We start from the raw sequence: 143,132 nt of genomic DNA, 5'->3' as shown, positions 1-143,132 counted from the left end.
GAGAGATAGCCAGCATTATAAAGTCATTACGGCATGCTACCCATACATACTAATCAGTTACTGACATTGCATCAGAGAAGTAAACCTAGAAATGGGCTCAGCTAGACCAAGGGACGCCTGCCTTACCAAAATAGGATTCACAAGTACAATTCCACTCAGTGTGCAATCAAAGACCTAAGCTGTGAGAAAAAAACTTGTGAACCCTAAGGAATTAGTGGTCTATCGGCATGAATGGCAGAAACAAGAATCCTTGATAACAAGGTGATTATATCTATTATTACGACTTATATTTCTATTCAGCGGAAATTCAAATCATTTTAAACGATTAACAGTTTCTCACTTTTACACTGTATTAGTGATATGCATGAATATGTCTCAGATTTGTAAATGTGAGCAATTCAGCTGTGTGAGGGAGGATGGTGCATGGTCTGATAGTATGTGCTCGTCCAGGCTGTTATGCCCTGAGCTGTCCTTGCCTGCCACCTGGGCAGTGTGGACCAGCTGTTTTTGCTGAGCACTACCGGCCCCAACATGCGTTGCCCTAAGTGGGAACACGCCCTGTCAAGGTCAGCCAGGGTTGCAAGCCCTCCGACAAGGCCTTTTTCAGCTAATCAAGCACCCCGAGGTGACCAAACAACCCTGTCTAAGGCCAAACAGCCAGAACGTGCGGGACAGTCTCCGTCTGAGCCTGGGCCCTGCTGGGCAGCGGCCAGAGTCATCAGGGCAGTGCAGGCAGATGCCCAGTGCTGGCTCCCTCCAGCTTTGGTAGGGTGAGCTGCATGTTTCTGGCTGGCTTGGCCAACATTTTGAAGCATGGGCTTGTGCTGGCATTCTAACAATGTAACAACTCCACAGCCTTTAGAAAATAAATGGCATGGGTTTGGCATCTCCTTCTGGTCAGATCATCATTTTGGAATCAGGTCCATTCAGTCTAAATTCTCATGCAAAGGGAACCAAAACCTCCTGAACACATCATGAACGTAATCTGTTCTTTTAGACATACAAGAACTAGGACTTTTCGCATTGGTGACCTGCTGCTTTGAGCTTTCGCGTCTAACTTTCTGCAGAACATTGAGCCAGCAGCAAGATGAACAAAAGCTGAGAAGGGTGTAGGGCCTGCGAACGGAAAGGTGTGCCTCGTTACAACCCCTCTGCCCATCCCTCCCACGTAGGTCTGTGCACTCACCCCATAAGAGGCGGCGTTGTGGAGAGGAATGAGGCCGCCCTTGTCCTGCGCATTCACATCTGCTCCATGCTCCAGCAGATACTCCGCCACCTCAAGGTTGTTGTAGCCAGCTGTGGAATGAAACAAGAGGGGCGTCATTCACGCACACAATTGAAGCATGCAGGACAGGTATTGCTGATGTAGGCATGAGCACTGCGGAGGGAGGAACGGCTGATAGAGTCATGTGCACTGCTAGAGAGCCCGGGCTTCGCTTCCAAGCCTGTCGTAAGGTGCCTGAAGGAGTCTCACTAATTAACACTATTGTCACAGGTGTCAGAATGCAGCCACTGCATAGCTTGAGCTTTGAGAGCTCACAGGCACACCTACACCAACACGTACAAAAACACTTGTGCACACGTGCTCACTAATTCTCACAGACGCGGTGCTAATCAAAAAGCTGTCCGCTCTCCCTCCTTCCTCTCACTTAGTTCTCATCTTTGTTCCTGCTGTCCTCTCCCCTAGCCACTTATAATTCTGCAGGGAGAGCAGCGTTCAGGGCGCCGCAGTCTTATTAAGGGAACGGTGCGTGCTTTCGCTCCCTTTCACCAACTAGCCCATTCGCTAGGAGGCAGCTCAAACATGACATGACTACACAGCGCACCAGCCTGCCTGCAGCCACCTGCGGCAGTGCAAAGCCTGCTCGCTGCTCTGCAACGCTGCGCTCCTGAGGCCGTGTCTCGGCCAGGCTCATGCCCCGCCTCCGTCACCCCGGTCACCGTCAGGGACAAGTGACGGAGTCGGGCAAATGGCAGAAACCATGCTCCCTTTCAAAACAGCAGCACTCGATGCACCTGCACACAAATCGGCTTTGGCAACCATCTCGCTGCAGAGAAGATGAAGTTTGGCACTTGAGAAAGCTGTTATTTGTTACTAAGTTTTTATCTGAATTTGAGTAATGTTTGTAAAGACCTCAGGTCAGTAAAGGTGAAAACTGGTATCAAGCAGGCTACATGTGACCAAGTCTGCTTCTAAGCCTCAGGCACTCAGCATGAGAATGGCATGTGGGGGTGTGTTTGTGTGCACGCACACAAGGGGGTGGGTTAGACCCCTATCCGAGGCCTTGGACCATATGCCTCTAGCTGCTGCACTGTCTGCCTGCACTGGCAAATACAGTTGGAGTTCTAGTCTGGGAGAACGACGACATGTGTCTGCTCCACGGGCGCGTGCATACACACACACACACACACACACACATATATGCAGAGAGACACATGTTCCAGCTCCCTTGTACTGCTTGAATGTTCATCGCAAAGGGGACATAACACCATCTACTAGCTTACACAGTGCACAGAGCTCATTTTTATCAGTTCAGGACCTTCATTTCTTGTTTATATTAAAAGGAAAAGAGGAAGGAGGATCTTTTTGTTTAGTAAATGCCATGGAAATATCCCAAGTGCCAAGGTTACAAGGGCAAATTGTACAGTGATGAGACACAAATGGAATTTGTTTCATAATCTGCTCCTTGGGAGAAAAAAGAAAAAAAGGTTGTTCTCCACATTCAATGGCAGTATCAAATGCAGGAAAAAAACCTTTTTGATCTTGAATACTGATGAAATGCTCAGCACAAGTGAATTAAAAACTGCCCGACAGTAATGCGTTTGTGAATAACCAGCAGCAAAAAGAAAGTGCTTTCTGTCTGCAGCTGGATTAGAGAGACATACTGATTAATATGGACACCAGCTAAAAGTGGCTAGAAGTGGCAGCTCTGCAGCTCTCTGAGGGTCAGGTGACATTTCCTTTATGGCCACACAGCTCTTTAGAGTTCCTAAACAACTCTTTTTTTCTCTCTCTCTCACAGACTGTAACAAAGTGAAGGAAAGCTGTAAGAGAAACTGACTGCCCTTGCTCTTCCAGTAGAACATTTAGGCGGAGCAGGGATGTGTGGTGAGGTGCTCTGTCTCACCTGCTAGGTGTAGAGGTGTGGAGTTGCGTCCCTGCGTGTCTCGGCAGTTGATGTTGTCTGGGCTGCAGAGTTTCTGCACACGGGCCAGGCAGCCTTTCTTAGCGGCGTCCAGCAGTGCCGCGTCTCCCCTCAGCAGATCCTGGATGTCCGTGTCGCCTTCCTTCACCATGTCCAGGGGCGTATTCCCGTCACGGTTCTTCTTAGTGGGGTCCGCCCCATGCTGAAAGACACAACCAACCATTTGTCCTAGTCCAAAGACGCCAACCTAGCAGCCTGAAGCGCAAAAACCTGGTCTGTGGTGCCTCCATTACATACACCACCACACAAGCACCCTTCTTACAAAAGGGGTCCACATTCAGTAAAGATATCTGCAACGAGCAAGGTGAAATATGGAGGCATTTGATCCTCAATTTTTATGAATATAAGCCACGCAAGATGTCTGTCTGAATGTCATGGGTGCTTCAGCACTTCAGACCTGGCATGGGCTTTAATGAGGTGATGAACGTCGAAAGAATGAGAAATGGCTTCACAGCTAATAAAGCCCAGACAGTATGCACTGGATCACTGTCCAGAATGGTAAAATCCCCTGTCAAAGATCAGGCTATGTGCGACTGCTCCAAAAACCAATTTCATCTAAATTAGCAAGGCAGAAAGGAAAAGAAGGCGCTGATGCAGGTCTGTGAGAGTGTCAGTGTGTGTGTGTGTGTGTGGTGTGTGTGTACGTGCGTGCGCAGAATGAGCAGGAGCGTACCTTTAGAAGCAGTTTGCAGATCTCATATTTTCCCTTGGCTGCGGCCTCGTGCAGGGGCGTGAATTTCCACAGGTCAGCCACATTAACCGATGCACCGTGCCTCACCAGCAGCTCTGCAACCTCGTAGTGACCGTACGAACAGGCATTGTGCAGCGGCACCAGACCCCTATCAGCACATGCATACACAGTCATATGCTAGAACCAATTTCAGAGGATGGCGATGAGGAGGATGGGGGCGAGAGGCCGATGAAGTGCAAGCAGCACTGACCCTTTGTCTTTGGCGTGGACGTCAGCGCCATGGTGTAGCAGGTACTCCACCACGGCCACGCGGTTGTAGCCAGCTGCAAAGTGCAGCGGCGTCGAGTGACGGCCCTCCAGGTCCCTGCAGTTCACATTCTGAGGAGAGCACAATTGCTGTAAAGCACAAGACAAACCAACACGGACGTCAGGAAACCAGGAGCTCCCACACAGAATAGACACAAATGTGACACCAAAGTCTTTAATCTGCTTGGTTGGAATGCAGGACCAGACTGTGGCCAGTTACGGTGACAAGGCTGACTGATTACATGGCAATCCCTTAATTGGTTATTTAGCGTAATTACTCAAGGTATAATTAGGAGTTCTGATAACAAGGATCTGGCCATATCAACAACCACTGTAGTACAGTCTATAAATCACCCAGGTGTCAGAGCAGCTTCCTCAGAATCTCCCTCTCAAATTCACCCACTTTGAGCTGACATCGCATCCATCCTCTCAAACAGGCCGCAACTTTTTCCAAGACTTTACAAGGATACCAACAGCAAACAGTTGAATGATTCTCTACAGTGCTCTGCAAGTTCTGTCTTTCGGCACTTTCTTCACCAGCGTTAAATTACTGTGACCGTTCAATTTCTTTATCTGAGAGCCATTACAAAAATTAATTCAATTCCCAAACTGCATAAATATTTTCCATTTACCCCCGGGACATGCATCTTGTCCTCACTGCTTCAAAAGCACAGCAGTAATTCCAAAACTATTTTCGAGCAAAATGAAACAGCAGCTTATCTGAGCATTTTCAGGCAAAATGAATCGAGAGCTCATCTAGACGGCAGCCAGCATGTTACTCACCTTCACAGTGTCCAGGTCTCCTGCTTTAGCTGCCTCTAAAAGCCTGTAGTCCACGTCTGAATTTCTCACTGGAATGTTTTCTGAACAGAGGACACAATGTCTTACCTGTCAGGATGTATATGACAAAGACAATCACATGGCATGTGAGCCCAGAGCCCGTGTTTACCATTCAGGATCTGCTGGACAGCCTCGTTTCCCATCTGTGCTGCAGTGAAGCCCTGAAGAGAGATGACAGCAGGATCTGCTCCGTAGCTCAACAGCAAACGACATGTCTGGAGATGCCCGGCAAGGGCTGCCCTATGCAATGCTGTCTGACCCAGAGTGTCCACTGCGTTCGTCTGTGCAACAAATCACACACACACACACACACACACACACACACACACACACACACACACACACACACACACACACACACGAAGGTGGAGATGATCAAGTCTTTCTATTTTCTTCATCGCTGCAGTGAAGTACGTTGGTAGGTGAGCATAGACAATATAACGGTGAGCAAGTCTGGCCCGCTCTGAAGCGAACACAGACATGAATTAATCAGCCACGGCCTGAAGTAACTCCAGTGCTTCTTCAAAGGCTATCAGCACTGTGCAGAGAAGAGTGGAGATGGAGATACTGGCACGCTTATAGAGTGTGTGCGCGCACACGCACGCACGCATGCAGGCGTTGGACGTGTGCGTCCAACAACTGGGTGTTCTCCAATCCGTCAAACTCGGCTCCGAAATTTTCAGGTCCTGGCTGCATGAGATTAATTATAAATTCAGGGCCAATGGCATAAACACAGTCAGCGTGCTCTGCCCACCCACATGTAACTTGCTCCCACTAGCAGTGTGGCTTTCCACAGACTCACACTCTAAACTGGCCACACCACAGAGGGCTAATCCTGCGTGCTCCCTTACCTGCTTATCAGAGCAACACTAGCTCAACACCTGTTTACCAACTCCCTCTCCTACAGCAAAATGTTACCTCCACATGAACACTACTCTGCTCATACCAGCAGGCCTGAATACTCATCCTCCACTAAACCATTACTGCCACTCAGGGGACAGATCTCAGCCCATGCTAGACTTTTGAGCTAAGCTCTGAATCCGGCTATGAGCAGAGCAGGGTGCGGCATTTTAAACAAAGGCACAAAGATCGGACCTAGTTTTGATGTCCTGGAATGGATGATGGGAAAAGTCAAAGTAGGACCCAAAGGGGAGGAAAAAAAAAAAAAGACCTCATTAGGCTCTTTCTGTTAGAAAAGAAAAAAGGAAGAGGATGCTTTTGAGCACTAGTATGGGCGAAGCCACTCTGAAAGGGGAGCTGAAAGGGAAGCTGAGCAGCACGGACACTCGAAGAGCCATGGCAACAGCTGAATGCTTGCTCTCTCAGCCTGTGCTTATCTTTTTGGGCTGAAAGAGCTTCATTGATCTGGTGCACTCTTAACCAATGCTTCTGCACAGGCACAGGTATGAATGATCTAGCACTTAGATGGCTTCCAGTCATAAAGAGATAACCCAGCCATGACCAAGAGTCAGCACACATTAGCCACATAGTATGGTTACATGTTTTTCTTAGAGAAATACTGCCTTGATCATTTAAATTGTGGCAAATGTAAAATTAGTAACAGCATAGTTACTTCACATAGTAAAGTATGGTGACTTGGGTTTTATTTAAATCATCAAACAATGATGAGAAAAAGGCAGTGTTCCTCAAAGATTGTGCTACACCCTGATGTTTTATGACAGAAAAAAACTGGGTGCATCTCATTCAAAGCAGGCAACAAATGTAGCACCGAGCTAGTCTAATGTGTGTACCCAGTGAAGCTTGTAAGTAAATGGACAAATGATGAGCAGTGTTCCTTTTTCACTTTTTGTTCTCAAGGCACAACTGAAACTTTCCTTACTCAGCTGAGGTGTATTGAGAAAAAGGTAAGCCAGAGACAGCAGGCCTAAAGGTTACTTGGATCACTGTGTACTGAAGATCAACCATGATAAACTAAACAGCAAAAATTAAAATCACAAGACTGAAACTTTTATCTATAATCAAAGGTAAAAAAAAAATATATATGTATATCAATATTTTTAGTTTTTAATGTCTCTGCATTGAAAGTTTACGTCAGAGTCCTAAAACATATCACCAACACTACTGCGCATTTGTGGACTAGTGACTGAAAATCCTTCTATTCATTTCCTACAAATCTCAAGAGCAGCGAGACAGAAGCAGCTCACAAATCCCCCTGGCCCCTGAACCTGCTAACATGAGGTTGCGAATGGGCCGTTTGGCCTGTGGCAGAGGGAAGTGTGAGAGTGACGGCACCAATGGCGTATCCCATCTCTCCAGTATAGTAAGAGCCACAGCTGCCGGCCTACACCATGCTGCCTGCTGGCACTCCAAACAGAGATGTACCTTCGCCCCATGTTTCTGCAGCACTTCCAGGATGTCGTTATGAGCCCTCTCAGCTGCTACATGCAGAGGTGTCATGAAGCTAGAGAGAGAGAGAGAAAGAGAGAGAGATGTGGAAAGGCACAGAGTGAAAAAGCAGTGAAGAGTGATGCAGCAGATTAATATTTTGGGCTTTAAACCCACTATTAAAATTATTCAAGAACTGATACAATTTCAGGCTTTAGAAACCACATTTAATTACTAAGACTTAATTACTAAGATTTTTTTTCATTAGTGCAGTGGTAGCTCAGTGGTTAAGGTACTCAACTAGAAATTAGAAGGTTGCCAGTTCAGGCCCCACCAATGCCAAAGTGCCACTGCTGGGTCCCCGAGCAAGGCCCTTAACCCACAATTCCTCAAGTTTTATTCAGTCAGAATTGTAAGTCACTTGGGATAAAAGCATCAGCCAAATGCCGTAAATGGACAGGATCACTACAGGGGTTGTTTTGAGCTCTCATGACACGACCAGAATGCCACTACAATAAACCTGCATTACTGAAATATTGTGGCTTTGCCAAATCAACCAGGACAGGAAATTCACGGCAAAAGAACAAGGGGAGTCAGAACAGTGCGTGTGCATTAGGGCTGTTGAGCACTGGCACTCACTCTTTGTTCTTCTCGTTAACGTTGGCCCCTTTGCGCAGGAGCAGCTCCGTCACCTGCTTCCTCTTGGGGTGCGGGGAGGCAACCACACAGTGCTGAAAAACAACAATAATTTCTAACATCATCGAGTGAGCACGGAAAGCTCTTATAGGGTCCCAGCAGCACTGGCCAGCTGTCAGAGTGGGTGTGGGGGTGGTGTGGATGGATGGGCTCACCAGCGCAGTCTCGTGCGTCTGTGGGTGCTTGAAGTTGATGACCTCCAGGGCCAGAGACTTCTTCACCTTGGTCATGTCAGCCTCCCGTGCTGCCTGCAGGAGAGAATGGCCCTTAAACTCGTCTGTGGGAAGAGAGGGGAAAATTGGGTTTATACAGAAATAAAAGAAAGAAACAACAATTCAATTCAAAGTAACAAGAAAATTCCCTGATGTGTTGTGCAGTGGGACACCAAGCCTGGTGAAGATGCCACTCAAGCATTCACTCTTAGCTTAGTTTCCATTTCAAGAACACTCTTTGCATTTTTAGGCAAGTTGATTTTGCCTCATGAGAGATCATGACTTCATTTAAGCTAAAGCACAGGAGAGAAAGCCTTGAGAATTCTCCATCCACTCTTACAAATGGCTCTTTATACACAGACACAAGGACTCATTTCCCATATGTACAGCACCAAGGAAAAGTACAGCACCAAGGAAAAGCTTTATGTTGCACAGATTTCAAGGCAGAATTGAAAAACTTCCAGCCCCATCCTGGGAAAAGCCAGATGGAAGCTTCTACGAGCCATATGATCACAAACAGCCGCTGACGAGCCTCTCTCAGACAAGCCTCCCTGCCTTTGCCAGAGTGGATGAGAAACACAGTCCTCCTCAAAGAGCTGATACATTTACCTCAGGCAGACACCCGGAAGAACGCGGCCCTTGGTAAGGCTCACACTGCTTGCCGCCCGCATGGGTGGCTCACGTGGGTGGGTCAGACAGAAGATAACCTCTTTTTAGGTTAAAATCTGAGATTTAGCAATAAGATCAGATATAAGTAGCTTGGTGTAAATGTATTATTCTTTAGGACTGTTCTTTAGGCTTTTTAAGAAAACTGACAAATGAGAAAATCATATTAGTCAGAAAATCACTATTTAACCTAAAACTACTGGAATCTATTTAGTTTTTGACCATATAAAATGACATAAAATAATATGAGTTATTGGAATTCTAAGCTCTTTAAAATCAGAATCTGTATCCTTCAAAACATTTTCAAACCGCTTGGGTCTTCTAAAACCTCTAGTAGACATGAAGGTTAAGGTTTTTCAGTACCCTTTGCTAGAAAAGAGTGCGCTAACCTACCCATGGGCTGAGAGGGAAGGAGAGGACATACTCACAGGTCAGTCTCTCTTTGAGTTCCGGCGTGGGGGCCATGTCCACGGCGCTCTTCCCATGGCAGTTGACCAGGGTAGGGTCAGCCCCGTGGCTGAGAAGCAGAGAGCAGACCTCCACGCGGTTCTTCGACGCAGCCTCGTGCAGAGGAGTGAACTGCCACAGGTCCATGGCGTTCACACAGGCGCCGTGCTGCGGGCCACAAGCAGTCAGAGATGAGATGAGAGCAAGTGACCAATCACCGCCATCCCAAAGCAAGTATGAAATGCATCAAAACACAGCAGTCACACTTGCAGAGTGACTGCACCCCCATAATCAACTATGACTAGGGAGTCAGTGCAGAAAATTTAGTAAAGGGCTGAGGGACGAGAACACCTAGCAAATGTTTTATTTTTTTGGCAAACGTCACTTCTCCAAGAGCAAAAAAATTGAAACGCAGTCAAATTCAAGGCAGAGGCCAACAGCTTTTGCAAATGCCTCTGATGCATTGCCAAACTCGCGCACCATGTGACAACAAAAAGACAAAGTGTGCAGAGTGAGTAGAGCTTATAGAAGGAGCCTAGAGAAACTCCACTGATAAGCTCCTCTGCCCACGGCTGCTTCTGATAATGTTTTTAATTGCCTTTCTGATCATGGTGCAGGATCTTTAATCAGATGCAGAGTAAGGCGGCGAGACAGATGCATCGTGGGTTGTAGATGCGAGGCGCTGCTGATGCTCTGATGAGAGATCCAGGAGCGGGACTCTCTGGGCCAGTGTTCTGTGCCTCACACAGAAGATTTCCATCTGGAGGCAGGCTGTCTGCTCCATGCTGCTCCAACAGCACGAGGGGATGCTGGACGTTTTGACATGCATGAGCCACTATTCACACATGACTCGGTGGTGCCTAGAACATAGCGCACAGACTGAAGCACCAATGGCCTGCCTGTGCGTGTGTGTGTGGGGAGGGATATGGGGAATAGCTCTGACGACTCTGATATCGCAATCAGCTGCATTCAGTCAGAGTACCACCATGTGCCCCTTTCACAAAGACACGGGGCCCGCCAACCACATCAGGATACACAAAAAAAAAAAAAACACTTGTAAATAAATATATGCTGTGCAAAGTGCTCCAGAAATGTATGCATGTAGTTTTGAAGTCGTCATAGATGTAGATTGCTTGGCAGAACTTCACAAACTCGTGATGGGAGAGAAATGTGAGTGTGTGAGCATGCACGGCTGCACAGGTCTCAGTGCTTTCGGCTCAAATGTGAACTCAGTGAAGCCAGTGGCAGCACCTACCTTCAGTAGCAGCTCTGTGACCTCGTAGTGGCCGTAGGAGCAGGCGTTGTGTAGAGGAACCAGGCCACTGCGCAGGAAACACAGAACAAAACCCAATGTGGTCATTCCTACTGAGGCCATCAGCAACAAGGCAAAAGAGCTCTTACCACACACACACACCCACCCACACACCGGTGAAAAGTTGGGACACACCTGACTGAATTTATGATTTTTGTAGTCTTAAAGACATTTTAATCTAAGAAAACTATAAATAGCAAAAGCTGGTATCCTATATATGAATTGATTTCCAAAACAAAAATATAAAATAAAATAATTTTTAAAAATTGCCCCCTCACCACACGGTTTTCATTCTGAACTATCCTTCCCCATACATGTGCACAGGACATGCGAAAATTTCTTTAAGACTGACGGAATAGCATTATAGGTGGCTGCCTCTTGAAGCTGGTTAAGAGAACACCAAGAGCATGCAAAGCTGCCATCAACGTAAAGGGTGGCTACTTTGAAATAAGCTAAAAACCAAACAGAATCAATATTTGTTTAGCACAGCATAAAATCACATCCGTCTTATTTCATTGTTAAACACGTCGACTAATTTGCTGAATGTAGGGCGAAAAAAATTAAATAATCAGAGTATGTGTCCAAACTTGACTGATGACATATACATACACAAAAACATATATAAATAAATAGGGGTGTGGGGGTGTGTGTGTGTGTGTGTACACGTACACACACACACACACACACACACACACACACACACACACACACACACACACAGGCAAGGGCGTACCCTTTGTCTTTTGCATGCACATCTGCACCATGCTGGAGGAGAAGCTGGACGATTCGGACTCTGTTGTATCCTGCTGCCAGGTGCAAAGGAGTGGACTGCAAAGCACAAAAGGAGAGAGAGGATTGATCGCACACATACAACACACACAGACACACAGCATTCTAGAGGAGCCAGCACAACCTATAGGACAGTACACAAACTTATTTGTGTGAAGGCATTTCTGAAGTGGTAGGGTGGCCTGCCACCCTTATTATAGCACAGAGGGGGACTGTGCATGGGGATTCAGTGGCCAAACGCAAAAAGGGAAATAAAGGCTCCTTGAGGAGGTGTCTGCGAGCGCATCCACACAGCGGGGGAGGTGGACATGCATCATCACCTCCCGCCAGCAAATGTACTGCTCTGGCAAACAGCCCTGGAGCAAACTCGGACGTGGCCAACCTCGGTATTGCTGCTCTCATTGGCAAGGTTTTGGGTTCTCGGAGTCTATCAAGGTGAAAAACACCTGCAACTAAGGGTATCATTTGCACTGCCATCCCATTTCTTAAATTATTAATTAAGTCTAATAGCTAAACACATCTACTGGCAAGATCAAAGTAAGCCCACAATGACCAGAACTGCTTCTCATAAAATGTTCATTTGTCCTAGTGAAAAGTGTCATATTAACACACCTCACTGAATATAACTGTTGCGATTAAAGAGCCTTCAGCCGAGCGTGATCATAAATCTCCAATAATCACGTCCCTCTACAAAGACTTTCAAAATTTAACCAAAATGTACCAAATTGTACTTTTTAGTACATGGTCACTGGAGAGAGTTATCAAATGCTAAAAAGAACATACAGACAAATTTTCCTAACATGGACACAAACAAGAGCATACAGAACTAATCTGATTTTTTTTTTTTCCCCCCAAATCTGAAATTTGAAATGAGACCCAATTAGTTGTGTTTTAAGTCAACAATTTAAAATGGAAAAAAAAATAAAGTATAAAAATCAAAAAGCATCACGAAGCAGAATTAGCTAATGGCACCATAGTGATGGCCTAAATCCCAGACTGACAGACATCATGCATGTGTGCCAGAAAGCGTGAGTCAGATGGGACACGGAACAGCCTGCTCCCTTAACCATAGCCTCTGAAAGGAACGGCCGTAAAGGCACGACTGAGCAAATCCATAACAGGAGTGTATGTATGAGAGGAAAATGCACACACACTGGGCCTGCTTAAGAGTCTGCCTTTTCCTGTATTGGCGCATGGATTGTTCAGCAAGTCACAAACAAAAACAATACTGAGGAAAATGAGAACTCTCCAACTGAGAAGGCAAGATGCAGAGACGAGGTTTAATGTGGGCATGCAAGTCATACAAAAGAACGGCAAAGAAAAACAGTGGGTGATTCAGGCCTGGGGGGGGGGGTCTAGGGGTGACCGTATGGGTGGGTTTGAGTGCACTATGCTATTGGAGAGTGCAGGAAGGTGAGGAGGGAGAGAAGCAGCCATCACCTCTCATGACAAAAGCAGGCAATGAGGAGCACTGGTCCCTCTCAGAGGAGAAAGGCTGCACCACAGTTTACCCTTCTGACATGGTTTACAGCCATAGGTGCTGCACTGGGTAAATGAAATGTGACCAACCAAAAGGCCCAAGTACATAATGTGTGCAAAGAGCCAGCATAGTAATGAAAACAAAACCGGAAAAAGAAAGAAAATGTAAAAAAATAACTAAAATAGTGCAGTCAATCTAATAGCTGTTATTGAAAACAACTTACCAGCATTTTTTGAGATGTCGACTGAGACAATGTTGCCAGAACCACAAATAAGAACAAAACAAAACAGAAACAAAAAAACACAAATAATGATATAATGATTGCATCATGTTATTTCCACAAGTACTAAATCTTTTTTGCTTTTCTGCTTTAACTTCCCTAAGGATGCAACATGCTCTTCATCCTCTTCAGAACGGCACATCACGACAGTGATCGATTGCAAATGGAACTTTCTACACCCAGAGGAAATGTGACCAGAGAAAAGTTGTCATCCATCATCCTGTTCCTCTCTGCTGTGACAAGCTTTGGACTGTCTAGGCATGCTTAGCACCTGGCGCGCTCTGCTCTAGCACGCACTCAGGGCCTTCCAGCAGCGCTCCAATTGGCACGCGTGACCCCAGCAGGCAGCGCCAACACCAGGCTGCGTGCCCAGGCAGTACCAGGGCAGGACGACCTAACACAGGTTCCCACCAAATGCCAGCCACAGTCACCTGACCCTCAGAAACAAAACATGGAAAGGAGTGGTCATGCAATCCCTTACAGCAGGATGCACTTTTATTAGTCATCCTTAACCTCCGAGTCAACGCAGACTGGGTTTGACATAAGTAATGACCCAAGACAAGAAGGAGGAGAAGGAGGTCAAGGAAGTTAATTGGCCAGTCGTGTGCTATTGACAGCGACCATTACAGTTATGAGTCAATTCATCAATGATGCTAACTAGCTGAAGTTACTCAAATTTTAGAAGACAAATGCTCGCATAGCTACATTTCACAGCATTTATTAAATAACACTTAACTACATAGCTAGCTAGGACAGTAACTAGCTAACTTAGCCTCGCTAGACTAGCCTGCAATGCTAAGCTAATAGCTACCTTAATGTCTGAGTGGTAAACACTGAACAACTCTTTCTAAGAGGTGAAAATGCTTGTCCGTGCTTTGACTCTGCTCTCTCGGTGTCAGAATTTTTGATGGGCACCACCACACTAACATTAGTTTTGCAAGAGCTGGAAGCCCCAAAACATAACAGCAAATGTTTATAACTGCAATGAAAAGTCTGTCAAAACCAGGAATGTCAGTGTTTACTTGAAATTAAATCCACAAAGTGCAAATTTAAATCTGAAACAAAAAGGTGAATTTGTCCAGGTCAAAAATGCATACAAATGCAAAATGTTCTCGTTTGATTCGTTGTCATTAAACAGAAAAAAACAACAAACTAGGGAATTTAACTATGCGCTGTCCAGTTAAGGCACATATCCGATCAACTTTCCCCCCAGTTTTTGCACGGTATCTAGATTTCCCCCATCACACTACAGCCAGCAGCAGGGGTGTGTTAGTGAGCATGTGGTTCCTCCACCATGTGAGAAGCCAGCCTTTCCATCTTTTCCAACTGCTAAAGCGACAGCATGGAACATGTTTGTGGGAGAGAGCTTACTACGCAATTCTATATAGCTAACCAGCCAGTTTCGTATACCTGCCCACAGATGGTGACAACTGGCTAGCATGACTATGGATCTGCAGGGATAGGGGAAGCAAGCCTACACAATGAGCACGGCAGGTTGCTCTCTCTTGCATGCCAAGCCATGATGCTGGGCCACTACTGGGACTCAAACATGGGCCTTCAACTGTTTCAGTGCTCTAGAACCCACTGACAGTTCTTTGTTTGATTAAAAAAATTTTTTTGGATGGGGCTGCCTGTGCTACTTGAACTGTGAGTCCATAATCTCGCGAGAGGAGGTGAAACTCAACATGGCAGTGACCTGCTGTTGAACCCAGAAGCATAAATATCTCCATTTTATAAGAAACATATTAGCCAATTCTCAAAGTGGACAATCTTAAGCAGTTTCTTGACAACTATTTTGTGGAGGGGAAAAAAAAAAACTTAGAAATACAAGAAAGATTCCAGTAGGGACACGAATGACCTAACCACAAGCCCGGTCCAGGTGAGTTTGCTATATTCCATTAACATCAAACTCTCATTATTCAAATCCATGCATAAAGAGCTATAAGAACTGCAAAAGAGCATCAGATATAGCAAAGCTTATATAGACAAATGAAAAGGCCATGCTGCACTCTGCTGTACTAACACAATCCTTAAGAAGAACGGACACAATCCTTAAGAAGAACAAGACTCTAAAGGAGACTGTTCTTGATATTCAGTGTCGTAGCATGCGGGACGACCTCATATTTACCGGGATTGAAGAGAATGCCGATGACCCTGAGAAAAAAAATTAAAGATTTCATACAACATACTTCAACACTTTCCTCAGAAACTGCAAACACAATTACGTTTTGTGGTGTTCACAGATTCTGTGCCAAAACCAAACCTCTACAAGACCCATAATAGCACAATTAGAACACTATAAGCAAAAAGATCTGGTTAAAAGCGGAGGAAAGAAACTGAAGGGAGCCAGGTATGGCATGAATGATCAGTTTCCAAAGGACATCAATGAAAGAAAGAAAGAAAAAAAAAACTTGTTCCAGTAATAAAACAACAAAGAGAAGGACAGTGTGCCAACATTCCAGTGGACAAACTTTACATAGAAAAACAGCTTTACTGCGACTCTCCAATAACCCCGTGGTTACTGTAATACAAGTGTTATAAAAGATTCATGTCAAAGAAGAAAAAAAAAATAAATCTGTTGCTCAAATCATCATTCATAAACACACAATCTCAACATCAACCGCACACCCACAACCAGATGTGTAGTATAGTGCAAGTAAATAACTATACATTCATATTAAATGTAAACCCATCCTGGAATGAGGACTTAGTTCACAGGCTAAGAGAACAACAACAACAAAAATAAATAAATAATAATAATAATAATAAATAATAAATCAATATTATGATATTAAATTTTCAAGTCAATCTAACACTTTCCTTGACATATAACTCAAAACAAAGAGGTGTCAGTATTGAATCAACAAAAGAATACCAGTATTGATTACAATTATTAAAATACTCACTAAGAAGAGAATGTTCATATTGCCCGCCTTGTCATGAAACATACTCAAGAATACTTTTTCTAATCTAGAAAATCAGATGTAGCTGTCATTTTAAACAATGAAACACACCCGACTGTAGTCAGTGGCCATGCCCCAATACCTTTTAACTTCAACTTGGCACATCATCTAGTCTTTGCTAAAAGACCCAAGCTCTGATTCTTTAAGTTTCTTTAAAGAAGAAACACAACAGGAATTAAATATTTGCAATTTCCACTAGGCAATTATAAATAAACTAATTAATTAATTAATTAAAACAATTAACCATGGTAACATTTGGCAAATCAATTTAAAAAAAAAAAAAAAAAAAAAAAACGAACAAGGACATCATACCGGCTAAAAAGAATTCTGCAGGGGAGACCTTGGTTACACCACAGGAGCTTAATAGCATGTTTCACGTATTCCAACAAGATCCTCAGATGACATTCACCATTTTCAAAACATTAATCTTCCAAAATTTACTTTAGTAATTCAGAAACAACGAACAAAGAACTGAAATTGAATTCTACAACTGAACTAGAAATGAAAAATATTTCTACATTATAATACAGATGCCAAATGACAGCTCCCGGTCTAGATGTCTTTCCTGCAGTATTCTGTATATTTCTGGCATATCATCTTGTCCGTTTTTAAACTTGATATAAGATATACAGCTCTAAAATTCCACCTCATATGAATGCAGCCCTTATCTCAGTGCTGTTCGAGCCTGCCAAAGACCCAGCACTTCCCTCTAATTATTGCCCTATATCACTTACCAACAAAAATCCCAAAATAATCAGTAAACCACTAGCCAATCAAATCAAAACCGTCATGCCAATAATTACACACTTTGATCGGACAGGATTCAATAAAGGACGGCACTCTTTTGCTACTTTGTGCAGACTATTCATTTTGATTTTCAAAAGGCAACAAAAATAATCTAGATACTATAATTATCTTCTCAGATGCTGAAAAGCAATTTACAGGGTCAAAATTGGCTTTGGAAAATAATTTATTCATTAGATAAGAACAGCTCCCATTCACCCCTGGCCACTATCAAAACTAATGGGCTCACCTCCCAGAGTTTCATCCTACACGGAGGCACCAGACAAGGATGCCCTTTGTGCCTCTCTCTGTTTGCCATTTTTATAGAACCACTAGCCGCAGCAATCAAACAGAACAGAAGCATCAAAGGTATAGTCTCCCAACACACACAAGGACAGTCTCTATGCAGATGATGTATTGTTATACCTACAGGATCATCCAACTCTCTGCGGCGACCACATCACTCATAGATAAATTTTTCCAAAGTATCTAGTTACTCAATCAACTGGAATAAGCCCATCATTCTTCCTATTAACGAGGGAGGTAGTAATGCTGTAACCTGAAACCTATCCCCTGCTTTCACTATAGGCAACAATAAATACCTAGGCACCATATTTTCCAAACTCTCAAAGCCATTTCCTCTTAACTTCAAGCCATTATTATAAACAGAGGATTATGATCTACACCACTGCATGAACTTACCTATTTCACTGCTTGGCAGAATAGTAACTGAAAAATGCCAGTCCTTCAAAAAATAAATGACTTATTCACCATAATCCCTATTCAACCACCCACTTCTAGCAACTACATTCTACGATATACCAAATTTACTGGAACACAAACAACAAAAAAACAAACACTTCAAAATAGTAAAGAGGACCTTGGAGGACCTGAAGCACCAAACTTCCACTACTATCTAGCAGGTGCACGCACAGGCACACATTTTATTTATATAGATATATATTCCATCTCTAACCAGGAGGTTTTTATATATTTTTTATTTATATATATATATATATATATATATATATATATATATATATATATATATATATATATATATATATATATATATATATATATAAAAATAAAAAATATATAAAAACCTCCTGGTTAGAGATGGAATAATAACATGCAAGGATTCATCCTTAGCAGACCTTCCATTTATGGATCACACAAAACACATGTTTACACAATACTGCCATATCCAGCTTGATAGAAATTCATTATCTAGTCTGAAAATTCTGTATCGGGAGAAATCAATATTTATAGTATCTACAACTCACACCTATATTGAAGTATAAAACATATCACTTTCACAATGCCAAACAATAGTAGTCTCCTGCTGATTCAATATAAAGTAATTTATAGATCGCATATCACACAGCATAAATTACTGCATTAAAATGGGACCAACACACACAGACCCATGCTCCCACTGCTCTCAATACTCCTGACAGTTATTTTCACGCCCTATGGACATGCACACCCATACAACAGTACTGGCCCTCCTGACACAGACTTTATATCCCTTACCTTGGGTTGCAGCATTCCACTATCCCCCTTGCTTTGTCTGCTGAGTGATTATACAAATATGGACTTCTACATCCAATATACTACCCCCATATCCCTGCCATGCCATAAATAGGAATTCCATAAATATTACACAGAGGAAAAACCTGTTCTTTGCACATATAACACTGGAACGATCAACTGCCAGAGAAAATAATCAAATGACATTATTCAATAATTTAAACATACATTTTATTAAACACATAAACCCTCAATCATTTGAAAATATCCACCACCCCCAAAACATGTTAACCAATCTCTCCATTCTAGCAAATACTAGCAAATTTATGCAGGTGTTTTAGTTAACATATACATAACATACACAGACCAATGCATTTACATTCTAATGATTCTACATACACATTATATAAACACACAGATTACATATGCATAATGAACTAGGCAGGATAGATTGGAAACAACTGACTTGTACTCTAGACACACACAAACATGCATGCCCATGTACACTTGGTTACAGTTACCACCTTTTTGTAATTATACACAGGAGAGCAAATATCCTAGGCCAAACCATTAGAAATTCAAATAGGGCCCAGCCCACTCACTTCATACCAGAAATCACAAGATGACAAGCTGTTCACGTGCATCATCAGGTAGGCACCTCCCTTTGTTTGCGTCTCGCTGAATTCACCCCATGTCGCCTATAGAAGGCTCAACAGTGAGGGCTGATGTCCAGACCCCTCTCCCCTCCAAGCCACACCTCTTTAAACATAAATCCAAACTGGCCTCCCTGGTGACTAATTTCCATCTGGATCACCCACGTTACAGAATAGCCCAACACCTCACCTACGCAGCCCTCCATGTACCTAGAACACCGCAGCCATTCCACCTTTGCAATGCATTTCCCCAGCAAGTCTGTGATCTTTTCATCCACAATCACTGACTAGCCCTTTCAGCTACTTCCAATAAATCCTTCACCGCTACCCTTAGTTTACAGCATCTAAAACCAAACTGCACAGGCAAACATGTAGCAGACTTACCTTCAAATCCCCCAACACCTCTCTACCAGTCTTATATGCACCTGCCACTCATGTTTTCTCACCTCGGCTACCAAATCTGCATACTTCACCTTTTACTTTCAAAAGCGTCATCAACTACATTCTCAAATGAAATTGTTAACGCTATAAAATAACCTATCCATTTACTTTCAGGGTACAGCACCATGGCCGGCCTCACTGTAGTTAATGCAATACACTGTGGGACCTGTAGTTTTTACCTACATCCCCTCCTAATTTCTGATCTCGTGCTTTCCCCCCCCCCCCCTATATAAACTCTATATAATAGAGTTTAGTTTTTGGCTAAACTCTATTATATAAGCCCCTCCTACCAGTGTGCTCCTTATGGTAAAAGAATTTCACATACCACGAGATGGCAATTAATTGAATTTGGTTCAATTGCTTGCAACATAATTTAATCACCAAGCTGACATTCAGTTCTCCTTTTGTGACTACAGTAAGCATATTGTCTATACACAAAAGGTGCCAAAGAAAACAATTCAATGCACAGCTGAATTTCTCTGACTGTGTTGCAAAATGCTCCATTTTCTATGTGAAATATCAGCTGTTTCAGGGGGATGTTTGTGAATGCTGATATTTGGATCATGTGTAGCTTTTGTCATGAAGCATGCATTCTGCTGATGGTGGGGAAATGCGTCAGTTAACTGCTGCCTTGCAGAAGGCCACAGCTGGGCCTGACTAGGAATCAGTGTGGCTGGGCAACCTTTTCCCAGCATCAGCTGGGACGCATGAACAAGTCAGACGCAGGAACTGAGCAGATCTGCCCACATGGGTGTGCAGGCCTTCTGGAGCTCGAGCCAGCCAAAGCCAGACTGCCAATAAAGCACAAATTAATGGGCAAATACAAAGACAATCACGCACACCTCAAAGACTATTAAATGACAGAGTCTATTACTATGCGCAAATGGGGTGTTATGTTTGTGAAGGGTCGTAAAGGTAGGGGAAAAGTCAACGACAAAAAAGATCAGTCAGAACTTTAATGAGTGCACAAACAAAAAATCTCTTGTTAGGGGAGAGACAGACACAGAGAGAGAGAGAGAGAAACATGAAATGGTTCAGTGACTCTCACAGATGGAGCTGGTGATTGCTGCTGCTGCAACACACTCAGCCCTCCATCACGAGGAGCCAGAGTGAACACAAATCCAGAGCAAACAAGAGCAGAGCCCAGTTACAGGGAGCTGATTTAGATGCAGGGCACCGAGAAGCCGCTCCTGTTGCCTATGAGCCACATTACCATCATATTTCAAGCACTGAGAGGACAGAGGAGATGAGTGCAGGGGCGGAAACAGCCAGCCAGGAAAAAGCCAATGTGCTTCCCTGCTTGTGTTTTTCCAGTAGGAAAATGTCTTTGTTCCTGTTTTTCATTCTCCCCTCGCTTTGCAATGGAAGAAGTGTGACCTGTAACCATGCCAACAGCGAGTGCTTACCCACAGCTGTTGCCATGGCCGCACCGCAAACTATAACTACAGTAAAAACCAGGTGGACCTGAAAGCACCATTGAGCCTTTCTGCCAAAGTAACCATCCCACCAAGACGGGGAGGTAACCTCCAAGCCCTCACACCATATAAAGGTTAACGCTGGAGCCCAGCATGGAGTGGGAGCAGTCAGAAGACACGCCGCACGCCGGCTAGGCATAGGCAGATTTGGTCGATAAAGACATTAGCCATCTCTCACTACAGCTCAGAGGGGGAAGCAGAACGCTCTCTCCCAGTCCTTTATTCCCACTCGCCAAATTACACTGAGAGGCCTGTTTACTGCATATGTGTCTAATAAAGGAGCTCAGAGGTCCCTTTGGGGAGGGGGTGGGGGACTATGTCTCCTCGCTGCATTCACCCCCATTAACAGCAATCTCCATGGAGCCTTGGCACCTCTAATGACCAAGCAGGGCCCTGCTGGTGCTATTTCTGTGCGTGGTCTGTGAAGGTCCCGGCTGTTCCCCCGAGCTGCCTTCCAAGCCTCCAAGGAGCTGCCAAATATGGCCATCTTGTGTGATTAAGTGGAATAAAATATGGAAACTAGGAGACAGAGGGAAAGTAAGGAAGTTGTGCACTGCCCTGCCTCTAGATGCGTTTCTGCATCCGCCTACGTGCGTCTAGGGACGCAGAACTGTCGCAAGACAGGACTCACAACAAGTTCAACAGACACCATGTATTTCTTAATCTCCAGATATACAAGGAACTGTGACAGATTCCAGACAGTAGCTATTGCATAGAGTTCTCCGCTCTCATGTTCTTTCACCCTGCTGGCCCACCCTCCCCATCATCCTTTGCCAGTGAAAGCAGTTCTAGCTGTGTGTGCATTGCTAATTTTTGAGAAGGTACACACACACACACACACACACACACACACACACACACACACACACACACATTCTACCTCATATGCATATAAAAGCAACGCTAAGACGAGGTGGCAGGTGAAGCCCTGAAAGGTGAGGTCATTACTATCACTAATTATTGCCTCATTTGTCACTGTCACTGCTATATATATTTATTTAAACATCAGCTAAATAATTCCACCACTTCATAAGAAATATTTAAAAAATCCAAGCCTAGCTCTTAGAGAAAGAGGTGGTTTTCAATCCAAACTGGACTTTTAAGTATCCGCCAATTTAATTTTATTCTTCTCCACAGAATTTATTCCAAACCATTTTCTGGTAAGAATTTGTGTGATCTTCTCATCTTCATCAGAAGGCCTATACCAATCCATTACATATAAGGCAGGCTGTAGCCATGTTTCATCAGACGTTCACTGAAATTACCAATCTGAGACATGGTGTGATGGGCTGAGCGTTTCAAGCCAAGCCACCGGGCTTGCAGTAATGAGATGTTTTCTTGTGAGAATCATATCTCTGCTTGTGAAGGCTATGGAAGGTCAGACAGTGGACTGCAGTACCCTCAGAGAGAGAAAGAGAGAGAGAGAGGAAACACATCGAGCATCAACACAAACCAGGAACAGCCGGTGGTGTTGTTCAAGTTATGGGCATCAACATTCCACGTCAAGCACACATCCAGGAGCAAGCAGAGAAGAAAGTGCAGAAAGAAAACATGGAGGGAGAGAAAATGAAAAGGTCACTTGCTCTCCATGAAACATCTGTGACATGATTTATGGGCTTTGCAGCAGGCCTTCAGTAAGTGATTGGTTTTTCCTAGGGTGCTGCACAAGGCATTGTGATAATGTGCTCCACTGTGCTGTGTTAATGACATAGCTCCTTTATTATCAAGCTAGAGTCAAGCCAGGTCGCATACAATGGAGTGTGCTTTCTCACACACACACACACAGCTTGCTTTTTTGTTCTGTGTTTGGAGGTTTCCCTTAACTGGTAGAATCACACACTCAAATTCTTTCCTGGAGCAGAAAACTATTAATTCCAGCTCACATGTGAGTGAGATGTCAGGCACAGGGTGGGGGGGAAAGAAAAAACAAAAAACAGCCTCACAGGCAAAAGCTCAACCCTGTTTAAGCAGAGGCAGCTGGTGTGAAGAAGAAAACTGGAAATTTCCCTTTAATTCATTCATAATATTTATTGCGTTCTGAAACTGCTTTCACCTGCAAGGGAACCGTCTATAAATCTGGCATCAGCAGCATGGATCATTTACATGGTTCTCATCAAATGGCCCAAACGCTACAGTGGCCTTCAAACTCAACAATAAAATGGTGACTAATATTTCCCCCATGCCAAAACAACATCCCAAAGAAGTGCTGATATACAGCTAGCTTCTCTTCATGTGATAGGTGTACGGGTGAAACACTCATATACTGATTAACACCATAATCTGTGCAAAATATTTGGCAACCAAGCAACTATAAGATATTTATTTGAACAATAATAATTTGTTGGCATGTAAAGCACCACATCATAAAAATCAACACCACGATAACACATATTTCTGTATCATTCAGCATAACGTCAAACACAATGAAGCACATATAAGATTAGCACAATGAGAATTCTGTTCTTACAGACAGAGCCCCAATTTCAACACTACCGAGCTGAGAGTACCACGTACAAACTGGGCAGAGCAAAGCCCCAATCTCAACACTACTAAAGCTGTGAATATCACGTACAGGCTGGGCAGAATAGAGCAGAGCCCTAAACTCAACACAGCTTACTGAGGCCGTTTGGGCTCACTTGGATAGGGGGAGAAAGAGTAGACAAAGCTGCCAAAATTCTTTTAAACACAATTTTCTTGGGAGCTTAAGACGTTTGCACAGTACTACATCGTCTCCAGAACTTTGGGGGGAGGGGAAAACAGGCAACTCTAAATGGCCACCTTAAATGTTTCCTTAGGTCAGTTGTTACACATCACCGCTCTGCCCCTCCCCCTCCCTTCCAGCCCTGTAAATGAGCCCTGAGAGTGATCCGTGAGAGGCCAGGCAGCTCTGTTCTGCTAGCCAAGCAGGACAGAGGAGTGTGCTGCATGTCTTAAAAGAGATGAGGAGATTATGCATGGCCCAGTGGGGCCGTGGGTTTGATGCTATCTCTGGAGAAGCCTGGAGAAGCCAGTAGTGTACTGGGCAGATCAGCAGGTCTTCGACGTTGCCGTAGTTCAATAGGGCAGTGTTAAATCATGTATCTAAATAACTTAGCCAGTCAAACACTGAGCTTTAGCAGACAAAAGCAGTTTAACTCAGTCCTGATCATCACAGCAGTCTGATATGTCCAAACTAGTGTGATCAGGCAGCAGGTCTCGAGCTGCTAGCGTTTCCAGGCAGATCCCAGCGTCTGCAGTGGCCATGCACACAAAAGCAAGGTTGCAACAGAACATCCATCAGCCTTCACACCATGGCATCTTTGTGGAGTGCTAGCTACTTGCAGGGTTGGGCTAAAGTGGGGTGCACGCGTGCAATTCCTGGTTCCTTCTGCACGGGTCAGAGGAGGATGGAACTGAATACAGAGCAGTTGGAGATGAAACAACAAGGCTGTCCAGAAAACAGCATCTGTAAGGAAGCTGCCTTCACAAAGAACATGTCCATGAGGGAAGAACTATGCAGCAATCTTGAGGAATCCTCACAAAATGAGTTCAAAGGATTAGAGTATTAAATGACTTAACCTGTTACTGAAGAAAACACTACTGAAACACACCATCAAAATAAGCTTGTAGCACAGCTGATATAAATCAAAGAAGGCAGTACCTGTTTCTGTGGTACATCAAGCAGGAAACCATGGAAATTATACTCTTCCCAAAGAGGTACTGCTTAGAAAACGCAAGTCTCAATTTCCAGTGCAGAAAACAACTGTCAAGACCGTTCCCTTCTAGGTACCATGGAGCAAAAAAAAAAAAAAAAAGTACCCAAATTAATCTCAGCAGAAAACACAGGAAAAACTAAAAATATTAGAGCAAAGCTCTGGGCCACAGTACAGTCTGTAACTAGCAGACTCACACAAATTCAAATTAAAAACAGCTTCATTCAGGGAAAAACGCTTCAACATAACCTATCCATAGGAGCAGAAATATGTGCCTGAAAGTTTAAATTCCATGAGATAGAAAACAAAAAAAAATTATACCAGCCAAGGGCATAGTTACCTTAAATTATTTCCCTTGAGAGGTTAAGAATGGGCATTACATGCTCGCTCTCTCTCTGAAAATTTATGCAGGCATGTGTTGGGCATCACTAAGATGATAAACAACACAGTGAGAATGGAAATTAAAACAATACCCTTGGATGGTAGAGAAGTATATGCATTTATTCATGGAATCTGAGAGTATACATAGATGGAACTGACAGAACTGGCGAATCACAGTGCCCTGAGGTTAACAGAAAATCTGACATGCTCCAAGTGTATTAGTACATGAATAATTTTGTTAAGTTCATTTAATATTTTGAGTCTAAAAACACCACTGACTATTGGAGACAAATGCAAAAGAAAGCAACTAAGACCACAAAGCATAAAAGACAGGTCCTTTCAAACATTATGAAACACCCCACTATAAAGTGTCACGAGTAGGACACTGATTTTCCGTGCCAACGTTCTTCAGCTGTCCCGTGATGAGAACACCATGGCAGCACAGCACGCTGTAGAAGTGATAATGGAAACTCATTTGCACCAGCTCTCTCTGTATGTGTACGTGTGCGTGGGGCCAGGCTGCCCGCGCAGTGTGCTCTTCTCTCATCACCCCTCATTAGGGGGGTGATCGAAAGCACCACTGGCCTGCAGGTACATGGTGCGATACCTAATGGGATCCACTGAAGAGTGACCAAGCACTGCATTAACCAACCAGACTATAGGCTCCCCTGTTAAAAATAGCCTGGATCCTAACTTGTACTTGCAGAGGTTGATGCATAGGGCAAGGGTGTGCGACACCAGTTTCATACATGCTTTCTAATAAAATGCAACACCATAAAAGGAAAAATAATTGAATAAATCTGAATTGATATTCTTTGTCTAAAGCAGTGTGGCTCACATGAGCACACGCTCACAGTATAGCAGAGGGGCTTGTAAAGAGCAAGTGAAACAGTGGCCTCGCTGACATCTGTTTCAGCAAACAGCAGCAGAGAGGGTGCTGGCCGGCGGAGTGAGTATGATTTAGCCAATGAAAATGCGCTTGGTCGGTAACAGCACGCTGGAGTAATGTTGGTTGGGGCAGAGCAGGGAGCTCGGGGTGCGCATCACCCATCAGCCACACAGGGAGAGGGAGATGGGCAGAGCGACAGCTGCTCTTGGAGCCGTTGTGCAGCAGCAGGACAGCAGGCCACTCACGGCTTATAGGAGAGGCAGCGGTGACATTTGCATGCACGATTTACAAGAAGCACGACAACTTGTTCTTTCTTTCTTGGTTAAAAAAGGTGCTGACAGGGACTTTATAGAAAAGAAAAAAAAACTCTTTAAATGGAAAAACAAAACAAAAGTAAAACAAAAACAATGCAACAAGAGAACATTGCCAAACACATTCATTCACAGGACTGGGGACTTGTATAGAGGATTTATCCCTCCTACCTTAGAGAAGGTAGAGATAAAATAAGGCGGTGATCCACTGTGGCAATGAAATCCAGCAAGCATTCATCAAGCAAACAGACAATGCAGCTATAGCTAATGCTACACTACTGCAGGACTTCACCCACAGCTCAGTCCAAGCCAATCCAGGCTAGTGATATACAGTAAGGAAACAATTCAATAAATGACACCGTCAAAAAGGAGTTTTGCTGTGGGAAGTCGAGTAAGCTTTTCTCTCTTTAGAAACGCTATAAAACAATCATAGCAGAACACTATTGCGGGCAGAGAACAATACATATAGCACCTACATATATTCAGCAGCAAGGGTGTTAAAAAAGGCTGGGTGTTAACGAGACGCAGCATACAGCAGAGATGGCCATTTCTAAGCACAGTCAGCCCGTTCTGCCTGCTGCTACACATTGAAGCAGCCACTTCACGATCCGACTAAGTAACATCAGGTGTTACAATAGAACTGGCAGGTAATGTGGGAGGTGTAAATGATAGTAAATAGTGCGCTCCCACATCCTCCCCGCCCCGCACCCCTAAGCCCCTGCCTTGGCGGGGGCAGTGCACAGGAAGGCACTAAGTGACGTGAGCCAGGTGGCAAAGCGGAGGCTACAAAGCCGATCTGGCTGAGCTGAGCTGCCTGGGGAGCTGCGTTAGAAAGACGACTGGAGCTGCCTTTTGGCCACTGGTGCCGATCACGGACCGGCACAGGCAGCCAGGGCTAAAGGCAACTGCGGCATCTGCGTGCAGCCTGCATGCCCACAGGCCCAGAGAAAGGAGTGTGGTACGTGGAGAAAGCAGGCGGCACAGGCACGCCAACTCAAGGACACTTTCCTGAAGGAAGACGTCTGGAGATCATCAAGCCACAATGCACACATCAGTTTTCATGTTTATAGAAGTAGCCTGTCAATGCGATGGCTCCAATCACCATACTCATCATTCTCACGCCTACATCGACTAAAGTCGAAACGCTATGATACTAGTTCTCAACCAGCGCTGAGGCTAGTGGAGCAGCCATGAACTGTACCAGAACTGCACCGCACAGCCTTCAAACAATGGCTTCAGCCCTAGAAGCACCTGCCACTTAAATTAATAACACGAAAAATTTCCAGAGCAAAAAAAAAAGCCATTGCCTGTGACAACCTTAAGAATGAAGGGTGGTGCAGCCTTCAAACACTTAAAGCCAGGTGCAAGGAGATGTGTAGGACAGCTGCACAGAGGACAAGCAGAGCAGCAAAGGCCATGAATAAGAATAAAACACACTAAAACACCAACTTGAATATTTTATATTTAAGCAATATAAATAATGGTTACATTTTGATTTCACAATACCAAGAGAGAATGTGGCTATTCAAAGTTTTTTTTTTTTTATTAACATGTCCCAAAATTTCAAGTCACCCAAATTCAGTTTAGTTCTCAAATTAAATAGAATACAGCCAAAGAGCTACTCAGGGAACAATAAGTGATGCCTGGCACAATCGAATCTGAAGCTGACTCAGCTTCTGGGCTTTAGAGCATGTTATACATAACACAAGTTTCAAAATGCTGTCTTAACAGGCATTATTATTAAATTATTAAGGAGGCTGAGTGAAGAAAGAAGAATTTACAGCCAATGTAATTTATGTGCAAAAGAAGCAACACACTGTTGCAGAGGGACACTTTCACAAGATGTTCTCCACTACATCAACAGTATCTGTAAGAGACAGCACAGTTTGTGTGATATCAAATGACATTTTAAAAAGAGACTACTTATGAAGGAGTCAATGCTTAATAAATATGCCCAAGGCAAGCGCTCAGCTATCTAAATCAATCCCCAGATCCAACCCTTTTTCCAATCCAGTACTGCTCGTCTTGGGCTAAGGAACAGGACATTCGTAAATATTCATAAGCAAATAATTACTTTTAAATCCAGCATACCCTTCACTGACCTAAACTTTCAAAAAAAAAAGAAAAAAAAAGAAAAAAAAAAAAAAAAAAAAAAGGGAAAAAAGGTTTCACAGCAATAGGAAAATTTGAGAATTCCTCTTAAAATACTGAAAAAAGTGGGGCACATACAGTCAATAGTTTCAAGTACCCCCAAGCAACAATAAACAAAGCAACATGTTTCAGGCAAATGTATGCAGACAGTGTTGCTACCTGGATCAGACAGTGATGATGATGTAATTACACCACAACTCAACTGTTTGATTGAGAGTGTGTGTGCGCGTGCAAGCAAGCAAGCAAGCAAGCACACACACACACACACACACACACACACACACACACACGAGGATTACATTACTAATGAAGAAATGAAGAAAATGAATGCGTTTTAACTTAATGGCTGCCTAGCTGATGCCGCCTGATGTACTGTATATGGCTTGTCACAGGATAACTGAATGGCAGTTATATTCTGAGGTCTTAATTTGACACATTACTTATTGCTCATGACAGACTAATTTGAATGGAGGCTCGAGACAACAGGATCTGTCAAGACTAGTGACACATCTGTAGATAAATTAAAGCGCGATAAGATTCCATAGCGGATTTCTATGCACTGGCTTTGGTGCACGCATCTCTCTTTTTTTACATTTTGAGTTGAGTTGACAGCCTTCAGCTGGTTAAAAACCTTGAGCTCATTTCTTTCAGTAGTATTCAATAAGCATCTAATGACATGTTGCCAAGACAGTGGGCATGGCAGAAACAGCCCAGAGAGTATGGAAGAAAGAGCAGAAGGGTCTGGGGTGTAGTGGGGCATGCAGTGGGGCGTGCAGCCCAGGGGTGGCTGGCGGGTGCTCTTACCTTGCGCCCGTCGCTGGCGTGGCAGTTGACGTTGAGCGGGGTGAGCAGGGCCATGAGCTTCTCTTCATTTCCACTCCTGAAGCAGAGCAGCAGGTTATGAAGGAAAAACAGCACAGCCACTACAAGCACACTGCATTATACGAGAAGGAGGAGGCAGACGGAGCAAGAGGAGGAGGACACGGGGCTCGGGGGTCGTTACAGGGCTGGGATCAACAGAGGGAGGCGGAAGGCTTCTGCCAGACCTCCCTTCTGAGACGCAGCGAAGGAAAACAACAATAATGGAGAGCGTGTTTATAGTTCAGTGGGGCACGCCAACACTACCCGAAGCTGCTGGTGACACCTATGAGAAGATGAGCACAAAAGGGCCTTTTTTTTTTTTTTAAGCTCTGCCATCGCTAAGCAAACCTCCTCTTCCAGAGCAGCTCTCTGTTAGGAGAGATTTCGCAGTGTGTGTCTTGGAGTAGCACCTCCAGACCCGTCAGCACATGCTCCGGGTTCTAACATGCGCTGCTGCCCAGACACGGCCGCACATCGCCCGGGCCAAAACAGAAGCCCGCCTTTCCAGAGACCAGTGAGGAGTGCAGAAAGACAGCTAAAGAAACGCAGATTGGGTGGAGTCGATAAAAATCATTCTGGTGTGGAAACAGTTCTGATTCTGTTTTTTTAAAAGCAGGCTTAAGAGGTTCCAACAGGACTGTGTACTACAGGCTTCTAGGTCCATGCTTTGTATCTTGGCACATCTAGCACATTTATTTACTTGTGCTACCCTCTTCCCACAGAAAAAAAATGCACCTTTTGTACCGTGTATGAGGTGTCCTGACCTTGGACGTTTTGTTTAAAAGCACAGGACCAGCAGCCTTCAGTATGTTCATTGTTACAGTATGGTAGAAGGGCAGATTTCCCTGTTCCCAGTCCTGTGATTTGCCAAAACATGACAACACTAATTCCTCCTCTCTGCTAGTAACTACAGGTAACCTGCTCTAGTGAAAATGGCAGTTTCATTTAGATGTCCGCCACCTCTCAGGTTCCCCATAAACAGGGACGGACCAAGAGGATTAGAAGTGGAAAGAGGGGCAGTGGGAGACGAGAAGGTTTCATCAGTCTTCCTGATGCACTTTCAGAAGCATCCCCATCTTCGGAAGATTAGCACAGCATCGGGCAATGCTAGCAGCTGTTTGTCCGTCTGAAGGCTGTTTAATCTGTTCTTGAAGCCTTGAACGGATCTTAAATGGGTGCAGGTCTTATGAGTTAAGCAAGAAAGGAAGGCAGCTTTATTTTGCTGTTATGGGAAAAGAGGGACCAAGGCCTGCTTAATTCCTCTCCTGATCACGCTCCTGGCTAATGCTTGTATCGATGAAAATTTTACCGGCCTTTGTAGTTTCCCCCTTTTCTGTTCTCTCGCTCACTTGATCACTGCCGAACAACAAGCTCTTATTTGCACCCATGCTGGAGGCTGTGCTGGAGGCTGGGCTATGAAAAGAGGATGCAACAGGGTGGGGATGAGGAGCCAAAAAAAAAATAATAATAATCGCCTCTGACTTGGCATGACAGGGTGCTTAAGGCCAGAGAACCATTGTGCTTCTAGAGATGGGACTACAGAGGCAGAACTCTCTCCTGCTAAACAGGCAATCCTGGTTGTCCCTCTCACGAGCAGTAACAGTATTCACGAGAGGAAGCGCAATGACAGGACTGTGGCCAGGACAACAACAGGTAGGAAAGGGATGGGAAGGTGAATGTGCGCCCGCATGCTGGAGCAGGTCGAGTGCATGTTGCTCCGACTAAAAACATTTGCCCCGTTTTCTCCGTCAGGGCTGAGACATCAATTAAACACACCCACCGTGTCCGTGCACACAGCCTGATGATAAACACAAACCTTGGCTTGCCCACGAGGAGGTTTTCTATGCTTCCCATTCCTAGAGCTGGCCCCCTGTCCCCCGAGGCCATTGTAACCACAGACAAAAACACCCACCATCACTGAAGTCTTCTAGTTAAGCAGACATTCTAGCCCTCCTCCCCCTTCTTTGCCAATAATACAACAATACCTGAAAGAGGCAAACCCAGCATACAGAGAGAGGGCATGAGGAAGGAAGAAATAAGGAGATCGATAGCTGTAGAGTCAGAGAGGAGAAGAGGGCTGGGTGCAGGGTATGTACTCACCTCGCTGCTTCCAGGAGTTCGTCCTTCTTGTATTCACCTAAGTGGTTGCAAAAAATCATGGTGTCAGAGACAGGCAGGATGAAGGACGCACAGCAGCAGCAGGAAGCCAGAGTCACAGAGCAGCGGCGGACCAGCAATAGTCCCACATCCAGCGGAAAATCCACAGACACACTCACTCATACACACATCAGCAGCACAGCCACACACAAGGATTCTCTCCCTCTCTCTGTGTGCACGCGCGTACGCGTGAGCGTACGTCTCTCTCTCTCTCTCTCTGTGTGTGTGTGTGTTGGTGGCGTAAATCTGTGGCCACCCCCCTCGCCTGAGGAAGCAGTGACGTTCAGTGTGGTCACGGCATCGCCAATGTCTCAGATGAGGTGAGAAAACTGACGCATATCGCCGTTCGCTCCTCAAATGAAACAGCTCGCCTTCTCGGACAGACGTTTGGGCGCACTGGCCCCTCCTTCCTGCTTCCACAGTGAGGCAGTCTGCCCGAGAGCACTCGTCTATTTTAATGTTTGCATGGGAGGAGCCGTTGCCGTGATAACACAACATAACAGTGGCCGGGAGGGGGGAAAAATGTATAATAAACAGAACTCTGCCAGTCCTTTTTCCGTCCTCCCTGGCACAGAGGCTTACCTTTTAGCCAATCAGAAATGGGCAGCCAATTAAACACCATTTATCCCACCCCTACATGTGCTCTCTCTCCGCCCACCAAAAGGTGGAGGGGCAAGAAGATGAGGAGGCATAAAAGGGGAGAGAGAGGGACAGAAAGAGAGCGCGAGAGCAGGGAGAAGAGGAACTCAAAAATTTAGAGGTAGACTTGACAACATGGCTTCAGGGGGCTGGGAACTACAGACAGACAGCTACAGGAAAATGAAGGTGCTGTCATAAGAGCAAACTGGATAGAAAAAAATCCTGAACCTAAAATGCAAATATTTCAAATATAGGCTGGATGATGAGATAGGAACAAAGACTCCATTAGCGCTCTGCTGAGAGACGAGTAATGAAGCAAACTGCTGTGTGTTGGAGAGCCTCATTATGTCTTCACATTTGCCATGCCAGCTCTGTAGGATGCACTGAGAGGAGTCTCTCTCAGAGACTGAGGACCACCCCTCCACCCTACCCCCAACAACAAACGTCTACCATAGCATTTACCCACAATCCCCAGACAAAGTGTTGGGGAGGGGCACAGCACAGCCACTGCAGGGACTCTCCTGATTACCCTCCCCCACACATCACACATACACACCTCCATACACATGCGCACACAATCACGCATGCACACAGTGATTGGCAGATGACAGGCTCTGAGGCAGATTGAACTGGCTGGGGGAGCAGAGAGTGATTAAAAGGCATCATAAATTTCACTCTGCATTACCATCTTGGAATCTTACAGAAGGCTGCTGCACAAAGCGGGTGAGGGGAAAGACAGAATAGCACTCTTTTCAACAGCAGCAAGCTCAGAGCATCATTCGGTGTGCAGGTTGCCCAAGAGGCGAGACATGACTGCTCTTTCAGGATCACAGCGTTCCTCATCTGCTTCCTGCATGTCTACAGGACAGCGGCAGCACCGCTAAGTAACTGTACCAACAGGGAGAGGAATAAAATAAATATAAAGCAACAACAGATGGTGAGGCAGACAAACATGAAGACTTCAGAGACTGTTAATGAGCAGCCTGCCAAGTTTAGCAATCTCTTCATAATGGAAACAGAGCAGCTATTAGCCCTACCGTTGTAGCCACAGTCAAACACATCCGCTCTGCATGGAGGTTTATCTAGCCCGTTCTAGCCAAATTAACTCCACAACCATCACAATTTCACACAATCAGCATGCAGCGCTCCACACCTCCGACTCAGAACGAGGCACACTGGTCATCAGAGGGGCACCACTAACATCACTGTAAGGGAATGATTATACTTTGAGGTCATTATGCTCATATTTAAAATCTACATATTGCAAAGGAGGAGTGGCCTGTTTGAATCATCATCATCATCATCATCTGCCAGGGGAATGAAGAAGCAACACAGACAGAAATGTCATTGCCTACTGACTGGCATAGAAACAGCAGAACTCTGCAGCAGCTGTTGGCTTGTTTTTTTTCCCCTCTGTGGTGAATGAGCAGTTTCTCCACTAAAGAGCACCATGGCTGCATTCTGCTGCCATGGACCCAAACTCTGGTATTCTCTTCCAGATGACCTGAGGGCTCTGAATGATTTAAATGATTCAAGAAGAAAGTTAAGACCTTTTTATTCTGCATAGCATGTAATTAGACTGCTACTCCATCTGTACTTCAATTGTGGATACTTTTGATTCTGCTTAAAAAAAAAAACAATTATTTTGGTCTTTTTTTTAAAAATCTGTCTTTTACTTTTAGTTACAAACTTTTGATTGTGTAATACATCTGTTCTTTTAACTTGCACCTCTTTAAATGCATCTTATTTTAGCACTTTATAAACTGGTACATAAATTACAATAATAATAATAATAATATTATTATTTTTATTATTATGATTAACAACAATAATCATCATTATTATTATTATCATTATTATTGTTGTTAATATGGTTCCATTCATTTCAAGGTTACCAACTGTGGATTAGAGCAACACAAAATAGTGTCTAATGAATAGTATAGAATATTTGCCTATGTGCAAATCACATTTTTCACCAGTTTCACAATCCCAAGGTTTTACTGTGTGCTGTGAACATTACAACTTGTTTTAGAGATTACAGATTATTGTTCTGTGTCCATTTAGATGAATCACAGTATTAGATGACTCAAAAACAAACAAATTTTGATTGTTGGATTTTTAGCCATGACACACATTGGAATCACAATTCCATTGCAGTATGATGCACTGAATACAGCAATGCAGCTGTTTTATTCTGCATTGCTGTATACAGTACATAGTGCTGTATACAGGATCTTCAATTGCTCACTTTTAAAGGGTTCAAATTGATGTGCATGTAAGCATGTACAAGCAACAGTTTCTAGATACCATTATGACATTTTTGCATGCAGCACCTGGAATGAGTGTAAAAGCACTGTACAAGAGACAGAAAAATGACCTCAAAACAGCCTGAACAAGCAACGACGATTAAAGAAACAAAACACAGCTCTAAGGGTTGCTCACAGGGTCACATGGATAGTAGGAAGCATGCTTTCCTCAGACTGGATTTTAGACCAAAAAGTAATAATGGGTTCTGTGCAACTTGGAAAATCCACATGTTCTGTTAATATCAGAACATCAAGATATGGCTATGTTAAAAACACAGACAATTCCTTAGTGCGCTCACTAGATTAGTCCCTCAGTAAACACGAAAATAGCAGAAGCAGAAGTAATTATGCCCTAGAAATAGAGAGTAAGCAACAGTCAGTGAGAGTCACTGGGGTACACCCACGCAGAAAGTCTGCGTGGTAGCTTTAGTGTTTAGATTTAATGGCAACATCTGCAGTAGAGGTTGTTTTACCTGCAAAGATATATAACATTACTGAGTAGTTCATGTGCAAACTCAACTCAAAACTGTTGAGAAGGTAGCACTGTCTTGGAGGCAGAATGAACCTAACTGGATAACAGTCAATGGGTGGAGATTTTCAGTTTTGACATACTGCAGCAGACCTGTACATAATTATGCAAAACAAAACTAAACTTAGTTATTATTAGGACACACTATTAAACATTAGTATCTACATCGTTTAAGATAAAATGGTGGCGAACATCATGAGCAGAAACACCACACTTTTACCTGGAATTATCTGCTCCATGTTAGTACCTGCCTCAGAGGCAGCAGAGCATTTATATATCATTTTGCAGTTTCTTGTAAGGAACACTACATCACCATGACAACATTTACATGGCTGCATGCATGGGTTGCAGTTTGCTATGAAGCATGGACTGACATTTTCCAGCGCCAACAAGTAAAAATGGAGCATGGTTAAAAAACAAAAACATGCCCTCTCTCAGTCACTGAACAATATTAAGATTGCCAGCAAGCGATCAAGTTGCCATCTTTTAGCTAGCATCCTTAGCGGCCTGTACAATGCCTTGCTAGCTAACAACAAACAAGCGAGTAAAGAAGGTGCAGCTTCAGAGGCTAGCTAGCTTACCGGGCAGTTTTCAAGAAAACAAAACCAAGCGCAAAAGGAGAGATTCAAAACCACAAATAAAATACTGAAGGTTTCATGCTGTGCACATAAAACTAACTAAGGATGCACAGTTTTATAAACATAAACTCTACCTACAGGTTATTTTGAATGACACTGGTTGTGGCCTGAACAAATTGGGTTTGTTCTGCCTCCAGAGCAGTTTTGAGTTATGGTCACAAGCTACTGCGTGGCAGTGTTGGCTATGAACAAAGCAAGCCTAGCTAGCTTACAGTTTTCCAGTTAAAGCTGTAACACAATAAAAATGTTTGTACAAACCTATCCATGTACAATAAGAATATTATTGACCTTGTTGGTGAAATTAAAAGTGACAAGTCCTGCCTTGTAATATGACCAAGTGGCAATGCTCTTTAGGCTTTGGTTAGTGATTTTTGTCCGCATCGAAATTGAAATCAGGTACATATAAACATCAGGAAACCCAATACTTGACCACATGTCGATGTCCACAAAACACTGGTTCTCTGTCAATGGCATCTGCCTTTAATGTAAGCACATAATCAACAATTCATTTCTTGGTTTCACCATGGCTGTGGTCTCTGAAGAGATGTGTAATTCTGAGATCAACTGTCTGAACGAAGAGAGTGGCTATGAGAGGTTGGTAAGTGTGGTCTCTCTGGCCTTGCCATGAAGATTCAGAGGGGTACATCATTATGGGCAAAGAAGATATAGCAGCAAACCTTACTCGTTCCCTCTTCTGAGGATCTAGGCCTGGTCAATACAATTCTGTTTGATAAACTGCACATTCGCTACACAAGACTGGCAATATGAGAGCTGTGTTACCAATAGTTCCTATTAATTTCCACTCATTTCATTACTTTTTGTTATGTAGTACTTAGCTTGAGTATGGCTGCAGCACCAGCAGACTGGAGATTCCAACATGTAGTTCTGAGTGCAAATCCACAGGGAAATCTTTCCAGTCGAGGTTTTACAAATAAATGAAGTAGAAATAGAGTGAGGATTTCTAAAATAATTCAGTTGATCATTAGGAAAACAATCCAAATTCATAACTCATTTATCAATGTTAGTCAGACCAAATGGCAAAAGAAAGTGCAAGCTCTATGAAGTCTCATGAATTTGCTATAGAGGAAAACAGTCATTTCTCCTCAAACACATGCTGAAATAAGCAGTTTTTTGCTTAGGCTCTGTAACTGCAAACCTTTTTCTGTGACACATTCATACACAAATTTTGCATTCCATGCTTATTATTCTCCTTTTCTCTGCTCACTTTGGTATTGTGCAGTCGCTCCTGAGAGCTCAGGCCCAACGCTCTACTGCTGGGATCTCCCTCACCCAGCTAAGCTCCTCACTGCTGCATGCTCAGAGAAAACCACTAGGCCACATTTATCGAGGAGAAAAGGCAGTCTAAAGCCGGTGGTGTCCTACTGCAGGAGTAGTCCAGGCTCTGTGCTGTAATCCAATCCCTGCTTTCACCAGTGCGGCTCTTCATGCACCTTCAGCTGGGCCACAGTGAAGTGCAAGAGTATAAACTTTAGCTACTGCCTTCATACAGCAGTGTCTCCATTTATAAGCAACGATTCAATGTTTGATGATGTTTCAAAAGCTAGTATGATGTGATAGGATTCCTCTGTGATATACAACCAAGAAGATAAATGCATCCAGCAAACAAATTTTAATATTTCCCTTTCAAATCACAATAAATTTTACCAAAAATCAGGTTCAGCATACTCAATCATTAAGCTCTTTTTGAAGTAAAACCATAAGATGATCTCCATCCTTTTTCAACTTGGATCATGAATTGATGTATGCAAACTTGATCAACACAAACTAATCAATGCACTGATTATAACTGATCTACTGTTACACTGAGTAGAGAAGAGGGTGATTTTTACAGTTTAACTAAAGATCTCTCTAACAGTGACAGCAGATCTGTCTGTTTTGCCACTGGAATGACAAACCGAAGCAGCTTAGAAAAAAATGGCTACAATCCTCGTGCCCAGTGAGTTTGAATGTTTTCACTCTTCATTTCTGGGCAAATAAGCAACTTCTAGTTAGAGGTTACTGAAGAATGAAGGCAGACTGAAGCGCTGCAGTGGCGACTTCAGTTAATTTAAGTCGTGACCGGGAGCGCGTGGAGCCATATTGCACTAGGAACTCCAACAAAAGCCAGTCAATGAAAGATGGATGACATCCATGACGAGACCTGAAGCTCAAATCACAGCTCTGGGTGCTGCAATTTAAACAAACATAAAAAAACGTACTGTTTCAGACCATTGACTCTAAATGGAAAGACTTTAAAGACCAGACACAGAAGGATCTGAAACCAGAGCCATGGTCAGTTTGCTGAGGGTAGAAGAGGATACCTTCTGCCAAGCAGAGGGTTAGGAATTAAACATACATTCACCGAGAACCATCCAGCTGAGCCCTTCTCCCCCTACTCTCCCAGAAGAGTTCAGCTGTCAATCTATATCAAAAATGCAAATAAGATGCAAATAAGTGTTAAGTCTGTCAGGGAATGCAGATATTCAACAACCCTAACATAAGTCCTTAAAACCTTCTGGTTGCAAATAGACTAAAATGTCCCAACTAAAAGCAGCTATAAAAAAAATAATAATAATAATAAAAAAAAAAACCATAACATATAAAAAATAAAAAGATCAGAGCCAAATCAATGATAACATCCATGTGTTCAAATTAAGCCAAATCAGAGCATACTGTGAATTCCAGTCACTCTGCCTCCACACACACTGAAAAAACCTGATTACCAAGCTCATTATTTCTGTGCCCCTCTCCTCACTGCATTGGCCATACCTCTGCCAACCAGGCAGTCTGAGAAGCTGCTCAGCCATGTGAAAAACTAAGCAATTACAGCTGGATGACAGCAGGCACCAAGGGTAACAGACAACATGGGAAGATTAATCACTTTCCATCAAGGTGCGGAAAAACATCAACATGGCCAACTGGCAGGGTAACCATACCTGAATGGACTGGTTTTTTTTTTTCTTTGAGTTTTTCCTGGTAGTTGTTTTTACCAGGCTTATGAGGCAAATCATCTCCGGGGGATGGCCTGTCGTTTCATGCAAATGACATTAAGATGGTCACCTCCATCACAAATGGATCGCATTACACAGAACATGGAGGAGGAAAAGTAAATGGGCCAGTGACGGCTCGTCACACAAGACGGAATCTGCGTGTTCTCATGGCAACACTGAGCGAGACGAATGAGTGCTTAGGGAGGGAGTTGTCACAGGGCAGGAAGCGCTCATCGGGGAGCTGGTTGAAAGGCAGCCACACCAACACCAGAGAGATGTTAGCAATGAGGAGCCAGCTCATCTCAGCACAACGCTGCACAGTCATGTGATTATACACCACAGACATGTAGACCTTAGCCACTAATACTAGACCTTACTTCAACACCATGCTTGCACAGCCTTGTAAATAACTGCATTTATTCCATAAATGCTGTGCACCATTTTTGCAGCCAAAACTTGAGGAGGAATGAGGAGTTACCAATGAGAGAGATGTTCCAAAAAATGTGCTGAATTTCATCCCTTTGTTTCTGAATTATGCTCAAGCTGGAACATGGGTTTATTTCTGATGCCTACAGTAGACACACAGATAGGCTAAACCTACCGCTGGTCTATAATATAATCTCACCGCAAGCACAAAAAAGGATTATGTAAGGTTTATCCTCTTCGTACTGGGCATAAAAGACGACTTGGTGGATTATTACAAGCCAATGAAGTAAGTGCTGAAAACTATTAGTTCACAAAAAAAGTCATTTGAAAAAAACCTATCAACATTTTCTAAGCGCATCTTCATTCTCTTTCTCGATTTGAATTAGTTTCTGAGGATGAACGCACCGACAGTGTCCTTTTGTAAGAGCCACCAAGACTGAAGACATCAGTAACTCTTTCAATTTAAAGCTGGTCTCACTGCTGGCCTCACCAAGATTTATCCTACTTTTTGAGCTCCTCTTTCCACTGGGCTTCCTCTTGCCTGAACTGGCTTTAGCTTGTTTAGCTCTGGCTGGGCTGTGCAAGAGCAGGCATCCTGAGCCTGTAGCACAGAGGTCCCATTTAAACGGGCTGCCTTTAAAACCCCTCCCGCTGTAAGCCAAAGAATGTGCCTTAGAGGCCTGGGCCTCTTGCTAATCTGCTCCCTGTCTCTGCTGAGCAGGGACAGGAGCCTTCCAGCACCTGCCGGAACCAGGCAGTGTTCCCAGGCCATTGCATGCGTGCCCTGCACCCTCAAGTAACAGCCAGGCTCCCTCCCACCCACAGCCAGCTGTGGATTCTTACTGTAACTCTTAACATCAGAATTCTATTCTTTTCCTCCCTTCTTTATTTATGTAAGGATCTTTTGAAATGTAAAAAAAAGAAGAAGAAAAAAAAAAAGGGGGGGGGGCACAAATAAAGTGCCCACAATCAGGCGTGAAGAAGCAGAAGGACGTGGTCTGTTTGAAGAAAAGCAATCTGCTTTGTCAAAGTGATTTAGCCCAAATGCCACATTGAGTCAACCACACAGGGGGGCACTGAGTGAGTGAGTGACTCTCGCTCTCTCCGTCCGTCCGTCCGTCTGTCTGCACACGCTCACACGCCAGCCCTCTTTGAGCCTTTCAGTAAAAACAGTGAGGTGCAATTATGTATCCCTGTATGCCACTGGAAGCTAATGCACAGCAAAACATTTTATGGTACAGATGGATACCCATGGATTCATTAATAACATCATATAGATATCAACTAAAAGCCATGTAATAATCACAATATTCTTTATAGAATTAAGAAAACTTATTATTCTTTGACTCAGTTTTTTTTAATACTCATCTAATAAAAGTCAAGGCAATAACTACAAAAGTAAAAAAATAAAAGGCTCAAAGGAAAGTGTGGCACAGGAAGTCCTTGTTCCTCTAACATGTACAGATAGGTTGACTTCAGGCCCCCTCTGCCTGTTTGATGATGAAATTCTTTTGAAACAGAACAAGTGAGAAGCACCATGACAGGGGGCCTTATTATGAGCCAGCGACCCAAAGTCAGGAAGACAGAGAGGCTTATTTACACTGCCTTAACTGGGCTGCGTCCAGTGCAGAGGAACTGATCAGTCATCACTCCCATTAGCAAGCTGCCTCTGAATACCATTAAGCAAAGTAATTAATTGAAGTTAATGTTGCCTAAGATAGTTCTTTCTCTAAAATGGCTCTGTGAACTCCCATTATTAAAGCTCCATGGAGTGCTTTATCAGCAAAAATAAATTAGCATTTTTGGGGCTTTTTTGGAGAGAGAGAGAGTGTGCACGCCTCAGGAAATATGGCTTTTATCAGAGAAAATCCTAGCACTGAGGGACAACAGACAGATAAGGACTGACAAATGAAGCTAAGAGGATGCAGGTGCATAGAAGCCGCCAAACAAGCAGAGCAGTTAGCTGAGGCAGCAGAGCGTCTGAGTTTGACCCTTCGCAGGAGAAACAAGGCCAGCGCGAAAAGCAGTCCAACATGGCATGTTCACAGGCGGCTTGGGCTGCAGGGCCGCTGCGCTACTCGCGCTGATTTGATGTGTAGAGGTTGGCAGGAGTTGTTGACACTCACAGCCATCAGTCAATATCGATGTTCACAGCATCGCGTAAGCATGTAGCACTAACGCATTGTACAGATTTTTATTTGCTTGTTTGCTCTGTAGGAGATTATAATGAAGTGTTTGCCTTCAGTTGTGCCTGGGGAGGACAGCAGATGAGATCAATTAAATGAGCAGATTTCAGTGTTGTTAATCTCTTGATTTGCCATGAGAATCTTTATGTACATTCATTAGCTAAATTGCATATCTGCTTCTACACAGACCAACAGGGAGGTTCTTAAAAATACACAAACAAAATATGCCAAACATTGTGATTTTTATATTTATAAAATCACATGCACAATCTATTTTATTTCAGCAATGTATAATAATTGATTTGAAAATTTTCAAAAATAATTTAAAACCTTGCATTTCTAAGGGGAAATGTATAAGCATTTATAGGTATTTATTACAATTTAGATTTTCTTCTACATGAAAACTGTCTAGCTTACTGTCTTTTTTTAGTTTTGTAGTCCATCAAAGGAGTAGAGTTCTCTGCCAGCTGCACACTTCTGATGGTCAATGGAGTGTGTTAGGACATACTTAAGAAGCTTTTAAAGAACAGTATTAAAAAACACTTTGATGTGTCCAAATTATCATTTTGTGTTAATAATAATAAAAAAAAATCAAAAAAAAAAATCAAATCAATAGAGAGGCAAATCAAAAAGTAGTTTCCTTTCACTTAAAACACCATATTTATTTTCTCTTAACACTGTGAAACAGTTTGGCCCAGTTGAATTGGCCAGTGTCTTTGAAATGCAGACTAATCTGTGCACTCTAGACAAAGTTGATTAAAGCTACAGTAAAATATTAATTCTTTACAGATAGTCTAGCCTGATATTTTTATGTCTCAATTAAGTCACTTAAGCAATGCAAGTTTACAAAGAAGTTTTTGTGATGTTCCTTGTACTCAGCAAAATCATCTATGTTGGACTGCAAGTCCAAATTCCTATTAAGTCTCTCCAGTCTTCTGAAGCAAGCATCCAGTTTAGGAAGTTTTATTCAGCCAACTGCTTGCGTTTTTGAGATACACGTTTGTGCTTAAGAAAATTCAAACTTGAAAATGTATCTCGTTTTTGAGCTTTTTTTGCCTGAATAGCATCTTTATAGCTACCACCAAAACACAACAGAATATATGAAAAATCAAAACACATTCTAATGTTAATCTAAATGTTTACACTAGGCTATGTATTTGAATCACAATAAATCATATAAAGTCATATTTAACCAACACCCTAATGGCCAAATAAATTTTTCCCCAAGAACTATGTATTGATAAAATAAATTCTGATATATTTTAATGGAATATGTTACATATTTTAGGATTTTTGGATTTATAAATAGATATAATTTTTGAAAGGTTTAAACTGATGGATTTATCTACTATGCGTTAAAAACATTAGGAATAAAAGTACGTAAGCAAGCAACCAAAGTGTGTGCCTAAGTAAGTAAGTAAGTAAGTAAGTGACCAAAGTGCTGTAAAAAGTTAGGGGAAAAAAAGACATGGCTTGACAAAACAAAAAAATGCAAAACACGAGAGAGAAAAAAAAAAAAAAAAAAAGAAGCAAAAACACACACACATGGCCACCGAAATTAAAATACCAGAGTAAAAAGATGCGTTTTAAGTCTCGACTTAAACTTAAGAGGGAGCAGATGATATTCAGAGAAAAACTATTCCATGCTGCAACTGAAAAGACATGTCACCCTTCAGCTTCAAACAAGACTATGAAACAGCCAACAAGCGGGCCATAAGTGAATGTCAGGGTGTGTAAAGCAGCATATGTTTAAGCTGGCTGGGGATGGATATAGTTAGTTAAAGGCTCCATTTGTGAATTATAGAAGCATAGCAGAAAGCATCGCCCCTAGAAAACACTGGACCTAATAGAACCCCATCAAGAAGTGACACTACAGCATGATAGTGCAAACACATGTCCATTTGAATAGTCTGTCTTTCTTTGCCACATGACTTGGTCCACAGGTTATAGTGGAGAATAGCATGGAGAGCCTTTTAAAGGATGCTAAACGTGCATAGCCATACATATTCTGAGAGGCTTGTGGAACCCATGCTCAGATAAAAGGATTAACCACTAGCCCGGTGAGATCAATTGCAAGCTCTGACTAACCAGGACCAATGAAATGGGACAGACATCTTATTGGGGGAAGTAAAGGAAAATATGTCCAGTTTTACTAGGACAATTCAGGAATCACCACTGACATGAATCACCACCGGCATGTTTCAAACACAGGGCCTTTACCATCTGTCACTGCAAAACTAAATCAAGAGGGTCACTGAAAAAAAAAAAGGGGGGGGGGGGAAGACAATGACTGCTCAGCTGTAAAACTGGCCCTAGTGTCATTCACCTGTTTTCTATATTCATAATTCAATGCGAAAACCCTGTTAATAACTATGTCTTTTGTATAATGCAGGTGCCAATGATGACAGTGTGGTATGGAAGCCATGTCCGCCATTGGGCTCAGGCACTTAAGTGGCCTGCTCATTGTTTCATGCCAGGTTTCCTGCTGCAGAATAAAAATGATCCATCTTCATAAACTTCTGATTTTTTTTCTGCATGACATACAAAAAAAAAACCAAACAAACAAAAAAAAAAAAAAACACTAAAAATATGCAATTTGATACAGATATTTTGAGTGCTTCTGTTGAATTCCCTCATTTTCAAAGGCAGATTTAGCTGCTGTACTGGTGTTGCACAAAGCTGTATATATTGATTTTATTACTGTGATCCTTATCCCAAAATACACTTTTGATTACAAGTTAAAGTACTGTATGGTACACTTGCAGAAACTTTAAAAGTAATGTTAGGCTAGATTAAATGATTTTAAACGTCAACTGAGCCAATGTTGTAGTTTAGAGCACATAGCTCCAGCCTAATGAAAGATACTAAACTGCTCTAGGACAGTGAATATTTCAGAAATCTTGCTTTAGTACAAATAAAATTAAGACATTCTCTCATGGAGCTGAACGGCAGGGTAAGGGCATTAGCATTCAAGTATTAAGCATTAAAAAGGGCAAAATTTGATTTGTACCTAGAGGTGTCATACAAGCTTTAAAAATGTCAGAATTAATGGACTTTGAAAAGCAGATCTTGATAAAGCACGAATGCAGTGGTAGTTTACAACAAGAATTTAAGAACAAGACAAATTCTAAATGTACAATATTCTGCTCCAGTCAAATCATGCAAATGTATGCAAATAAATGCAATCTCACATTCACCTGAGGTAATGCATGCAAAGTAAAAAACATTTCCAGTCATTCAAATTACAAACACAGCAATATACAGAGTTTGCATGCAAAGTTGATTTGTAGAGGACAAGATTACTAATATCATTCTTTTTATACTTTACAAATATGAAAGTCGGTCTGTCCAGAGTGCATCCTAATTCCAAAGTCCTCCAACTGCATGGTACACAAATCGATTGAAATTCCAGGGTAAACCAATGCTAGCAAAAATCAGTTTTTCATCACTTCTCACCATTTTCACACTTAAATTCAAAGTATTAAGTTTACGTTTTGGTATTAATAAATTAAATTGTTAGTAAATAAATAGTAAACAAATATTTTAGTTAATACCAAACTACTAGTTCAGTTAAATACCATACTATTTCCAATCTAGAGTTAGGTATTAACTGAAATGAGCTGCTCTGGTCTTCTTCAAATAAGACGGCTCAGTAAATGGCCCCTGAACGACAGAGCATAGAGCACTTTTATCTGCTAGCATTCACCACTACTACAAACTATATTAAAATGAAAACTAAAATAAAACTATGGATGCCCATTTCAGTGAATCATAAGGTTTGTCAAAATTAAAATGAGTTACTGACTTAATGAGTTGTTCAATAGAATTCATTGGAGACTCCTAATTACATTTCAGGTCTTTTGAGTACAGACTGCATTGCAATTTGAGGAATGGTTTTCCACTCAACATGTGCACTCAAATGCCCTAAGCAGCTACTAAAACTGAAATCACAGTAGAGTTTGGGTAGCCTCTATCAGCATTTCCCAATCGAAACACAGACAAACTACAGAACTTAAAAGATTGGAGACTACCCGATAGTGCACAGTAGTCCCAACATCAATCTTATATCAGGAAATGGCGCATATTAGAAAACAAGGTTCAACAGGAAAAGCAATGTACACAATCATGCAACAAACAGTGCCTCGCTTATTGAGTGACTTCCCCAAAGTACTTCTGGGGATAATTTTAAAATCAGACAGTTATTGAATATAATGTGTATAAGGCTATAATCAGATTAAATATTTACCAGGAAACAAAAGATGTAGCCCCCCCCCCCCCTTTACTTTGTATGAATCCTACTCAGCAAGTAATATTAAGAATAAGCCCATAAAAGTGCAGCAGGCAGGACACACAGCAGATTGAGCTGAGCAGGACAGCTGAAGTTTGCAGTCTCAGGGTAACAGCGTGTCTGAGCATTCAGAACACTTGTCTCAGCAAAACACAAAAATGCATATTAATTCAGTTCATCAAAAGGGATTGGCAGGGCTACACCAACTAGTTCTAAATATAAAGCTTCCCATCACAGGAGAGTGTACAAAGCAGGAACATGTATGTGCCATACGCAGAATTCTGGCCCATGAGATTTCTGTGATTTACAGCCAAACACAAGCACCCGCAGGCCACACAGTTCCTTTGCAGCAACTCAATGACTCAGTAGTGCCTTCCTTTAAACCTGGCATGCATGAATGAACATTCTTAACACCAGGCAAACTAAAGGCTAAAAGATTTGCAATAAAAGAAACATGGACTATTTAAACTTAGGTAGGCAGAGAGGCCCGGGGAGCAACAGCTGTACACACATTCTCGCTCATTGGATAGAGAGATGTGAGTAACTATGCACTGGGCAGAAAGCATCAGTTTTACCAGTTCTATAAATAAAGATATCAGCTTTACTAAATGAGTATAAGAGGGTTTCTCATCTGCATATATCTCAGGTATGACAGAAATGTAACAAATCCAAATAGAAAAGTGCAATATGTGAAGGTACTGGGCCCAAGCCTAGAAAATAAAACTCCTCTTAGGTCTATAAAGTAAGAGCTCAGCAATGGGGCACTAGGCACCCGTAAGAAATGCAGGGTCAGTCTAGACACCACAGAGCCCAAGAAAAGTGGATCTATAACAATTACTTGAAGTAGCTAGAGAAGTGGTACCTATGCTATTTATACATGCGGGCGGGTGAGCGCATGCACACACAGTGTTGGTCTTTTGCCATTATTGCGAAAAATGTGATAAGTGGCATTTCTCAGTCGATGTTTGTTATCTGGATTACAGGGAGGCTTATGTAAAGACCAGGTCTGATTTTTCTAAGGCAATGAGCTACACTCAAAAGACCCTTGTTATATACCTTATTTTTAAGTCCTTAGTAATGTGTCATCAAAATATACATTGCAATAGTAGAACTTTTGTAATGACATTCACACTGGACTATCTCTAATGTGAGCTATACAGCGACACCATTAACCTTGCTTACTTTCAAGAAGGATATATTGCGTATTAGACCTTAAGCTGCACTGACAAGTACAGCATCTTATTAAGTCTCAGTGCAGAGAATTCTCACTCATTCTCTGTGGGAGAAAAAGTATCTAATATGCATTTAATTTGAGACTGAAATCTTTCTAGCCATTCTAATCCATTCTCAGTATTGGGGTAACACTTTACAAAGTAATGCATTATAGTGATGTGATTACTTTATCTTGTAATCACATTGGTTACATTACTTGCTGTACATTTCTGGATAAAAATACTACTACCCAAAGCATAAAACTTTTCCCCATTAGCTATTCTTTGCATAATTTGTGTCCATACTCACACCTTGCCACAGGTAATTGCACCATTTGTCATGTAACTATGAATATAAAGAGCACAGCACAAACACAGTCAGGCTACAATGGCATAGGAGGATAAAGCTGGTTGTTTGCACAAATTGAGATTCTCATTCTATCAAATTAGTTTCATGCAAAGCACAACTTGCACATCATGGTAGTATTTATGACCAAACCAAAAGGAACTTTCAACTGCTGCACTTGATAAGTAATTTGTCCAATCATTTAATCAGAATCCATGCTAAAACAAAGCCCACAACTAAAGACCTCTGTATCGCAGGAGAGCGCACACCCACATCACCAAACAATCTAGATTTAATGTGCCAGCAGTGAGGTTTAATTCAGGGACAGATGAAGAGACTTGTACCAAGATACACTGTGGAGGAAATGCTACCATTTCTGTAACATTGCTGTAGTCACTATAATTTAGACAAATACTGATTAACGTACCTGTCTCAGTATGAAAAACATTTGCAATCTATTTGGAGACAGGGTAACATGGAATCTGAACACACACACCCACACACACACCCACCCACCCCTGGGATGAGAGCTCATTGAATAAACCCCAGTAGCCTTCGCCATGGAAAAGCTTCCACAGCCTATAAAAGAATTAAGGGATGGTATACAAATGATGTCACTGCCAGTGAAATAGAACAGGTCCCTTCTGCATATAAGATGTCAAAGTCACTGTACCTGTCACTGACAATGGGTCCAATTCCATCAAAGCCTTTAGAATGTATGAATTTGCTACAAATACAGTTTCAGATTTGGATGAGGAGCCTTGAGTTGAAGAGGTGCCATTTACAGATTTTGGCCAAGCTCTGTCCTTTGATTCAGATGAGTAGTTTACTTTTCCTTCTCACTTGAAACGAGCGTCATATAAGTTTAACTTGATATCAAGTAATGTGGAGAAATCTATATCAACCAACAGTGAGTTCAGATTCTACAGAAGTGTCTGTGGGAAGTGCTCAGCTCCTTGGACCAAAACCAGTTACATCATCTGTACTTCAGAGCTGGGTGAGGAAGTGACCAAAGAAGCACACTGTATTCACTGCAACTAGATGGAACTCATTCCATGACGCCCTGTCCTACATCACTGAGATTCCAATTACAGAACTGAACACCATTTGCTCTCATCTGGGGCCAAAATGCATCACAGGAAATGAATCTCAGTTGTTGACGAAGTATTGCACATTATTAAAGCCACTCACTGCTTGCAAGATGAGTGCCATCATGGCACACTTTTACCAACACTAGATATTCTCATGACTAAAATACTGCAATTGCAGAACGAGCATTCCAGGATGAATGTACGTCTACTAGATGGATTTGTACAGATAAGTAAATGCTGTGAGCAAAGATGGTATGAAGAATACATCTTTTTATTAATAACATTTTTTAAAACATTTTTGTATTTTGTTTTCACAGACTATCAAAGTGCGTTTCTCCTCTATACTGAGCAGTGAAAATGCCCTTTTGGCAGCCATCACTTTACCTGTTTCAAGCTGTACTGTCTTAAAGATGATAAGAGGAGAGATTGTTACTGCTGACCAAGGAGTGTCATGCTGAGTTTTGGCATGTAGTGAGGCCTGAGGACAAACATCCTCCATCTGGGGTCAGGACGACTTTTCATTTGAAGAGTAAAATACTTCTTACACTGCAGAGAACGAAGTAATGGAGTACTTGAAATCAGCTGGATCAGAGATGAATGTTCTCAAGCACTTTTCCAGAGAAAATAGAAAATCTCACTGAAATACAACACCATTAACATCAAGTACACCTGTGGAAAGGCTTTTCAGACTAGACAGTCTTTTGCTGAGCCCAAAGAGAAACAAGCTTTCCTCCAAATGATTTTCGAGACTTTTGTTATACAGCTCATAACAGTTTCAGAGATGAGCAAGTAAAAAATTAAATCTTAAGAACTGGTTGAAATAATCCTGTTCTGAGCACATATTCAAGCAGTTCACTGTAAAATTAAAAATACCTTTCTGGTTATAATGTATTTGTTATTGGGCCAATTTGAGATTCTGATTCTTGTGCTTTTTTTTTTTTTTTTTTTAAACAAGAAATTCATTTCTTGCATTTGCTGATGTGTTTGAAATGCAATTTTTGTTGGACCACCATGAAACCTTTTTATTTTAGAAGCTTTTACTGGACTATGTAAAATCTAATTTAACAACATTTAGTATACTCAATTTATGTGTTTTACTGTTGCTACTACTGCTATTTTTGTTCCTAAACAACTACTTTCCAGTTGGTACAGATTTGATGGTAGATTTAACTCTAGTATATATGCATGGGTTTTAGGATACAACTTAAAAGTAATGAGTAAATAGTTGTTTTTTCCAGTAAATAATTAGTAATCCCGTTACAATTTCAGGGACATAATTCGTAGTCAGTCATTGATTACTTTTGAGCAACTACCTCAACACTGTCTATTATGGCTTGGGCAACGGTCTTTGCCAAGAGTAAATAAAGCTAGACAGATGGACTGTCGCTGGGCTGCTGTTTTTTCCCCCGCACCGCCGCACATTAAAATGCTTCTTTGCCTCAAATTCCACTCACTCAAGCAAAGATAAAACTCTTTTCATTCAGGTTATATGTCGTCCCAGATGCTCCATTCACTCATCACTTTGTCTTCTAGTATTTGCATGTTTTTGCAAGTAACTCTGGATGTGTGCACCAAATGATTAATGTAAATGTATTTTATAACGATGCTCATATTGATTGAAATAGCATCTTGGCTATGATGAAAATGAACACTGTTTTGTGTGTGTGTAGACAGAGAGAGGCTGAGAAACAGACAGAGATTATTAAGATTAAGAATGCAAGCGTCTGATAATCTTTCTTATTAAGAACAATCACACGTCTGTGTTGCTTGTAAAAGCTCGCATCTCGCTGTGTGTCATCATTGTATTAAACAGTGAATATATGATCTAAGTCTGAGTAAACAGTTGTGGGATGAGAGGACACTCTGAAGGATGAGGACAGAAACCTCATTATGTATGAATCTCTGATCCCTGTCCAAGAACATGACGAGGGTTGAGAGACAGAGAGAGAAAGATAGCGAGAGTAACAGCAGCACACATCCACAACCAAAACAAAAACACTCAACATTTTCAAGACAGGGATCACCAGAGAAGTAATGAAGGGGGGAAAAAAAATCATGTTAAAGAAGGAGACAAAAGTGGGCAGAAAAAAAGAAAATAAGAGAGACAGCATGACAGTATGAGAAAGTGTGAGTGAGAGAGCACGCAGTGAGAGAAGGAGGGCAGCGTTGTAACTCACCGGTGAGGACGGCCTTGGCGGACGGCTCGGCCAGGTCCAAGGCAGACTTGCCATCGGTGTTGCGGATGTTGTGGTCGGCGCCGTGCTGGAGCAGCACTGTGCAGGGGAAACACAAGCAGTAGCTTAACTCAGGCAGGCAGAGGCTAGTGCCGTAGCCGCCCCCGCTGGGCGCCAGCCTTCGCCTCGGCATGGTGCGCACACAGGCGCACATCGCACAGCAGCCGGGCAGCAGTGGAGCGAGCAGCCTGCGCTGGAGGATGCCTGATGCTGCAGTGAGGGACGGGGGAAAAAACCCATGTTACTGGGGGAGTCCAGGAGGGAGCATGTGACTGGAGCTCAGGTATGAGAGGGGAATACCAAAGCCTAGGCTTTCTGCCGATCCTTAGCCTCTCATCAGGTTCCAGGGCAAGAAAAAAAGAGAGTGCGAGAGAATGAGTGAGTGAGTGTGATTGAGAGATAGAGAAAGAGAAAGGAGGGGGAAGAGACTGAGCCGTTCCGTAGAGCCTTTTAATCTCCCAAAGCCGACTGAGCCACTCTGAAGGAGCAGTGCCTCTTCTGTGGCCAGCTTCCCCCAACAGTCTGCACTCCTCCTCTCAACACACACCCCTCCCTCTGCCCCAGCCATGTCCCTTCTCACCATCACCCTCCCTTCACGTGCATGCTCACGTACACCTTACACACACACACACACACTTGCCCTCGCACGCGTGCTCACTCTCGCGCGCGCTCTCTCCCTCCCTCCCTGTCTCTCTCTCCCTCCTTCCCTCCACACAGCCATCAGTTCTAAACACATCTTTACAATCAATCAATAGCAGTTACCAACAACCCTGCTTTAAGAGAGTCCCCTCTCTCTCTCTACGCTCCAGGCCCAGGAAAGTGTGCAGAGGGAGGAGCCACATGCTCTCTGTACACACACACACCTCCAAACAAAAAGCTGCTGTGCTCACAAGTGGAGAGAAATCTCACCAATAGTACATTTGTTTATAATAATTTCTCTGTTGGGCCAAGAAAGCATAAATGATCAGTCCAAAAATCAACAAAACACAAAAAAATGTAAACCACCATATGTGGGCATAACTGATGTTGCTGGCACTTTGGTGACTCATCCAATTCTCATAATTTTTTATAAAAATGGTTCTGAATAGCCGTGCCATCCTCAAATATGACCCTGCATCAAGGAGGACCCGAGGGCTTAAAGGAACAGAAACATTATCTTAACATGTTAATCGGAGTGCATGGCACAGCCAACAGCACTCTCATGCCAATGAATGTGTGCTCAAAGGCAGAAAGTCTATTTACATGAAAGCAGTAGAATGGCAGGCAGCATGGCAGAGTGGGAGGGGCCGGGGGCTTCAGGGACGATGACAGCCACGCAGTGACTAACGCTGGTGGAATGGCAAGCATGCCTCCGACAGCTTGGTCCTCCATCAGAGGTGGCAGGATGCTGGAACTGCCTCGCTATCTCCACCACCGGCCCCAGTCGACACACAGACCCACGAGCAGAAAGCTTGTTGGTGCGGCTTCCACACAGGTCCCTCTGCCAGCCCTGCAGGCCCTTTACTCAAGCCCCAGCCCACGAGCACCCAGCGCATGGCCCTGTCGTGATCCATGCTTAGAACACCACCACAAATGTGGTACAATTAGACGAGGCTGAACGAGGGCACAGAAATACAGGTGCGCAGGTTAATACAGCACATGGCATGTCTGGCGCTTGGGTTAAGAGATGTCCACAAAATGCAGGCCCATCAGCAGCAACTGACAGAAAGGTGACTGTTAGACTTCCAGTTGCAGAAAGTGAGAAACAGAAGTGGCAACAGCAATTGGCGTCTCTGTTCTGATACTCGCTGGCAAGCTCAACAGAGAAAGAAGGTTATCTGATTAACAGTTTAAAGGCATATGCTCTCTCTCTCACAAAACACACACACACAGAAACGGTCATCAACAGCTCAAGGCAACGACAGAATAGCTGCGTCACATACTGCATCACAGGGCCCTGGGCTCTGCTGCGTCTGTCACTTTCTATTCATCCATAAGCAGCCAAAGCAAAGGACCCATTCCCCCAGGAGGACGGACAGGTCTGCAGCTGTACAGAGACGACCTATTCCCCCAGGCGGGTGGACAGGTCTCCGGCAGTAAAGATAGATGACCTATTCACCCACAAGGCAGGACAGATCTGTAGCACTACAGAGGAATGAAACAAGCCAGGTCCCCAGCAAACAGGGGGGGAAGGGGAGCCATTATCCATCTCTGGAGCAAGGATTGACAGCAAACAACCTCCAGTTTTAAACTGCCCTACTGTGGCTTTGCGTTGATGGCTACAGAAAAGAATGGCTGGAGAGTATCGGCGACCCTAATTAACGGGGTGGAGGAATATCATTTATTCATTGTGATCAATGACAGGACAAACCTAGGAGAGGCATACAGAAGGGGAATCTAACAACTTGTTGTCTTGAATCTGATCTGGTGGTTACTGGGCACATCACCTACTGGGGTGATGAAAGCCAAATTGTTAAATACCAAGGGATTATTTTTGAAGCAACCTCTCTATGCAACTTGATTAAATAATTTAGTAACCATAGCAAAATTAAGACAAACCAGTTTGCTAATTATTTGACAGACCTCCTAAAAAATATTTGAACAGTAAACTTAATTTCAGTGAGTTCAGGGAGTTGAGAGATTAACAAAAGAACAAACAATTTATTGTGACCATGTCAAACAGAAAAAAAAAAATCTAATTACTGAGTTGTTCAGATTATCAAAAGAACCCATATTTTTCCCCACATTCAGTTAGAGCACTTCACCCAAATCCTGTTCCTAAACTGAGAATAATAACCCAAAATCTGCAGGCACAGTAAATTTTAAAAGCCTGCAGGTTTGCAGTTGTACTCATTATCCTGCTCCCCACTTAAAGAAAAGAACTTGTTCATGTCTCTCCCGTGATCTATATTAGTGCTGCTGAATAGTGCTTTTGGATAGCTCTATAGACTCAAAATCACATCTCAGATTATTTCAATTCAACGTTTTGTCCATCTGATAGCAGTCAACAACAGATGCAGCTCATCTACTAAATGTTGGCTACACTGTCGCTGACAGAGGAGACTAATAAGCACAGTTGTATGAATTTTTGAAGGGAGAATTTCTTCTAGCTCACATTTTGTGATCATGTTAAAATAAAGTGTAAGGAAAATGTATTCATCTGGACAAAACCTGCAGACTGTGGTTTGCAAATTGCTGTATTATTAAGCAATTTCTAGAAAAGACAGCGAAGTTCCTTTGGGGGCTGAGGGGTGCGTTATGAATATAAATCTTTCTCTGCCAGCAAATAATCACAGAGCAAAGATTTACTTAATTCACTGCATGTGGTGGACAGCCAAAGAGACTTCCGTGACTCAATTACAGTGAAAAACTATGCTGGATCTGGCCATCACTGAGGAAATAATAATGCTAGGTTTATTAAGATTAACATTTTAGTGCTCACATAACATACTTATGCAAATTACTGAGCACAAGAGACAGCAGTAGAGGTCATCTCTGCATTACTAAGTGGCTCCATCTAAAGGACACCAATGATAAACTGTGTTTAGGACCCTCCTAATCATTCTACTTCAAGCAGACAAAATTGCTTTAGCCTAAGCATTTAATTCTAAAAATAATCAGAAATGTATTACCAATTGCCAACCAAAAAGTCTAAAAGGTTTGGGAATTACGTAGAGAAAACACTGGATGATCCCAGATGGCAAGCTGCGACCCCTTTTGCTCCACTGTTGAACTTTTCACCTGTACCTACAATTGGATCAGGCTTTCTTGGTTTATCAAGTTTGTCTAAAAATACCACACAAACCAATAAATAAAAATATAGAAGTGCAAATTTCTGCCACTGCAAATGCAGCGATCTCTTCTCACAGTAGCCTGTGCAAAACCTACGGCAGAAATTGTACGTCAACACAATCATCCACAGCAGAGCTTGTCAAGCTTTTAATACTGGCTACTCACATATCTTGCCTACGTCTCTGCATGATCACAGCGCCTCTACTTATTCCTGTTGTCCTATTTAAACATCAAATTCCCTCCAAGTGGTGTCACCCACACAGGCTGCCCTTTTGAGGCTGGCTCCTCTTAAGCTTTGTTTTTCTTCCAATGTCCTCAGCTTGCTCATTAGGACTCTGGACCTTAATTTCTGCAAAGTTGCTATGGGATGTCTACTGTAAGAAGCGCTATGAAAATAAAACAGAATTAAACTGAAGACTTAACTGAGGCACAGCAGAAGTTATGCTTAGAATGAGTAACGTGTCTGTCATGAAATTAAAACTCATGGCTGTCAGGTGTGTAAGTTGACAGTAATGAATTATGCTGAGAGTCTAAATGTCCAGCTTTCTAAATGTATTTGAACTAACTAAATCTATTTGAACTTATTTGACTATTCTCATATGTGCCATGCAACAAAATAATATGTTTAAAATGAACTGATCACAGATTAAAACCGTGACCAACATATTCTACTATAATAAAGTGTAAGGTTAATAAAATAAAACTTGGGATAATCTTTTTGGGCTAATCTTCAAAAAATCTTTTTAGAATAGATTTAGATTAAGACTAAATCTGAGATGCCAGTGCCATGACTTCATGATCTATTACATTACCCTTTTTGTACTTTTAGTTTAAAGACTTGCTTATAAAATAAAATAAAAATGTAGATATTTATAAAAAAGCTGTACATCACAGTAATATCACAGACATGGCATCAATCATATATGTTAGTTACATTTCGACTAATATGTAATGCACACAAATCTGCAACTGAAAAAAAAAAATCACTAGTAGAAAGTGATTTTTTGAAAAGACAATTTTGCTAAAAGTAGAAGATTAACTGAAAGTTGGGATGAGATTGCATTCTCTTTTTGGTTCAGAAAAGTAATTTCAAAATTGTCATGAATACAAAGCATGAAAGGACCGTTTAATAACTAAGCACACTGAAACAGTAAGCCACCAATGCTGATGAAAAAAGTCACATGGTTAGCCGTCCTTGTTGAAAACTACACCACAGGGCAAACAGGAAAAAAAAATTGCCATGCATCTCCCACACACCCCATGTCAGTAAAGATAAGTACTGAGCGGTCTTTACAGCAATTCTACTACAATTCAGTTAAATGGAAGTGTATATTTTGCATGTAAAAATAATTTGGGTGGAGAAACAAAGGAAAAACAGTGGAGAAACTAATTGAAGGGAGACCCACCCCATAAATTACACCAAATTTTAGTACAGGTAATCAGAAGAATCCAAGATAAAATTAACAAACCACACATAAGTAGTAGAGCATCTTACCTATGCACACATCAATTTTGCCCTTGATAGCGGCCTCATGTAGTGGAGTGTAATTCCAGTTGTCTCTGGCATTGGGGTCAGCACCCTGGCACAGCAGCAAGCTGACCACCTCAGCATGGCCAAAGGAGCATGCATTGTGGAGGGGGATCAAACCACCATCATCTCGTGCATGCACATTTGCACCAGTCTGCAAAAGGTGCTCCACCACGTCCTTCCTACCAAAACCTGGAAAAGGTTTTTTTAATTAGTTAATAACATATGTTTCATTTTTAAACCTGCATGTAAGGGATTTGCATAGTACTTATAGTTTTTATTTAATAAGTGTACAACTAGATCTGCATCCATTTCATAGCAAAATTTAAATCATGGTTTTAAAGTCTGGAACTGTAACAATCACTAAAAATTCATTGAAGTGATTTTTTTTTTTGACCCATGACAAAGTATCCAGCAACATGGAGCACCATGTAAAGATGGCATGCCGAATACAATGGAAATGCTTTGAAAACCTGATGGCTGCATAGATGCGCTGTTAAGAAATGGCTACAAGAAACTAAATTCAATTAACCTACTACTCAGTAATCTTATTTTCAGAGAGAACAGATGAAGCCTGACAAAGGAGTCTAAAAACAGCATAGTCATCTTCAGAATATAAAAGACATGCTCCGAATGAACTATTCTTCTCAATTTATAAATAAATGTTATTTCAAAAACCTGCGCATAACTGCGACAACTTAATATGCATTGCGACAAGCAGCAATAGTGACAGTTGTAGTTTGTATGTAGTGAGGCATCTGATAATTAATTTAGCTGACTTGCTGAGTGATCTAATAATTAGATTATAATCAAATTTAGTTAAAGCATTGCATCTGTTTTTTTCTACGATTTAAAAACGCCTCCAATACATATTCGATAGCAGTGAACTTCTCAAGACGACCTGAGCACCATATGGGATGTTTACATTTTTGTAACTAATTAGTTTTACAACACGCAAAAGGAAACAGTTGTCAAGCAAGAAAATATAGTTCTCATATGAATCAAAACAGCATTGGGACGAAAGTCCAACTCAAGACAATAAAATTCGTGTCTAGAAAGTTGACTATGGTTAGCTATCCAAATAACTCTATAACGTTAAGATCCATAACCCCGCCCAAATATATTTTACAGACTACTGACCTGTTAACGAGTTAACTTTCCTAGGTTAGCCAACGAGCCAACTTTACATTGTAAAGTCATCGCTTAAATGTTCAATATGTTAGAATATTGTAAAGCGACCGCACACCACTCGTTAGCTAATTATCGAAGCAACTGGGACCAAATAGCCAACTAGCAAACACCCCATTCAAGTTTCGTTGACTGGGCCTATTGAGATAGCTAGCAAAGTTAGCAACAAAGAATCTCATCTGAAGTGAGGTGACTTCCGAGGTACCTACCTCGGTGAATTACTTGTATAGTTTACAGAGGTAGTTGACCAATTTACCTAGCGAGCTACATTGCTTCGTCCGTAACATTAGCTAGCTACTTTTAATCAGTTAGGTTAGCAAGCTGTCGGGTAACAAAGCTAAGCTAGGTTAGCTAACGTTACCTGCAGCAAAGTGAAGCGGGGTGGATTTGCGCCCAGCCATGTCCTTCGCATTAACGTTGACCGAATCCACCAGCCTCTTCACCCGAGATACGTCCCCGTTTCGGCATGCTTCAAAAAGATCTCTAAAAGCACCGCTTGTCCCGCAGTCGACGCCTCCGGGACTGGTGTTATTAGAGTCGGGACTCGATCCGCCACTGCTGCCCCCGCCGGTTGTTGTGGAGCTGGAGCTGCTGCTGCTGCTGCTACTGCTGAGGAGAGGAGCGGGGACATCGGGGGAGGCCGGAGCAGTCTCCGGATCCCCAACGCTATCCTGCTCGGCTCCCGCAGGATCTGATGTCGTTGGAGCGCCAGGTACCGAAGGAGATCCTGGAGGAGTAAAGGAATTTGGAGTAATCCTTGGAGGGGAAGATAAGTTTTGTTGTTGTTGCTGGGAAGTGCGACGAGACGTCGCCATTTTCACCACAATCCCTCTAGCAACAAAAACAGCTCTGAGGGAACTTCCGGGAAGTATTGGTGGCACACTTCCGGCTGAAAGATATTACGTATGAGTGGTGTGTCTTTTCAAATCTTATTTGCCGACACAGAAATAGCTCATTTTTAAGTATGCACTCCTCACTCACTTGTTAGAAACAATTACGCTCATTTATAGGTCAAGCTCAGTTAGAGACATGCCTAAATTCGTCAGACACCCTCTAACATTACTCCAATCGACATTAGTCCGTTTCTGAACACAGGACCAAATATCGAACAATTAATTTGACTGATTGGCCACTTCGTCCTTACAACTGACTACAGGTCGAAAATGTGTAGTACCTCTTGAAAGATTATGACTCATTTACCCTTGTTACATAAATTAACTCATAGTAATTAATCCACATAGACCGGAATTTAGATTAAAGGTTAAGTGCTAAAGACCTTTGGGCAAGAGGATTGCTAACCAAAACAGGATACCCGACTCTAGCTATACCATCATACATGTACGTTATGGCTGGGAACAGAGAGCGCAGGTGCAGCTATGCATTTATTCACATAGAAACAAATACAGGATAATCTCAGTATATCTGTACTGTCTATCTTAACACTTAACTCTGGTACTACACCAGTATATATTTTCTAATATTTTTAAAGCTTTTTCTAATATATTCTACTGCATTTTGGTTTGGTTGATTTGTACCTGCATGTACAGATGTCTATTAAAACAATCATTGCTTATTTAAATATTCATTAGGCTACAGGCATAGCACATAAAAGTATTCAAATTTAAATATAGTCTGTGGACACAGTTATATTTGTGCTGTCTGTTCCCTTCATCAACATGAAGCTATAGTATCACATGTACTAAGGCAGGTACAATAAGCTTAGGCCAGTACTAAGGCAGGCTTAGGTGTTAATGGAGAAAACAATAAAAAGCGGCCTATTACTAATCCATTCAAAGTTAAAATGGAGACAGTGGGCAGTGGGTTCCTGTGTACTGGATTCAAATTTTTAGCTTAAATAACCAATATTATTTCTCACAAGGACATGATTGAAGTACTTTACTATAATGTGTCGCTCACTGTCTTACCTAGGCCAATAGGCTATGAAGTAGCTATGATTTAGAGCAGTTGAGTCATGGACAGTGGAAAGCAGCCATTTAAAAAAATATTTCTTATTTATTATGTTTTTAATTTCAGGGTTGGTTTTATAGTAATTCCACTTTCAATGTATCTTTTTAATTGAATGAACTGACTATTTTTCATATAGTTCTAGAACATTACATAAAATTTGTTGTGTATTTTTGCTGTATTTTTACCAAGCTTGGCTGACTGTCACATCAAGTCAGTCTCTCCCATTAGCTCAGCATGTTCTGTTTCTAGCAAGACCTTTGACTGAACAAGACATTTCTATTTATAGGACATCCATAGTTCAGGCATAGTTCAAAGTCTCTCCCTGTTTCTGGCCAGCAGCTGTTTGTAAAACCCCTGTCACTCTTCTCCTTGAACCTCATAATGCAAACTATCCATCTCTGATCCAATATTGACAAAGCACACCAGGTCCCTTGCTTTAACAGCCAGGTCAGACAGATGATGTAGTAAGAAGTAATATGCAGGCCTCATGGTGAAATCTAACTGCTAAGTGTTTGTCTGCCCACACAGTGGTTTACAGCTCCATTGCATATTTATCTACTTTTTACCTGAATGTGAATTACAAAAAAGTGTCGAAAGATAATCATTACACTTACCAGCATGGGCCCACTTTTACTTGTGTGTACATATCAACTGCAAATCTCAGTTTGCAGAACTAAATTTCCAGGTTATACCATGTTATATGTAGTACATTATTAATTATCCATAATGAATATCATAAAATATTTGTTGAATAGACTGGCATAAGTGAAGATTCAAGAATGTTGATGCCAAGCAAATGTAAAACAAACTCAACCTCTGACCTTTGTTCTAAAGATGACATTGTGCCAGACCAAACACTGGTCTTTTTCTTCTTCTTTTCCTCTTTTTTTGAATGGCAGTAGAGGTTACAACTGAATAATATACAATGAATATTAATCCCTATATCCTCACACAGGAGTAAGCACATATACTCAGCCATTTCCATGAAAGGGTGTTTATGTATAGGACAGAAAACAAAAACACCAGATCATCAGGTTCACCCACTACTCTTTCACATGTGTAAAGGATGTCAAGAGACAACATTCTGACCTTTGTCCAATCTCATGTGAAAGGCAGACCCTCTGATAAGTCAGCAACACGTGTATATTTTCTACCTGACTTACTGAATTATACTACTGCGTCAACAGAAAATGAGGGAAACACTGTAAAACCCAAAGAATAATATTTCAATATATTTATGTATCTTTGCTTACTCTATCTATGCCTAAAACAATTCAGACTTTAGAACTTTTTGAAATGACTATAATTAACAGTATATACAAGGTTTCAACAGGTGGCAGGACCACGCATGTTTCCTCTTCAGGCAGTTCCAAATGACTCCTTGCAACCAGAATAGTGAGTGTAGTACTTCCTGAGCTATACCCCTAATGCTATATGCATAGTTGCCTTTCATTTTGTATTATTATAAGTATTCAAAGATGTAAACCAAATTGAGAGTTGATTTCTATTCAGTGTATAAATATTTTTGTTCATATATATTTACTGGATAATTGCTTTTATTTTCAGTTTGCAGTAAGATGCATAAATTTACGTGATTAGACTTAGAGACTCAGGATGTCTTATTTCCTTTCTTAAACATATCTGTTGTTCATTTTAGCTCAAGTAAGTCCACACATTAATACAATGTATGTTCTACTCTATCTGGGTCTTGTTTCCAATCAGGTTTTAATATTATTTTCTCACTTAAAGACTAGTTACTCTCACTTTATTCTATAGTAACCTCTGGATAGAATTTCAGTCATTCTTTTCTTGAAGTAAACCACTTTTCTTGAAGTAGATTCTTCTCTTCTTCAGACTGTGGCCTTTGATATATATTAAATTCCTCTGGAATTTCATTTGCATCTAATGTCTTCAGGTAAGTGAATTGTGACATTGAGGTTGGTTTGCTTATGTCTTCCCACTATTCTGAGTGCTGCTTAGTCCACTGACGTCCCAAATATGGAACAGTTCTTGAGGACTGCAGCAGGCAATGAGAATTTGCACTGCTGAGAAGTTGTAGCAAATCTTCTTATAGGTAGTCTGGGTAACAAATGTGAACTTCACTGTATTGTCTTGTCTCTTAACAGTTACTTTTTGAGTTTACCGGCTATGCAAAAATAAATCATTTTGTGTACTGTTTCATTTGACATCCCTTGTAGTAGGTTGTTCATTCAAATGAGATGAGTGCAGTACAAAAATACAAAATTAACCTTAAATTGGTCAATGCCTGTTATGTTGAGTCTATAAAAACTATTGAGTTCTTCTCCTCAAATACAGTGCAGCAAGACACAAACACAATGATTTAAGTGATAATACTTAAGTAGTAGGTCCACTGTTAGTACAATTTATGCCTTTATTATATGTTGTACACATGGTTTCTAGAGAAAAAGGAATGTTTCAGATTAAGGTCATATTATCATATGACCTTTTCATTTGGTGTTCTCACATTGCAAATGTGTCCATAGATACAAATAGACATTTATATCTTGGCAAGACTTTTTCTGTTAAATGCGTTCTGGCTGCCATGCCAGTGAGCTGGCTCTTTGGCCTGGTGGTCAGGGCACACAGAACTCACTACATTAACCCTGTCCAGAACGAATTAAATAACTGTGACAGTCATGAATGCACCAAATGACTTCTCCACAGTGCAGTGTATAAGTAATTTCACAGTGTCACAGTTTTTGTCATTTTGGCTACTCCATCACCCTGAACCATACAGGATTGGTCCCCCAAAAGGAATTGGATAAATGTCTATTTCATTGCTGATCCATAGTATCATCCTATCTGCACAATTTGAGGTTGCATTTGCATTTGGAATCTTCCTGTCTCTTAAGTGTCAACATCTGTAAAGCTAATAAGGCCATGCTGAGGCTATATAATCCATTCAATAAAGTATTCAGTAAGGTTTTTGGCATGACCATATTCATTGCCAAAATGAACTGTTTGATGAACTGTTAAAAACCAAGAACATATAGATAAGATTAGCAGTAGTAAACGAGCTAGCAGAGATCATTGTGGATGACCAAAGAACTTACATTAGGAAAAACTGCTGAGCAGGTGAACACTGCACAGGATGTAAGCATCGATGTGTCCGAAATATTCATCATGTACAAATCATCAATAAGCCTCAAGCACAGGAAGGGCACATTTCAGTTTTTTACAAAGTACATAAAAGGTTCTGAGTATTGCAGATGAAAAGTAACCTGTACCAGAGTAATGGAAAGCATGAAGAAAACAACTGCCAAAGTATACCATCTCATCTGTGAAGAGTGGTGTATATAGGCATATATGACTATGCCAATGTATATATGACCTGTTGTAATTATGAATGTTGTCTGCATATGCTGTTAAAGTGGACTGAGAATGTCAGAATCATGGTAAAATTTGAATTCTAATCACTTCATTGTTTTATTTTTTTTTACTTTTTTTTTTTTTTTTCTGGGTCTTGAAGCGGCTGCTTTCCTGGGGCTATGGGATCGAAGCGTTGCCAAGGCTATGTTAATTTTGGACTGACAAAAGATTTTCATCCCAGTAATGAACATGACAATTTATTTAAGGTTGAATTTTCTTTCGTAGAATTATTTGTCTGTGATCCCTACACGATATACCCTTGAATCAATGCAGACATTCTCTATATTATCCTCAGACTCGTTGTTTCATTTTGAATGTAATATTCTGGAGTACACAGAGGAAACAACAAGAAAATTGGCATAAACCATTTTTATATCACACCTTTGTTTATGCCAGACTTCCCACTGTTCTTAGATGGAGGCCCAGTCACATTTTAGCAGCCTAGCTCTGGCAGACTGTTCTCTTCAGAAAATGTCCTGTCATCATTTGTTGTTGTGCTTTTTTTAGTTATGTCCTTTTTTGATATTTGACTGCAGTTATGAGTAGTCAGTGTTGCTTTTTATGTAGGCCTTAGGCAAGCCCAAAATCAAGTAGTGTTGACTGCAGTTTTAAAACGGAAGCTTATAGTACAGCTAAAAGGGAAAGAGTCAATAATTAAATATCCCAAAATCTATGGAGAAATTTAGGAAAAAGTTTCTTTATATACACCACCTTGGGACATTGATGATTTTTCCCCATGTCACGTGACTACTGATCCCGGCGTGTGGTTTTCCAAGTTCCTGTCGTTTGCAATGATTGGTCAATGCAGCTAGTCCACGTGAACATGGAGTGATCTTCTTCCAGAGGGAAATATGACTGTAACCATATATGTGCCTATTGTCGGCGAGTGTCGAGGAGTATCAGGCTGCCTTTCAAAGCAACTTGAGCGGAAATCGTGATGTTCACGTAGCTACTGCAATGTGTTTCGCTTTCAGATGCTCTAACGAAGGTAAGCATTAGCTGTGTTGTTTTCAGAGCAGACCTTTTCGATTAATGTAAACATATTGCTAAGGTATAGCTGTTTTAGGTTTTTAGACCAAGGTTCATGGCTGTCAGTGAGGTGCAATACGCTAATTCTAAATATCATAAAATATCTAATTTTGGGAAGAAAACTTGAAGAGTTTTAAAGTGAAACACCTTCAAAAGAAATGATGGTTGCAAAAACCAGGAACAACTCTTAACGGTTGTGACTTAAGCGGCATGGCCTTAAATTTCAGCTCCGGTCATTTAATTTTATAACTAATTGGCTAAATATAGAAAGTGCGACGTTTATGCTGTGATATGTGAATTATTTACAGCTATACTGAAAATATGGACACTTATGTTGCGTTACTTGGTTACTTTGAATCTATCCTTCCGACACAAAACCCTTTATGTTAGGTTGAATAGTGTTAGCATATGTATTTTTCAGGCAAGAGCGTTAACCTAGCGGATGTCGCATAAAATTAAAGCCTATACGCATTATTTAGCTTTGACGGAGTTCTGTTCTCTCAGGTGTGTCAGCCTGCTATGGCACATTAGTTCCTTGACAGTCAAAGTGGCTTGTGGCGGATTACCCTGTGTGTAGGTTACTTAAATTATATGATTACAAGATACAGCTACAACTATATTTATTTTATTAATAGATTTTCATTAACTTGACTTTTGACCCCCGACATATAATACGATGTGAACATTAGAGGGCGCTAAATATTTTTTTTTTTCCTCTCTCCTCTCTGGTTTCAGACGGAGCAAACCTATTTGACCTACTTTCTTGCTGTAAGCCTAAATTTAACTTGATTTAACAATTAATGTTTAACAGAATGCGTTAATGCTTTCAACTTCATTTTGAGAGCATATATGTAGTCTATAGATCAGAGAAAGTTTATCCTTTTTATATTTTGAGCCATTCACTGCCCCCCAATGTTTCAAACATTGTTTAACAACCTCTTTTTGTTTTCAGTTCATGTAGCTTTCATGACCACTTCATCATGCCAGTTGAACTGGCTATGCCACTTCTTCTGCCAAATGATGACTTCCAAAACAGAAAGATTTCAAAGTTCAAGAGACCTCTGCGACCATGTCTACACCTCCGTCAAATTCAGCCTGGCTTTAACTCCCCTCTCCAGCAGTCAGAGTGGAATGGGGCAAGCCAGCCTTCAGGAGTCCATGGCAAAGCTAAAAAACGGGTGTCTTTTGCTGACCATAAGGGCTTAGACCTCACAATGGTGAAGATATTCTCAGAATTTGATGACCCTATTGCCGTCCCACTAAGCATTCAAGAACATTTCACTTCAGTGCTCACTGTCTCTGAAGAGGAGAGTGAGCTGGTTCTTAACTTTGCCCAGCCATCCGCAGATTACTTGCAATTTCGTCAGCGCCTGGAGGAAAACTTTGTGTCCCTTGAACACTGCACTCTGAAGGACAGGGCTGTGGTGGGCACTGTCAAAGTCAAAAACCTCTCATTTGAGAAGTCTGTTAAAGTGCGTGCTACATTTGACACATGGAAGACCTGCACAGATGTAGACTGTCACTATGTTAATGACACTTACTCAGGCTCCGAGTGGGACACCTTCTCGCTGGAGGTGGATTTACCGGAACAGATGCGGCCACATGAACGAGTTGAGTTTGCAGTCTTTTATGTGGTGAATGGTCTCACATATTGGGACAATAACCTAGGGCAGAATTATAGAATTATCCACTCCGCACTAAAGAAGAGTTCAAATGACTTATCCGTTGGCTATCGGCACTATGGCACCAGTGACTGGGATGTTTACTTTGACAGGTATGGCAGTCCCAGGTGTTCTCATGGAATCTTTCCAGAGTGGCCAAGCTATGCTGGGTATGAGGATCTTGGTCCATATTACTGATGATTGACATTTAGAAAAAGGTTAAGTGCATTTATGCAACAAAAGCATGAGGTTATCTATATCATCAGTTATAACCAACAACAGCAGTTTTTAGCAAAATAGATCTTTAACAGCAATGTCAAGTCCTGTTTTTCCCTCTGCTTATTGAGGAAAACAGTACAATCAAACAAGTTATTTAGTTTGTTTAGAGAGTGCAATACCAATATATATATTTTTATTGTTACGCAAATGCAAGAAAACCTGTATGTTATGTGAATTGTGGATCAATATTTTAGACTCCAAATATCAGTCTTCTCTCAGAAGTGAAATGGAGTTTGGAATGGCTTTGCCTTTCCTGCACTGCTGCTTTAATGAATGTTTTGAGCATTACCAGGGACTGCTAAATCAGTACATTCAGTAAAATACATGGTAATATGTGAATAAGTTTCATAGGCTAGATATTTAATATATCTTTCATTCCAAGACTGTTAAAGATATCGAAAAATTTGAGCTAAAATAAATCTTTAATTTCTCCTGTCTTGAGTTATGATAAAAAAAGAAAAACTGTAATCAAGAGACTGACTAAACACCATAACAGTCTGCTGGATTGTGAGGATCCGAGAGTTAAATAAATAAATGTATATCAAGGAATCAGTGATAATGATGTCCTTTATATTCATGGATTATGTGTAATCTAATACATTTTGTATATTTTACACAAAATACACATTTTGTATATTTGGTTGCATAATCCACTTGTTTGATCAACACCCTATAGTTTCCCATGTTTGAATAATACAGCAGTTAATACAATGCCTAAGACAAATTCTTTTATTGGTCCATGTTATATACATGTATATAAATGTGCACATATTTTAATGCAGAGAACATCTATGTTTTTGTCATTTGTTATTTTAATTCTTGTTGACCAGTCTTCCTTTTAAGTTCTTTTGAACAAATATCTTTCATTTTGGTATGGTGAAGGGATGCACTTTGATTCATATGCCAAATGCAGTGTTTTATGCCATAGTTTTACAATTTAGCAGATTTATTAGTATGTTGTTTATATCTTTCGTTCGGGTTTTTGTGTGAATATTGCATTTTTGCATAAAAAATGCAAAATTTCAAATGTCTTGTAAATATTGTCTTTTTGGGATGTTGGAATGTTCAGTTGGTGTAATTTTAATGTTTTATTTTTCTGTAACTGATGTTAAATAAATAAATTATCTAAAATAGTCATGTCTTGTAAGGCCATTAGAGTTAAGTTAAAATAATTTAATTAAAATTAAAATTAAACTCAATTATTTTGAGGCTATTAATTTATTACCAATCCCACTGTAATATGGATCCGAGATTAAGTGCATTTATTTTATGAGATGGAGTTGCAGTGTTTTCGTGAATGATTGATATATGTTTCTTTTTTCTTTCTATATATGCTCAGGACATGGAGGAAAAAAGTAAAATCTTTTACAAGTTCATAGTGTATGTACAGAATCAGTAATGTTCTATGTCTCATACTTAATTTGGATGCTAAGAAAGGTAGACTAAAGTGAAAATATAAAGGGAAATGCTCAGGTATCTGATTCTGCTGTAGAGGAACAGAGATAATCATACAATTATGACATTGCTTAAATATGTTTGTTGTTCAGGTCATAATGGGAAAGATTTAGGACTAAAACCTAACGAAAGACTAGGAGGGTGTACTATGAAGTGGATCTCTGGTGGCTCAGCTGCAAGTGAGTTGTATCACCACAACAATGGGTTCTCGGAAGCTAACCTGCTCAGATCGGGTTAACTTGATGAGACTGAGTATAATCCTGCCTATAAACCAATCCTATACCCCCTGCCCACAAAAAAATGGTGTCACCCTTCTTAGATGACCCCAATGTCTGATAATGTACTACTCGCTGAGCACAATGAAAGTTCTCCAGCATCAAAGTACAGGTACAATAATAAAAATTCATTGAAGTTAGTAATGAAATTGCATGGACTTAGATTATGGATATCATGTTATTTACTGCCATAACATTGTTATTGTCCATAACTATATTTGATTTTCTGAACACATCTACTATTTTATTTAAGCTGACACTTTTATCCAAGACGACTTACAATTATGACTGAACACAACTTGAGCATAAGGGCTTTGCTCGGGGGCCCAACAGTGGCAATTACTAGTCAAGTACCTTAACCATTGAGCTACCATCAGATTACTTGTGATCGGTGCCTGATAAGTATTGGTATTAAATGGTCTGGTTCAGTACATGATTCTCAGATCTTCTGGGAGTCCACACTGGAAACTGGATCAAGGTATGTCAAATACATTTGCATGCTTATAGTTAATGTTAATATGCTTATGTCATGTTTCATATTCTACTTTTGTTACACATCTGCATTACAGGACATTTCAGAGACTTTGCTAGTTGGGGACAGAGTATGCCTGCCATCACCACATGACACCATAGCCTGAACCATGTCCTGGCCCAGAGACTGCTTTAATGTGGCCACTCTCAAAAACCAGAGCCAGGATAGAAATGGATTTTGGCATCCTCAATATAGCCAGAATAAGAAATGAGAGTGCCCCTTCCATGGAATCGCCTCCTCCTGCCTTTGTTGATCCCATCACTGTGGCGCATGAAGATAGAAGGGTGGTGAGGCATTTAATCATTGAGCTTTTCAATATTTTTTTTCTTCCCCCTTACATTTTGAATAATTTATTTGCACTCTATACTCTTAATTTGATTTTAATTCCCATTTTATTGGATTGTCTTATTTGAATATTAGATGTAGACAATGTGAAATGCAATATAGTACAGAACTACCTTCTTTTATTCAAGTTCCTCTATTTCCAGCTTTGTTTTTTTTTATTTGCAGTGTTTCAACTAAATATCAAGTTCAAGTGTCCTTTTGTAAAGGCTTCAGACAGTGTCTGCTGACAGTATCTACAATCACAGTTGTAGGAGTTAGTTACAGGGACCATGTTACAGGGCAATACAGAGTTCAAGACTTCATATGTACCTTGGAAGTTCTTATGATTGGCCTTGAGGTAGATGCTGCAGGCTCAGCAGATGAAGGCAGAGAGATGGTGTCCTGTACAAAAGATGACATTTACAGATGACAAACATGATACTGTTGCTGATCAGTGAAGAAACATTGAACACCCCAACTAACTTGTAAAAGGCTCCAGATAGTGATGAAATGTAAGTATAGCACATTTATCATTGTTGATGAAATATACAAGAATCCATAAAAAATTGGCAACTTATTTTAGCTGGCAAAGGTCATCAAAGGTCACAGACCTTTCTAAGGATGCAAAAATGGTGTCCTCAAATTAATATAAAGAATGATATATATTCAACACATATCTCAGCTTGAGACACACAGCAAGCTGGTCTCAAAAAATCATGGAATCGTTGTGTACTGTAACAATAATGTCTACATTACGATACATAACCAGACATTTGACAAGTTGCATATTCAGATTTTGGTTATACATTCAACAAAAGGAGTCCAATTTCTGCTGCTCCCAGGTTTGCAGAACTGTTCCCAGCCATACCATTCATAGCCCACGATTCTTCTACAGTTTGCTTACAAAGCCAACTGCTTAGCTGTTGTATAAAGAGGTGGGGGAGGCCCCCTCCAGTCTTTTGTCTCAGCTTTTCTTGGGGGGTTGGCTAAGAGAAGTGTGAACAACTTAATAAATGAATATGCTCATTGATTAACATAATAGGTGAAAGAGCAAGAACAATCAAGAGTGTACAGTTACACTTACCACTTTGGATAATGTTCTTATATTTTACTTCAACCTGAAGCCAAAACAGCTTTGGGTTGTTTGGATTGCACCTGTATGTACAGAATGATTAGTAGGCTTTGCTTTTTACGACACCTTGCTTACCAAGAGTTGCAGAATCATAATACGTTCAGGAGTACAATATGGCTGCCCAGTTAAAATTTGGGTGATGACATGTAGAGCTTACACACTGTCTTGGTCCACTATCATACTTCTTAACAGGCCTTTGCAACAGAGATGATATTACTGGTTTGAAATTCCCATATCTTAATGAGGAAAATTGCTTTCCAGTGCTGAAGTAAGGGGCTCTACTTTTCTCCATTATGCTGCATGTTCAGGCAGTGAAATGCACCACAGCTTCTTATATTGTGTAACCACCCACTTAACTGGACTGCAAAACCTTCTCTTAACTTTATGGATTACACTGAAATCTACCTTTGTTATACCAATTGAACTTGGAAATGTTAGGCTTTCTGAAGCTGGCTTTCTTGAGCGTGTGTGTGTGTGTGTACAGCTGGCTTTCTAGAGCACATATTTATATGAATGAGAGGAAGAGAGAGAAAGACAAAAAGAGAGACAGAGGTCAGTGTTGGAGAACAGCAAGGCTAAGATCCTCTGGGACATCTAGATCCAGATAGATAAACTAGTGGCGAACCAACTAGACATTGATACAAGGTTGTCTGGGTGGTGATAGGAGCATTTGGGTCTGTGACACCTAGACAACAGACAACATTAGTCTCGGAAGAGCAAAATCCTAGGAACAGCAAAAAGATTTTTTTGAGAAATAGATATGCCCACTCACTAGAAAGATGAGACAGGAATTTTACAAATATTGCCGTTTCCCAGGATTACTTTCTATTTATATCGGTATATATGTAGTGGCTGTGACCATTACCAGTTTGCCATAGGTACAACAGCTCGCTGTAATATACAAGGGCTTTCATTTTGAAAATAGAGATTAGTTTCCGGTTAATAATGGTAGTCCCATAGTAAGGCATCTGTAAAATTTGGCGTATATATATGTATATGTGTTTTTCGGGAAAGTAGCAGAACTAATTGGTGTATATATAGTTAGAAAATATATTTAAGTGTCGACTTGTACTGTTAGAGCCTTGGATACAGGAATGTAGAGGTTCCTGTATTATTTGCTAGATATTGTAGCTAGCAAGCTAGCTAAGTGGCAGTCGTACGCGCCAAAAATAAGTCATGGCTTGTTCACCTGATTGTCGGGTACTAGAAACATTATAGTTGGCTAGCTGGATTGCCTTTAAATACAGACGCTTTTATGATGGAGGAAAAGAGTGAGCATGTCGTTCGCAAATTTGAAAATACGGGATCAGGAACTGATGACGATGACAATGGCTGCGCTAATGTGAGCAACTGTTAGGCTAAATTGTTAAAATAACCCTTCTAGATGTTTACTCTTGCTGCTGTAATCGTGCAACCTTACGTGAACTGACCATACGTTAATAACGTTAGCTGGTTAGCTACCTACCTGAATACAATAACGCTACAGTTTGCTTAAATTACATAACTATTCCCGATTGTTTTTATTTATGCTCCTAGTTCCATAATTATAGCTAACGTTAAATTATTTTTTCTTCTGCTTATGAGTAAAATCTAGCTAACTAGTTAGGTTAGCTGATCAGTAACTGACAGCAATGCTGTATTTTCCCCTACTGTATAACCTGAAAAGAAACAACACAGTTCGGAGGAACCTGACCCTCCGTCCCCGACAGCTCACGGAGACTTCAGTGATCCTGTATACAAGGAGATTTCGCTTGCGAACGGCACCATCAACCGTATGACCAGAGATGAGCTCCGTGCTAAATGTGCCGAGTTGAAGCTTGATACAAGGTATCACCAATACTTATTCTTGCTTCTGCGATCAAGTTGTTTTTATGCAACAAACAAATCACATCCCAAACGACCATTGTTTAGAATCTGTTTAGATGCATTTAAATTATAACGACTGTCGTTTTTATCAATGTATATTTTCACATTTTTTGGGTAAGAGGTGTGAAAGATGTTTTGAGGAAACGACTCAAGAACTACTACAAGAAGCAGAAGCTGAAGCAGGCAGCAGCCTCTGGAGGGCTTGGTGACACATACTACGACTATATCTGTGTGGTGGACTTTGAGGCTACTTGTGAGGAGAATAATCCCCAAGATTTCCTCCATGAGATCATTGAGTTCCCCATAGTTCTGATCGACACACACACCCTGGAGATTGTGAGTTGGTGAGGGAAGATGCTCGCAAACTGATGCTTTGCTCAAAGCGAGCTGTAGTATTGCTGTGTGTGTATATATAGTGTGAGTGAGAGAGTGTAAGCATGAGCATATACACTTATCAGCCATAAAAATAAAACCGCATGCCTAATATTGTGCCACCAAAATGGTGTGTGTATAACTTTTTATAACTTTTTTTTTTAATAACTTTACAATATTTCGGTGGTATCCAGTGTTTATAAGGTAGTGGTTGTGTTCTTCATATGATTACAGGTAGATTCATTTCAAGAGTATGTGAAACCTGAGGTGAATCCACAGCTTTCAGATTTCTGTGTTGATTTAACAGGAATAACTCAGGTATGTCTAATAATGTAGAGTAGCTTGAAGAATACATTGCAAGTCTCCATTTTACAGAAACTTGCCAATGGCCCGTTTGATGCAGATTATAGCAGGGCTGTCTAGTCGTGTCCACAAATGGCTGCAGGGTTTCATTCCAGCCAAGCAGGTGTGCACTTGACCGATTGTTTGATCAGCTGATGAAAATAAGTGTAACTCCATGTGCTCCTGCTGGGTGGAATAAAAACCTGTAGATTAGACAGGACACACTAATTAGACACGCCTTGCCTAAAGTAAATACTTTATTTTGATGTGAACTAAAGAAACTCATTATTATATAATATTTTTTTTCCCCAGAAAATGGTAGATGAGGCGGATACCTTTCCCTGTGTTCTTCGGCGAGTGGTTGTTTGGCTACAAGAGAAAGAGCTTGGCACAAAGTACAAATATGCTCTACTAACAGATGGGTAAATACCATATTTACTATAAATGCTATAATGCTTTCTTTTTTAAATAACAATAAACAGATTTTCTTACAAACAGTAAACGTCTATAATTTGTTTATAGATGTTCTTTGCTCATATGCTCAAAATGTTAAAATCCTCCTTAGGTCTTGGGACATGAGTAAATTCCTTTACACACAGTGCCGCTTGAGTCAAATTCGATACCCTCAATTTGCCAGGAAGTGGATAAACATTAGAAAGTCCTATGGAAACTATTATAAGGTACTATTTCACCTTTTTAAGCCTCTAAAAAGGTTTTCCATCTATTATATAATCAAAATACAAGATACATTTTCAGGTGCTGCACTGTAAACAGCTACTGTGTTTGAAACTATAAAGACTTCAGTTGTACATTTGCAAAATTGTGTGTTGAAGTTTTAATCTCTGGAGGACAAAAACAGGCAGCACTTTAGTGAGTGCTAAACAGTGGTAAGGCAGTAGCAAGTTGCGTGAGGTGGGATATTTAGTGGGAGAAAAGCCGCAGTCTTTTGCGTTTCTTGCACAGGTGGCCCGCTCCCAGACCAAGCTGACGTGCATGCTGGAAAATCTGGGAATGCAGTACGAGGGCCGACTGCATTGTGGCCTGGATGACTCGCGTAACATTGCGCGCATTGCCATTCGCATGCTGAAGGACGGCTGTCAGCTGAGGGTCAATGAGCGCCTGCACGGAGGCGAGCCACAGAGCGTGCCCATCACCGCACCTTTTGAAGGAGCTCCGCCCCCTCAGAAGCCCAAAAGCAGAGACTAAACACCTCTTTCACAAAGCTGCTTAATTCCCACTGAAAAACAAGATCAGTTATGAAGAGTGCATTTAAAAATTTTTTAATTACAACTATGAAAGAGCCCTGAAAAACATGACTGTTTCTACTTGTGGCTACTGTACATGGCATCCTAAGACAAGCTTAAGATAACATTACATGTGTATTTTTCAAAAGGTAATTTTTTTTTTGTCAGATTACCAGGTGCACTGTAATCTGTATATTGTGATTTTTCTTGACCAGCAAAATTTCTAGCATTCTAATATTTGCTTTGCTAAAAATGTCGATTATTTTTATTTGCGAATAAACAATGTAATTAATGTGTTTTGAATTAAATTTGGAATATGTAGGTGAAATGATCTTTTTGGGTTAATGAAGTCCTTAATTACTATTTTCTTGTGTGTAACATTCGAATTTCTGGTCTAAAAACATAATTTTATGGAATTCATATGCATGTACCAATGAATACTAGTTGGTATTTAATAGGCTAAGTAACTGGATTGGCTGTTAAGACTAGAGCAACATTCTGAAGTACCTGTCAAGCTTCATGTGATGTAAAATGTTCCTAAATTTTAAGACGGCGGTACCTGGTTCATTTCGTGTGAACTGCTGTGTAGATTTATTTATGTAATTCTACGCTGTTTACATGGTGATATATTTTCAGGCTCGTATCATTCATGCTCAGCAGATGGAGCCAGTTACCCATGTTTGCAATTAAAACAGTGACCAACATTTTCTGGCTCGATGATGTCCGTCCTTTGTCAAGTCCCCCAAGCAAGCCAGCAGGTTAATAAATCACGTTAAATATTGTGCTGTTTTTGATTTCCCGCCAAGAAATAATGTACATCATTGTAAAGAGTTATAGTTACTATGTAAAATCTGTTTGATGAGTTAAATTTTTTTAAGTGCTTTGAATAATTAAGTTTTAGGCACGAGGAGAGTATAAAGTCATTTAACTACTGTCTCGGAAAACACTTCAAACTATGACGTCACGATACTCCAAGAAGGTGGGCTTGAGCCACTGACGCAGTGGCAAGGCGTTGCTACTCCACTTCCCAAACGTTCAGGATTACGGGCGTGGAGACAGGGCGGAGACCGTGGTGTTTTATTAAAATTCATTAGATCTCTTTTCACTGTTGGACCTGTGTGGATGCCGTGGTATCAGCGGACGCGTTGGCGGTGCCGGGCAAACTGTCTCGGACAGGTTTTGCCGTACTGTTGACTTGAGGTAGGCTGTGTTTCGCGAACATTGTAGTCGATGGCGCAGATAAAGATGTGTGAAACCCCGCTGCACTACCACAGCTGCTTGGATGTGACTGAACAGTTCGACTCGTTTTTGTGTCAAGGTGGAGTTCTCGTTACTGATGTGTTTCTCGTGGCTGACCTCATGTGGATCGCCGGACAGAGAAAGGCTATCGGTGAAGAAATCGAAAGGACCACCATGCTGCCAGGATAAATTGTGACGCGGAGGGACAAAGCTGCAATACGATGGCCGAAAATGAGAATAATCTAAAAACAGCCAGGTTATGGAGAGACGCTGCTTTACGCTCAAGGAAACTGAGGAGCAATTTACGTCAGCTCACTCTTAGCACGAAGAACAGTCAGAAAATAACATTACCAGAAGACATCAAAGAGATTGAAGTCCTTAATCTAGGTAATAATTCTCTCCAGGAGCTTCCTGAGGGACTCGGTTCAACCCTAACAAAGCTTCGAGTCCTTATCCTTCGTAGGAATAAGTTTGCAACCGTGCCCTATCCAGTATTTGAGCTTAGTCAGTTAGTTGAACTAGATATTAGTCATAACTGTCTGAGCCATTTCTCAGAGGATATCGATCTTTTGAAAGGGCTTAAAAAGCTCTGCATTAGCCACAACAAGATCCAGTACCTTCCATCTCAGATTGGAACACTGCAGTGCTTGGAGGAACTTGACATAAGCTTCAATGAGCTTCATGATCTGCCCAGAACCTTCTCGCAGCTCAGAAAGCTTAGAACACTCGATGTAGATCACAACAAGCTTCAACATTTCCCACCAGAGATTCTCGCTCTCACTGATCTGGAGGAGCTTGATTGTTCTGGGAATAAACTAGAAGGCCTTCCAGGTAATATAATGATGCTCCAGTCCATCAAAATTTTGTGGCTCAGTAGTACTCACATCTCTTCATTGCCAGAGACATTCTGTGATCTGAAAAACCTGGAGAGTTTAATGCTTGATAACAATTTCCTCAAGGCTCTGCCCCAGTCATTTGGAAAAATGCAAAAGCTGAAAATGCTTAATCTTTCATCCAACTCTTTTGAAGATTTTCCTCAGGTTATCCTCAAGATCGCTAGTTTGGAGGAACTGTATTTGAGCAGAAATAGATTGTCTTTTCTTCCAGAAGAAGTAGGCCAACTGTCTAGCCTTGCAAATTTGTGGCTGGACAATAATAGAATAACATTTCTCCCAGACTCAATTGTTGATCTGGAGAAACTGGAGGAGCTGGTTTTACAGGGTAACCAAATTGCCATACTTCCAGACAATTTTGGAAAGCTTGCCAAAGTCACCATTTGGAAAGTTAAGGACAATCCTCTTATACAACCTCCATATGAGGTCTGCATGAAGGGGATCCCATATATAGCTGCGTATCAGAAGGAGCTTGCTCACTCGCAGTCTGCTGTCAAACCAAGACTAAAGCTTGTTTTGATGGGGCAAAAAAATGCAGGGAAAACTAAGCTCAGGCAAAGCATCGTAAGCAAACCATTGGATGCTAAAGCGTTAAGTGGAGGTAGAGGGATAGATCTGACAAACTGGGTAGCAGATGCTCACCGCAGTCTTACTTTCATTGTGTATGATTTATCAGGGAAGCAGAATTATGATCTCATCAAACCATTTTTTCTTTCACCTGGAGCGCTTTACGTCTTGGTGGTGAATTTAAGATCATACACATGTAAGACATTTTACTCCAGTGTGGGGTATTTTCTCCACCTGCTGGGTGCCAAGGTGCCTCACGCAGTGGTGTGCATTGTAGGCACCCACACTGATCTGTGTGAGGAGATGGAGCTGGAGGAGAAGTGCTTGGATATCCACAGGCAGATCTCCCTGCAGGAGAAAAGAGACATCAACTGTTTGCAGACACTGGTCATGCAGGTTGACCAAGCACTGGAACAGGGCTATGACATCAGGGCATGTAGCCCTCATGTGGTCTTTTATGGTGTCTCGGACAAGAACCTGAGACGTAAAAAAGCCCAGCTTCAGTACATGCTCAACAACCGGCTGCAGATTTTGTCCCCAGTACTTTGTGTCAGCTGTGTGGAGACGCAGAAGAATATCCAGCGCTTGAAAGAGAAACTCATGTCTGTTGCAGATCACCGTGAGATCTTCCCTAACCTTCACAGAGTGCTGCCAAAGTCATGGCAGATGTTGGAAGAGCTTCACTTTAAGCCGCAGGGCCTGTGGCTCTCGTGGTGGGACTCGGCCCGACTGGGTCTGCAGGCAGGCCTAACAGAGGACCGTTTGCAAAGTGCTCTCTCGTATCTACACGAGAGCGGTAAATTGCTGTACTTTGAAGATAGTGTCACACTAAAGGAATATGTCTTCCACAATCTTCCATGCTTCATTGCCATCTTGAATGTCTTCTTTCAAAGGGACCTCCCTGCAATGCTGGAAAAGCTCCATTCTGAAGGAGATGGAGGTGAGGGTACTGCAGCCTCCCAGATGCAGCAGCACGTAGAAGGCTTCCTGCTGCACGGCCTCCTGCCGTCCAATATCATCCGCCTACTCCTCAGACCGCTCGTGCAGACGCAGCAGGATTTGCACCTTATCATGGAGCTGCTGGAGAAGATGGGGGTTTGCTACTGTGTCAACAAACCCCGCAGCAAGCCAATGAATGGGGCCACTATGTTATACAAGTTCCCCAGCCTGGTCAGTGATGAGGATCCCCACACTGAGCCCTGGCTCAATGGCAGCTCACTGATCCCTGGTCAGTTCTTCTCTGTGGAACAACTGCAGATTGAGTACAACTTTCCTTTCCTCATCCCTCCTGGACTCTTTGCACGGTACAGTGTGCAGATCAACAGCCATGTAGTACAACGCTCTGATGGAAGGCATTACATCTTTGCTTACCGGGGTAAAGTGCCTGTGACAGTGAGTTATAGGCCCTCACGGAATAGACTGCAGCCTGAGGTCCTTGCCATTTCTAGCCATGCATCTTTGCCAAATATCTGGACAGCTTGGCAAGCCATTACCCCCCTGGTGGAGGAGTTGAATGTTCTTCTGCAGGAATGGCCTGGTCTCCATTACTCTGTACATATTCTGTGTTCCAAGTGCCTGAAGAGGGGGTCACCTAACCCACATTCCTTTCCAGGTGAGCGGGATTGTCCGTTTACTTTGTTTTTATATGTATTTACATTTTTTTTACTCCATGGCAGAGCTTCCCAATAAGCAGTGATGTTTATATTTTTCTTATAATATAACAACATTATTACAAAAATATAACTTGAAGGAATGTACCACTCCTTGCATAAGTGAAAAGGCCCACTAGTGTGACTCCTTCCTTTTACAGTGAGGTTATGGAAAAATAGCAGGTCACAAACATTAAACATTGTAATACCACAAAATTTGTTTTGGTTTAACAGATCCAGATAGCCTTCACACTGCTGTCACCACATGAGTTAATAATGGGATTTATTGCCTAGCAATAACTGCCACATTAAAGGCTGAGTCTGAGTGAGACAGCTCTGGGTGCTGGTAGAGGCTAAACAAAAGCGTATGTAAAGGGTGGGTACTGACAGGAGGGGGCGGTCTCGGTGGGCCTGCAGCCCCACCTAGAAACCCAAATTACCCAGCCTGTCTCACTGCTCAGACTACACACAGAAACATTTGCACAGTGGCAGAGAGGGTTGCCATGGTAACAAAATATGCCAGTTCAGGGGATGCAGGCAGGGTGAGAATAGCAGCCTTTGGATCGGTGTCATTTGTAATGAACATATATTAACATATATAATGTAATGAACATGTATCTAAACATAGAATGGAAATCTTTTTTTTTTTTTTTTTTTAGCTCATACAAACAAGTTGTTGGCCTCTTTCTTTGTGATGGCTTGCCCACAAACGATCAACCTAAGTGCTGTTTATTAAATTCAGTAAACACCCTTTACTCACTCATCATTGTTGGGGTCTTTTGTATTTCTATCTTTCATTACAGTGCTCAGGTGAAGATTAGAGAATTTTCTCACATCGTGGTCATAGCTCTTTCAGTCATTTAGCACAGTGCTGTTGTACGATGAACACAATTTTGTGCTTGCTACAGAAACTTGGGGAGCAAACCCTCTGTTTGTTTGAATAGGGCTTTTGGACAGCGATAGTTCTGTACATGTACTGCTGATTGTAAAGACTGATGGTTCCTTTATGTAAAAGGAAGTAGCTGAGTCTTTGGTAAATGTAATGTCCAGGTATGGTACACTCAGGCATCAATGCAAGCTATTAAAAATCCTGTAAGTACCATCAGCAAGGAGGAATGCAGCTAGTAATGGGATAAGTGATTTTTTTTTTTTTCTATGTGTGAATAATCTTTAATGATTCCCAAGGGTGTAGACATTAGGCAAATATGACAGAACTGGGCTTGCATTCTAAATATTGGTTACCTACTGATGATAGCCTATAACAGACATAAAAAGGCTTATGACGCAGACTTTGTAGATAAAACATTTGTTGAGATTTGGCCTGTTTTCAGTTTCTAGCTCCTTTCTTCACATTTGTCATTAATATAATATGACATAACAAGAATGATTGATTGATTGATTGATTGATTCTTCTGGAATCAGGAGGTCTGGTTTATTGTAAAATGTTTCATCTTAAAAGAAAGATCGCATTCCAGAAATTCACTTGACCTTTAAGTAAGAGGGATGAGGTCAGGCCTTTTAGCTGACAACTGATCAATTTTTACTTAGTGCAGATATATTTAGACTCTTTCTACTAAGATAAAAGGGGTAAGGAATGGGCTTGTTGAAGGGGTGCTTGAATCAGACCTTGCCCATATTTGCTAGAAAACGGTCATAAAGAGCTATATTTATTTCAGCTTGGATAATAAGGTAGAGCTTGATGTGGCATAACATACCAGCACTTAGGTTTATTCAGAAAGCAAAACCTTTTCCTTTCTCAGTGGGCACCTTTTTCTTTACAAGCCCAGTCAGTGAATGACATATCAGCTATGTGGGCCTCTTGGGGCAAGCTGTGACTATATACAGCATGGTAGTCACATGCACAGCTGGGTTTTCTGGATGTTGTTGCTTCTGTTTTTGTTCTTTGTACTTCCAGCTCCTCCTCTTCCTCATCCACCACTGAACAATGATTCTTACTCAGCAGGTTTTAGCCCTGCATTTCCATATACCATCTAGTGACTCATCACAGCAAAAGTATATTTTTGTTAAAGGAGGTAGTGTTTTGAATGCTATAGTTATATTCTCCCTGGCATCTCATGTGTGTTGTGACCGTGCGCTTCACATGCTTTGCAGTAATATCAGTACTTGCCATTTTGTAATGAGTGTTTTATTTTGTTCTCACATGTTGAGTTTTTTGCAGCCACAATGTGTTATATGGGCTTGCTGGAGCCCTTAAACATGTGTGATAAGATATTGCCAAGATAGGGACATTGTACTATAATGGTTGAAAGCATATTCCCACAATAGGTATCTACTAACCACCCACCTATTGCCTTACATTAATGCATTAATTAAACTCATCAGTTTTATCTGTTTAAAGCTATTAATTAGCTGCTCTGCAGTGCACGTGGCTTAAAAGGAGTGCTAAGGTAGTTTATTTTTACCATATGCAGGCCTTCTTTATTTTGGACAAGTCAGAAGAACAAGATTAGCAGCACAGTTTCACCATATTTGGGCATGATATTTCTGGTCCACTCTCATGTTGATTCTGTTGTGGGGCTCCTCTCCCTTGCAGACTAAACATGGTGCAAGTGATGACCGCAGTGCATCGTCTTTCTCGTGAACGTCATGCTGAAGCCTCGGCACCGTTTATCCTGTTTAATAACAGCCTTTCCCGTTATAAATGTCCCTTGATTGCCTGAGCTGCAACGATCTGTTTATATGATTTCTTCAAAAAAATTGCTCTGTGTGTTTTTTGGGTATCTGTGGTACTGTACAGAGTGGCATTATGTTTCACGCTTTCAGTAGGAATGTATTGGCCAGTGTTTCACTGTTTTTAAGAGAGGATACTTCATTCAGAGGTCTGCAGTCTTAGAAGGAACACCCTTAGTGAATTCGGTCTGTTTGTCCAACCGAAGGAACCTGGCCTCCTATCACTCACTGCCTTAGGCCACTGTATAGTGTATGGATGCAGGGGTTACTGAGGTCTTTCCACATATTAATATCCAAATATCAATATGACAAACTATTTTGAATGTGTAACTGGTCACTGAGTCATTAATAATACAACCTGGTTGTTGGAACATGGGTATATTTTTCCTTTACATTCTTTGAGTTCAGCACCTCAATGTTTTGAACACGGTATCAAGATCAAGTACATATACAAAGACTCAGTCGAGACTGATTTGTCAGTGATCCTATTTTCTGTGGCTGAGGTCTTTATTAATGTTCTTTAGAATGGTGCCAATTTGATCTTAATCCATACATAGGTTTGCTGGCTCAGCAAATGCAACATACTGACTTTCTAAGTTTGCTTAGTCCCCTTCAAATTATTTTGTTTAGGTTTGACACATGTATTATACTGTTGGTGACTGGCATGAGGATTGCACTACCTTGTACTGCTATAAAACCAAGTATTGAGGCATTACATCCATGACAGGACCTTCTGTATAGGCATTAGAGATGACAACCTTATTTAATGTCATTTCTGTTATTTGCCTAATTGCACACACTACATTTTTAGCTGTGTTTTTTAAAAATGAAAACCTGCACTGTTCATGTTCATGTGATTATAAGTCTTGCTGATATTTAAAAAATGTCTGACTTCCTAATGATAGCTTTTCTCAATGGGAAAGATCAAAATAAAATGGAATAATCTTGCACATTACAATTTAATGACAGGTTTTAGTGTTCCCACCATAGGAGGAGTGTGTATGATTATATCTCTATCTATCTATCTATCTATAGATTTATATATATATATATATATATATATATATATATATATATATATGTATATGTGAGAGAGAATATATATAGATATAAATGTTTGATCTTCACATCAACACTGCTATTGTAAAAGCAATGTCAGGGGTTTAGGCAGGTAGTCAGTAAGGTGTGGGTATAAATAACATATTCTGATAAGCCTGCACTGTCATATAAAACACCTTCTCATGTCTAGGGTGCTGTTTGCAGACACCTGTCATTCTCCCAGTGAGAAATGCCCTCTCGTGAGCCGATTCACAGAGTCTGGCTGGCAGAGCTGATTACGTATTTACACACTAAACAACATTTACTTGGGGCTGATTAGGTGTGCAGGAGGGACTAGGGCTTGGCCTCTGTTCACATGGAAATCCATCACTTGTGACTCTTATAGGCATCACTATTTAAAGCAATAAATCTAAAGTTACATGATTTACACCCCCCCCCCCCCCCTTTGGGCGTGAGTGCTTTTGCTCAATTCCAGTGATTCATGGTTCGCCAGAGAACATGCAGGTACAAGACAAAGCATTATGTTCTGATAAGATGGAGTTATACAGCACCTTACAAATGCCAAAGCGTAAGATTTCTGTGATGAGCTTGTTTATGCTATGCTGCTGATGGCTTTTGGAATGTGATGCAGAGTGATAAGATTAATAGCACCTCTGAATTAATGCATTTCAGCAGTTTATTTTAATTGTGCAGTAATAAATGCTAATCTCCCTCTTATTACACTGAAGTTGTGCTTTTTAGAAGTTTGGAGTGGGGAAGTGATTGTGAATTTAAGGTATATGAAAAATAGTGGCTCAAAAATCCTAATGCTTAGTGACAGTAGTAGCTCCAGAGTCTTTTACCTGGTTTCCGTGGTTATCTGTCCTACATGAAATGACCATTTCCACTTTAAAGCAAAGGCAAACTCCAACATGAAAGTTCCAACAGGAATTGTTGGAAACACTACAATCTTTTTTGGGAAGAGAGATTTTATTTGGGGGGAGGGGGGCTTGTTTAAGTTGCTGTGCAACACTAAAGCATATTTCAGAATGACTCATCAAAAGTATTTTGTCTTCTTTGCAGGCCTTTTTAACTGAAATATTATTTGGATCTAAAAGATGTGTGGTATTTTATTAATATTGTGCAGCTCTAATTTATTCTTTATTTATGGCATACAATCTCCCATTTGTTTCATCTCATAAACTTCAATAAAATCTAGAATTTTAGAGCCCTTTGTGGAGGAAGCATTCTGATTGGGTTGGTAATGTAAGGTAGCATATTCAGTTAAATGGTTTCTTCTATTTTCATTCCATCAAAGTTTTTGATTAAAAGTTTCCTTTTTATTGACTTTTTATTGGTATAGTTGGAAAGAACCTTATCATAGTGCAGTGACCTGCTTTCACTGTACTAGATGCAGGAAAGATTGTTGGTGTGTTGGACATTGTAACAGGAAACCTGTGGGTGTTTCCATTGTATTGGATCTCATCGGGTGTCTGGCTTTCCTGGCAAACCCTGAAGCTTAGAAGAGAAAGTGACACTAGACTGCTTTCTCCAAGTTGTAATATTATCTGCATCATGAATTGCATCCAATAAATGTCTCCCTCAGACAGGAAATGACCATCTCATCTATGAAGATTTGCCTGCTAATGACCACTTTTAGCAGGAGAGGAAGTCATGCAATTTGTTCATCTTGTTGACATCAATATTTTCTTATGGGGGAGGTGCTGAATATTTAAATGTATTGATTTTTTATTTTTTTTTAAATACATTTTTTAAAGATTAAAAATCTGAGTTGAGATTTGCATGACCTTTCTTCTTGACATGCTTCCCGTGCCACGTGATCTCATTTGTTTTGTTGTTTTGCATGTTTGCATTATTGTGCTATGAGATGCTGTTAGGAACGACAAAACAACCCCCAGGAGACTGTCAAAATGTTATGTCATTGTGTTCCCTGGAGTCCTGTACACTGCAAGCCTTCTAACTGGCCTAATCCATGTTACCTCCATGCTGGCTCAGAGCTACTGAAAATAAAGGCTTTAGAGCAGACGGGGAAGCGAGCTTTCCTTCCAGTCACTGCACACTTTTGCAAATATTTACCATGAATGGGCATTTGGAGTAAGCCTAGAAGTACCTGCTGTCCCTGCCAAAAGCTTCCACAGGGAGGGAATATCTCTCACTATGCTTGGGACATGTGGCACAGGAGTGGTTTCAGCATGTGATTGAGTGTTCACTCATTTTAACGTAGCAGAGCCCCTGTTATCAAGTCCGTTGGAGAGAAAGTGCTGAAGGGGGTGCTACTGGAAGTCACATGACCCGGTTCCTGACTCTGTGCCATGTAGACTGTATTTGCACTGCATGTTGGGAGTTTCCTTGTTAGTCCTTGGCCTGATCCTCTCCCTGCCCTCCAGCCCCAGTAGATCCTGCTCTACTGTTTCATTTCTGGAGTTAATCTTCAGTAACTTCTTGTGTGGCTTCATTCCAATGTATTATTTCATCTTTTCGTTCTTTTGTGATTGTGAATAACAAAACCACAGAAAGTTTTAAGATTCCCACCCTACCGCTTCTGCAAAACAGTAGGTTTGGGTTAGTATGGCTCAGGCTGGTAATTACACATTGAGGTGTTATGTATCTTGTAGGAACTGCCCATTGTGTTTTTCAGTTATTGACTACTACAGTGCTGATTTTGCAGAAGGCCAAGGACACAATTTCCTGTTGTGTGTTGTAAGCACTCTGGCCAATTCCTGGTGAGTGTTTTGTAGTTTGATGAATGAATGAATGAATTTACATGATTCAACAAATTACAAATTAGTCAAAATTTGTTGCATAGTACACAGCAACAAATAATGCTACAGCGAACACTAGCTAAGCAAGAAATTAATGTCTCCAGACCTGCCTAGGGCAGTAAAAAAAAAAAGAGGGGCTCTGGCACTGTATACTCTTAACAACTATCAGTCTTGTTCCTGGCCATCATCATTGACTTCTGGGAATTTAGATGCCGCCTTAAAGTGTTAAAGCCCAAATACCAACCCAGTGAATTTTGAGGTGGCATGGGTGTTAAATATTCATCTAAACTGAATGATTGATATATTTTAATGTGAACACTCTCTTAAATGTAAACATTCCAATAAATTCCAAGATGTAACTCATTCGCTAATAGACTTGTTTCCTGTTCAGTACATGTACCAAAGCAGATTTATTTGTCTGTTAAGCCACACTGTACTAATGTATGACCACATGAGTTTGGAAAAAATAGGAATAATGCATCCCTATCCCAAACATATGCCAGTTAGCCTTTAAATGAAGAGCAAGGAATATCACACTCGCAGTATGTACGATATAGTTAGTTGCAGTATTCTGAACATCTAGTTCAAGACTCTGTAGGAGCAAGGTTCTCACATAGTCCTGACCTTTTGACCTTTTAATATACAGCGCTTCCACCCTACATACAGTCCCTGCTGTTCTTGAAGACTGTTGTCCTTTGCTGTGTTGTGCCCATGACGTGTGTGTGTGTGTGTGTGTGTGCGTGTGTGTGTGGTGTTTTGTTTTTCTTTTCTTTTCTCCATCCATACTGCCTTCCTTTCCTACACTGACCTTGATCAGAGAGTCTGCGTTGTTCTTTGTTGGGCCTAAAGGGCTCTCTACAAGTATTCTGCTTCACTTACTGGGATATTTATATGCCATATCTGATGTGAAATTTTGCCTCAGTGAGCCCAGGGGTCAATGAGTGGTCACTGAATTAACGGCTCATATGACTGAATCCCTTCTGATCAAGTCAAACAGCTAATATTTAAAAATTATGAATGTTAACTTGGATTTAAATATAACAGCGCTCTATAAATATCAGTGGGGATTTGCGCTCTTCAGCGTATTTTAAACATGGCCTCCAGCAAGGCTTTTATTTTGGTTTCTGTTTAGGATGATTGAAAGGATGATTTAAACTATTACTTTTGCAAGTGATTTGGTTTAGGTGGAAGAACCTGAATCCAGGCGCTATATCAGGAAGTATGATCCAAAGGTATGGGTGTGTGTGGACTCATGCGATTTGAACCCCCCCCCCCCCCCCATCAGTAGATACCTACTGCAGTTGTGTGGAAGACCACGGAGAGCAAGTATATTAAGAGCTCTTCATGCAGTGCATGCTAACAGCTGACCCTCAGGCCCAGCAAAACAGAGATACTAGTCTACAGTTGCTTAAACTGGGTCTACACCTATAGCTGCTCCTATAGGCAGGCTCACTGGTAATGGAACTGTTGATAATGCTGGAAGACGTGCCTAGAAGGGCTCCAGGGTTATGAGTACCTGCAGCGTTTGGACCCTTTCACCAGTGAAGGCTCTCATCAAGCTGCGCTTACAGCTGCAGGAGAATGCAGTTTGTGTTTGACGGTGCTCTGCTCTGCAGATGTAGCCATGTGTTTGCCTTCTTTGCTCCGGCACATGTTTAATTAAAGACCACGCCAGCCAAGCCAGCAGGACACACATGCAACTCAATGCTGCAGGTGCTTCTGGCATAGCAAAGCAATCTGGCCGCTCCATGGAGAGAGTTGCCTCTCAGACTGTCCAGACACTGGGCTCTGGACTCCGTACCAATCTCAACAGGAAATGACCTTGGTCGCTTATTTGCAGACTCATGCTTGTTTTGCTGCTTGAGACGAGAGATTTCGGTTAAAGTAGGGCACGTATTTCTCTGGTTTCATTCAGGTCTGTTGAGAGTCCCATCTAGGCTCAGTAAAGCCACCTTATCAGCTGTGTGGCAGTCAAATGGCTTCCTCCCCCTCATCTGATTTTGGCTTTGGTTTTGCTCATGAATTTAGTTGTAACTGTTTAGTTTGCCCTTCCACCTTTATCTCTGACAGTGTGTTGGATAAGAATTAAACTGGAAGACAGCTGCTCTTGCACATTTCCAGTGCACAATGACTCAACCCTCAGTCACTGACTTTTTTAACTCAGTGTGTCTGCTCATATAAGCAGTGGTAGCTCAGCGGTTAAGGTACTAGACTTGTACTTGGAAGGTTGCTGGTTTAAGCCCCACCACAGCCAAGGTGCCATTGTTGGGGGCCCCTGAGCAAGGCCCTTAACCCACAATTGCTCAAGTTGTACTCAGACATAATTTGTAAGTTGCTTTGGATAAAAGCATCAGCTAAATGCTATAAATGTAAATATAAGGAGCACAACGTGAAAGATTGTGTTTAACTTTTGCCAAGTACTATATTTAACAGGTCTCTTGTCACAGTTGAGTATGCTTTTGCTTTACCACCCAAGCAGTTCCTTAGGAGAATGTAGCTTCCATGTCGTTCTAAATAGTACTAGCAGATGGTGAGAAGTTTGTTACTGACTGTGCAATTTTAATTTAAAATGCTCATGATGAATAACAAAGGTTTACAGTAGGCCACCCTTGTTCAGTAAATGCCATCTGTGATTGCATGGACATCCAGTACTTAACATTTTGAGGTAATGGACTACAGTGCCCTTTTAATAGTTAAAGTGCAGGCTGTAGCAGCATCATGAGAATGGATATGTATAGCAACATGTACTATAGAACTTTTCTACTCAACTGGGTTTTTTTCTGTCAAGGAAAAGTTTCATTTGATTTAGGAAATTGAATATCATTCACATTTAAATCTGCAAATAGTTAAAAGTGGGGGGGGGGGGGGGAGCAAAACATGTTAAAATGAAAGTAATATACATGCCTGCCAGTGGCAAACAGACTTAGAGAAAGAAATGTTCATGGCTGTATGTCTAGCTATAATAATTTTATTATTTCTAGATCACAAGATTCACATTTTGTGTGCCAGTAGGTCTCCTCGTTGGTCGGGGACTTTTGATTGGATAACTCGGTTTCTTAAGCTTGGGGCCCATGCCTTGAGAGAGGTGTCATTCTGACCTTAAACTGACTGCTCATCAGATCAGTCTGGCTAGCCTTCTGCACAGAAATGCCCCCAGCACGCAGGACTCTCACACAAGCCTCAGTTTATACATATGGCATGCTAAGCTGCTTGCACTCTGCTGAACGCTCCTCTCTTACATGCTTGATTTGCTTGCATCGCATGCATGCGATGAAAAAAGAATGAGGAAGGTGTCTGTGATGTACGTGCTCGAGTGAGGCATATCATTTTCTAATGGAAGTGTGCAGAAACACACAGGTTCTAGTTAGGCTAGGTATAGCTAAAATAGCTAGGTAGGCTATTTTTTGTGCGAAATGGCTTACCATATGTCTGCATTGATCAATTTGACACTCTCCATAAGTGTGTCTGAGTCAGCATTAGCTGTGTGTTTGTGTGAGAAGGAGCGGGTGGAGAGAGGGGGAAACACTGCTAGTCGCAGCGCAATACTCTACCAGTCACTCCTTGAGTGATGGTCCTGAGGTAGAGCGGCTTTTGTTTGCGGCTCTGACTCCTCTGAACTCTGACTCCGATGACCCCAGCACCCAACTCGCACCGCCACCCTGCCGTCTACCACAACACAGTACCGAACTCCTACTGTACAGCGTAGGCCATAACTACACTGACAAAGTGTTATTGTTCTAATATTGTTCAGGGTTTCCCATCTATATCAGGTGAACTATAAAGAAACTGCAGCCTTTGTACATGTATTCCACCTGTTTTGGAGTAATTGGGCATTACCTTATGTAAAATTGCCATTTAGTATTTGGTTACAAATATTTTGCAGTCAGTGAAGCGCAGACGTGTCCAGACGTCTCCTCTAGAAGTTGCCGAACAGAGCCACTAATCCCATTGTTGTCTCATCATGTTGTGCAAGTTTTTTTTTCCTTCAGTCCTTAGTCAGTAACTCATTTCAAATCTGGTGATGGACTCATCCAGTTAAAAATATTACTTTTTGGGGGGCTCTCAAAAACTTCACAATTGATTTGGTGTAGTATATTTCATTTCCTTGACTTTTTGAGGCACTTGGAGGTAAGACACTTTCCACTTTACCCTGTTTGTGCTGTCAGCAGTCACATTAATAAAGACAAGTGAGCTGCTTCCACAGGCAGCCACAACATTTTCTAGGCAATATGATCTGGATTATTTGACCAGATTGTTTTCTATTGCTAAGCACCATGGGCATCCTTTCTTCTTAGCAATATACTAAACAATTGAGTTTGAGGCCCCTACTTCAGTGTCCCTGACTGATTTTATTTCTTTTTGTATGATTTATCCTGTCTCATGACCTATTGCGTTTATGCTTTACTGGCACTGACATCTGCATTGAGACACTACAGCAGTAGCTACAGATACATGTGTAGGCGCTGTCATGCATGAACTAATGCACAGCTGGACAAGAAACAACTGAACATTAACTATTTGTCAATTACTTTTACTCCACTGAAATAGGAAGCCTATTTCTCCAAAGTTCACCTTGAATACAGAGGTAAAGTGACTAAAATTGTCACTGCTCATCTTGTGTGTCTTTCACCCATGTTCATGGCAGGAATGTTGACTTTTGAGCTCATTTCAGTAAATGGAGGTTAGAGTCCAGAGGTATTTTGTGCAGTTAAGTCAAAGATAACGGATGGAGCACATTCTGTTCCAGTTGCCCAGTGTTAGTTCAGAAGAATGTTTGTTTGTTTTGGACACTTTTCTGAATCCACATCCTCATGAGGCGGAGGAGGTGATGAATTCCAGAAGGTCTCCTGACCTAGATTTCAACCAGCGCCAAGGCTTACTAAGCTAGGCACACCATGTAGCTGACAATGATTAAAAACTGTGGAAATGACCCAGAATGGGATAGGAAGTGCTAGGCAAGAAATTCATTCATTCATTCATTCATTCATTCTTTCCTTTCTTTTTTGATGGGAATATGTCTGAAATATTTCTGATGTGTGGGACTGTACTCTGTAAAGGAATGCACGGTGCTGGAGACATTTTCTGTTCAAGCATGTTTCAAGCATGTTTGTCTGTGTTTGACCTAGGCATTTGCTTTCTAGCGAGCTGGGATTGGTTCTATAATCTGTTCAGCAGTATCTATATACGCATATTAATTTATCATTATTTGAAAGGCTTTGTGTATTTGCCATTCCTGTTGAGTTTTGTTTTGTTTTTTTTTCTCCTCTCCCCCTTTACAAATGTGCCCTGTTTTTTTTGCCCGATATTATTGAGCAATGTCCAGTTATCTCTATTTTTAGATTAGCATGTGGATGTGTGGGGGATGTGGGTGTGTGCAAATTTTTATTATTGCTATAGCCGGAAAGAGAAAGAAGAAAGAGCTACTCTTATCAGTGGGTGTGGGTGTGGGTGTGGGTGTGTGTGTGTGTGTGTGTGTGTGTGTGTGTGTGTTTTAATTGTTTCTATTCACTTGGTAGCACTTGGGCTAAGGGACATGCTGAGATGGAAGTATTTGTAGTCACTGCAGGCTTTGTTATGGAAACGGACTCATTGTTCCATTCGAACAGCAGCTTCCTGTCTGCGAGAGCACAGGATATTTCACCAGATTGTCACTCATATTTTAGCAGTCCTGTAGGTCAGACAGAAGTGCATCCCCACAGCTTGGCCCAGGCCTGTTGTACACACGTCCTGTCAAGAGGTCACACTCTGAGCACCGGAGGAAGTGGGAGCAGAGCCCGTGCAAACACACCAATGTGGCTCTCTCTGGGGTGTGTGTTTGTGATCCAGGAGAGACAAAATTGCAGCTGTGTGTGTGCGCGTGTATGCGTGTGTATAAATTTATGGTATTGTGTATTTGGAGCTGTTGTGTAGACCTCTTTATAAAGGCTCTTTGCTGGCTGTTCCTTGTCTAGCTCTCTCCCTCATGTCTCTGGGGATCCCACAACACTGCTGGGGTCCTGACCTCCACTGCCTTCAGGCAAGTGCCAGGTCTGCCTCTCATTAAGGACTGCACTGAATTATTCTCTTTTAACACTATCTTCTTATTATTAATTGAATAAAACGGGGTCTTCTTGGAGGCAGCGTGCAAGAAGGACAGAGATTCAGCCTCTCTCCTTCAGTACATGGAAAAAGGAGTTCGTTTGCTTTCCTAACCACTGCAGACTCACTGCAAAGGTGTCTGTGAGACTGACTTAGACACAGAGTACATTTTAGTAGGATAAAGTCATGCTTGTCTCTTGATCATAAATAGCTGAGTGAAAGGGGAACCCGGTGACCCTCTCTGCCTCAGCACTCATTAAAATGGAGGAGAGGGTGTGTGAGCTGGACCCAGGAGCAGGCCTGACCTTGGCCCCATGCCAGCTTTGTCGCTCGATATATTTGGCGAGTTTAACTTCCTACATGTAGTTCCTGTCTATTAAAAGAATCTGTAACTGAACATATTTTACATTTAAGAGAAATTGGACACCATGTCAGAGGCTGATGAGTCTTAAATGGTGGAGTTTGCCTTTAAGGGTATGAATAATGGAGTGTGTAGTACAGCCATGGGCCAGCGGGGAGTGGGCTGTTTGTTCACAGGCTCCGGAGGTTGAGTCTTGCTGTGGGCTGATGGAACCAGTCAGCCAGACTCCACCCCAGAGCCCTCCTGTCATACCACCTGACCCACTTTCATCACATGCTGACATGCTGTCATTAAAAACAGCTTGACTAGCCATGACCAAGATAAGATGGCCCATGTTATATGTTTTGTGATGCCTTTTTCTTCCACATGAACGAAGTCTGTATATGCACGACTTCTGTATCACGTGTAGACAGACTGTATCTAGTTACTGTTAAACATGTATATTAACTACAGCATGCTGCCTACTACTTCAGGCCTCTGCTGCTAATGAATGCCACGATACATACTGCACCAGCCCAGTGTTTGATTAACTAAGCTCTGAAAACACACACACACACATACACACACACACACATCCTATTTATTAAGAAGGCTTGACCTCAGGCCCAGATAAGCTCTAGTTAAAGCTGTGGCAACGTCTTTCTTTGTTGGCCTTTCTCTTCTAGCTGAGGGGCCTCAGCTCTGCCCTGCTCCACCCCTCCTTTACTGTGACAAAGCACAGGGCAGGAAATCAATAGGCCCGGTGGCATAAGAAAAGACTGTTGCTGAAAAGACCATTGCCCCATTCCATGTTGGCAGGCAGAAAGCCTCAACGCTGCTGTGGCTTATTAAGCTTTAATGTTATTCGGACTGTCTCTAGCATCAGCATCCTGCAGAATGATGCATCTTATAGGATAGTTAATATATGTTGGAATATATACCTGAGCAATGAGAAACCTCAGGGTTTTTGCAGAATGAAATTCTACTGGCCTGTCTGTGTCCAGTTATGCCAAGATCATGTACTGGTAACAAGTCAGTACATTGGTGTTTATTACTGAGTGGGTGGCATTATCATATTAATGTAAATTAGATTATAAATGTCAATTGTGTTTTAATATTTTGTGGCAGGATAAACACATTTTGTAGATAAAATAAACAGTTGTCTCTTGGTTAAGGTTCAGGTATTTTACAGGCCTAGGGTTAAGTTTATTATTATTGAAAGATTAATTTTACACACACCTAGGTATTTGCCCAATTCATTCAATATATTCACAGCCACTCATGGAGAAACTAGAGAGCTGTTCTAGGAATTCCTGAATGTGAATTTAATTACTTTAATCACATTATTAAACACATCTCACAGCCACGTTGTTTAGATGGCTTTCTAATGATTTCATAACTAATCACTGGGATTAATGTTTATGCATGATGTGTGCTTTGTGCTGGTGCAGCACACTGAGAAGTATGAATGACGATTTAGGCCATTTCTGGCTGTTCACAGCTAGTGGGGCTTCATAAATATTGATAAATGCTAGCTTAAAAAGAGTGGTTTGTATAGTTTTTAAAATGACATTTTGGAATTTATTTTAGATACAGTATAGCATTTATACCCATGTTCCAAAACGGTCCACAGCCACATGACAGTTTGCAGCAAAGCTGTTTTCCTCTATTTATGCTTATATGAAGAAAATCTGAAATGTCTGTGTGTGAGAGAGAAACAGTAATGTTGGTTTGGAGGGAAGTACATGGAACTGATTGTGGCTTTACTGCTGACCTGTTTGTGGAGTGCCAGGTTTTTTTCCCCACCCGTTTTCATTCCTTCAGATAAAACACGTGACTTGTGACACAGCAGCTATGCATGCTTTATCAAAATGCCTATTTCCATAACCCATCTCATCAGTGAAGAGCCTCCCTCTAATCCTGCAGTTGATCGAGGACTCCTTCAGTGCAGTACTGGTGGCCTCTAGTGGACAGAGCTGGCCTCTTGATGGAGACTGGCTATTTAAAAAACCAAACTAACAAACAAAAAATACCCTGAACTGACATTCACTATAGCAGTGTCCTCGAACGTAATATGTATACCTGTGTTTCTATGTTCCAGGTGAGCTTTTAAGCCAATCCCGGCCTGAGGGATTCACCGAGATCGTTTGCCCAAAGAATGGCTCGGAGCGTGTTAGCGTGGCTCTGGTCTACCCCCCCTCTCCCACACTGGTCAGCCCAAGCCACAGATGACTTTCCCTCCCCACTCCCTGAAATGGACTGCAAATGAACCCCACCCCCCCACCCCACCCCCCGACACACACACACACACACAGCTGCACTTTTGTCTCTGTTGTATCACAAACACACACCCCAGGCAAAGCCACATAAGTATGTGCACACGGGCTCTGCTCCCACTTCCTCGGGTGCTCAGAACATGACTGCTTGAAAGGACGTGTGCAGCAGGTCTGTGCCGAGCTGATTGGGAATGCACTCTGAGCCACATGCCCCAGTGCAAAAGGATTCCACACACACGTAAGTCATGCAGTCTGTACAGTCAGGGAAAATTCCCGGCTCAGGTGTTTACATTTCAGTCCAGGCTTAATCTTCGTCTTTTCTGATAAATCCTCATGTATGTCATCACATTTTTAAATGGTTCTCATTTTCTGTTCCTCAGGTTTGGCTTTGGCTGCTAACTGCCCGCAAGTAGTCTTTGAGACTGTGGAACTGAAATTGTGGGCACACTGGGATGGCTGCCGGAGAAGCTTGTTCTGCCCCATCATCACAGACCCACATGGAATTGTCTGCTGTCTTAATCAGAACATGGAATAACTGCATCTCAGCCACAGTACATAACCCGACCAAACTGGGAAGGATCTGGGAAATGTTTTGTACAGGCCCTGTTCAAATATAATTGCATCTTCCAGGTTGTGAACAGATAGGCAAATGTACCTTGTGAAGGGAGAGGTCACTTGTGCCCTATTGAAGTGAATGGGATGGCAGAAGGAATGGCGTCATTTAGAATGGACTGGATCGGAGAGAGTTCAGTTGCTGCTTTAAGTGACTCTATGCTTCAGATGATTTGACTCTGCAGTTTCTAATAAGTATATGTACATTGAGTCTGCTCTCCATCATGGAGTTACAAAAGATCAAGTTCCATCAGAATCAAAACAGCAGGCCAATGACACAGGTTCCAGCTGGTGCAGAATTCAGACAAGAAATTATTATTATTTTTTTTAAAGTCTTGCACAGTTTTCATGTATCCTCTTTAAAATTACCTACATGCAAATTATTTTTGTCCAGAAAATGTCAGTACAGTTCAGTTTGAGGTGTTGGTTTATGTGTCAGGCTGGCATCCTCCATCTGCTCAATCATCTTACTGTACGTTCTTGACATCTCACAGTGATGTTGGATGAACCTGAATATGACCCTGAACACTGAAACCTATAGGTCCAAAACCCTGCCTTCAACAGGTTCAGTCACTCTAGAGGATCTCCTCACCCATAACTAACTGCAGAATTTTCTTCACAGGAACACTGAAAATTTTAGAAATTAAATAAGATGGATGCTAAAACAACTGTGCAAGACTTTTAAACAGTTTATTTCCCGCACTCAAAATGGCATTAGAAAAAAAACACCTTACCACACCTTGCATTCATAAATACAATCCCAATACGCAGAGAATATATATTAAATGTTTTCTTCAGGCTTCTATTCTTACATCTGTGCTTAGTTTACACAAGAATACAGTGGTCTTTCATAATCATGGACACTAATTTATTTATTTTTTTTGTAATCGGTCATTTTTGGATTATAATCAGCAAATTATTTGTAAAATTGCCAGGGAAAAGAAGGGAAACTGTTACTAAGGGTTGATAAAAATCAACTAGCATGCATTTTCATTGTTCTTCCCAGTAAGGACAAATGGTATAATATGTATATTGTTTATGAAGAGTTGATACAATTTTGTACATAATATTTTTATTTTTGTAAGTTGATATGTTATCACAACTCGTTTAGCATTATTTAATGCACACGGTGCATAGCTGCTGCGCTCAATGTTAAAATGTGCAAACACTTTCTAAGTTATGAACAGGTTAATCAGTCTTGTTAGCTGTGAGAAACACCAAATACAAATATTGGTTTCCATGAGTGTTACTGATATTTTATCTTTCAGTGGGCTACATTGGTGGGGGGTGGTCTGGTAATATTAAAAGTAAAATATTGCATCAGTATTACTCCTAGGATGTAGAACATTATTATTATTATAGCTGCCTACAGCTTCCACTATGCTGGAAGTGGCCTGACCTCTTGGGCTTCTGGAATGAATACACTGTCTTTAGCCTTGGAGTGACTTAATTCTGAAACAAGCCTAACTTAAGAGAAGTAGCGTAGATGCATGTTGATCAGTGTGTGCAGTGCCACCCGGTGGACTGACTGTTGAAGTGGGCCTACACCTTGTACTGATATGTAATGAATATTGCCAAAGCAAACAGTATGAAGCAGTACTGGAATATTCTTTTTTTAAACATTCAGTACAATGCAATATTGCAGCCAAAAATACAAAATCAATACAAAAATAAAATAAAAGGGCAAAGTAACCAAGGGATGCAAAATACTGTCTTCCATAAATAGCTACCAAGAGTTATATAAATGATACATAAGACTTTTTATTTTAGTTTGACCAACAAAAAAGAATAGAAATCATACTATTCAATATACTTCATTTAGTTCTGGTGTACACTTGAGGCTCTCCAAACACTTAACATTTTCCAAAAATTAAATAATGTAGTTAAATGTTAAATCTGTGAGCTTACAGGTCACACTGACCAGCTCAACACAGACGTTACACCATGTCACTTACTCCTATACAGTTAGAAGCAAAAAAAAAAAAAAACCCCTCCCATTTCAAATTAGGTTTATTAGCTAAATTTACAAGCGTTCAGATGTTTCCAATAAACCAATCAAACGAGTAAACGAGCAATTTAAATATCTCTACTAATGTTAGAAGTGTTTTCTCCACATTCAACACAAAATGCTGCTTTTAATGATTATTACAGTGGTAGTTTGCTGTTATAACCTGTTGCAAATATGATACATAGCCAGACACTAGCTATGGGCAGCGTTCCTGAGGAATCTGATCCCACTCCTCATGGGCAATGGCCTCCAGTTCACTGTTATTCTTGGGTTTGTGTCCTGCAACACTCTTCTTCAAATCCCAAAGAGTTCTATGAGGTTCAAGTCAGACAACTGCAATGGCCATTCCAGAATCTTCCAGGACTTGTTTTGAAGCCAAATTTTGGCAGACTTTGAGGCATCCTTGGGATCATTGCCCTGTTAGAAAGTCCAATGATGTCCAAGCTTCAGCCTCCTCACAGAAGGCACATGGCTTTCTCCTCATTGAATCCATCTTGCCCTCCACACACTGCAGGTTTCTAGTGCCAGAGGAAGCCAAGCAGCCCCAGAGCATCACTGAACCACCACCATCCTTCACTGTAGGCAGGGTGTTCTTTTCAGCATATGCTTCATTCTTCCTCTTCCAGACATACCGCTGATCCATAGGCCAAAAAGGTTCCAGTTTTGTTTCATCACTCCACAGAACAGAATCCCAAAAGATCTGGCTTATTTATATGGATCTGAGCTCATTGGAGACAACTTTTATTACACTTTGGGGTCAGTAGAGGTGAACGTCTTGTACTTCAGGCATGGAGACCTTCTGCATTTAGTATGTGACTTGCTGTGCAAACCTCAGTGCTTGCTGCCACCAAATCTTTCTGCAGTCAATCAAGGGTTTTTGACCACCGGCCTCCTCAGGAATCTGGTGGAAGCTGGTGATGGCTTCCTCTTTCTGCCACATCCAGGTAGTGTAGCCAGTAACTTTGAACTATGCTTCCAGCTGATTTTCTAGAAACATTCAGTGCCTTTGTTATTTTTTTGTATCCTTTTCCTTGTTTGTAAAAGGAAATGATCTCTTCTCTCAATGCTCCTGACTGGGCCAAATTTCTAACATGCAGTCAAACATGACATCCACCAAACCCCTTGCCAGCCCGGGTATTTGATGTGTTTTATCTCAAGTACACCTGATTCAGCTAATGAAGCCTTTGATTAGTTGGCTCAGTTGTGCTTAAGACAACACTTGAAAATGTGTGCTCTTACAAGAAATTCTATTCAGGGTGTTGAATGATTCTAACACTGCAATAGTCATTAAAAATGACAATTGGGAAAAACCACTTATTGGTTGTTTTGAGCTATTTAAATGGTTGTTGTTTGATTGGTTTATTGCAAACAGCTGAAAGTTTGTAAACTTTGTTAATTAACCTAATTGGCAATGGGGTTAAATAATTTTGATTGTAACATGCAATAAACATACCACACACATATAGAACCATAAGGTAAGGGCCCAAATAGCTGCATCCAAAGGCTGAGATCCTTAGTCATTATCATAGATGCAATCTGTAAAGAAGGTTTAGTTAACTTGTGCTACAATAGTATTTGTGTCATTGATTATGTTGATTCTGTGTAGTTTGATCAGTCAAACTACATAGATTCAACCAACAGGAAACATGGAGTTATTGCAATAATTTGGGCAATTAATAAACCAATCATTTTTTTTCAATTGCCTTTAAAATCTAATAATCAAAAGAAAAACCAACTTACCATCACCAATGTCATCATAGATGTCATTGTCTCTGTGGGAACAGTGTACATGTTGTCTTTTATCCTTCCCATGCAAAAACCTTAAAAATGTCTTATATTGTCCATGTATATATATATATATATAAAAGGTGCAGCACATAACTTACTCAGATTGGGTGTTGCTAGTTGACACATATCCAACTGAAAATGGGAAGATAGAAGGCTCAGGTTCTTTTACTGTTTTTTCATGCTTGATGAGTGTTGGAGGTGGACACAATAGTACTCACACTTGCCCTCCTTGTTCCTGCAGATGAGTTTGTCGTGGTCAGCTTTGTTGATGACGTCCAGCACCTCCCCTGCCTGCACAGACAGATCCTTCCCACTCCCCTTCTTACCGCTCTTCACTGTGACTTGATACAACACCTTGATCTCCCCCTCAAACTGAAAAATCACACAGATTATTGTGTGGCAAGGCTGATGTGCTCTGTAGGAAAAAGAGTTTAACTTGCTGATACAGCGCAGCTGACTAAGCAAAATTGTGTATGGTGTACAGTTTCCTGCAAGAAGGTGTCATGGTACATCTTACACAGTACCTTAAACTTTTTTCTGAAGTCCTTCTCCTCTTTTTCAAATTTCTTCTGCTTCTTTGGGTCATCCACCTTATCACCTTTTGCTGACTTTGCTTTTATTTGTGGCAGGCTGGATCATGCGTCAGTACAAGAACATGAAAAATGCAGCATGCATCTTTTTTATTGTAGACAGGGTTTAAGTTAGTATATAATATAAATGACAGTTCTCTAAGAGAAGGGGTTGTAGTCTTTATTATGGTGTGCACCTGCTGGGAGGGGGCAGCGCAGGGAAAGGATCGACATCATCATAAATTTCATCGCTGATAGGTGCCGATGACTGATCTGGAAGATGCACAGATGCAAACAGCATTTTATTTTTTATTGACAATTTGCATACTGGGCTGCAGCTCATTAGCACATGCATAGGGCCATAGGCTGAGCAGTAATCTTTACCTGCATTTCCTTCTGGACTGAACTGGGGAGGAGGAGGAACTCTGAAAATAAAAAAGCGTTCATCTTACATTACATCAAATGCAAGTTTCTTTTTTTGTTACAAAGCAAGAAGTTTGATTGGTAAAGCAAAATTAAAAAATCGAATAAGCATATGACATAGTTACACAAAAATCACACTAATAAAGCATGGACATGAGTGAGATGTTAAAGATTTTTATTCACATGCTTGCAGATTGGAGCAGTTGCTTGTATGAATGTGTGACGTTTATAGATCAATCAGTGTAGCGTGATTTTTTGAGAATTTAGTGGGAAAATGCATGAGCTCCTAAAAATCATTGCCGACGATTGATTTAAATTGTTGTAGTCAATATGTTATTAATTAAAGAAAGACCGTTTTTGTTTGCATTTTACTAATGTGAAAGTTACTCAATATCGTGGTCAGAGGGTTTTCTCCAGTCAATGGGGGCCTTTAGCATCCGAAAGAAACTGCGTGGTTTGGCAGGAAGCCTGCGTTCCGGGCTGCTATTGTAGGAATGTGGTATGGATGAGACACATTTAGCTACAGAAGAGATCCCTACATATTACTCAGCATATTGCACTGGTGTAACAATTTCCAAGCATTCATACCTGACAATAAGGCTGGGCTCATCCAAGTCATCATAGATATCTCCATCTCCCTCTGGTGGTGGAGGTAGAATAACTAACAGCAGAAGAGGGCAATGTTCTTCATATGTCATTCCTGCTCAGAACTATTCATGCTGTGGCTGTATAGGCCCACAAATGATCAGGCTAGTGAGATCAAGACTCTACTAGCTATTAAAACATGAATACCACATTTAGATAGGATTGGAAATAAAGGTTCAAACTCACCCCCTGCACCACTGATTCTCCTGAAATGAACAAAAAAAGAATTGCCCTAACTGATAAATCCAGCAGCATCTGACATCAATTTCAGCCACAGGACTTTACCAATAGCCCAGAAGAATCTATATAGATTTGAACATTTTGCTACACTGTACCTCTTGAGCTCATCCTGGGGGGCTACATCATCGTAAACCTCCTCTGATTGAGGGGGACGAGAGAGGCTTTGAGTCTTCAGCTTATCAAAGTCAATCTCAACTGATTCTGTCTTTACATAACCATCTGGAATAGGAAAGAGGCTTTTAGCACCTCCAGCAAAACAAACAGCAGTCTGGGATCTTTCACTCACATCCGATGCTATTTGTTAATCCTCACACAATGGTAATTGTAAAGTGCGGTTTGAACTATTACTGTCACCTGCAGGACCAAGTACAGTATATCGAGATAATGATGTTGCCTATTCTAATATACTTGCACCTACACATAACTAACAATCTTAGTAGTTTCTCTTTAACAGGAGGATGCCACTCACAGGAACCATCTTGAGTTCTAGCCAGCCATCGACCTTCAGGGTTTTCTGTAACACGCAGTATCTCAATACTCTCTCCCTGTTTAATGCTGAGGTCATTCTTGCCACCTTTGCAGTCTAATCTCACCTTCACTTTATGGATGACCTGAAGCGGCCCGGACAACTGCAGAGAAATCAAATGCAGACATTTTGGAATGTCCCTATAAGCCCAGAATAATGACTTATGTAATGAACAAGATAATGTCTGCAGTGGTTTATATTTAACAATGCAACCCAAACTCACTTTGAATTTCTTCCTGGCCTCTTGCTCTTTTCTCTCACGATCCTTCTGATCTTTCTTTTCTTGTTCCGCTCGTCTTTTCTCTTCCTTCTCTCGTTTTTTCTCTTGTTCCTTTGCCTCTGCTGCTGACCTGCTCATTGGGGTGAAACAACCGCCACTCATTATGCTTGTTTACTGGACAGGAACTTGCTTGTTCAAGTCTTTTTTTTTTTTTTTTGTATGGTGGCTGTTGCATGCGCTTAGCAAACATGTCATCACAAGTTAAACTAATCTGTGCACATGACCATGAGAAAATGAACTATAGAGCTCTATGTAGTCAGAAGAGAGACTACCATCTGTCCTCTAGATCCTCGTACATCTCATCACTTCCACTTCCCTGTGCAGACAAAAGAAAGAGAAAACAAACAATTAGTGAAATTTCCACAAATAGCAATTCAGTTATAGCACCAGACAGGTTCCTTACCTCATCCTGGTGCTCAGAGTTTCCTACAAAAACAAAATATTTCAATCAGATATTTAATCTGGATTATTTTTTATTAATTCAATGCATTCCACTGGGATTTGAGCAGATGACAACTTCTCCCTTAATTGGTGTTGAAACCAAAGAAGTTCCACTTAAAAATCTAGTCTTCACTAACCTCCAAACGATGAGTCTTTTAGGTCCCCAATATCATCATAGCTGTCATCTTGATCTTCTTGTATTTTGCTTTGAGAAACATTAAATTGCAATAAGATCCAAGTGTATTATTAGTCTCTATAATATATTTAAGGTGTAGTTTATTTCACCCAGATTTACAAATTAAAAATAATTTCAGGTTCCTGCTTGGCATTGAAGGGGTACTGACATGGCTCCTGAGGGTCGAGGCGGCAGGGTTGGGCGCGCGTCTTGGGCTGCCTGACTGCTGGGGTGAGAGGCTGGAGGGGGAGGAGGACCTCCTTTCTTTAATTCAGCTCCTGGAGACAAAAATCCTTCAGTGAAAATTTCATCAATACCCTCCATTTTCTATCTAACCACTCACTTCTAAAATATCCCAATAATGTGCTATTGGATTTTAGGTTTCATTACAGTCTGTTTTAACAGCTACAGGCCTTACTAAAAGTATATGACAGCAATGTATTTATAAAAGGAAACACCCAGCTAAATTTCGTTAGAGTTAACTTTGCACTAATCTACACAACATGGCCTAAAAACGAAACCTTTCAATAAACCTTCTTCTCATTTTGAGCTTCCCAGTTTTGCACAGACTACAGCTAACATGCAAAAAAAAAAACAAAAAAAAAACAACACCTCACTAAAGGAGGAACTTTATGTACAAAACACGTTTTACTACCTAATGTTTCATTACCCGATGAACCTGGACATTTATGTTCTGTTTGTATGAACATGTTTAATATATCCTCCTGTAAACAGAAGCACATGATCAAATAGTGAAAATCTACTAGATAAGGTTTTTCAGATTATATTTGACAGAAACTGTGAGCATTAGAAGATGTTGCACCATGCCAGCTAATATATGTCCCTTCCACCCTCAGGAGAGTGAAGGACAGAATCCAACTATTTTATAGAAACAATTACAAGTTTACCATTTCTATTTATGACCATTTTTCTTTATCCTCTGCAATTCTTATCTTTATCGCAATTTAAGTGAATGTTCATGGACAGGGTAGCTTCACATATTCCTTGGACAGAAGTAGAAGAGGAAATATATGATTTCTGATCAGTTTTATTAAACACAAAACACTGGAACACTTTCTTTCAAGATATTTTTTTGTGATGTAATCTGTCCAATCCTTTAGGATAAATGAACATTTTAGAAAATTAAAAAAACATGAAAGCTAAAGGAAGCATCACTCACCCTCGCTTGGAAGTTCTACACCTTTCTTGAATTTTTCCAGGTTGACTCTGGGTGGTCTGTTAGGTTTGCTTGGGGCACTTCCAATTGCCAAAATATTAGGTAAAGGCTTTCGTTTAGGGGCCGAAGGATCATTGTTTGCTGTCTCTGTGTTGGATCCAGAGGCTTTTCTCCGGTAACTAGGTTTTTTTGCAATTATGGGGCCTGGACCTGGCCCTGGTGAATCTTTCGAGCTTGGCAATTTGGCCGCATCCTTGGTTGCTTCTTCGCCTTTACTGAAGATATTCTGAGCAGCACGAAAGCTGGAGGGCTTTACACCAGAGCCTGAGAATGGCTTTACAGCAGAGTCTCCATCTTTGGCATCATCTGTCTGCTGCCGGAGCAGGACAAGGTTACTCTTTGGTTTGGGAATGGTTGGCATTTTCGGACTTGTGCTGTTCTCATTGTTTTCTATCTTGGGGGTCAATAAAGGCTTGTTTGTGACAGGTGGTGGCTTGGAGAACTTGATGTCTGGCGTGTTCTTGATGTCTGGTGTGGTGCTGCTTACAGGTGTCTTCTGGGCCAGGGCCTTGGGGAAAAGAAGCTTTTGTTCAGAGTCTTGGGATGGGTCTGACAATTTGGGCTTGAGGGTTTTTGCAAAAGGAGGAGTTTTGCTGTCCTCATTCAATCCAGCATTCTCGAACCTGCTCACAAGAGCTTTGGGCTTCATGGACTCTCGTGATTCAGAGCTGTTCTTGATGGAGGATGTGCTCATTGGGTAGTTGTATTTTGTTGCAGTGGGGTTAGTAGCAGCAGCGCTGCCTGAGAGGGTGGTTTCCAGTACAGGCTTCTTGAACGGGACTGTGGGACCTGATAAGGTTGGGTGGACAGCAGCTTTTGGATGTCCTCCGCCACCGCCCTCCATGGATGTACCTCCAGACTGGAAGCGTGCCATAATGGCTTTCACATCAGACTTGTTGTCCTGGAAATAAGCAAAAATAATGAAAGCAAAAATAAAGGAAGAGAAAGGGAAAAAGATGCAGAAAGGGTGTGTTTTAGTAAGAAAGTAATTCTACATGTTATTAAATAAATGAAAAGGGCATGTTATTTTCTTGATTTAGAGTAAATAAACATTAGCCTATTATTTGCTCTTCTTTAACCAAAACTAAACACTCCAAAATAATGCTGCAGATGCTTTATAGGCTAATAGAGCTGTAATTTTTGCACTTTTTTCATTATAAAACTGCATAATTGGTTGTTTTATATTTTATTGTCAGTTATATGTTTGTGTTCATTGTTACATAATATTCACTTTAGATCAGAATTTAACTGACAAGAGAAGGTCTGCTTTTTATTTACAGCAAATCAATACTCAAGGCTAACTGCATAATCAAATTTCATCACACAGAAAATAACAAAATGTGAAAGGTTTGACATTACTTGGAAAAAGGTATGATGAGAACATTTTAAATCTGATTTTTACTTGCCTTTTGTGTGTCCTCCTTTGTGCTTTAACACTAATGCCCCTTCCTGAGAACCCTAGCTGCTAGCTTCACTGAGCTCATGGTCTGAGTGTGATGACACAGGAACTGAGTAAATATATCACTGTAAGCTACAGCAGCAGGAAGTTACTAGCTGTACAAAGGGGGCAGTTGTCAAACAGTAAAAAAAAGTTAGAATGAAACCAAACTCCAGATGGCATGTGCATAAATCAGACTAGAATAACTTATAAAGAGGGAATTCTGTGTTTGCTATTATACATTTGATCTTTTTTGTTTGTTTGTTTGATTTTGGCCACAAATTTCTGCTGTGTTAATGTCACCTGTACAGTATCATCCAGGAATAACTCAGTTGTGAAATGTCTTTCAGGCAGAAGCCTGCGACCCTGCATGTCTTTGAATATGCTTAAATATATCCACTTTAAAGCCACATATATTTCCTAAATTAAATTATTTACATTGGATAAGGTTTGAGAAATGCTGTTAGAGAGAGAGAGAGAGTGTGTGTGTGTGTGTATTTATATATTTTTATATATAAAAAAATAAAAAAATAAAAATAAAATATATATATATATATATATATATATATATATATATATATATATATATATATATATATATATATTTATTTATTTATTTATTTATTTATTTATGCATGCAGTGGTAGCTCAGTGGTTAAGGTACTTGTAATCAGAAGGTTGCTGGTTCAAGCCCCACCACTGCCAAGTTGCCACTGTTGGGCCCCTGATCAAGGCCCTTAACCCTCAATTGCTCGTCTTGTGCTTAGTTAGAATTGGAAGTCATTGCGGATAAAAAAAGTGTCAGGTAAATACAGTAGGAATATCTTTGAAATGTTTGTCTGAAAATAGATCAATGGGAGGTATGTGTGAGCTTACTGTATCCACAATGCAGAATTTATGCAAAATAAATATCACAAGAAACCAATAAATGTCAGAGATTTAGGATCTCTTACATGAAAGCCCCAGTGAGGCTTTTAATATAGGAATCTAAAGAGTAACAAGTAGTGAAAAACACCCCTCATGAAAATGAGCAGTGTTTCTTTACTAATTGTATTGTGCAGAGAAAGACTTAACAGGCTTGGAATTAGTACTGTAGGGTGGACAGGTGTGCATGCATCCAGAGGACACACCCTGTAATGAGTAAACAGTAATGAGCACTGTTTGAATCGGGACAGGCCAATCACCAGGAAGTGCAGATAAGCCTAGTGTGGACAAGCACGATCGAGAGCTAAAAACAAGGCTGTTGATGTGTAGCGCAGGAGGCAAGAGAAGAAACGAGGAACTTTGTGTTAGACCTAGGAACATACATTAGTCAGAATCACTTACACTATCACTGTTCCTATAGCAAGAGCAGTCGGTTTATTGGTTTATTTATCTCCTATGGTTCCATAGCAGTCACATGAACAACAGTAGCTGTTATCACTTTTTAAATATTAAGGTAAAACATGGTAAAATTACTTCAAATCAAATTGTCCTTCAAATATCCTGCCATAATATTTATGTTACAGATGACATGACCAGCGATAATATAGCCAGACTCTCTCACTGTATGGGCTTTACGACATGTAAAGCATGCTCTCATGTGTCCATGGTGTCACTTTGTAAATTGAACAACATACTGTCACTGCCTGGCTAAATTGCAGTAAGAATCAAGTTGCTGAAATGTTTTGGCATTATCTGTGAGTGGCCAAGTGACAAAAAAAAAAAAAAAAAAAAAAAAAATCTATCTATCTATCTATCTATCTATCTATCTATATATCTATATCTATATCTATCTATCTATATATATATATATATATATATATATATATATATATATATATATATATATATATATATATATATATATACGCACATATATAGTGAAGAATTCTTTGCTGCAGGCAAACAGGAAGCTTTGTTGATGAAGCAAGCCAAACTTTAACCACACATTATTGTCTTACACAATGCTGTTTGACATTGCAAAAAAGAAAACCCTCTAGAATTTCCAAGCTAGTTTCAACTTGTTGTGTTGTATGGTTGAATTTGTGACAATAGTTGTAGTCTAAGATGTCATTTTCTAACAATTTGCAATGTATAGATATATGAGCAGTAATGACAATAGAGTTACTTTCTTTTGCCTTCAATACACATAAATTTGTGGCATCATAGAACTTCACTTACATACACACTGCAAAAGGTATGTGTGTACTTTAAAAGAAAAAGTAAATAATCCCCTGCATGAACTCAGTATTACGTATAGGCCTACTTGCCACCATGCTATGTATATCAATATTTTTTGATCCCAGACTACTACTCCAGCCCTGTGTAAACTTTTGCATGCCAATCCACACTCCACAAGCCTGAACATTTCCCACTAATTACTCGGGGGGGGGGGAAAAAGTTGCACTCACCATGGTGGGAGCAGGTTTCCGCCACGTCTCTTCATGAGCTGATTTCACTAGTTGCAAATGTATGTGTGTTTGAATGTGTCTCTGTATGGAGAAGACTGTGTTTGTAACCTCAGTACCAGTGTGATGACTGTTACTTCCCCTCTCTGACAATGGACTTGAGCACAGCCATCACAGGAAGCCCTATCAATTGCTCCATCTCTTCTATTTGCCTAGTCCATGGCGTACCTCTGCTTTCGCCAGAGAAACCGACAGCACACAGAACAGAGAGGTGCTTTCTCTCCTTTACCAGTGCTTATCTTGCCAATAATTTCTTCTTACCAAAATAACCAGCATCTGATGTATGAATGAAGTTATACCAGTGCTGCTTTTTCTCATTAAAGACTTGGAAAACCAAACTATGAAATTGTGAGGGCAGCTAGTCACATGTTAGACAAGTATCACATGAGACAACTCAGAGATAAGCAAGCCATACCATAAACAGCAAGCTTAGAGAACACTACAACACTTATATCTAATGTTTACTGCTATCGCTTAGTTTTTAAAAAGGTTTTTATTTCAGGTGTTACTGTTTTTTTAAGAGGAAGTAAATCCCCCTAATTAGAATAAAACTATGATAACATCTTTTCCAGGTATAAATTCTTTCATTCCATGGAACATTATACAGTTTTTCCCTCTCCATAATTACTTTGGTACAGTATGTTTGTGTTGTAAGGTAATGTTCTATATTTATATCCTCAAATAAATTTGACAGGCTGCACATTAACCACATAGTCATTGTCAAATATAACATCAAAGATGCTGAAGTACAGGGCCAAAATAAACAAAATTTGTGTCACAGTCCACATATTCACATCCTTAACTGTGTTTTCCTGTATATTCACAGACTTTATTCATTAATAGGGAGATCTATGTTGGTATCTATTAATATGGATCAGTTTCGATAAAGAACCTCTGTAATCCTGATGGCCAGTTTTCAGGACAAATTGTTCTTTCATGATCCTTATTTGGAATTAAAAAAACAACAACAACAACAAAAAAAAACCCCCATCATATATGGTCTTTTTGGGCTTTTGATAATTTCTTATACTATATTTTTAGAATATTTATATATTTTTAATTCTTAAAAGGAAGATACTGCAGCAAGTAAATACAATCATTCTAAGCATCACAGATTATGTCTTTGCGTTTAGATGGTAATTGTCTTGACATTGTGTAGGATTGAAAAAACAGCTTCAATTTTTCCAATACTGATGCAAAAAGGTCTGTACAGACTCACCTCTAGTTAGACACTGTGGAAGCATTTTAGTTAAGGAGTGATGAAAACTTGTTTGTTCATGGGTTTAAAGTCCCCATTATCCCTTCAGTAACATCCACATTATAATTCAAATTATGACAATTATTTTTCAGGTTTGCTCATCAGGCTATTATAAATTGTCCAGGAAGAAATAACTAAAGCATGTTTAAGCTTTAAATTGGGCAGCCTAGAATAACAAAGATGTAATCAAGCAGTTGCCTGCCATTGTGGAAATACAAACGAATAATAAATACAAATACACTTTACCAGTATTCTGCCCCACAGTGGCATTCCCGTGAACTGCATGTCTGTGTGGAATCTGTATTCAGTCCTCTGATCGATGGTACAGATAGCTGTCGTCAGTCTCATCAGTGTATCCATGGTAACTAGCAGCCCCACCCCCACCACTGTCTTCTGGGCAGTGGATGCTTAGTGCCTGCTGCAGCTGCATTTCTTCGTGGCGCAATTCCATGGAGTCCACCAGATCATAGATGTTGGCCATGGACCACACTGGGGAGGGAAACCACGCTTTGAGGTCTCCATCCTTCTCCACCACTACCATACTGAAGTAGTCCCTGTTGATCTTAAGCTGATCCCTCAGTCTCTTCACCACATCCTGAGACAATGGTTCTCTTTCAGATTGACTTTTGCCTAGAGGACAGGACACAGACTGCTTTTTTTTTTTTTAAATGCAACCATTTCAATGTATGGTTGTAAATTTCACAAAATAATGAAAAGGCACAATGCTGTTCAGTAAATTTGTCAAATATAGCTTAAACATAGCATACCATTCAGAGGAAACAGCTCAAGGGTCCCAGAAGCTGTAGGTTCTTTGCCCACCAGCTTCAGCAAAGCAAAATGACGGATACCTGCAGAGTGCAATTATAAAATGTTTGAATAAAATATAAAATGACCATGTCACAAGTCTTTTTTTGTAGGACTGAGTTTTTGAGTACCCCAGTATGTGATCCTCTTACCCATTTGACATTCCTGTCCATTAAGAGCTTGAAGTTGCTGATGTAGAAGATAGTCTTCCTCTGTGGGGGCAGAAATGATCAAAAGTCTTCTTTTGGACATAAACCTTAATGGGCAGGAGAAAGAAAAAAGAATGCGTAAGGGTTTGAATGAGTTTTCCTCTGATGATTGCTCCTTATATTTACTCCTTGTGGTTATTTATTTCTCTGCATCTACCTGAGCAGTGAATTCTCTTCCTCATTATTTATTTCGGATGGAGCACAGGGTGAGGAACCTTTCTTCTCCTGCTCTTTCTCCAGCTGCCGTGACTGGAAGCTATCAATGTAATTTATGATAGCCAGTGGGGCTGTTGGTAAATCAAACACCTTCCGAAGCTGAAATCACAAGAGGGGATTAGCTTGATGGTTTATGGGTATCTTATCTCAGGTTAACATAAGGCTCAGTGAAAATGAATAAAAAATCGTCCTTACTTTAGGTATCATGTCATAGTCAGCCACCACCATGGAGAATTCCTTGGACACAAGTCCATATTCTTTACGTATTTGACTGATCAAGTCAGAGTTTTTGGAGCTGTCGGGCAATGAGGGCAGCTGAGGATCTCCATCTGCACAAAGGTTTTGCACTGATGTTTGCACATGTAAAGATCACTCAAAAATAAATCAGCCCCAGAGAGTTTCTGCCCAAACTGCCTGCTGTTTTCAATCAAAAGCACCTGTAGTAACACAGTATATGAAAAGGTTGGAGTAGGAGGATAGTAGGAACTTGCACTGCTACCTTGCTGATAGTGTTGCAGACGCAGTGTGGTGCTGTGATCTGAACCCAGAACAGCCAGCACAGTAACCTTCCGGAATGCAAAGGCACAGCTATGCAGCTCGTTGTCATCTCTCTGTTGGATATACTGACTCGAGACTTCACTGGGAGAAGAAATCACCTGTACCATAAAAAATGCTAAAATTATAGAAAAGAATGACACTGATATATGTGATATTAACTAAAGTGTCAGCTATATGAAAGAATACATTTAAACACACCAATGTGTACTTACAAGAAGTCTTCTTTTGCCCTTGAGTTTGTCTGTAAACTCATTAAGAGCTGCTTTTTTTTTACTGTCACTTTGTGACTTCTTCCCTCTTTTTCCCTTCTTCTTCTGCCCATCCTTCTTTCCTTTCCCTTTCTTTTTGGATTTTGAACTTTCCACTATTTGCTCTCCTTTGATCTCTTTATCTGCTGTAAAGCCATCTGAGCTTATTCCTACTCCTTTATCCACTTTAGACCCAGAGTCATGCTTATTCCCCCCTTTCACTACTTCCCTGTCTCCTCCACCTTCTGTGTTCTTTCTATTATTGTCGAGTTTTGGCTTTGCTTCTTCCTTTCTACCAGACTTTACTGCAGTCAGAGGTATGCCTCCACCAGAGCTCGAGGGGGTTTTATGGATGATGAATCTGGATCGTCCATCGAGGATATCTCTAACTTGACTTTTGATGGCTGCCTTTTTATCAAGTGCTGTTTGGATTGGAGGAAAGATCGATGTAACATTTCCCTGCTTCAGGGCACTAAAGATTTTTTTTTTGTTAGCACCTGACTGCTTGACCACTAACCTCTTCTTCGTGATCTTGCATTTCTGGTGTGACCCTTTCCTGGTGACCTTTTCCAGCTTACGCATAGGGAGCTGATCAATGGCTTCCAGAATGGCTTCAACACGGACAGGGTAAGGAAACTTCTCACTCACCTTCAGGTTTTTCTTCAGGATCAACATGGAGAAGGTCTGGTGTTCCAGTTCTAAGTAATGGAGCAGCTTGGTTACCATGTCAGAGTCCATGGCTTCCTCTGTAGCCCGCCCCTGCATGGTTGTGTGCTGGATTTTGCCCTCCATCATGGCATTCTGAATAATGATCACAATGAGGGTATCCCTCTCTGCTAAGCGACAGTTCAGCCCCTCTGACTCTTGGATCTGTTTCTCCATCATGTGCAAGTAGTTATCACTGTGAGACGGGGCAGTGATCACCCACAAACGTTTTTTCCCAGCAAAATCTGACAAGAAGTCTGTCTCTAAAGCCCCTGTGGACTCTCTCTCACCAGCTTGCTCTGCTCCAGCCTGCTCCCGGGGGCCCGCTGGCTCATCCCTCACCTCCGGCTGCTGCCTGTTCATGCTCGCTCTAGCTGAATGCACAGAGCTACAGCTCCACAGAATTAACCCAACCAGTACTAAACACAGATGACGCATGCCTTTAGAGATATAATACACTCACTCAAAACAAGGTTTCCCACCGTAGCTTCAATTGCCACTAAACAGAAGACTGAGGAGGCAAAGGGGTTGAAGCAGCCTCTGGTTCACATTAGCATTCAAGACACTTCTGGAATTTCTGAGCTTCAAAAGAATGGTGTGGCATGTGCTTCATCTTTCCTCATTGCACAGAGCAGTGAGAGGAAGGCTGAAAGGTGGCAGTAGAGAAGTATAAGATTAGGGGGGGGGAGTGAAACCCGACACTCACTCCTCTGTAGCCATAAGCCATGAACTCTAATAGACATGTTGTTGTCTGTTATCTGCGATAAAGCCAGCTTTCACAGAAGGTCCCATAACTCTTTCAGTATCTTACATCCTATCTTTTCTATTGCATGTAAATGTGAATGAAACTTATATGGGGATTTTATATGTGGAGTTTAAACTTACACAGGTCAAAAAATCAAAATTTGCTTTACTCGAGCATTTTTACTTTTTACTGAAACATCTACAGAAAAGACCACATCATCAAACCTATACTGAGCCTAAGTAAAGATACTACATACTAATGATTGGTAGTGAAAAGCTGACCAAACTAAGAGGTCATCATGTGAGGAGACTGCAGCACTTACAAATTATATACATCTGTGATGTATAATACTGACAAGGTCATAAAAGATATTATAATAAGATTTGGGTGGGGATGTGTATGAAAGTTCTCATTGTATAATTGGATATGTCCAGGCATTACAATAGCTTCTTTGGTAATTAAACACTGGTATTATTTATTTTTACTACATGCTGAAAGAAAACTTGCTACTTGCTGTTAAATTATGTCTAGATTAAGGTCTTCAGCTCAGCAGACCATGGTTACAACTCCCAGTCCCACTTGTGTAGACCCAGAAATTCAAAGTCTTTTATTTATCATATGCACAGCATGTCAGACACCTCATACATTGAAATGTAGTGCCCTCATACATTGAAATGTAGTAAATTTACAGCAGACTTGATGACATACATTTCCTAAATTTTAAATTAAAATATCTAAATGTAACAATAGATAATGTATAAAAATATATGTGTGATATGTAGTAGTGAAGTTTACAATGTAAAAGTAAAAAAGTAAAAGTAGAAAAATATTAATATAAAATGTACAGATGTGTATTTGTGTATTTATAGTAAGAGTACCACAGTAAGAATTGTGTGAGTTCCTCTTTCAGGCTCATCATGTGACCAGCTGGTAGTCATTCCAAAATCTTCATGGCTGCTTGACCCCAGGTGAAATAACAAAAACTATAGACTTTGCATTCACCTCAGTTCTTTTCAGTGATACATTCCAGGTAGAGGAGAAGTGAAGACCTGGGTAGATAAACTTCATCCACAGGCAAAGTTAATCGTTAACAAAACACAACGCCTGCGTGTTCCACAAATGGAATCAGTTAAACAGAACCACATGAGAGAGGAACTATCCAAAACAGCACACAGTGGGCAAACTGAAGTGAACAAACTTTCCTATGCTAAAACACAGTCATGGCAAAAGGCTTCCCTGCGCCTCAGGTAATTTTAGTTTTAGAACTGTACCGATTTTCTAAGCATATTTTATTTCCAGTCAAGTAGTTTTAGAGTTAAATCCAGTCAATGACCTAGTAGAAAAATCTGCTTTGTATATGTTCTTGAATGTTCTTTGTACAGGTTCTCAAATAAATAAATAAATAAAGCCATGAACAAAAACTTACCATATAATGCCATTCAAAATTAGATAAAATATTGATGTTAAATTCTCAGAGAAGATGTACAAATATTAACATATTAAAACATCTTCTTTGTAAACTGTATAACTCAAATTTGTGCTAAATACATTTTTAGGAGCAAAAAATAAGTTGTGGTTTAAAATGTAAGGTTCTAAAATATATTCTAAAAGCTTTCAAAAAGGAGCTACACAGTCAGCTAAGGGAGTAATTTATAATACTGACATTAAAATTTCCTGTAATAGCTACACTTCTTTCCTGTAATAGCTACACTTCTTTCCTGTAATAGCTACACTCAATTTGTGCTCTGATTTGTTTCTTATGTGTTATTAAAATGGAAAGCCTAGGTTTTGTTTACGATAAGGGTGGGGGTGTCAGCTGCTATACTGAATAGATTAGTGATGATTTAGTGACCGATCAAGCCATCTACTAATCCTTTCTTCCATATAATGTGCAAAAGAGTAAGTGCTAATTTCAGCAGCGCCCCTCCCCCACAGCACAAGTGCTCTTGGAAGTCCCCTTACTGGATAGACTTATGTTTTCTGGACTGTACTACTACCGATGCATGGTAGTGTGCAAAGCTCATGACTCAAGTTTAAAGCACTTTTAATAATAGGCCAGATGTAATTTGACCAAAATTATGTGGACACCAGAAAATCAGCCCTATTTGTGAACATATTGGAAATCCCATACCAAAACTATGGGCATTAACATGGAGTTAGCCTCCCTTTGTGGTTATTACATTTACATTTACATTTACATTGTTTAGCTGACTATTACAGCTCTCACTCTTCCTGGAAGATTGGAATCTGTTATACTGTTTCATATTGTTTCATACTGGAACATAAAGGTGACTGCCAAACTGCTGCCACAAATGTGGAAGTCAATAATTGTTTAAAATATCTCTGCATGCTATAGCATTAATGCTAGCTTTCTTTTTAACTAAGTAGCTGAGTCCAAACTCTGGAAAACAGGCATGTTCTTCTACCAAATCTTACTGTTGGTATTATGCATAGGTATGCATCGTCTTGGCATCCTTCAAATACAGATTCATCTGTCAAGCTTCCTGATAGTGAAGAGCCCAGTGTGTGCTTTACACCACTCTAGCCAGTCCTTGGCATTACACATAGTTAGGGACCTCAGACTTGTCTGCACTGCTCAGTCATAAAGACCCTTTCCATGAAGCTTCCAGCACACAGTTCTGGTACTGATGATTCTTCAACAGGCATTTTGATACTAGTCAGTGATGCAACATAATATAAACAATATTTACATGATATACACTTCAGCAATTGGCAACCTTCCTCTGTGGCTTACTGCTCTTGTGTCTGAGCTGTTGTTTCTAAATATACTTCCATTACTTTAATTGCATGTACATTTGACCAAGGCAGATCAAGCAGGAAATAAATTTTACAAACTGAACCGAGGTAAAGGTGGCAACCTGTGACAGTTAAATTAGACTTAATGGTCTCTGTAGATTAGGCAGTGTAGAGACTGAAGGACTGTGCCGGACTTCTTTTGACTGCAACCAACCTATATAATAATAATAATAATAAATAAGGAAATATCAGATTTTCTTTATTTTCCCCGCACCAATTTGTAACAATGTAATCTGATCTTATACTGAGGAACCTTTCTGACAGCTCTGAGATCCAATAAAAATGTGACTAGTGACCAGCTCTCTATTTCTTCCGGTTGGCACGGTCGGCTTTGCCGCTCTGTGTACTGCATTAAAGGTCAGTCCCCAATGCCGGTGTGGTTTAATTAAATCGCACTGTTTATGCTTGTAACATTACATCTTCAGTTTATCAAGTTATTAACGATAGCGTAATTTGTTTTTTTTATTGTAAGTGCTTGGTGCAAATTAGTTGATTTACTGCTTTCGAGCTAGTCAGCTATGGCGCCCGCAATCTACTCCACATCCACCAAAAGAAACGGTTCGCAGTTAGACCGGCTGTCTTGTGTAGTTAGAAAGGTGAATTAGTTTGCAGACACGAAATAGATCTCAAGCACTGACTTCTACTTAAGTTCGTGCAAATAATGATGTTTTGAGTTTTACGTTCATCAGTTGAGATCATGGAATTTATGAATGAACGAGTATGACCTATCTAGGTTAGCAGACTAACTAGCTAGCTAGAATACCTGCTAGCTAAATCGTGTTTGGCTAGACTAAGTCTTTTCTTTCCTTGTAAATTAAATAGGTATGGTAAATAACGCTACGTCTGTATTTACCTTGTCCAATTCACTATTTTTGTAGTATTATTCATGCCTCGACATATCGTTTTGATTAGCTAATTGTTTTCCTATTACACTGAATGGTATTTCGCTATGTGGCTGGCTAGCAAGCTAACTGGCTGATACCGTTACAAAAACCCGCAATCTGGTGAGGCAGCCACTTTTTTACTGTTTCTTATTGTTGTGTGGTGACGTGGTGCTGTTTTTTTTTTTTTAAAAACTGAAGCTGGAATTTTCAGAGTGCACCCAATGTTGCTCAGATTTGAATACGCATTAGTAGTTAAATTGTTCGTTATGCAGTGTCCGCGGTGCCCTCCTTTGAACCGACGTCTTCGTGAAAACATTTTATAATGTAGTTAGTCTGAGTTGATACCAAGTAGCTGCTATCTTTGTTCATGTAAGCACCGACTATTATTAACAGGACAGTACTGTCCAAATGCGCAAATGGAAGAAACCTGTGGCATAAAATTATCAGGTCACTTTGTGCAGCGAGGTGACGATGATGCAACACGCTCGCGCACAGGGTGTAGGTTTCATGAACGTATATGACCTCGAGGAGAGCCAGCTGGGTGAGTGGAGCATGCTGGGATAAGTCGGTTGTTTCTCTCTCTCTCTCGCTCTCTCTCGCTCTCTCTCTCTCTCGCTCTCTCGCTCAGGAGGAGGGTCATCTGGGCTCCACAGCTCCTCCTTGTGTACCCAATGGCGAGTCTTTTGCGCGTGGTTGCCAGCAGTTGTTCTGGCCCCCTCTTCACCGGGGTGGCCTGTTCCAAGCTTCAGAATATCCGGACCGTGAAGACGCCATGTCTGCGATTCTTCAAGACCCATCAAGCCCTCAGTCGCTCTGCTAGTCCAGGTAAAAACCTGTGCTGTCGCATAAGTAGGAGCACCTGGAAATTAGACAAATGGGAATCTGTTTCTGAAACAATGTTACGACTTTGAGATACAAAACCAACATCAACTCAAAGTAACTTGAGCTTTTGTTTCAACCTGGCATAATTCCTTGTCAAGGTCATTGTGTCCTGTGACTTCCTGCCAAGCCCCAAGCCCCCACCCTTCCCCAAGCTTGTTCTGCTGCTATTACCTGAATGAATGAAGTTCCTGGTATGGTGTATGCACATGAGCTTCCTAGTGCATTAGAGACTGTCCATTCACGGTTGATGTTCTTTAAGTTGTGCACGAATGCTAATGACAGCTGGGGCTTGTTGCCTATTTCTGGCAGCGTACCAGTTGAGTCTGGAGCCAGGAGTTTTGGAAGGAGTGCTTGCTGAGGAAACGAGGCCATTATGATGAATTTAACAAAAAAGTGTGCTAAATCGTGCACTTAACAATATTTGCCCACAAATTGTGATTGTACACCTGTGTAGGCAATGCTACATGAAAATAATAATCAAACACAACCTTATCCTGAATGACTGAAAAGGATCCTAGGACAGTTTTTAATTTTGCTGTTTTCTCTTTGCTCTTAAAGGACTTAAAAAAAGATTAAGGTGTTTTATAACCTGCTCAAAAGGTTACAGTTGTCCTGGGTAGGCCTAATTAAAAATAGTGAACTCACAATAGAGGTGAGACACTTTGTGCTGTACTGTACTTTGGTGACTGCATCCCTGCTATTAGAGGCATTTCACCATGCTAGATGACTGTGATTGACACTTGGATATTTTAGTCATCTGTGATTACCGATGTTGTGGGAGCCTCCATAAGGGATCCACTGCTTGCACAGACTTGTACGAACTTGATGCATTGTGTTTTAACTTCTTTCATTTATTATAAATTTTCTGGAATTGTCTAATACACTTTCACTGTGAAATAACCTTTTCTTGCCCTTAAGAGATGTATTGAGTTGTACTGCAGACTGGAAGCTGAAGCTGTGTTGGAAGTTGTATGTAACTGCGGTGTCTGCAAGGGAGAGGGCTGGCCTTTGCTGCTTTTTTACCTCTATTGTTAGAAAGACTTGTATCAAATATTTAAAGTAATCTCCTATTTTGGTGTCTTTACAATGCCAAATAGTCTTATTACACAGTTCATTTTATGTTCTGAAATGATTACAGTAGCTACCTGACTAATTTCAGTCAACATTGGCCAATTTGTTTGATCTAATGGGACTTTAAAGTCAGGTGTGTCTGTTTCTTGAGCATTTAGTTTATGGCACTTTCATTGGCATTGCCCATAAACTGCATGCAATGAGTTCCTTTGGACCTTCTCTTTTGTCAAGCTCTTATCTTTTATGGCCTACTTTTACTCTGCCTCTGTGACCTTTTGTGTGAGAGTTCTGTCTTGAGTCAAAGATTACATGCAAATTTGAGGATTTGGGATCTTGGGAAGCTCAGTATGCTTTTTAAAGCTATCCCTTGTTTCTGCAGGCATTCCTTACAAACAGCTGACTGTTGGCATTCCCAAGGAGATCTTTGAGAATGAGCTTCGTGTGGCCATCTCGCCAGCGGGAGTGGACGCCCTCATCAAACAGGGCTTTAATGTTGTGGTGGAGTCTGGGGCGGGGGATGCTGCTAAGTTTCCTGATGAGATGTACACCAAGGCTGGAGCCGCCGTCAAGGACGTCAAAGACGTCCTTGCATCTGACGTTGTGCTCAAGGTGCGTGATCTTCTGTAGCTGTGCGTGGTGGGGACAGTCACTGGACTGATGGGTGGCACTTGCCCTGTGAGCATGGCCTCCACAGTTGTGCTGATTTGTTCATTTCCCCCTGCTGTGCTGCTCTGTGGCAGGTTCGCGCGCCCATGCTGAATCCGGTGTTGGGCGTCCATGAGACGGAGCTGATGAAGGAGGGTGCCACGCTGGTCAGCTTCATCTACCCGGCGCAGAACTCTGAGCTGATGGCGTGCCTGGCCAAGCGCAAGGCCACTGTACTAGCTATGGACCAGGTGCCCCGCGTCACCATTGCCCAGGGTTATGATGCCCTCAGTTCCATGGCCAACATCGCTGGGTGAGCTTTCGTTACACCGCTGACCCTGTCTGACCGAGTGCTTGCTCTGCGTGGCTCTGTCGGACTGGAGCATACTCCCGTCTCTCACTTCGACGGATTTCTCGTGTGCTCATGGTTGTCAGAAGATGTTCCTGTGGCCCACTCCCAGGCCTGATTTGATGGGCTGCTGTTTGTTTTGCAGCTATAAAGCTGTTGTCCTGGCTGCTAACAACTTTGGCCGCTTCTTCACTGGACAGATCACTGCTGCAGGGAAGGTCCCCCCTGCTAAGGTACAGGCTGGAGCCCTGTGTCCCTGTGCTCTGTGTACAGGCTCATTTAATGTCCGTTCATCACTTATCATCTCAATATTTGGATCCTATGAACCTCAATATGACCTGACCTCCCCTCTGTTCCATTTACTTGTTTGTGAGCATGTTTATGGCTTGATTTCTTCTGCATTGTGATATATGAATGTATTATTGGAGCAAGAAAACTAAGCACCTGTGACACCTGTGTATTATGTAAAAAACAATTTGCAACTCCTAAAGTGTTTTTTTTTTTTTTTTTTTTAATTTATTTTACTGATATACTTGTCTATTTTCTGTTCCTATAAATTGCACCATCACTGGTGCTGCTGTTTAGCTCTAGTACTACTTCAGTAGTGATGTGTGTTCTTTTTTTTTTCTTTTTTTCTTTTTTTTTTTGACTGGAAGGTGCTGATCATTGGAGGTGGTGTAGCAGGTCTGGCAGCTGCAGGCTCTGCCAGGGCTATGGGTGCTATTGTCAGAGGCTTTGATACCAGGTAAGAACCTCTGAGCAGTTGCCACAAGGGATGAATGAGAATTTCCTAGTAGACACGAAAGTCCTAATGATCTAATAGAAATTGAGACGTTTCTGTAATGTTCACGGACCTTGTTCTAAAATAACCATCAAGTGTTTCACCAGAGGGCAGCATAGCACCTCAGAACCTGCCAATTGCATTTTGTTCAGAGGTTCTAATGTTTGAGCCAGTGAAGGAAGCAAGATATGACTGCAGCCGCTGGAGTTGACAGTGCAGAGAGGGCTCTTTAATAACTGGCACTGCTGGTTGTACATGGTCATGTCTGATCCAAATGCCGGAGCTCTTTAAGAAACATTTCAGCTGCAGCGCATTCTAAAGTTGAGACTAGACAAAAAGATTGCTGTTATGGCACATGGGCTGCACCTTGGCATGGTTTACACTGTCATACCAGCACAGATGGCACTTTAAGATGCTTTTTTTTTTTGTGGTGGGAAATTGAACTCGATTTCTTCCCTTGAGGGAAGTAGCGATACCCTTGCAAAGATGTTACTCATGTAAAAGTAGAAGTCTTCTATTTTTATGTAGAGGATGAGATGACCTGTAAAATTACTAGCTTTTAAATAAGAATAAAAAAGAACTTATAACGTTTACATCAGTGTGGTGTTTTGATGGATGAGTTATGTATGTTTGAACCTTGTTTTCTGCTTTTGGTTCTGTGGATTAAGCAATTTATATGGGAATAATATTAATAATTTAAAAGAAAGCTATTGATTGGATACTGTAATATACCACAGAGGAAGTACTAAGGTATTAGGCTAAAATTTGCATCAGGCTAGCCAGTATTTAAATGTTTTTTAGTGTTCCCCAAAACTATTTCTGAAAATCCCCACTAAAAATATACTGCTATATCTTTATTAAATTTTCTTTCTTTAAAACTTTTATTTTTTATTTTTATTTATATATAAAAACATTGCATGTTAGATGAACACGCTTAAAGTTCACAGGCATAATGATGTATACTAGTGATGGCACAATGACTGACTAGAAATGTGCCATGGGCTGTTTGCAAAGCTAGTAATAATGCTACAGGCAAGTATCGTGTGTGTGTGTGTGTGTGTGTGTGTGTGTGTGTGTGTGTGTGTGTGTGTGTGTGTGTGTGTGTGTGTGTGTGTGTGTGTGTGTGTGTGTGTGTGTGTGTGTATAGATAGATAAAAGCATAGCAGGCTTCCGGGTCTCATTAAGACACCAATTTCTTGCCTTTTTTGCCAAGCTAAAATGCTCCTAAACCTCTGCTTATTTCGCACCTTTTGCCTCCCAGTGTGAAGCACACGGGGAAAGAGGTGCAGTGTACTGAGGCACAATCATGTGGGTCTGCGGTGTTTCATATGTATATGTTTGTACATGTCTAGGTATTTGTCTGTATATTCCAGTACATAACTATATTTATCCATACTCCATATATTATGTCCCTCTTGAGCTGAAGTGTGATTACCCTTGTCGTCTTGGTAAGACATTCCATCAGGGATGTTTGGGCTGAGAGATGCAGGACCGCAGCCAAGGACTAATGAGCTACAACTGTAGACCTCTCGCTTGTCTTTTAAATCTGTTCACTACATCTGGAGCAGTTCCTGTATGTTGCCATGCAGTGGCAGTATTGTACTGGTTATGTGGGGAAATTGCATTCCAGGTTCCTTCCTCTATTTTTTCACCTGAATGTATAGAAGTCGGTGCATTTGCAGTAGTATTTGAAAATGTATGTAATCGTCTTCATAATGCGTACATTGCCCCCTAGAGCTGCGGCGCTGGAGCAGTTCAAATCTCTGGGTGCCGAGCCTCTGGAGGTGGACGTGAAGGAGTCGGGTGAAGGTCAGGGTGGCTACGCTAAGGAGATGTCCAAGGAGTTCATCGAGGCCGAGATGAAGCTCTTTGCCAAGCAGTGTTTGGATGTTGACATCCTCATCAGTACAGCCCTCATCCCTGGTATGGGCACATGGTCACATCCCTCTGACTCTTTTCATTGCTCAATTTTGAGTTTTGTGGAACTGAGGCTTCCCCAAGTTTCACAAAGTTTCCTTTTGCAGACTAGTGCTTCCATAAAGCTTGCTTAATTTTTTGATTAAAAGAAATTAAACACTTTAAAGAAAGTACATTTGAATGTTTTTGCAGATCTGTTTGTGAAATGCCTAATTTATTCATCTCAGAAGGCCTAAAGGAGGCATTTTGAATAATTCTTGTTTATCGTGATTTGGAAAATAAAGGCGGTTCCTTTATACATTTCTGAATGTAATGTACAATGAGATTTGGATATGAATGCCACCTTTCCAAAATTTTCTGCAATACTTTTTTTCAGTTGCGCTTGTTAAAACATTGTAAAATGTAGTGTTGTGACTTCCATCCTAAGCTGATTTCAAAGCATGAGTCATTTAATGCATCGAGCCAAACGTACTAATGCTTGTAAGTCTTTGGTGGTGGTCAGGGCGCAAGGCTCCAGTGCTCATCACTAAGGAGATGGTGGAGAGCATGAAGGACGGCTCTGTGGTGGTTGATCTGGCGGCGGAGGCGGGGGGCAACATCGAGACCACTGTTCCTGGACAGCTCACCGTTCACAAAGTGAGCACCTCATGGCAGCGTGCCACCACAACACTGAACCCCCTGGACCCCCCCCCCCCCCTTTTTTTTTTTTTTTTTTTTTATAGAGGGAAAAGAATCGCTGATCTCCTCCTAAAAAATAGCTTTCAAATATGCTGTGAATGATCCAATGATGCTGTGCTGATACAGCACGCTATACATGAGTTTACAGTAATTTAGATCTTGAATGTGAAAGATTAATGTAGAGGTCAAATGTGTTTATTTGGTTGTAGGGTGTGACCCATATTGGCTACACGGATCTTCCCAGTCGTCTTCCTACGCAGTCCAGCACACTGTACTCCAACAACATCACCAAACTTCTACGAGCCATTAGCCCAGACAAGGAGAACTTCTACTTCAATGTCAAAGATTCCTTTGACTACGGCACGATGGACCACGTTGTCCGTGGCACAGTCGTCATGCAGGTCTCCCAGATTCAGCCCACCTTTCACAATGTCGATGTGATGACCCTGCGGCAGTAAAAACGAATTCAGCTGCGTTCAGCATGGCAGCTTAAGCAGCATAAGCTTTTTGTGATGTTTAATGCAGCTGACCTCCAATGTATGGCGTTATATCAGTGTGGCACGGGTGCAGAGGGGCACACATGCTGCTCTCATGTGAGCTCTGTTTGTGTCTGTCTCTCCTGCTGTCTTCAGAATGGAAAAGTGCTTTTCCCCGCACCACAGCCCATTAACATCCCTTCGGCAGCGCCTCCCAAAACCAAAACCATCCAGGAGCTGGAGAAGGAAAAGGCAGCCAGCATCTCCCCGTTTAGAAGCACTCTCACCACGGCTGGGGTGTATGCCGGAGGTGAGGAACCTCGTCGGCTCCCTCCAGCCCCATCTCCCTCTCTCTGTATGGATACCCAAGAGCTCTCTAACTGGCTACTAGGGTGGTCTCTGACATGCTCTGTGCTTACAGGAATATGCTGTGATGTGCAGATGAAACACACTCTGCCTCTAGTTTTCTCAAAGGAACCAAATAATTTGAAAGTTTTCTTTTTCCAGTTTCTCCCTTCCTTGGAAAGGTCCACTTCCCCCTCCCCCCCTTTTTTTCTCCCCCTTTTGATTTGGTGTTTTCTTGTGATATGATTAGACAAGTTCTTGGAAGAAAAACAATACAAGCAAATTGATTCTATTGCAGGCAGATGAGCAGAGCTTGTGTACGGAGAGGCAGCGTTTGCTGTAGATCAAAGCACACACTTCCTCGCTCGGACAGCCCGCCTTTATGACTCGCATGGAAATAAACACCCGATGATAAACAAACATGCATTCATCTTCCTGCCCTTTTGATGTTTTGTTTCTTCTCGCTATCAGTACAAACCTGAAATTAGAAGTGGTCACTTAATTTCCCTAACCCCCCCCAACCACACACACACACACACACCTCCTTAACTCAGTGTTCACCCTAAATGCCAGGAAGCAGGTAGTAATAAAGTGGCGTTTGTGTGTATGAAGGCAGCCCCATGCTGTGGGTGTCTTGGGTGGAGGCATGTTGGGGGAGTGCCACAGTGTGGCTCATTCACACGTTCTGCTTCCGTCTGTACGGGCTCTCCCCTGGACCTCGCTCTGTGGGTGGTACCTGGGGGGCACGTACACAGTTTGTGTTAACAGCATGTTTATTAAAAAATTTAATCTGGATAACAATTAAAACTTGCATGTTTTAGATGTGCAGTTATAAATACATGGCTATTTAATACTGTCATGGTATACCACCTGTGCATGTAACTGAAAAGCTAGACTCTTAAGTTTGAGTCCTTAACTTTTGGTGTTTGTATGTTTTGCATTGTCTAAATTGTTTTTACAAAAGAAATGTTTGTTTTTTGTTTAGGTCTCACTTCATTGCTCGGACTTGGGCTTTTTGCACCAAATGCTGCTTTCACTCAGATGGTGACAACCTTTGGCCTGGCAGGAATTGTGGGATACCATACTGTGTGGGGTGTCACTCCTGCCCTCCACTCCCCACTCATGTCCGTCACAAATGCCATCTCTGGTGAGCATGTCTGTCACACCAACGAAGGGTTTATCAACAGGCTTGGTGTCATTGGAGTCATTGTTGGAAACTGGCTTCAGTCTGCAAAATCAAGCTGAGTGCGTTATGCTTTTGTATATCCTTGCATGACACCCACACTAATGCGAGGGTGATATTTATTTATATTGCATGTTGCCTTTCTCAGTTTGTTGGTTGTAGTGTTAGGCTATGGAGGATTCATGGAGCAAGCTAAAATCCTGAACTCTAGATGCAAACCTAGTGTGGTAGAACCTGGTAGTAATTTCTTAAAAAAGAAATTTTTTATGTGGTTTAATTTTCCTTTTGCTATACTGGTCATGTTGGGTTTGCCTGTGCTAATTAGACGTGTTTAACGAGTATTGAAAAACGGTGACACCTTTTTAATATTTTTGGACTGCATCGTGGCTGGCCTCTTGTGTTTGGCCACCTCTAAGCAGTGCTGGGTGGTCACACTAGATGTGACTACACCGAGGCCCAGGCTGCGTGGCGGAGGATGTCTCCTGCAGCTGCGTACAGCCACAGTGCACAGCTTCTGAGGAACTCTTCTCTCTCGGTTAGCTGAGTGACTCGAAAATGTTTCATTCTTTTCACAAGCCCCCGGTGGTCCACATTAAAGAGTGCTCGTCGTCTTCAGAGCTGTGAGCTGCTGAGTGGGACTTTGAGGGCCCCTACTGAAGCAATTAGCCCCCTCGACCTCCTGCACAGCTCCTGTGAACTGGCTTCCGAGCACTCTGGAGCCCTCTGCCTGCCTTTTTCTCCCTTCTGAGGTGTTTTGCTTGCACATTTGACACTTGGTGAGCTGTCTTTTTTTTAATTTTTTTTTTACGGAGCTGGAAATGGTGTAAGCCGAGGAATTTGCTTATGTTGCCAGAAGTTATAAAGCTTGACTTTTGAAGGACTGAGACATTAGGACACTAATGTGGAATTTCTAATTTCTGAAAGTGTAGAAGTAGCATGTCTGGGGAACAAAAGCATAGAGTTGCTTTTGACTCGGCTCCTGGAGGAATTGAATTTCTTTCTTTAATCTACTTGAAACGAGTGAATCAGAATGACCCAATGTCTCTGAACTCTTGAAATGACCACCTGAAATCTCTCATCCAGAGAATTTGAGAACAAGTTTCAGATCAGATTCTCTGGATTACAGAAACACGTTGGATATTTTGGGATGAATGTAATCTAGATGATTACAGTCCAGATAGCGAGCAGCAGACTGAGTTGTTTTTTTGAGTCACTGGCTTGCAGGAGCTATCATCCTAATACTGCATGAACAAGGTCTTGGATGTTTGTGAAGGTAACCTCATCTACAGGTCCGGGTGTTGCATCTCAGACCTGAATGAGTGTTTCTCTTTCATCAGAGGTTTTCTTACAGATATCCAGGTGTGGTGTCTCTCTGTTTCTGTGTGTCTGCCTTTCGGTCGTCTGCGGCATTTCCTGCAGTGCAGAGGGAGTGTGCACTCATACTCCATGTGCTGCTCTGTGATCAATTGTTTCACTGGAATAACAGAGAGAGGAAATGGTCAACTAGTGTTCTACACACCATTGACTCAGCAGACCTCTAAGCAAGCAGGCCACCTTAGATTTAACTGATCCACAGTCTACAGCACAGAAGCATTTGAAAGTGATTAAAGAGGTGATGGTTATCGGTGTTCCCAGGAGGACTTCCAATAGAGTCCCATTTAGCTCATTCAAAATGAGTTAAATTTGTTTTGAATAACTTGGGTTGTCCTTAAATTACAAGTAGGTCTTTAGTGTGTTAAATGAAATGAACACAATGTGTGACTAGAACATGAGTGAAATTACATGGATTTAATTATCAAACCAAAACCTTTTTTACTTACTAGGTTTATTTATTAATTAATTGCGGCTCCATGTCCTCCTTCTCCACTGACTTTCACCCGACGTGTCCACAGGGTTGACTGCAGTTGGTGGGCTTTCACTGATGGGAGGAGGCTACGCTCCGACCAACACTGCGGAAACCTTGGCAGTACTTGCTGCCTTCATCTCCTCCGTCAACATCGCTGGTAAGACAGCAGGTCGCTGCAGCCGCTCTGGAGTGCTGAGGAGCACTACCACAACTTCTGTGGGATAACTAGGAACAGCTTGAACTCTGGTTCACAACTTCTTTTGAATAAGCATCAAGGCCTAGGCTAAAGTGGTGCAAGGCCATAAAATAAGGATATGCACTCTAGTTTAGCCAGTCTACTGGTCAGAACAAGGCTGCTTGTGTGCCGTCGACCTGCGGTGCCCCTGGCCCCCGGCTGGCCCCGGCCTGCTATACGTGAGAGTGACCCGCGCCTACAGGTGGAAGAGTTTAGGCAATCCTCGCACCTGACACAGGAAATGTCGGGGCGGCACCAACTCTTCAAAGAGCCACAGCCATGTCATAAATCAGGCCGGAGCCCACTCACCGCGGAAACCCCACCGGTCATTAAAACGGAACGGAGGGAAAAATCGCTTCACGTTGGGGGGAGGGGGTGGTGGAGTTGGGTAGGCAAAGGTGGCCAGAATGGCATCCTGAAGCCAACATGCCTTCCACCCCACTGCTGTCTGCTGGGACTGGACTGTCTGGGCCAGTCGGCACTGGGCTACAGCAGAGACCGGGGTCACTCTGCCTGCCTGTGATTTACAGGCATGATGGTGGACATTTTCCTGCATATTTTGTCACACTCAGCCATAACAACTTATTACTCTTGTCTGATCTTTGTTCTGTTTGTGTTCCAGCTCACATAAAGTGTCTGAATTTCTTTATTTATTTTCTCTAAAGGCAGGTGTTTAATTTCAGTCTAAAAGCTTCCTTTCTTTCCATAGCTCACACAATGTTTCATTCCACAGTCAAACCCACAAGCCATAAACCAGCAGCAGAAATATGAACATTTTTCCTCCTGTTTTTTCTAGGTCCTCTCCTAAATTTTTATTGTTACAAGGCAAAAACTAACAATGTCCTCTCCAATTCAGTTTCAATAAAAGGTTTGGAATTTATGGACTACCTGTTCCCTTGCTGACAGCTGTTTTTGTCTTTTATGTCATTGAGATTTTATTTATTAATCTATTTATTAATTTTTGTTATTGATGCGATATTGTTTTAAATGCCAGAGGCCTTCCTAAATGTTATTTGAGTGATTGTAATGCATTACCTGAGGCCGTTTTGAGCTGATTTACTTCATCAAAGTCTGATGACGCCCCCTCCCCTACCCCTGGTCTTTCAAAAAGCTCTTTGATGCCCACATTTGCTTAGAAATGCTTGTCTAATGAACAGCAACAGAGGAATGAGTTATTGGTGTGATTTGTAGCTTAAGTGAGTCAGTCATCATTTTAGATGGTTTTTAACCAGTCTAGTGTGCTTGTGCTAACAAATGCTTTACACTGAATGCTGTGTGTGTGTGTGTGTGTGTGTGTGTGTCTCTCTCTCTCTGCATGCTTGCTTCTGTTTGTACCCACGCTCAGGTGGTTTCCTGGTCACTAAGCGGATGCTGGACATGTTTAAACGACCTACGGATCCCCCGGAGTATAACTACGTGTACATGCTCCCAGCGGGTGTATTTGTGGGGGGCTATGCTGCTGCACTGCACAGTGGCTACAACATAGAGCAGGTCCCAACATGGAACACGCCCTCACCCCCAAACACATCCAGTACAGCAATACAGACTCTCTCATAGATGTCTTGTGTTTCTGTAAACCAAGTGGCTCCTGCAGCGTTTTTTCTTTGTATTTTTTCTTCATGTGTGTAGATGATGTACCTGGGCTCTGGGCTGTGTTGTGTCGGTGCACTGGGAGGCCTGTCTACCCAGTCCACTGCACGCCTGGGAAACGCCCTCGGCATGATCGGGGTGGCGGGTGGCATTGCTGCCACTCTGGGGGTCTTGAAGCCCTCACCTGAGCTCCTGGGCCAGATGAGTGCAGCCATGGCAGTGGGCGGCACCGCGGGTGAGTTAAATGTGTGTGTCACGCGCGCACACCCCTTTTTTTTTGCGTCTACAGTAATGTCATTCTTTGAAGTCTGAACACCCTTTCTATTGCCCTATTCCCCCCCAGTTTGTGTGTGGGTGAGGAGGATCATACGAGTGAGTCAGTGACCAGTGTATGAGCCCAGGTAGTGGTCATCAGGTCATGAGTCACTCAGTGCAGGATTGCTCTTTGTAGGCAGTCATGTCTAATCTAAATTGCTAATTATTCCTGGAAACCTGCTGGAACACAGTTTAAACCATCCTGAGCAGCCCCGGCTCAGACCAAAGCTTGCTTGATTCCAGATGCTAATTTAAACCCTCGGGTCCTGGCCAGCCCCAAACAAGCCCTCTTAAAAACATGCACACACGTGTAAACACACACACACACACACACACACACAGTCCTCCCTCACTTCACACACAGGCACGCACACACGTGCACCCTGCTGCCTAGGACATGACCCATTTCCCAGCAGAGCTGATTGGCCTGTGCTGTTTCGCCTCTTGCAGGTCTAGCCATTGCCAAGAAGATCCAGATCTCAGACCTGCCACAGCTGGTGGCTGCCTTCCACAGTTTGGTGGGTCTGGCCGCTGTGCTCACGTGCGTGGCAGAGTATATGGTGGAGTATCCCCACTTTGCCACAGACCCCGCGGCCAACCTCACCAAGATCGTGGCCTACCTGGGCACCTACATCGGTGGGGTCACCTTCAGCGGCTCGCTGGTCGCCTATGGCAAGCTGCAAGGTGAGCCCCCCAGTCTCCTTGTTTACTCCCAATCCACACAGTCGAATGTGCAACGATTGGACAGGTATATCTGCCATATGTAGGTTTGGAACCCATAGGCGCACACAAAAGCAAAAGTATTTACTAGTCCAGTGTCCTGGGTTTCCCTCCCTCCCCTGCAGAGATTTTAGGCCGAGCTGGCAGTGGCGTGGGTGTAGTCTGGAGGCCTGTTGTTGGTAGGACTGTCTGTATTTGTTGACTGGCTGGCCCAGCCGTGCCACACATGCCCTGTGTTTAAAGCTTGGCCAGGCAGAACCTCTCCAAATTTGGCACTAATTAGTGCTGCCCCCCCCCCCCCCCAGTCATTTTCCACTTGTTCTCCAAAGCTGGAATACATTATCTCCAGGAGCTTTCCCACTGCTCTACCAGCGCTCGGCATCCTGGAGGCCTGGGCTGATGAATGAGATTACAACTCTCTTTTCTGCATTCGTGTGCAGTCCGAGCTCTTTGGTGGAATGGCGGGTCTGCAGGAGTATGGAGAACAAACGTCCAGCTTGGCAGTGCTACAAGCTTGACTTTGGAAGCTTGACTTCGGAAGCTAGCTGACTTAAGCAGAGAGGGGAGATGACCTGTACTGGACTTTAAAGACTAGACATGTAGCAAAACGTCTGATCACTAGATTAATTCTAAATGCTCTGGTGTGATTTTTTTTTTTTTTTGGGGGGGGGGGGGGAGGGAGGAGGAGGAGCAATTATGCATGTACATGGGTACAAGGTGCATACATAGTACGTAGTCCCACACTGAGTATGTAGCTTAAAGACATTGACTTCGCGCATCTTGAGAGAAAACAGTGTTTAGTCAGCCTGGTTTTAGTCTAATGTGAGTTTGAACAGAAATGTTTGCTGGATGTGTCATATCAGTTGCATATTAGGAACAGCACTCATACTGCAAATAAGTGTAATACAATATTGTATTTTAAATATTAACTTCTCCTAAAAATTGAAAAGTACTGGATACTGGTTCAGCCTAAGGTTTACGTCCCCAGTAGAGGCCTTGACTGCTTTTGTCCATGCTTTTGATCATTTCACCCTCACATTCACTCGTGTAGTATGACTCGGTTTGGACATATCTTGGTTTATAATATTATAGAGCAATATATGATCACTGCTGCAGCAGGAAGTATACAGAAATGTAATGTTCATGCGAAGAAGCCTTAGGACGTCCTTTTCATTTGACCATCAGATGGCCATCAGACTGGTTTGAGTTTAAATTCTTGCATTAAAGCTGGCTTTATCTGCAGCTCCCCATCGCTCCTTCCTCACCCGCAGGTCTGCTGAGCTCCGCCCCCCTCCTGCTGCCTGGCCGCCACGCTCTCAATGCTGGCCTCATGGCTGCCAGCGTGGGTGGCATCGTGCCCTACATGCTGGATCCCAGCTACACCATGGGCATCACCTGCTTGGGCTCAGTCTCTGCCCTCTCTGCTGTCATGGTGAGGGACCTCCTGGGACGTTTTGGTATCTTCCAGGATGGTTGTTCATGTAAATGCTTTGGGATGCAGATATCTTCACGTCTTTTTTTTTTTTTTTTTTTTTTTTTTTAAATTGCTTTGCATTGATCAAGGCTGAGTTGATGTGTAAAGGCCACTTACTGCTTTAGGGTAAACCATAATCAAGTTTCGAAGGAAAGCTGGGAGTGGTCATTCTGCTTATGCTTTTGTAAATGCTGGCATCTCTGCATTTTTACCATGTATTTAAAAATCCAGAAATCCAGTTTCATATGGTGCCTCTTTTACTGTGAGCACAATGATCACCTGAGGTGTGGCAGTCAGGGTCTTCAATGATTCCGAGTAGTGTGCTTGTGTGCAGCGCCTCTGCTTATTGTGGAGCGTTGGAGTGCCTGATGGGAGAACCGGCTCTGTCCGATCCCTGCGGCTAGATTTGTACAGTAATATCGGTGATCTCATCAAATGGTCCGAAATGAATACTTTACATTTAGACAAACACCTCCTGCTTTAAGTAAGACCCTGTGCAACCAGATCTGTGCACAGTGCGCTGGCCTGCACTGGAACGCATCCCTGTTCTTGGGATCATTGTATAATGGTTTTAGGATTTGTGTAATTTTAACTTCGAGTTGAACTCGCGTTCTTTTGTTAGCACGCTTGCGTTCGGCACCCTCTTCATTTCACAGCCGTATTCCCAGTCCCTTGTCTCACCTCTTGCGTCCTTCGCTCTGTCCTGTAGGGAGTCACGCTGACGGCGGCCATCGGTGGGGCGGACATGCCCGTGGTCATTACCGTGCTGAACAGCTACTCGGGTTGGGCTTTGTGTGCTGAGGGCTTCCTGCTCAACAACAACCTGCTCACCATTGTGGGAGCGCTGATCGGCTCGTCCGGAGCCATCCTCTCCTACATCATGTGTGTGGTAAGGTCCCAGCCCGATCACCTTTCTCTTGGGGAGACGGTGTGAGTTACACGCAGCCGTCGCTGAAAGCCCAGTGTCACCATACACCTCACACGGCCGGCAGAGACTGCTGCCGGTAGTGGCTCTCGCTTCAGGGCTCACAGGCTTACCTCATTGTGTGTGTGTGTGTGTGTGTGTGTGTGTGGTCATGCTGCTGCTCTTCATCCCCCTTCACCCTATCTGTTAAGCATGATGAGTTTGAATAGTGTGCCAAAATGTTATGTAGCTGACACTATCTCCCATGTTGCTCCCATGTGTTCCACTAAGAGGTGCTCTTGCCGCTCTGAAAGGCTTCGTGTAGGAGCCAAAGCTCTGGCCCTCGGCTGTTAACCTTGCGTAACCGTGTTCCCTGCCTGCATGTGTGCGCTTGTCTGGGTCTGTTCTCCTGTGCAGGCCATGAACCGTTCCCTGGCCAACGTTATCCTGGGCGGCTACGGCACATCCTCCACAGGCACAGGCAAGCCCATGGAGATCACAGGTACCCACACGGAGGTCAACGTGGAGCAAACCACGGACATGATCAAGGAGGCCCAGACCATTATCATCGTTCCAGGTAATGCCAGACGTCCTTCCAAGGAACTCTGTGGGAGGGATTGAAGGGTTCCACGACTCAAGCCTAACCTGGGCCAAAGTGTGCTGTCGGTGGTTTGAAACATTTCTACATGCTCTGTATGTTTGACTAACCTTGGCTGACCTCCATTACATCATTGGCAATTTCAAACACTCTCCTAGCAGGATGAGATCTTGGAGCTTATTTCTAGGTAGTCTTAGGCTCTTTTGCTTTTGTTTTTGTTGGATCTTTGGAGGACGTGCAGGCCCATGCTCGCGAGTACCCACGTCACATCTCTGTCCAGAGATCAGTCATGTCTGTATATCACTATGGTCCACTCTACGCATCACACAACCACCACAGATGGTCACATTTACTGCCATGATGCACTTTTACTGTTTGACCTTCATTTCTGGTTTGTCCTGATTAGGTTGCCTGTTTATTTGGTACAGGCTGTACATTGTTAGAGGTCTCAGAGTGGTTCACTGACTCACTGCACGGAAAGGCCAGTTCCTCTAAATGACACGTGTGGCCCTTCAGGGCCTCCTGAACAGCCTCCGGTGATGGCCCTGGCCTGCAGACCACTTTGTTCTCTGTGACGGACTGTTTTATGGACGTGTTTTATGGCCTGACAGCATGTCTCAGGGATCAAGACGTTGGAGGCACCTGGACAGTGAGGAAAAGTGCTCAATTAAGCGTGGGAATATGAAAAGAAAGAGAAGTCAAGATGATGATAAGCGCCGCTGTCCAGAGTAAACAAGGCCGGTGAGCCAAGTACAACAGAGACGGCGCGTTTTATTTGAAACAAATGGCTGTCCTGCACACGGAGGCCCTGGCCTGTACCTGCCCCGCTTCTGCTCCTGCGGCCAGGCAGCTGGCAGCGTGAACAGGCAAGTCTCGCACTGAGCGCTGAGCTTGTGTGGTGCAAAACTGAGATGACCGTGAAGACAGACAGGGATCCTAGGGTAGTGGAATTTCTGGAATATCGGGGTATATTAAAGTCTATTCCAGACATGGAAAATCATGGATTTCATTTTTTTGGGGGTGGGTCAAGTCCTGGAATATCAGGGAATTTTGTTTGTAGCATCTTTTAAAATTTTAGTACATCAAACTCATTTATCAAATTTTGTGTGAGGGGTTATGCTTACTTGAATTTATCATGCTCATTTAATAGAGAGATTCAGCTTTTTAGTCAGTGAATGTCGGAGATAAGTCAGGGAGTTTGACATTTGACTTGGAGCGGGACCCCTGAAAAGGACGGCCGCCTGCATCTAAACCTGCGCTCTGCTCCTGACTGGCAATTGGCTGCCTCAGTCCAGTAGCCTGGGCTGAAGTGCTCTGCCCGTTTCTTTTTTTAATGCTTTCTCTTTGCCTGTTCAGTTCGTGTTTGTGTGGGTGCAGCAACCTTTTCACGTTTCTTATAATTGGAGTAGTCAGTCACTCCAGGTGACTGACATCTACAAAAACATTTAAGCCTTTTTTGTTTAATGCTGGACTTTTTTGGGGGTATGATTGTTTGCTTTGCTTAGGAGAAATGCCTGTTTAAGAAAAAAAAAAAAAGAGGAGGTAATGAGAGCAGAAAACCATTAGACGCATTGAGGGGGGCTGTTGACGCTCCCTCTGCAGCACGCTGTGTTTTAAATCCAAGGATTTGCTGGCTGTTGTGACAGGTCTATCGGGTCTCATCAACTGTAATTAAAGCTTTAAATACTCCATTCTCTTATTAACTCGTCACCTTCAGACTCTAAACAAGGCTAACATGAAAGAGGGCGGAGTCATGTTGTGGTATATTCGTGTTAATAATTTGCACATTATTTCTTTGAACTTTTTTTTTTGTGGTTGGGTATGTTACATCTCCAAACAAAGTCAAACAAATGAAAAATGTAATGTAAACTAAATGCTATATTTTCATCACTGGTGCTTTCATACACGAATGTAGACTACATGAAGAAAGACTGGAACATTTCATGTCTTATTCTTCTTGACTTTGAAGTGAAGTTAGTGTGTTATAAATTTTCTCATCTCTAGTCTTGAAATGGGAGCATCAACACCCCTTTTTACTTTTACGATAACCACATTTTCCTGTCTGAGTGCGCAGGTTCTGTGAAGTTCATCTTACTGTAGTACAGGTTCTTCTGTGAAAGGGGAGTTATGGTCACAGGGAGTTGTAAAACGTAGATGAGGGGAACAGGAATTTCTAAGGTTTTTTTTTTGTGAGTACAGAATGTTTGAAGTAAGATGAAAGTTGAGGCATGCGTGTGCATGCTCTCCAGGCTGATATATGCATATGCTCTTTTGCAGGTTACGGTCTATGTGCTGCCAAGGCTCAGTATCCCATTGCTGATCTGGTCAAGACACTGACTGAGCAAGGCAAGCAAGTCAGGTACTCGCGCTCTCACACACACACACACACACACACACACACACACACACACACACAGACAGACAGACATAGTTGCTATAAATAGCTCCCCCTCAGAAGAGAGATCAGATTTGAACCCATCTTTGATCCTGCCTATTAGTCTGCCTGTTAGCTTCTCTGAGGGGGTTCAGAGGCTGTCTGAGCCTGTGGATTACAGCTTGACTTGCTCACTGCTGAACACGTGACCTGGGTGAACCTCATAACTGCAGCTCAGCTCTTGCGCCTCTCCCCGGCAGCCTGAGCACAGGACTCTGTGCTCTCCTGCCCAGAATAAATCTCGGCTTTTCTCTGGATTTGTAGATTTGCGAATGTTCTAGAGAAACTCCCCAGGGCCAAAGGGCTGTTTTAATCCTACCATTCATCTAGACTGCAAGGGACTAGTGCACACTCTGAACTTCAATAGTTCGCTTAGGAAGCAGGTTTCATCGTTCTTTGGTTGTGAATTACCAGAACATGGACATGACACAAATGAAAGAGGATTGATTTTGATCAAAGATTTTTATTTGTATTTAATTGCCATATGTCATATGCGATGATTGGTGTGTTGAATTGTAACATAAAAGTATTATATATTCTGTTCTTCAATAACAATAGGATCACTTATTTTGTAATCTGTATTCAACTAAATTTCATACTTCTAACCAGTCCTGGAATGATGGGATCAGATAATAAACACTTCTGCCTCTGAGTGCCAGTGGTGGTTATTAAATACACGATCATGTAAAGGAGAGCTACAGTCCTGGCTGTGTACATCAGGCTCCCAGTCTCATATTTTTTTGTCAATCCTGAAGCGAGTTAAGATGAAAGCCCCTGGGACTTTTTTATACGGCTGAAGCCCTACAGCCTGGTTTGAGCTCTTCAGTAAACGTCGTCCAATGCAAGTTCAAAGTTTGTGATACTGGAGTCCCTGGGGTCACCATCTGGTAACATGGACTGGGCATCCAAGAGGGCCTAGATTGCAGTCCCCTTCCTCTCGCACTGGTGGTGTTGTGTGGTGCTGCTCCACACGCCATGTGGTGCTCTATGATGGTGAATCCAGAAGAAGCCTGGCTTCCTGAGCACTGCGAGAGCTGCAGGTCCAGGCCAAGCACCTCTACTGCTGCTCTCCTGTCCATGTAGTGCAGGCATGTGGAGGATCAGGAGGTCAGACTTGGCTGTTTGCCGCTGCTCTTTGTATTGTTGGTCCTGTTCGTCTGTGCTGCTTTGAAACAGAAATTCATAAATGCAGCAATGGAAGCCACCGTTTAAGGAAACAGGTGGTGTCAATGTTTACTCCAGTATCACATATCAGTAAATATGATTATACTGCCGAATGGCACGTGTGCTCCCCCCCCCCCCCCCCCAACTGCTGATCCTTTGTTTTCTTTATCCCAATAGATAGTGGCCGTCACCAGTGGTCTCACCATATGCTTGGCATACAGACTAGGCTAATTATGGACTCTCTTGCCAGAGCCTATTCTAGCAGCCCTCGCACCACACTGCACCATCTGATGACACACACACACACACCACACACACACACTATAATCAGTCCCAGGATTTGTAGTGTTCTGCAAAACCTTGTTCTGCATGCATAGGGTAAAGTGTTGCTCTCCAGGCATGTCCTTTTTGGTTAGGACTTGTCCAAGTTTGAAAGGGTGTCACCATCACCTTGCTAGCCTCCTGACACTGCCGTGAACCTTGACAGCCTTATATGCCTTGTATCCGCGATTCTTCTTGGGTCTTTGTGGTGATGCGGTAGAGTTTCTTTCTCCTTGAAATGCAATTTGTAGCGCGGTTAAACAGCTCAATCGAGCCACCCATTCTTTCATTCGTTTTTCCACCTGGACAGCTGTTGCCTCTCTGCAGCCCTCATGCGGGTTCTCCCTCTGCCCTGGCCAGCTCGGCAGGGCAGCAGAGAGGCAGGCCGGAAGCTTGTGTAATTTCTCCATTCGTTTGATCTGGGGACCCGACAGCTGCTGCCAATTAGGGCATTTGCAGTTGATTAGAGGGGGAGATGGGTAGCCGAAGAGTGGACAGATTGGGGAGCATTCCCATCCCCTCCACCCACCCACTCTCAGAGGGGTAATTGGCTGGGGGGTGTTGCCCTGTTGAGAGAGCAGTGGGCAGAGCCAGCATTCGAGCATGCTTGCTTTATCCCTCTCCACTTGTTTGTGTGAGACCAGCAGACATGCAGAGCATATAGGGTGACCTGTGGGCCCCGTTAGTGGCTGCGCTCTGAGCCAGGAGGGCAGCATGAGTCTGCAGGGGACCATGCACTCTCATAGTAAAAGGAGCTAAATGTTGGGGGTTTTTCCCCCTTATGTAAAAGGTGGGGGGGGGGGGGGGTAGTAAGTGCTGTGGTAATGGGAAAAGCAGAAGTTGTGGGCTGCTCTGGGAAGCAGGTCTCTGGCACTATGCCGTCTGTCGGAGCACTGCAGCTGCAGCTTATGGAAACTCTGCGCTGCGCAGATGCTGAGTGACAAATCCCAATCCTGCGACTTAAAAGGCCTGTCTATTTTAAAATGCTCTCTGCTTCCATGAACTACAGAGCCGCTTTCTGTTTTTCCTTGAGTGGTGGCTTGGTTTCCTGAGAGGGTGCAAGATAATCGTGACTTTCCCTTATTTAATTGTATTTTTCTCCCAGGTAAGACATGATGGTTTTTGAAAGTGGGATGAAGAGGTTTGCGCTTCCTGCTTTTGACGCTAATCATAGGTGACAGGTGACCGGGACTCTAATGACTTAATGATGGTCATTTTTTCTAAGAAAGCCACTCTTCCAGTAAGTGTTGTGAGCGGAGGTGAATGTGTGCATGCCACTTCCTGTGTGTGCGCGCCCTAGGCCTGTTGGCTGGGAGCCGAGCTTTTACGGTGAGGTCGGGTCATAAAGCCACGCAGCCGCCGCGGGAGCCTTTCCTCTTCCTCCAGCCATTTCCCCTCGGTGCACACTTTTACTAGTGCTAGCATCAGCACCAGCTTATTTCCTCTTCTCTTAACCCAGACAAAATCCCCTTATTCCCTTAGCTCACACGTTCAAAAACTCCTGCTGGATGAAAGTCTGAGGGGTTTTCTGTCCATTGTAAGGAGAGTTCGAGAGGTAGAGGTGACCTGTGCATGTGTTGACTCTCTCTAGGTTTGGCATCCACCCTGTAGCCGGGCGTATGCCTGGACAGCTGAATGTGCTGTTAGCTGAGGCCGGTGTACCATATGATGTTGTCCTGGAGATGGATGAGATCAACGACGACTTCCCTGGTACAGTTTCAAACTGGTGGTGCTCCTTCTGAATAATTGTCCTTTAGTTTCCCATAACATTTGAACCGGTTTGTTGAATTCTCTCCTGTAATGTAATGTTGTCTGTCTGCAGAGACCGACCTGGTTTTGGTTATTGGTGCAAACGATACAGTGAACTCTGCTTCCCAGGAGGATCCTAACTCCATCATCGCCGGCATGCCAGTGCTGGAGGTCTGGAAGTCCAAACAGGTGAGTGATTTCGATTGTGAGTGCAGCCTTGTTTCAGAGCAGAATCACATGGGACGTGAGTAAGTCTCTTTGCCAGGATGAGATTCACATTGGCTCATGGAGCCCTAGGGCAATGTAATACAGACTATCTCCCCCCCCCCTGTCCAGGTGTATTCTGAGAGTCGGGATCCCAGACTGCTTCTGTTGGCTCTGACTCACTCTCTCAGGAATGATGACATTTCGACTGAAACTTTCCCTATATATGGGCAGGTGTTCGTCACAGCATGACTAGCCCACAGGCCCCAGTGTGGCTCTGGGGAAGTGGTGGCGGTGTAGAGCTATGTGCTGTGGGTTTAATTTTCCCCACATACAGTGTAGAGCTTCTGTCCCTCTTGTGTTTACCTTATTCAACTGTTTATTAACCACATTCTGTTCAGGCAAACTTTTTTTTTTTTTTTCCTTCCCCGTGAACCAGTTATTTAGCCCAAAGGTCCTCCGCATTTGCCTCTCAAAGAGGATTTGTTTGTGAAGTCTCTTCCAGGACTTCATTAGGCAGGCTAAACTAACTTTACGAAATCGTTGATATGATAGCTTGAGTTCCAGCAATTCTAACATGTTGGTGGGAATACTTTATCGTAGCAGCAGTTGTGGGCCTTTCCTAACGGATGGTGAGCTGTGGGATTCTGGGCTTAAATGTACCTGAATCTGTGACTTCTGTGAAGTCACCCCCACATCTCTCCCCCCCCATCCATGTCCAATCTCCTCCAATCCTGTCCTAGCCACCCCCCGAAACCTGGCTGGCAGTGATCGTCCACAGGCCTTCCCTGGCGTACACGGGCAATATTAAGACCTGCTGATTTGAGGTCCCAAGATGAGGGTCGTTTTGTTCTGAGTATCTTTCAGCATATTGAATAACGCCAAAGCGAGACCAGCCAGGAGGTTTTACTCCTTTCTGGTTTTACTTATTCAATTACCAAGGGTTCCTGCTTCCCAGACAGATGCTCCCAATCATAGCATTGCTCTCACTCACTTTCCCAGGAAGTGTTCAGCCCAAATCTGGTGCCTGCGACACTAATGACTCTTAATTTTGTAAATGACAGATACTTAAATAACCATTAGATCTTGGACGCCTTGGCCCTTTTCTCTCTGTATTGCACAAATGCAAGACCATATTCTACCACGCTATGTGCAGGTGCAATGCAGGCTTTTAGACAAATATTGTTGTGGTGTTTTTGGCATTGATTGACTTGAGTATCTCAGGAACTCTGTCTTTTTTGGTGAAAGAACCATGGAAAGGGACTGGGTGGGGATGTCCCTCCTAATGCAGATGTATCACTTCCTCACACTTGGTACTGGAATGAGATGAACTTGCATCTACTCTGCATGGACTAGTTGCTAACCAGATGAATTGATTTTCAACCTCTTCAGGTCATAGTGATGAAGAGGTCTCTGGGTGTGGGTTACGCAGCAGTGGACAACCCCATCTTCTACAAGCCCAACACCTCAATGCTTTTAGGAGACGCCAAGAAGACTTGTGATGCCCTGTCTGCCAAGGTGCGAGAAGGATAAACACCTGCACAGCAGCTAGAGCCCTCCAGGAGAGGGACTATTGCTGCACCCGTTCGACAGAGAACAGGGTGTACACACAGAACGAACCCTTAGATATCAAGTAGCATCAAAAACTTATCACTCCTGACCACATGATCTGTATACACTTTTTTTATTTTATTTTTTTTTTAATAGGAATTTTGGTTGTAGATTTGGTTAGTCTTATTCACCGTTTTTGTTCTGCCTAATTAAATTAAGATATAAAAGCATTGCAGCATTGGTAGGACCTTGGCACATTTTGTCCTGGTTTTGTTTTGGAACTAGGCTTTTATGAGGTCTCACTTTTTTAAAACAAGCATTAATTTGTAGATAGTTCAGTGTATTTGGGTTGCATTTTAAGGCGGATATAAAACACTCCGCTTTTCCTCCTTTTTGGGGATCAATGTGTATTACTTGATCTGACTGTAATGTTGTGGTATTGTTACACGTGGATCTAAGCTTATACAAGAGGGAAGTGCATGAATATCAAATGCGGTGTCAGAAGGCCATTTTTCTAGTGAATACAAGCGGTCTCTTGCCTCTAAAGGCTTCTTGGGTTGAAGGATCAATGCCAACTTCTTCTAAATAGCAGATTTGGCTCTAAAGGGATCAAGAACAGTTCAATTCCTGAAGGAGATGTTTTACTTTCTCTGCAATTCAAATTCTTGAAGATGAATGTCAAAAACACCTGTAAGACCAAATCTAGTAATGGCTAATTTACTGTATCCATTTCATACTATGCTCTATGCTTTCAAGGCTGTTAGCAACACTGTTCCTTTGCAATATTTGTTGTTAACAGAATGATGCACTGGGATCTAATGAAATGCAAGCTTATGTTGGTAATGGACCATGACAACAGTCCTACCTCTTAACACTTAGAATTGTTATAATCAATCCCTTATAGTTCTCTTCAAGGACTTCAGCACAGTTCCAGGTTCTTCCACAGATATTTGGCTTGAGCTGCAGCAGCATAGTAAAAATCAGTTTGCTCCTTGGTACCTCAATATTTTGACTTGATGAACATTTTGGTTATACATTTAGCCATGTGAAACAATGGCCTAGGAGAAGACACTGCTGTCATTTCTGGTTTTTATTTTACAGTTTTAATATACTGTCAAACTAATAGGATAGAAGAAATAAGCAATAAAACAGGAAAAACTTTGCTCTGGTGGTTTGGATCAAATCAGTATTTTTGCACCCTACTATCCCTGAATCATCACCATACCCTCCCACTTGGGCAAAGAACATTTCTTAATTGCATAGAAATGTTAATGCTCTGAACATTCTTTGGGCAAAAATTGAAGGGGGGAAGTGGTCTTGAGACATTTGGTTATGCCATGCTTAGGAGATGTATGACTTAATGACATACTGTGAAGTGTTTCTCTCTCCTCATTATCATGGACCATCACTCTTAATAAACATGCATAATATGAAAACCCACACAAGAATGGCTAGTCATTTTTTGAAGATTGCATGTTTTTGCCTTGAAAGCCTCTCAAATATTTAATGTTGGTAAGCAGGCTTGCCACGCGAACCTTGTGTGCTGTATCAAAGCAAAATGTTTTGGATGCTGTGCTGATAAGGGATATCTGCACATGTCAGTGATTGCCCATTGTCATTTTCAAGGTGACCTGGTAGAAGATCTGTTCTGTGCCCTGTGTGCAAAGTTGAGGGTGGAGGTGGAGGTACTTTGTCTTCTAATCCCTGGTATTGCATGAGTTTATCATGAGGGTTCGTTCACTTGTGCAACAAGTGGCACTCAGACATGATGATATCTCGTCCCTGCACCTTTCTGCTGACTTGAAGAGGGGGGTCTATGGAAAGTGATCCATGTAGTTGGTATGCTGCAAACAGGCCTTGAGTTTAAAACCTAGCCCTTCCCATTCCAATCATTAAGTTTTTCCCCAGTTATTGGGTCATTTATTCCCCATTTTATTCCTTATTCAAAACCACAGCTATCATGTCACTTTTATTTAGTCTGACTACCCGCTCCCCACCCCGTGGTGCGGGTGGATTTTTGTGGCTGCACTAACAGTTTGAGCCCAATGGTTATTTGTGCCTCGCCAACTGTGCCGAAACCCTATTTAATAGGTTCCTGTATGCTTGATTCCATTGCGAGCCATCACCAGCCCTGCAAAAGACAAAGAAAAATGCATAATGGTTGCTGCACACTGCATTCTCTCACCACAAATGTGAGTGAATTATAGTTTTTCGGCGAGTGCGGAAGATGTGGCTTCTCTCTGATGGGCAGTGTTTCTCCAGCAGCATTCCTGCAGCTCATCCATGCTTCTCTCGTCAAATATGGAGACGCCAACTCCAGCCTCTGATGCGTGTGTAATGGCAGTCCATTGAGAAAATGACTTTGGTGTCGCTTTCATCAAGTGTCTGAACCTAATCCTATCCTGGTGGTGTAGCTTCAGAGCACCAGAAAGTATCTTCAGTCTCCCCCAATCGATCATTCCTCCCCTCCACGTGTTGGCACACCTGCTCCACCTGCTCAGCTGTTTTAAAGGCTTAAATGCACAGTGCAGCTCGGGCAATATTAAAAACCCCTTTCATCATCCAGCCCACTGTATATTACTCCATTTTTAAACATAGAGAATGATTGCGCCCAAACGCTCTGATCTCCAAATGTCTCATTTCAAGCTAATGCTCCAGTGTTTCACAGATGCTCCTTAAAAGCGTTAGCTTTGCGGTTTTACTTGGAACATAGACAAGCCTGGCAAGCCGCTCTTAACATGTCCCCTCGATTAAGCTTGACATTTAAGAAACGTAAACATGTTTGAGGGTCCTTTTAAGATACTTTTTATTGACCATCTGCCTGCTTGTAGTAGTTTTTTTCCCCTTCCACTTGTGTATGTTGGAATGGAATGAGGGGTGTGTTAATGTAGTAGACGGGGAGCTTCTCTTGAGTGCTCACAAAAGTCTTGGGCACTGAGCTGAGTACACATTCAGTAAACACATCCACTATTTGGCAGTGCTCTTTCCAGCACAGTGGGGCTGTTTGACTTGTATATAAGAACATGGATGCAGATACTATTACATTACTATACAAATGAGGCAGGATATCAGAAGCGGGTAATCCTTTACATGCAAATAACCTTATCTACATAAACAATGTAGGACCATCACCTCCCACCCCATTGCGACAAGGATCACAGGTATACTATGAGTGCACATGCCATCAGAGCATCTTTAAATGGTCCCGATGTGCATACATGAAAGGGGGCATCTCTGCATACATAGCTAATTTCTATAATCCTTTTAATATGTCCTTAGCAGTAATTGTTGTGCTATGGTCTCCATTCAGACTGGATTAGGACAACAGTGTCTGTCCTGTGATGCCTTGGGCCTGAAAGTGTGTTTGTGCAGTATAAGCCAGGGACAAAATATTTACCACAGAGTTGTTTTAAACTTGGACCCACTGTGATGTGTTAACATGGAGGTCATCCCTAACTGACCTCCCACACTCATGGACATCAAAGCTGCCGATACCATATCAGCATCGCCTTCACATGGAGGCAGTTCTGCAAAAGCTCTTCTGTTACTGGTCAAGCATGGGATATTGGCATGGGGACATGCAGAATACAGTTCATTAACCAGCCATGAAGAACAGTACAACGAGTACTGGTCCTGCTTTTCTGTCTTCTGACATAGGCAGTGTTTCTGGTGGCCAGAAATGTAAACCTCTTCAGTGCTTCCAGTCTGCAGCTCTGAACAAGCCCTGTGTCACGTCTCTCTGTGCTACTTTCTTCTGAGAGGTCCTGTACTCTGCTAACCATGAGACCATACAAATGTGTTTAAACAGGTTCTAATTGGATTGAGGACATGAAGACATGAAACCAGACTTATGCATCTTGAAGCTGGTCCTGTTTCCCAGGTGTATGGTCCATAGGTGTACTGGCAGAGCTTGCCTCCTTGGCCTGACCTTTCGACACCCTTGAAACCCTCCACGCTCTGGTCAAACAGCAGAGGTAGTCTGAATCACAGAGGAAACAAATAAGGTCATTTACAAATGCGCCATGGACTCCTCACTGCCCAATTAAGGCATCTTTGGGGGGCCCAGTTAGGTTGCTTTTTGATGTGCATTCTCTTCGTGAAGAATTGTAAGCAATCAGGCAGCGAAGCTCTGTGGAGGTGTCTGTGATGAGCCTGGCTCTGACACCAGACTCTGTTGCCAGACTCCGTTTTCCAGCTCCTCAGGCTTCTCCCTGCTTGCTCTGCTGGACATATGCTCTCTATCCATACGTCACAGACTGAAGTCTTGGCCCCGTACGGTAGTGAGGTGCTGATCATTGCTTCCCTGGTCAGGGGCTTATCGTGTGGCACCGCCAAAAGCCCAGCTGTTTGAGCCTTGTCTAGGAAAAGAAAAACATTCATATGAAGCACTTCTTTGGGAGTAATGAATCTTTTTTGGTAGTTGGTGAAGCTTGTCCCTGAACTGTAACTAAAAGGGCATAGAAAACCACAAAGAAAAATAAATGCAACAAAAAATGTACTTTTTTTTTTTTAAAGATTTTTAATTTTAGTTTCAGGTGTTCTTATTTGATCCTACTCATTTTTTTAATTGGATCCAGTTTGTGTCTCTTAACAATGTTCATTAACAGTGTTGGGGACCCAAATTAAGTTTTTATCTACCTATAATAGTAGTTTTATATTTTATATCATGGGCATACTTTTATATGGTAGCTGTCATGGGATCGTTTATGAAATAATTTAGTAAGCTGGTTTTATTTATTTATTTATTTATTTTAATTTATATTTTTATTTAGAAAGAAAAATAATAAACATTTTGAGCCTTAAATGTCACAGCATTTCATACTCTCCTGTGTATTTGGTAGGTCATGCCCTCTGGGTGAATTAAGGTCATAAGATGGGTTGGGAATGAATCCTGGAAATGCGATTGTGTAATTGCAAGGCTGTCCACCTTCCCACCAGCTGGGAAGTGTTCTTGCCCATTGCAGTGATGAGCGTCACTCAGCGCTGTGGCCTGCCTCCCTCACCATGCTGCTTATCTCATTCCGTGACATGCCAGCCACTTTGGGCTGTCAGGAGAGGTGCCTCTTATCTGAGGAGTTCTGAAGATTTCCGTGAGAATCCCCCCTTAAGAAATGCCTAAAGAGAAGCCTTGGAATGGAGCTGAAATCCCACAGGAATTATCTGACAACAGGATCCTGTAACTGGGCAGCCTAGTGTGCACCCCTTGTGGTGGTTACTCAGGGTGTGTGTGATTGTGTGCCTGCAAGTGCATGTTGAGAGTTGAAGAGTAAATCAGCACCATTTACAAACATAGCCCCTAGTCCCCTATGCTCTTAAGAGGTTGTACATGAATGTAGATGAAGACAAAAGCAAGTACATATGCTTCTTTGCCTGATTCCCAGTGGACTGTTTCTTTGACCCGTTACGACATAACAGGTGAGGCTGAGGGGGGGCAGGGGGAGGAGGGGGGGGGGTCTTGGCACTGTGCCACCACTGAGGATTCTCATCCAGGCAGGAGGAAAGGTGATGGGAGAACAAAGGACCAGGAGTGTAGATCCTTGGTGGAGTCGGATATCAGGAGGATAACCAGTGCAGTGTCAAAGTGAGCCACCACTGCCCAACACAAAAGAAGGACTGACACCAGAAAAGAGGGATGGAGTTTCAGAGGCTGGGCTTGAAAAGGAAAACATCACCCGCCTCCCCATTTTTTCTTTTTCTTTTTTTTGAACTGCAGCGAAAACTCTCAGCCCCCCCTCATGCGGGTCATAATGTCTCACCACTAGAGGAATTTTCACCACTTTAAAGTCTCGTCTAGAGAATCCCCCGACCCCTGCACACACGCCCCTGAACACACAAACGCTCTAAAATGGCCACTATAGTGAGTGATTAGATCCATTCGTGTCGCTGTTAATTGAGAGGGGCGGGTTATGATGAGGCAGAGGTCAAGGATGAATCAGTAAGGGGCCTACGAGAAAATGAAAATAAAAACACCACCTGTCAGTGCTCTTATCATAGCAGAGGCTCCTTTGTGTTTGTTGGCGGCTGGAGGAGCCCAAAGGCAGGCTCGCTGCCCTCATCGCACACAGCTTT

The 143,132-nt window shown here is 42.0% G+C and overlaps 7 protein-coding genes across 19 annotated transcripts in view; 4 read left to right on the top strand and 3 right to left on the bottom strand.

Moving 5' to 3' along the window:
• The window catches only part of tnksa (tankyrase, TRF1-interacting ankyrin-related ADP-ribose polymerase a), a 65,147-nt gene extending 7,370 nt beyond the window's left edge, over positions 1-57,777 (bottom strand). The window contains exons 1-18 of one of the 4 annotated variants that reach the window (XM_027028485.3): positions 57,294-57,777; positions 55,712-55,936; positions 50,389-50,484; positions 31,505-31,541; positions 29,348-29,423; positions 13,215-13,235; positions 11,456-11,550; positions 10,666-10,732; positions 9,392-9,578; positions 8,241-8,362; positions 8,029-8,120; positions 7,387-7,465; positions 5,153-5,324; positions 4,987-5,066; positions 4,148-4,293; positions 3,880-4,045; positions 3,129-3,348; positions 1,187-1,296 (exon numbers count right to left, since the gene is read on the bottom strand). In XM_027028485.3, coding sequence (XP_026884286.2) covers positions 1,187-1,296; positions 3,129-3,348; positions 3,880-4,045; positions 4,148-4,293; positions 4,987-5,066; positions 5,153-5,324; positions 7,387-7,465; positions 8,029-8,120; positions 8,241-8,362; positions 9,392-9,578; positions 10,666-10,732; positions 11,456-11,550; positions 13,215-13,235; positions 29,348-29,423; positions 31,505-31,541; positions 50,389-50,484; positions 55,712-55,936; positions 57,294-57,747 — 2,445 coding nt within the window. In that variant the 5' untranslated portion in view covers positions 57,748-57,777. The remainder of the gene's footprint in view (positions 1-1,186; positions 1,297-3,128; positions 3,349-3,879; positions 4,046-4,147; positions 4,294-4,986; positions 5,067-5,152; positions 5,325-7,386; positions 7,466-8,028; positions 8,121-8,240; positions 8,363-9,391; positions 9,579-10,665; positions 10,733-11,455; positions 11,551-13,214; positions 13,236-29,347; positions 29,424-31,504; positions 31,542-50,388; positions 50,485-55,711; positions 55,937-57,293) is intronic. The other 3 variants (XM_081718850.1, XM_027028487.3, XM_081718851.1) reach the window with 3 other exon arrangements.
• Positions 57,778-63,127: 5,350 nt separating this feature from the next.
• ppp1r3b (protein phosphatase 1, regulatory subunit 3B) lies at positions 63,128-66,392 on the top strand. Its single transcript, XM_027028492.3, has 3 exons — positions 63,128-63,278; positions 64,055-64,087; positions 64,272-66,392. The coding sequence occupies exon 3, from the start codon at positions 64,300-64,302 to the stop codon at positions 65,176-65,178; it is 879 nt and encodes a 292-aa protein (XP_026884293.2). The 5' UTR covers positions 63,128-63,278; positions 64,055-64,087; positions 64,272-64,299; the 3' UTR covers positions 65,179-66,392.
• A 3,330-nt stretch (positions 66,393-69,722) lies between these two features.
• Positions 69,723-73,505, top strand: eri1 (exoribonuclease 1). Its single transcript, XM_027028481.3, has 7 exons — positions 69,723-70,319; positions 70,644-70,804; positions 70,963-71,179; positions 71,450-71,533; positions 71,870-71,979; positions 72,123-72,237; positions 72,521-73,505. Exons 1-7 carry the CDS (start codon positions 70,233-70,235, stop codon positions 72,761-72,763), a joined length of 1,017 nt encoding a protein of 338 aa, XP_026884282.2. The 5' UTR covers positions 69,723-70,232; the 3' UTR covers positions 72,764-73,505.
• Positions 73,506-73,809: 304 nt separating this feature from the next.
• On the top strand, positions 73,810-97,143 carry mfhas1 (multifunctional ROCO family signaling regulator 1). 3 transcript variants are annotated; one of them, XM_081719311.1, is made up of 4 exons: positions 73,810-77,112; positions 92,181-92,593; positions 92,736-92,906; positions 97,005-97,143. In XM_081719311.1, the coding sequence occupies exons 1-2, from the start codon at positions 74,262-74,264 to the stop codon at positions 92,309-92,311; spliced, it is 2,982 nt and encodes a 993-aa protein (XP_081575437.1). In that variant the 5' UTR covers positions 73,810-74,261; the 3' UTR covers positions 92,312-92,593; positions 92,736-92,906; positions 97,005-97,143. The 3 variants fall into 3 exon arrangements, with proteins under 3 accessions (XP_081575437.1, XP_035383042.1, XP_035383041.1); XM_035527149.2 differs by lacking the exon at positions 97,005-97,143 and having other exon boundaries at positions 73,810-74,001; positions 74,120-77,112; positions 92,736-94,207; XM_035527148.2 differs by lacking the exon at positions 97,005-97,143 and having other exon boundaries at positions 92,736-94,207.
• On the bottom strand, positions 94,704-105,284 carry fyb1b (FYN binding protein 1 b). Of its 7 annotated transcripts, none has more exons than XM_026999391.3 (19): positions 105,131-105,272; positions 101,243-102,200; positions 100,232-100,340; positions 100,025-100,092; positions 99,850-99,872; positions 99,719-99,762; positions 99,390-99,516; positions 99,110-99,269; positions 98,736-98,859; positions 98,587-98,606; positions 98,344-98,416; positions 98,143-98,238; positions 97,717-97,757; positions 97,530-97,605; positions 97,288-97,393; positions 96,982-97,135; positions 96,862-96,895; positions 96,716-96,747; positions 94,704-96,511 (listed from the first exon to the last, which is right to left on the bottom strand). In XM_026999391.3, exons 1-19 carry the CDS (start codon positions 105,131-105,133, stop codon positions 96,489-96,491), a joined length of 2,271 nt encoding a protein of 756 aa, XP_026855192.2. In that variant the 5' UTR covers positions 105,134-105,272; the 3' UTR covers positions 94,704-96,488. The 7 variants fall into 7 exon arrangements, with proteins under 7 accessions (XP_026855192.2, XP_081575439.1, XP_081575438.1 ...); XM_081719313.1 differs by adding an exon at positions 102,706-102,786 and having other exon boundaries at positions 97,530-97,757; positions 105,131-105,260; XM_081719312.1 differs by adding an exon at positions 102,706-102,853 and having other exon boundaries at positions 97,530-97,757; positions 105,131-105,259.
• A 425-nt stretch (positions 105,285-105,709) lies between these two features.
• On the bottom strand, positions 105,710-109,777 carry ccdc80l2 (coiled-coil domain containing 80 like 2). The gene is made up of 7 exons (XM_026999371.3): positions 108,445-109,777; positions 108,174-108,330; positions 107,870-108,003; positions 107,616-107,773; positions 107,402-107,505; positions 107,213-107,293; positions 105,710-107,075 (listed from the first exon to the last, which is right to left on the bottom strand). The coding sequence occupies exons 1-7, from the start codon at positions 109,621-109,623 to the stop codon at positions 106,750-106,752; spliced, it is 2,139 nt and encodes a 712-aa protein (XP_026855172.3). The 5' UTR covers positions 109,624-109,777; the 3' UTR covers positions 105,710-106,749.
• A 3,172-nt stretch (positions 109,778-112,949) lies between these two features.
• On the top strand, positions 112,950-138,280 carry nnt (nicotinamide nucleotide transhydrogenase). 2 transcript variants are annotated; one of them, XM_035527169.2, is made up of 22 exons: positions 112,950-113,104; positions 114,260-114,456; positions 115,964-116,193; positions 116,325-116,542; positions 116,724-116,811; positions 117,235-117,323; positions 119,095-119,282; positions 119,779-119,912; positions 120,164-120,355; positions 120,587-120,740; positions 121,761-121,922; positions 123,851-123,961; positions 125,385-125,530; positions 125,669-125,864; positions 126,395-126,628; positions 127,936-128,096; positions 128,848-129,027; positions 129,460-129,619; positions 131,918-131,999; positions 135,151-135,269; positions 135,382-135,497; positions 136,905-138,280. In XM_035527169.2, the coding sequence occupies exons 2-22, from the start codon at positions 114,303-114,305 to the stop codon at positions 137,043-137,045; spliced, it is 3,255 nt and encodes a 1,084-aa protein (XP_035383062.1). In that variant the 5' UTR covers positions 112,950-113,104; positions 114,260-114,302; the 3' UTR covers positions 137,046-138,280. The 2 variants fall into 2 exon arrangements, with proteins under 2 accessions (XP_035383062.1, XP_081575598.1); XM_081719472.1 differs by lacking the exon at positions 112,950-113,104 and having other exon boundaries at positions 113,112-114,456.
• Positions 138,281-143,132: the final 4,852 nt, after the last annotated feature.

The sequence above is a fragment of the Electrophorus electricus genome, chromosome 8 (genome assembly GCF_041902795.1).
Source record: "Electrophorus electricus isolate QZ-2024a chromosome 8, ASM4190279v1, whole genome shotgun sequence".
In the NCBI taxonomy this organism is placed as follows: domain Eukaryota; kingdom Metazoa; phylum Chordata; class Actinopteri; order Gymnotiformes; family Gymnotidae; genus Electrophorus; species Electrophorus electricus.
This window is presented reverse-complemented; position numbering and strand designations above follow the sequence as displayed.

Bases quoted from the DNA above. Each gene is read 5' to 3' on its own strand.
- ppp1r3b (XM_027028492.3), top strand. From the start codon at position 64,300: ATGCCAGTTGAACTGGCTATGCCACTTCTTCTGCCAAATGATGACTTC.
- eri1 (XM_027028481.3), top strand. From the start codon at position 70,233: ATGATGGAGGAAAAGAGTGAGCATGTCGTTCGCAAATTTGAAAATACG. The intron at 70,320-70,643 runs GTGAGCAACTGT...TAACCTGAAAAG, and splicing joins ATGACAATGGCTGCGCTAAT to AAACAACACAGTTCGGAGGA. The intron at 71,534-71,869 runs GTATGTCTAATA...TTTTTTCCCCAG, and splicing joins ATTTAACAGGAATAACTCAG to AAAATGGTAGATGAGGCGGA.
- mfhas1 (XM_081719311.1), top strand. From the start codon at position 74,262: ATGGCCGAAAATGAGAATAATCTAAAAACAGCCAGGTTATGGAGAGAC. The intron at 77,113-92,180 runs GTGAGCGGGATT...TCTATGTTCCAG, and splicing joins TAACCCACATTCCTTTCCAG to GTGAGCTTTTAAGCCAATCC.
- fyb1b (XM_081719316.1), bottom strand. The intron at 97,758-98,142 runs GTAACTTTCACA...TTTTATTTTCAG, and splicing joins CCCTCTGACCACGATATTGA to AGTTCCTCCTCCTCCCCAGT. The intron at 96,512-96,715 runs GTAAGTTGGTTT...CCTTCTTTACAG, and splicing joins CTATGATGACATTGGTGATG to ATTGCATCTATGATAATGAC.
- ccdc80l2 (XM_026999371.3), bottom strand. From the start codon at position 109,623: ATGCGTCATCTGTGTTTAGTACTGGTTGGGTTAATTCTGTGGAGCTGT. The intron at 107,506-107,615 runs GTAGATGCAGAG...CTGCCCATTAAG, and splicing joins GAAGAGAATTCACTGCTCAG to GTTTATGTCCAAAAGAAGAC. The intron at 107,076-107,212 runs GTATGCTATGTT...CCTGTCCTCTAG, and splicing joins TGAGCTGTTTCCTCTGAATG to GCAAAAGTCAATCTGAAAGA.
- nnt (XM_035527169.2), top strand. From the start codon at position 114,303: ATGGCGAGTCTTTTGCGCGTGGTTGCCAGCAGTTGTTCTGGCCCCCTC. The intron at 121,923-123,850 runs GTGAGCATGTCT...ACGTGTCCACAG, and splicing joins CGTCACAAATGCCATCTCTG to GGTTGACTGCAGTTGGTGGG. The intron at 125,531-125,668 runs GTCCCAACATGG...TCATGTGTGTAG, and splicing joins GTGGCTACAACATAGAGCAG to ATGATGTACCTGGGCTCTGG.